This window comes from Xiphophorus couchianus, chromosome 8 (assembly GCF_001444195.1).
Source record: "Xiphophorus couchianus chromosome 8, X_couchianus-1.0, whole genome shotgun sequence".
Classification (NCBI taxonomy): Eukaryota; Metazoa; Chordata; class Actinopteri; order Cyprinodontiformes; family Poeciliidae; genus Xiphophorus; species Xiphophorus couchianus.
Window position 1 is genome coordinate 25,775,500 of NC_040235.1, and position 121,162 is coordinate 25,896,661.

The 121,162-nt window shown below is 39.8% G+C and overlaps 7 protein-coding genes across 18 annotated transcripts; 2 read left to right on the top strand and 5 right to left on the bottom strand.

Annotated features, from left to right (window-relative positions):
• Positions 1–219: 219 nt before the first annotated feature.
• tor4aa (torsin family 4, member Aa) lies at positions 220–13,700 on the top strand. Of its 2 annotated transcripts, none has more exons than XM_028025205.1 (3): positions 220–590; positions 6,852–7,286; positions 10,481–13,700. In XM_028025205.1, the coding sequence occupies exons 2-3, from the start codon at positions 6,852–6,854 to the stop codon at positions 11,321–11,323; spliced, it is 1,278 nt and encodes a 425-aa protein (XP_027881006.1). In that variant the 5' UTR covers positions 220–590; the 3' UTR covers positions 11,324–13,700. The 2 variants fall into 2 exon arrangements, with proteins under 2 accessions (XP_027881006.1, XP_027881005.1); XM_028025204.1 differs by lacking the exon at positions 220–590 and adding an exon at positions 1,652–1,840.
• A 3,583-nt stretch (positions 13,701–17,283) lies between these two features.
• Positions 17,284–29,691, bottom strand: LOC114149923 (voltage-dependent anion-selective channel protein 3). Of its 5 annotated transcripts, XM_028026045.1 has the most exons (11): positions 29,553–29,672; positions 28,467–28,537; positions 27,498–27,561; positions 26,937–26,986; positions 26,605–26,607; positions 22,731–22,883; positions 22,566–22,618; positions 20,124–20,345; positions 19,894–20,044; positions 19,745–19,802; positions 17,285–18,111 (listed from the first exon to the last, which is right to left on the bottom strand). In XM_028026045.1, the coding sequence occupies exons 3-11, from the start codon at positions 27,502–27,504 to the stop codon at positions 18,020–18,022; spliced, it is 789 nt and encodes a 262-aa protein (XP_027881846.1). In that variant the 5' UTR covers positions 27,505–27,561; positions 28,467–28,537; positions 29,553–29,672; the 3' UTR covers positions 17,285–18,019. The 5 variants fall into 5 exon arrangements, with proteins under 5 accessions (XP_027881848.1, XP_027881846.1, XP_027881844.1 ...); XM_028026047.1 differs by lacking the exon at positions 29,553–29,672 and having other exon boundaries at positions 17,284–18,111; XM_028026043.1 differs by lacking the exon at positions 27,498–27,561 and having other exon boundaries at positions 29,553–29,691.
• Positions 29,692–31,493: 1,802 nt separating this feature from the next.
• On the top strand, positions 31,494–39,449 carry ankrd34ba (ankyrin repeat domain 34Ba). The gene is made up of 2 exons (XM_028026041.1): positions 31,494–31,991; positions 36,679–39,449. The coding sequence occupies exon 2, from the start codon at positions 36,727–36,729 to the stop codon at positions 38,311–38,313; it is 1,587 nt and encodes a 528-aa protein (XP_027881842.1). The 5' UTR covers positions 31,494–31,991; positions 36,679–36,726; the 3' UTR covers positions 38,314–39,449.
• A 758-nt stretch (positions 39,450–40,207) lies between these two features.
• Positions 40,208–50,812, bottom strand: oclna (occludin a). The gene is made up of 9 exons (XM_028026042.1): positions 50,629–50,812; positions 50,105–50,195; positions 48,671–49,313; positions 48,424–48,591; positions 43,474–43,622; positions 42,121–42,303; positions 41,851–42,022; positions 41,571–41,612; positions 40,208–40,820 (listed from the first exon to the last, which is right to left on the bottom strand). The coding sequence occupies exons 2-9, from the start codon at positions 50,155–50,157 to the stop codon at positions 40,722–40,724; spliced, it is 1,509 nt and encodes a 502-aa protein (XP_027881843.1). The 5' UTR covers positions 50,158–50,195; positions 50,629–50,812; the 3' UTR covers positions 40,208–40,721.
• A 4,184-nt stretch (positions 50,813–54,996) lies between these two features.
• marveld2a (MARVEL domain containing 2a) lies at positions 54,997–69,791 on the bottom strand. Of its 5 annotated transcripts, none has more exons than XM_028026037.1 (9): positions 69,673–69,791; positions 67,433–67,479; positions 64,108–65,076; positions 63,191–63,411; positions 61,086–61,121; positions 60,806–60,969; positions 59,605–59,776; positions 58,051–58,101; positions 54,997–57,366 (listed from the first exon to the last, which is right to left on the bottom strand). In XM_028026037.1, exons 3-9 carry the CDS (start codon positions 65,057–65,059, stop codon positions 57,247–57,249), a joined length of 1,716 nt encoding a protein of 571 aa, XP_027881838.1. In that variant the 5' UTR covers positions 65,060–65,076; positions 67,433–67,479; positions 69,673–69,791; the 3' UTR covers positions 54,997–57,246. The 5 variants fall into 5 exon arrangements, with proteins under 5 accessions (XP_027881838.1, XP_027881837.1, XP_027881836.1 ...); XM_028026036.1 differs by having other exon boundaries at positions 67,400–67,479; XM_028026035.1 differs by having other exon boundaries at positions 67,380–67,479.
• Positions 69,792–73,042: 3,251 nt separating this feature from the next.
• Positions 73,043–104,493, bottom strand: pi4kaa (phosphatidylinositol 4-kinase, catalytic, alpha a). 2 transcript variants are annotated; one of them, XM_028025247.1, is made up of 54 exons: positions 104,257–104,493; positions 101,241–101,357; positions 101,067–101,160; positions 100,907–100,995; positions 99,538–99,610; positions 99,187–99,449; positions 99,038–99,104; positions 97,800–97,948; positions 97,553–97,618; positions 97,218–97,314; positions 96,925–97,116; positions 96,723–96,823; positions 95,972–96,101; positions 95,007–95,136; positions 94,156–94,251; positions 93,891–94,074; positions 93,600–93,700; positions 92,531–92,699; positions 91,577–91,627; positions 91,316–91,424; positions 90,106–90,242; positions 89,896–90,029; positions 89,249–89,331; positions 89,100–89,170; positions 88,792–88,916; positions 88,627–88,708; positions 88,225–88,308; positions 88,037–88,126; positions 87,453–87,572; positions 87,112–87,204; positions 85,003–85,159; positions 84,799–84,926; positions 84,551–84,709; positions 84,304–84,455; positions 83,281–83,388; positions 82,309–82,436; positions 81,178–81,333; positions 79,896–79,975; positions 79,621–79,820; positions 78,827–78,914; positions 78,574–78,741; positions 78,415–78,468; positions 78,225–78,345; positions 78,018–78,147; positions 77,855–77,925; positions 76,955–77,027; positions 76,683–76,863; positions 76,482–76,586; positions 75,747–75,872; positions 75,522–75,642; positions 75,212–75,371; positions 75,004–75,093; positions 74,818–74,901; positions 73,043–74,655 (listed from the first exon to the last, which is right to left on the bottom strand). In XM_028025247.1, the coding sequence occupies exons 1-54, from the start codon at positions 104,476–104,478 to the stop codon at positions 74,604–74,606; spliced, it is 6,411 nt and encodes a 2,136-aa protein (XP_027881048.1). In that variant the 5' UTR covers positions 104,479–104,493; the 3' UTR covers positions 73,043–74,603. The 2 variants fall into 2 exon arrangements, with proteins under 2 accessions (XP_027881048.1, XP_027881047.1); XM_028025246.1 differs by having other exon boundaries at positions 82,216–82,436.
• Positions 104,494–105,582: 1,089 nt separating this feature from the next.
• On the bottom strand, positions 105,583–119,150 carry slc25a1b (slc25a1 solute carrier family 25 member 1b). 2 transcript variants are annotated; one of them, XM_028025608.1, is made up of 10 exons: positions 118,625–118,743; positions 112,466–112,488; positions 110,998–111,105; positions 109,799–109,898; positions 109,239–109,377; positions 108,428–108,512; positions 108,080–108,184; positions 107,880–107,995; positions 107,724–107,797; positions 105,583–107,121 (listed from the first exon to the last, which is right to left on the bottom strand). In XM_028025608.1, exons 2-10 carry the CDS (start codon positions 112,479–112,481, stop codon positions 107,007–107,009), a joined length of 858 nt encoding a protein of 285 aa, XP_027881409.1. In that variant the 5' UTR covers positions 112,482–112,488; positions 118,625–118,743; the 3' UTR covers positions 105,583–107,006. The 2 variants fall into 2 exon arrangements, with proteins under 2 accessions (XP_027881409.1, XP_027881408.1); XM_028025607.1 differs by lacking the exon at positions 112,466–112,488 and having other exon boundaries at positions 118,625–119,150.
• Between the last annotated feature and the right edge of the window lie 2,012 nt (positions 119,151–121,162).

Consider the following 121,162-nt stretch of genomic DNA (forward strand, 5'->3'; position numbering starts at 1 on the left):
AGTAAATCATAATGTCGTGATTTTTTTTGTTCTTTAGAAGGCTTTTAAAATAATCCAGCATTTCATCGATTTGTAACTTTAAACAGGGACAAATGTGTATATTTTATCCTTCGTGTCTTCTCTGCACACTGTTTACATTTTCTCTGCCGCTAACTAAATGCCTTCAGGAAGAAAAGTTTTGAATTTCTTTCATTGGCTGTGCGTTGCACGACGTGGGCGCACGCTGCTAAGGTCCGCCTCTGATTGGTTGACAGGCCGGTGATGGCTCCGCCCCTCGGAAGCTGCAGCTGATATTCTTGAATTCTCCTCAGTGAAGGAAGAGAAACAACAGAAACCGACTAGTTTGGTCCACTTGCTTCGGACTGAAGCCTCACCAGCTTGTCCAGTTTCGTTTTTGCGTTGCATTAATTTCAAGCACTTTGTTTGAAGTTTTGTTTGGCATACTTTTTTTTCTTCTTCTTCTCGCATTATCGATTTGGTGCCGAGCTGAAAACCTGGACGGCAGGAACCTGAACGTGAAGAGAGCCGGTCCGGGTCACTGTGGGATGACGCTACTGGACCTCAGCAAGACGCTCTGGTTCTTCTGACAGGTTGGTCTCAATCTGAATTTTTCTGTGTTTTTTTTTCTTTTCTTTTTCTCCGTTGTTTTATGTTTCAAAGATTTTCCTTCAAAGTTACCCTTTAGATATTAAGACTCAGAATTTTGCTGCTTTCTTCAAACTTCAGACACCAGAAACACCGATAAAGTTCCACTTTAACTTTAAGCTGCAGCAATATGCTGAACCTTTATAGAAAACGCTGTTTAGTTTGTTTTCATGTTTATGGTTATTTATTCATTTTCAGTCGTCCAAGAGCAAATTTGCGAGATAATTTCTAAATTCAGATATTTATGCTGTTGGTTGTTAGCGCCAATAATCATTCAAGTAATTATCACAGATTTTTAAAAAATAAAATCGTATTTGCGGCTTTATTCAATCCTTGTTGAAATAATGTGACCAGACCGCCTGATGAGGAGGATTCCTCCTTCAGATTGAATTTTCAGTAAACATATGAGACTAAGCTTTGTTTAAGCTAAGAATAATATTTTAATATTTAGCGGGTCTCGCGCAGTGTGCCATTCATGCTGCATTTCTGGATTTCCAAGTTGCAATTCTGACTTCCTGCCACTGGGGGAGCTGTTGTTCATATTTCCAGCTTGGCATTTCTGACTTTTCACTACAAATCATAAAAGACAAATCTCGTTTTTCGTTCCAGTCGCTCGCGCCAGAACCTCAATTATGCAAAAAGTCTCGATTTCACTGCGACTCCCGAAACACAACGCATCTCTCTGTTATCCTCAACTATTTTATTTCCAGAAAACATTCAAACCAAACAGAATCTAGACAGAATATCTCTTTATTTTTGCTCATATAAGACCCTCTGTGACTCATAACCTCTGTGGTGAACTGGTTGTTTCCTCTGTCGTCATGGTGACTGGAGCAATTAACTGCACTTCCAGTTAAACTCACTGCAGAAAGGCTCGATATAACCACAAACTGATTCTCAGATGCCTTTAAAAAAAAATATATATATAATATAATAAGCCAGAAAAAGCTGATCCTGAGAGAGAGTCTTAAAAGCTCGAGTGAATTAAAGGAAACAATCATTAGTTAGAGGAGAGACAGCAGAGAGAATAAAAAGAGGAAGAACGAGGCGGAGCCCGCAGTCTGAGGGCTGAGATAACCAGGCTTCCTGCGCGCCGCTGCGTGGGGCTTTTCTCTGCCTTCATTCCAACAAGCCATGGACTAAGACCTTCACTGACAGTCGGCTCACTTTGGACGATCTCATGCCACATTTGAAGGTAATCGGAGAGACAAGTTTTCTTGAGTTTTTTTTTTTTTTTTTTTTTTTTTTTTTTGGCGTTTTCGCAGCTGAGCTGTAGCTGGAGGTGATGCGCAATCTTCTCTGTGCGCGGCTGAAAACACGTCATTTCATTTTGAAATACACGCTTTAGTGGAATCCGACCTGCAAACCTGTGGTGCGTTCGTGTGCGCAAACGTGCACGTTCTGGAAAAAATGCTGGATTTATGAGCAGGAGACTCATTAAAGCGACATGTCTAAGTAGTAGTAGCAGCAGGGTGAAGTTTTTGATCCGCCTGGAATGTTGCTGGTCTTTCAGGTCTCTGCATGTGAAGACGCAGGGAAAACAAACAGATGGGCTCTGATATCCCTCTGCTTTCTGCTCCCACTGATCCCACTTAAATTCTTTAGCGCTGATGTAAAAGAGCCGTGTGTGTGAGTGTGTGTTTTGTAACTTTTCCATTTTTCTCTGATCGGTCAGACAAAGCGTTCGCTGTCCTTTGCCTCTCCTGGGTGGAGCTGATAGCTCCTGTGCTGTGAGGCCTGCTGGGAGGTCAGGTTCACACTGCTGCAAAAGTCTGAATGAGAAGTTTCTGCAAAACACGTCAGCAGAGATTTCTGGATGAAGTTGAACGTGCGGCTTGCAGAGAAAACTGTTGAGTGTGTCATCACTCTGCAGGGCCTTGTGAAGCTTCCCGAATCATCTGGTACTTCCCTCTTTCTCTCTCTCTCTCTCCAGTAACAGTGTGATTTTTTTTCTTTTGTATGCCATTTGAATATTATGTAAGAAAAAAAAAAAAGAGAGAGAGAAGCTTTCATTTAAATGCAGATGCCTACCTTTATCTTATCTGATGTCTGCCTGGTAGCTTGGCTTTGCCTGAATCTCCCTGCATGGTTGCTGTTTTCACAGCAATCTGCCTTTTTTTTTTCAGTCAACACTTATTGATCTGCTGCACTTTCATGCAGCTGAAAGTTGCTGATAGTTTAGCTGAAACTTTGCAAGAAAGCATTTAAAAAAACAAAACATTTTAATATCACACGTCTGTGTGGTTGCAGGCACATGTGTTGTCGATTATGACGTTGAGCAACACTTGGTTTGGCAACGGAGCAAAGCAAGACGGATGGCAGAAGCATTAAATCCATCAGCTCAGAGCCAAACCTTCCCCACAGCTTCACCCACATGCACCGAATGCCACAATCTTGATTTATTATTGTTTGGGTTTTTTTCCCCCATGGAAGTGAAAAAGCTCAACCTTTTGACCTGCTATGTTTTAGTTCCGAAAAACCACAAATCCTACAGTCTGCAGTGCAAACGGAGCACCGGTCGAACTGAGACGAACGCAGACGTCTGCCGTGTTCAAACTCTTTTAAATGTAAACTTTTATTGCACTTCCTCCAAACGCTGTTTTCGGAGCCGTGGCGCCGCAGACGCACTTGCATCACGCAGCAGAGCTCTGTGGTTGTGAGCAGAGCTGGCTGGTTCTCCATGATGACCCTCCCGTTTGAGAAGATGTCCTGACGGAGCGTGACAGTAAAGCAGGCTGACGGTGTTTCACACTTACTGACGGGTTCCGCTTTGCAGTGCATGTTTCAAAGTAGAAATGTTGCTGCGATGGACCAAATTGGTCTTCTGTGGTTTTTAACCACGATTTTCTGCATCAATAACCAACCTTAGTGCTGCAAATAAGAGAATTCACCGTCATGTTCTCTAAACTGTGGTTGTTTCAACCCCCAACAGTCGGCATTTTGCTTCCTTGAACCCACAAAGGAAAGACGAAAGGACGTCCTTCTCACGAAACCGTCTCCCGTGTTAAACTGTTTCTTGGAAATTCACCATTTCACGCTTTTTTTCCCACATTCCTTTTGTACCTCTGTGCCTAAATTGTTTATATTTGTCGATTAATTCTGGCAATAAATGGTCATAAAATGCACACATCTCACAGGTAACTAAACTTAATTGTGCATTCCAATTTTTTAATCATTTGTTTTTGCCACAGATTGTTTCTGTTTCAGTTCATCAAACACCTTTCAATATCAAAGACGACACAAAATGCCACTCTTCAAATGATTTCACATAGAAAGGGGAAAAACCTCCTCAAATCAAGTTGGCTCTGTGTGAAAAGATTCGGTTTCACTTGTCAAGTGCAATCACATCACCACGTTTCCTGATGGTAGACTGTGTAGAATATAGAAAACTTTTATTATTGATGACCAGACGACAACATTTCATACCTGCTGAGTCTACAGACGCATTTTTTATTTTTATTTTTTGGCGCTGTCAGCAGGATCATGGAGACCAAGAGCAGAACCAAATGTTGTTTAAAGACTCTGGTTACATTAGCGTTTTATTGGCTTGAGTAAAGACTAAAAATAAATAAAATACTGAACTTAAGCATTCATAAATGGTCAAAATAACACAGGAATAAATGAGTCCACAGTCTTTTATATTGTCGCTGTTGATTTTCACACATCCCGTCACTTCAGCTCGATTCTTTAAAGATTGTTTGTCTTTAGATGTTGTCTGCTGCGATGATTAAAACCCTGCTAAAATTCTTTTCATCAATTAAGTAGTGATTTAAAAAGAATAAAAAATTTGTCCGGGATACTGATATCAATGTGTTGTGACGTGCTATTAAACGGTTTCCTCTTGAAAAATCCAGGATGTGCTAAAAACAGAGGAAGGATTAGACAGCATTAGAGGAGGCGTCATGGCTCTGGCTAAACGCTGGAGTTGTCTACTGAACGCTAGCCCCTTCCACCGCAGGCAGGTGGGATTAACATACCTGCGTGGTAAACGAGGGGGTTGAAGTCTGCTCCACCTCTGACTCACAAAGCGATCAGCTGCCAGCGTCGTAGCCTGAGTCATGCAGTGAGTTTGTACGGTTTGTGCGAACAGCCAATCATTGGATTTTTTAAAAAGCGTAAACAAGACAGGGAAACTAAGAAGACGACATGCATCATTTAAAATCTGAAGCATCAGTTCGGGCAGCAGCAGCAGGACGACTACGCCGATGACTCGCCGTCACTGCTCTGAAAAGCGCAGCACGGACGGACAAAGATGCTGCATGACATCTGCCGTTGTCCTGGCAACTTGCGAAAGCCACGGCTGTAGATGTCGCCGTCTACTTGACGGTTTTGTCCAAGAGGCTAATGACTGCTGGCAGCCTTTCAATAGAACCCCACTTTGTGCAGCCTGAGTTTATCCCTCCATGATGCTACGGCGTCATTAAGTGCAGAACGATTCTAATGAGAGCGATATTTTCTCGTAGAATCTTACACAAGGTTCCTCGTCACCTTGAAATTGAAACGGGTTAACCGAGTTCTGTTTTTAACTATGTAGTATTAACAACAAAACTGTCTGACTAACAGCTTTTTCAAGTTTTCTCATCCTCCACAAGAAGCTGATCTAGTTTGTTTGGCCCGGCCTTTAACCTCCTGACTGGAGGTCAAACTGCTCCTCCCACGTGTGAGCTAATCCATTTTATAACAAGCATGACCTCAATGAAGCATAAACGTGTTTCATTGCATAAAGAAGAAGAAGAAAGACTTTCCAAAACAGCAATTTGTTCTATAAAGCGACAATAAATTCTTTCCATACCTGCAGTATTCTCCTTGCTGGTCCGGCTCCACCACAGCTGGCCCGGCTTCTCACACCTCAAACTGAAGGCAAAACTGCCAACTTGTAAAAACGTTTCCTTTTTTAAACAGACAGGTTCTTTCAAGCTGGGCTCCGTAAGGAGACAGGAAATCCCCCCCTGCAGAGTTTCAGACAGAAAGAGGAAAAACGGTCGCTGCTCACTTTGCAGCATCCAGCGGCCTCTCGGAGCCTTCAGAGAAAAATGTGGGATTTATTTAAGAGAGCAAGTTGTTGTGTTATGATGCACATTTAAAGTGATGAAGTGCCAGTAAGACCCGGCCCCTGGAAGGGAGCCTAGGTTGAATTTATGTCCAATGATGGACCTGATCGATTTAAAAGTGCAAACAAACAAGTTAACGCCAATAAATATCAAAATGTCCAGTTGCTAAAAAATAGAAACAACAAAATCAAGGAGTGAGGTGTTTGAGCAAGAAGCAGTTATTATCCAGCCATCCAGCCCACTGAGGTCATAATAAAACTTTAGTGCTGTAGTTGAGATAAATTTTTATTAAAACCTGGGAGATTTCTGTTTCATCTTCTAATTTTCTTCTGACTGGAAGCGATGCTAATGTTTTGGAGGGAAGCCAAAGGTTAAGGTCTTCCAAACTAAAAGACTTGCCACCAAACGGAAATCATCAAAATACCAGTGGAGACATAGAGAAAGCAATGAAAAGGGTTTTATTTATGAAAGTGTCCTTTAAGACCTCTGCTACCAGAACAAACTACTCTGTGAAGTGGAAATAATTTTAAAATCTACGCTGTTGGAATAATTGTAGTTCTTATTGCCCTGAAGGAATGAGGCGCCTCAGCTCCCTGTTGGGATCAGAAGGTCAAAACGGGATCAAAACAATGTCTGTAGGTACGGAGTGGTCAGTTACAGCTAAACCACAATCTTGTAACTACACTTTAGGAAACAACTGGATGTTTCATCAGTTTCAGCTTTAAGACTCAGAAAGTCTTATTGTGGAGTGAGAACCTGGTTTTTGTTTTCTGTTTGTTTTTGTTTTTCATTGAATCAGAGGTTTGGAAGCTTAAATCGAAGCTTTGATCAGGGAAAATGACCAAACCGGATGTTTTTCCAAACTTCCAGAAAACTACAAAACCGTCAACACTGAGCTCCTTTAAGTCCAGGCTAGAAACCCAGCAGGTTAGAAATGCTTTTGACTAGTAGCAAATTCATCAACATGTTTAGTGCGTATTTGATTATTTTGATGATGGCATTTGACAAAAAGTAAAGTTTATTTCTGTCTCATAAATGGTTCCTGTTATGTTTTTTTTTTTTTTTGAACGGTCTGGTTGCTGAAACGTGTTCTAGACCTTTAGTTTCCAGGCGGCGCTGGCTCCTGTAGGTAACGTCTGTCCTCTCTCTCCGTAGATGAGTGACGAAAGCAGCAGCACCTCTTCCTCCCAGTTGGTGGAGGACTTCGAGGGGGAGCCGGACGAGGAGGTGGACAGCGATGGAGGGAAGAACCAGACGGGACAGCGCGGCCCGACCGCGCTGTCCGGCTTCGCCTCTCTGCGTGCCGTCATCCGCATCAAGCAGAAGTACCAGGCCATGAAGCTGCGGCGTCAGGAGATGGCCCACAGCCTGGCGGCGGCGGGCAGCCTCGCCGGGGCTCCAGGCCGAACCAGCCCCAAAATCTTCACCTTCGAGGTTCCTGCCTTTCCTTCTGTCCCTCAGAAGAAGAAGAGGAGGAGGAAGAGGCGAGTGCTGTTTCCCAACGGCGGGCCACGCAAAACGATGCCCAAGCAGGAGCGCAGCCGGGCCATGTACTGCCTCTACCTGCTGTTCGCTATAGTCTTTGTCCAGGTAAACCACTGACAGTCCTCCAGGCGATGGACGGCTGTGGACATCCTCACTTTGTTTTGTACTCAAATGTTTAGGTTTATGTGATTATGGAAAAGCAAAGCATAGAAAGGTTTATTATGTAGAAGCGCCAATCTAGAAGGAAACAAGAAGTTAAGATACAAAAAACTGGATTCACTTAAAGAGCCAGGATTATGTAAAATCACATATTTTGAGATTTACGTCTTGTTACAGTGTTATTCCCTCATCAAAAACACACCTGGAGTGTTGCTTTGGTATAAAGGTAATTTTATTTCTATAGCACATTTTCAGCAACAAGGCAATACAAAGTGCTTTACAGAAATTAAAAGGAAATGCAAACAAAATAACAAACCAAAGGAAAGAGCAAAAGAAGAAAAAGTTAATAATGTTGATCCAAAGTAAATAAACTAGATTCTCCTATTCAAGGTTGGTAGATAAGTATAAGTAAGTAGCCTGTGGTCTAATTCCTTTTCTTTTTTGGAAGAATAGGCGTCTACAAAGTAGTTACTAAGGTAGTTTTGATTCATTTATGCATGTTTGCGAAATCCTTTGATCTCTGTGGCAACCATTCAGCTGTGCAAAACGCCTGGGGGGACTTAGCTCCGCCTTTGAGACGCCGTTTCCAAGCTTCCTCCTCACAGAGCAGCCCTCCCCCCACAGTTCCCTCTCAGCTCCTTCAGACTAGCCAGTAACAATTAGCAAACACCTGGTATTTGTTGAGCTCATTATACAAACTACTTCTCAGTGTTACACTGGTAAAAACGTCGTTGAAGGGTTAATACAGGAGCGATGACTTCCTGAAGGCGGAGTTTCAGAAAGAGCAGGAGCTTCTTAAAGGGACGGAGGCCCAATTTCAAGGTGTTAAATATCAAAATCTATATAGCATTTTTGTAACCGCTGATGTTGGCATGGTTACTTAATTGGTGTGATAAATTGGCACTATATTGCTTGAAATTCCATAATACCCCCATATAAAGAAAAAGGCAAAATTTACAAAAAAATTCAAGATGCCAAAAAAGCTACTGAAATCTATTAAATAGACAGAAATGATCTTAAAAGTGAAATGTTGTCAAGAAATTTCTTCAAACAAGATCCAAAGTGACAAAAGAAGGCTTCGGGGAAGTTTTAACAAACAAAGAAATGCATAAAAAGCAATAAAAAGACAGAAAACATGAAAAAAGATTTGTCTACCGTTCAGAGATGACCTCGCCACAACTGATTTTGAAAACGTTTCATTGCAATTTTGAACTTTTTTTTATTTTAATTTTATTTTTTTTATTAACTTTCCTGTAAATACAGTCTAATCAATGAGGGGAAATAAGAAAACAATGTTCTGGACGTGAACAAAAGAAAAACGTACGTTTGACAGGAGAAACCTTTGACATAAACGCGCCGGCCTCAGGCAGAGCTCCTCGGTGAAGCCGCTCCTCTCTGTCTGCGCTGCCGAAGCTCAACTAATGGGATTTTTCTTTGCTGTAAGTTTTAGGTTTCGGTTCAAGCAAAACCTTTCCCCTGCCTGCTTTGTCACGCCTCTGTTTGTTGAGGCTATTATTAGCGAGCTGCCATTATTCAGCAGTCTGGATGTGATCAGGCAGATTCAGGTGCTTGTGCCCTGCGGCGCTGCGTTCAGGCAGCTGCAGTAAATACCAGCTCTAATGCACATTCCACAGAACATGACTATTGGAGCGTTACGTTGGAAACCATTAAGAGGGATTAAAAGGTGATGGCGAGTTTTCATCAGCCTTATGTAACGGACCATAAGCTTTACTTTTGCAATTTCAATAAAACTACAATTTAGAAATACATATTCTTAAGAACTTTTCCATAAAGAATGATTTATTATATCAAAAGTCATTCCTGACAGCTATGTGCTGTGGGTGTTCCTCATAGTACCATGAGTTGCGCAGTAATTTTTACAGATGCGTTACAGAGTACTTCCCCTTAACCAGTTTTTCCGTTTTTGCGAGTCACTGTAATTTTCTTTTCACAGTTTAGAAAACGAGTTTGAGGTGGGACAAGCCTTCCTCTTTAGTGAGGTGTTCAAATTTTACTGTTGGTACTAAATGGTCCAGACTAACCGTCTTCTATGTGGCCAGGTTCAAACGCAGAAGAACAAAAGTAATATTTGGGTCAATGATACTTAAATGTGGAGGATTCATTTCAGGTGCTTATCTGGAACTAAGTTCGGTTCAACATGTGTACATCTGAAAATGTTTGAATTTAAGATTTGAGAGGAACTTAAAGTAAACTCATACTGCTGGTCTCCGAACTGAAACCGTCAAAATAACGGGGGAGTTTCATTTCTTAGGATTGCAGTCATTCACACGTTTGTCTTTAGTCTTCTTCAGGAAGGTGGGAAAGTTAGTCTAGATGACTGATGTCTAGATGACGAGCAAAATAGACGGTAACAACGAAATGATAGATATTAGTACACAGTTGCTAATGGGAAACTGTACTTGATGATGTTATACAAAGAGAAGCTTACGGTAAACTAAAGGCTGCAACGATTAATTGGATCAATCATGATCAATCGATTATTGAAATTAACTAATAGATTGATCATGAACTGGGGTATACAAAACGTCTATATGTAGATATACATATATATGTAAATGTATGTCAAGTTTAAGTTTCACTACAGTCACTAAAGTAATGCTTTGCTATTGCAATAAAATGTTTATGTTCTGTGTTAAAAAGGAACTGAAGTATTAATTTGCTAATGTTATTTTTATTTCTAATAAAATAAATTTGTCTGATTGTCAAAAGAATTGATAGAATAATTGATTACTAAAATAATTATTGGTTGCAACCTTAGCAACCAATCACAAATAGTGAAATAACTACAGAGGATGCGCAGAGACACCAAACTGTTTCCTTGCCTCGGAAAACATTTTGGTTGCAGTTTTAAACTTCGCCACCAGATGTCTCTCAACTCGACACGCTGTACCTTTAACAGACTGATTTTACAACACGAGTGGCCTTTATTCAATAGTAGCTTATAAGGAAGAAGATCATAGGGAGAGAAGGGGAAGATATACAGATGACCAAGGTTTTAGCGTTATCTGTAACTTTTGAACATATAAAACTGTTTATTTAATAAAAGGCATAAATAAAGCGATGCAAAGATATTCCTGCGTGCCTTCAGATTTCTAAAACGTGTGACCGTTTCTCCCCAGGTGTACAACGCCATAGAGAACCTGGACGACCACGTTCTCCGATACGATCTGGAAGGCTTGGAGAAGACTCTGAGGCGCGAGGTGTTTGGCCAGCAGGGGGCGGTGGAGGGCCTGGTGCACCACCTGAAAGACTACCTGTCCACATACGTACACAACAAGCCGCTGGTGGTGTCCGTCCACGGGCCCAGCGGGGTGGGAAAGAGCCACCTGGGCCGCCTCCTGGCCGGACACTTCCGCTCGGTGGTGGGGGACACCCTGGTGCTGCAGTACTACGTGCTCCACCACTGCCCCCAGGAGGCGGAGGCCATGCAGTGCGCGCGCAACCTCTCCTCTCTCATCTCGGAGATGGTGGAGAAGGCGGAGGAGGAGGAGAAGATCCCGCTCTTCATCTTCGACGAGGCCGAGCACATGCACGTGGAGATCCTGGACGTGCTGCTGCAGCTCGTCGCCTCCAAGCAGTCCAACGAATACCTGAACGCCATCTACCTGTTCCTCAGCAACCTGGGCCACACACACATCACCAAACACATGCTGCAGAACTCCTCCAGCATTTCCTCCGGCCGTCACGGCAACCTGGTCAAGGAGCTGACTCCCATTTTGCGCAACACGTTGGAGAAGCATCACCCGCTGTGGACCGAGGCCGACATCTTGCCCCTGGGACTTCTGGAGAAAGGCCACGTGATGGAGTGCTTTTTGGAAGAAATTACCCGAGAGGGCTTCTACCCAGACCACAGCAACATCGAACGCCTCGCGGGGGAGATCGAGTACTACCCTGTAGTCGCAGGGCGCGAATATTCCCAGTCGGGCTGCAAGCAAGTGGTGGCAAAGGTCAATCTGCTCTGAAACGCTCTTGCGGGAAACCTTTGAAAAAATGTTTTTCTTTTACATTCCTTTTATCCATGAAGAACAAAAGTGGGAGGGGAGAGCAAGAGAGTGATGAAATCTGAAACTTGAAAAGGCAGAACTGAAAACCCAAAGTCATCAGCAGGAGCCAGAGCTGGAGGTTTTCCAGACAGATGGGAAATAAATCCTGTGAAAATATTCCAAACCCTCCTTACAGGGTCGGTCCACCCAAATGACATCACATTATTTATTACTTACCACTGTTAGCATCTCTTTCCATTCAGTACATTTACTGAACCAGGATATGGCTAATTCAAAAATAGACTTCATGGATATCAATTAATAGGCTAAATATGACTTAATGCATACATTACTAAGTCTAATAATTAATGTTATTAGATTTACTTAGGGTTATTATTATTATTATTCATGCCAGTATGAAATTCTCATGAGATGATTGAGTTTATGTTATTCAGGTATTTACTGGACGTGCTGCATAATCTGCTTGCTTTTTGCTTTTAAACAGAAAAGCTGTTGCAGCTTAACTATAATATTGATAATATTATGACAGAAATAATAATCTTATCTATACCATTATTATAAACAGATTTAAGCAGTTTAAGAGCAACTTTCAAAGAGGCATTCTTATTATGTAGAGTTTTATACTTTTTTTATTGTTCCTCTTCTTGGAGTCTAGGAAGCTAGCTAGCTGGCTAATTAGCTAGGCCATTTGCGCAGGTAGCTAGCTTGCTAACAACGCTATTTTAGTAAAACTGATATGTAGCCCAGTTGATATGTAGTTGTAGCCTTTCTGTAGGCTACAACTACAGGATGTTGTTTCAACCAGCTGACAGTAGAGTCTTGGTTAAAATGATACAGAACATTTTAGTGGCTGTAACCAACAAATGGTCATATTCTAACCTTTTAGCTAGCATTACACTACAAATCAAGTTATTGTATTTTCTTTTTTTTTTTTTTCTAAATTTGAATTTATTTGAATAATTTCTTTCCAAGGTATTTATTTTCATTCCTGCCATTATGTGACTTTTTCTGCACTGGTAGCTCCAACCAGAACCTCTTGTATTTCGTTTGGTTTCAGTATGAAGCTAACCAGCGCAACCTTTTGTCATTATATTAATCACAGATGAAGGGAGGTCGATAAGGGTGTGTATTTGGGTCACGGTTGGTTTGAATTTCCTTAAAAGTCTTCCAAGTTCACAAGAAAAGCTTTCATCAGGAAACCACATTTGCACAATGCAAGGTGGGTGTGCTGGACTAAAAAAAGACAAATGTACCTTCACAGCTGTATTTAGACCTGAATCAGTTATTTAGATTCTTTCTCAGATCTAAAATAACTGAGAGCGAATTGGATCATAAGTATTGTTGCTAGCATGAGGTAACTTTGCTGCTGTTGCACAGAAATTTCCCCCAAATACTTTTCTATTCTATTATGTCGGAATCTCTTTGTAAACTTAAAAAGGTGATGTTTGTAAAATCGTAAAATCTTTGGCAGATTTTTAAATGTTTAAGTTTGAATTTAGAGCTGCACATTTTTAAAACTGAGACCTCTGGTCTCCAGACGATACCAGGACCCTTCTGGGACCCATGTGGGTGGATCTTAAAGTGCACACAAACTTGGTATAATGTCAAGATTTTGTGATGTAAAAAAAAGATAACTTCAGGACTTTTTCTTCCTATACTGTGAAATGTGTGCTCTGCAATTCAACAAAAAAAAAAAAAAAAAAAAAAAAAAAAGAAGCCAGGGGTGGAGATTTAAAAAGAAAAATGCAAACGCTTGGTTTTGTTATTTATATATGTATTTTTGCTATGTGTCTGTAAATTGGGTGGACTAATCCTTGAACCGAAGTAGGCAGCTCAAACAGAAATGACTCCATAAGGACTGAAGAACATGCATTACTTGATGCTGCATTACCACAAAAGGAAAGTGGAGCTTTTCTTCCAGGACCTACTAAACCACCAGGCTGAGACGTTTCTCATTCGCTGATCATTAAAACCAAAAGTCCTGTTCTGTGATAAGGTCCAGCCTGAACCCATCATGCAAATCATGCAGGAGAAGCAACAGAAGGACGCTCTTTATTTCTGCCAGCAGTGACGTGACTTTTGCTCGCATTCGATCATTTCTTTAAAACACGACCCGCGTTACAAGACCAGTTTATTTATTACACATTCAAAAACGCTTTTATGATTCACGCCGAGTTTACAATGGAGGGGCTGAACTCGGAGTCGGCACAGACCCACGCCAGCAGTCTAAATGTTTTCGTGGAGTTGAGAGGTTGGATTTTTTGTTGCTGTTGTTGTTCAGTCATCTTCGTGTTAATGTACCGTGTCAATAAAAGTCATTAATACGCTTTATAAACATGGATGCTGGGGGATTCTTCTTCAACACGTGTGTCAAATGTTTTAGGACAATAGTTTTTATGAACTTTAACTTTGAGTTGTATCTTCTCTATAACGTCACACACCCACACACAAGCTGTCGATTTGTGAAGTTGAAGAAACGGGCCTTAAAATTTAGGAAAATCTTTTGCAATTTTGCTAAAAATTGTAACTATAGCTTGTAAAACCATTGTGGATCTTTCGCTGTGATATTCCAGTCGTTTTAGTCTGAGTGTCTCTGCAGCTACTTTAAATTATTTCAGATCCCTTTTTAGTTGCTCTCTATGAAACTCTATGAACTTTTAGACTGGACTGTTTTGCATTTATCTGCAGTTCTCTACTTTTATAGAGTTCTCTGGAGATTAGAGCAATTTTACATAAAGCGTAGTAATACTTCTATGGAAAATTCTTCACTCTGTTACATTTAGTTCTCTAGACGTCTGTTCATAAGTTTTTGGTGGATGCTTGGACAATTATTCCCGCTAGTTTTGGAAGCTGGAGGGATTTACTTTTTTACTTTCTGACGAGGTTTTGTTTTTGTGACAGATAGCAGCATGAATAAACTCAAATAATCCCAGAGGAGCAGGAAAGGAGGATTCATGGATGGAGAAATAAGAGCAGAGACGGAAGGAGGAAGTTCAAACCGTCTCTTCCATTGAGCATAAAGGTCAAACATCGAATCCACTGGCTTTTCAAACAAACGGCCAGGTGGAGAGATTTAAACGGAAGCGGCAAAAGCCAATGAGGTGGATTAGCAGTGTTTGCCAACTGATGGTGTCTTCCAGGACATCGTCTCTGCTACCTGGAAATTGAGCTGTTTGCATGTACTGACAGTCATGAGGCTGTTAGACAGCAGCAGTCTGATGTGTTCCTTCATCTTCATGAAGCTATTTGTTCTCTAACAAACCTCTAAGACCTTCATGGAACAGAAATGATTCATGTGGGCCAGTAAAAAATTTAAAGTGGCAGCATTATGTGTTTTCCAGCCACATGGTGCCATTTATAGAACAATCAAGTAACTATGCTACTTCCACTTTTATGAAACTGCTACATCAAATATGACTTAAAAAAGAATTTGACTTCAGATTTTAGCGCCCTGAAATTGGGATCTCTTTCTTTAAGAAACTCCTGCTCTTTCTGAAACTCCGCCTTCAGGAAGTCATCAAAACATGGCTCCTCTATTAACCCTTTAACAATGTTTTTTTTTTTTTTTTAACCAGCGATGCACTAAGTAACTGGCAGATGCACAGTTCCACCAGGTGTTTGCTAGTCTGAAAAGAGGCTACAGCTAAAATACAAAAACGTATACAATTTTATTTATTGTGAATTATACAGAAGACAATTAAGGCCACTGGAAAAAGAAAAAGAAGGCGGTGCTTCTACAGTAGAAAGTGTTGCAGCATTTAGGTGTGGTTACAAAAACACTGAGGCCTGGACCAGTTAAAACAGAAACACAACCCTCCACGTGCATTAGAACCAACATGTGCACGTTTTGTCTTGCTAACCACTAATATTTTTTGCATCCTTCCGGCTGTTGAGTCATTTTCATTGGTCTGTAGCTGCTTGGCAGCATTTGACTCCATTTGTGGTTATTTTGTGGTTTCTTTAATGTTGCAGCGTTTCAACTCTTTGTACAGTCTAATCTCTTTGATATATTAGCCCTTTTTACTGCAGCCATTTTGGAAGCCTTTCCAAAAATACTCACACCCTTATAGTATGTTTTTCATCTTTATTACACATTTGTTGTCAGTGCACTTCCTTGGGATTTTACTTACACAACAGAGTGCGTCGTTATGATGTGGAAGGAAAAGGATAAATACTTTCCAACTTTCCAAACAAAAGCCTGTAAATACTCAGCCCCATTTACTCTGATACCCCTACAAAAAAATCCAAAGTAATCAATTTCCACTAAATCCTCTAGTTAGTAAACGTAGACTAACTTTAACATTAGCTACAGTGCATCGATGCATATCCATGTCTTAGAATGGCCTAGTCCAAGTCTGAACCTAAATCCAGTTGAGAATCAGAGGCGGAACTTGAACACTGATGTTCACAGATGCACTCTGTTCAATCTGGGATTCACATATTTTACAAAGATGAGCAAAAATGTGCAAAAGACCCTGAGAGACGTATTTCAGTTTTACTTTACATTAATGCACCACTTTGTGTCGGCAGGTAAACTTTCATAACCGTTTGTGGTTTTAATGTTTTCTTTCATGAATCTTGACAGAGATGCACCGATGCGATATTAACATCTTTATCGGTCAGGATATTGGGGGGGGAAAAAATAATCTAGATCAGGTATCGGTGACAATGTGTTCAGTCTGCAAGGGAAGATCTATTCATCCTGATTCTATGCTTTGTGCTCTGAGCAATGTCATAGTTTATTTAACATTTTATTTAGAATTCCTAATTGCTCTGTCTGAACAATTTGAAAGGTTTGTTGAAGTTTATTTTTTATGTTGTTTTTGTCAGTTTCCGTTTCTTATTTATTTTACATCGTCTGTTATATTTCTAACTGCGCTGATTGAACAAATGAAAGTTGTTTTTACATGTTTGACCAAACTTGTGAAGCTTTTGGTATATTTAAGTGCCGCAGTAATGCAGAGTTATCAAATACTTTTGTAATTCAACTACATTTATGTCTGTGTAAAAAAGAAAGAAAAGTTTTAAATCAACTCAGTTCTGTTTTTATGTATCGGCTGACGCTCACCTTGGCACCAGAAGTGAAAAAAGTGGATCAGTGAATCCGTAGATCCAGACATGAAAGGTGCAGGAAAAAAATTAATAAATCAAGACATGTTTCCAGTTTTTTTTACTAGAATTCTTCAATTTACATTGGAAAAAATGAGGTACTGTGTCTAGAAAACAAATGACAACAATCTGAAGGCTAAAATAAATAAGACATCTTAGATGTGTGATGCGGCTGCAGAAACAGTAAAGCTGAGGGCGGGGTGGAGGGGAGATCAGGGGGTGGAGGGGAGATCAGGGGGTGGAGGGGAGATCAGAGGGTGGAGGGGAGATCAGGGGGTGGAGGGGAGATCAGAGGGTGGAGGGGAGATCAGAGGGTGGAGGGGAGATCAGGGGGTGGAGGGGAGATCAGAGGGTGGAGGGGAGATCAGGGGGTGGAGGGCAGATCAGAGGGTGGAGGGGAGATCAGGGGGTGGAGGGGAGATCAGAGGGTGGAGGGGAGATCAGAGGGTGGAGGGGAGTTCAGGGGGTGGAGGGGAGTTCAGGGGGTGGAGGGGAGTTCAGGGGGTGGAGGGGAGATCAGAGGGTGGAGGGGAGATCAGGGGGTGGAGGGGAGATCAGGGGGTGGAGGGCAGATCAGGGGGTGGAGGGCAGATCAGAGGGTGGAGGGGAGATCAGGGGGTGGAGGGGAGATCAGAGGGTGGAGGGGAGATCAGAGGGTGGAGGGGAGATCAGGGGGTGGAGGGGAGATCAGAGGGTGGAGGGGAGATCAGGGGGTGGAGGGCAGATCAGAGGGTGGAGGGGAGATCAGGGGGTGGAGGGGAGATCAGAGGGTGGAGGGGAGATCAGGGGGTGGAGGGGAGTTCAGGGGGTGGAGGGGAGATCAGAGGGTGGAGGGGAGTTCAGGGGGTGGAGGGGAGTTCAGGGGGTGGAGGGGGTTAACAGTGTGGCGATGTTACTGGCCAGAGGTCGCTCCAGGAACCGGCCGCGCCTCCATGCAAAACATCCTCGCTATCTTTGTGGCCGCCTAGCCGAGACAGATGAAAGCAACGCTGTAGAAATGCCAAACTAAACTACGGGAAGATACCAGAAGATTCCACCACATTGATTTCACCTGGCAGACGGAGCCGCCACGCAGACGCAAGAGGCTCTCGTGAAGGATTTCAGTTGAAACCAAATAAAAACGGGCGTGAGTAAAAACTAAAGTGTTTGAACTTATTTAAAAAAAAAAAAAAGCAGACACACTGCACCTTTTTAACCAAGCAAAGAAACATCCGCCAGCCTCTGCGGCCATGTTTTCATTCTCTCATGCTTTTAGGTAAAGACTGCTGGGATGAGTTACACACTTTTACACCAACGGTTACGTCTTTCAAGACCTACAGCGAAATAAAATGGTGTGACTTCAGCCAGAACATCAGGAACTCCTTTGCAACCGCGCACCGCCAACTTTCAGGGCCGACACTCTGCCTCCCCAGACTCGACTTTTAGTGTCAGAAATGCTTGTTAGGAGCGCAGAGTGTGTATTGGGGGGTGGGGGGTTAAAGGTGAGTCCAGAGGAGAGGAGCTACATGAAAGGTGGTGCTGTCTGGTGCAGGTGAGGAGTTCTGGTTATGCATCCAGCTCGAAGCCCAACCCCAGCTTGTGTCCGCCTGCGTTGAAGTTCTTCCCGTCGATGAGGGCAGAGAGGGTGAGCTTCACGCCTGCAGACACACCACAACCACAAGGTCTGCAGCAGCGTCCAGCACCAAGTTAAAGCACATAAAAATGAAGGCATGAAGCAGCGAGTGGCTGCAGCTACACACAAAACAGAAAAGCTTAGAAATATCATTTTCCAATCATGGAACATATGGACTTGTTAAATTCATGGATCCAGATCTGTCCAGATCTGTTAAACAGACCTTGTTGTTCTAGCTTCAACACTTTTTCCACTTTTTGCCGAGAGTAGAACGAACATGAAAAGAATCCAGTATGACTGTGAAGACACTTAGAATTTAAAACTTTACATTTTCAGTTCTTTATTTCTGTTGATTTTTTCCCCCAAGCCAATTAGATGAAATAAATGTTAAACTTGTTGGCCAAACAAGAAGCAAAATAGTTGATTTAAACAAGCATCACTTTGCACCACTTCACTCCACAATGTAGACTCTGCAGTCAAAATGTTACACAAGATTTTTTTTTCTCCTCACTTCCTGTTCTTAATGTCTCTAAGGTGAATTGATATTTCCATCTTTTCCTCACTTCTGTTTATATATTGGGATTTTTGAATCCCATTAAAGACGCAGACAAGTGAAGTTTTCAGCCTGACCTGCCTCTTTTGATCCATAAAGCTTTTTTAATATGTGTAATAATAACTCAAGTGTTATAACATCCCAATTCACCTGCAAAGCTCTAATCTTATTTTACTGAAAAACGTCAAACAATCATGGCTGAAACTAACTGCTATTTTAGACATCAACTATTCCACTGATTGTTCCGAACATTTGGCAGATTTCACAGATTTTTCATTTGACCACTTTTTATAGAATATTAGAAATACAGTAAAAGATGCAAATATCAAGTAATTAATTAACTTTTTAAAATAAGAAACATTTTACTGTGTAAAATGCAACAACGTAACATCCATGAATGTGAACCGGGTGAAGCTACGACTCTGCAACTTGAGGAGTTTTGGGTAAAACAGGGAAAATTATTTTATTCAAGTGTAAAAATGTATATTTATTTTGTACAGCTTTGGCTTAATTACTTACTCCGAGTGCGTTGTTTTTTTCAGCAAATTGCCTTTAATTGAGTCTGTACACTTCAGTTACCGATTAATCGATTTGTAAATTGATTGGCAACTAATTGAACAATGGATTCATCCTGATTAATCGTTTCAGTTCCAGAAGTAAAACACGTTTTTTCTCACTGCAGTCAGTCCCTTCTCTCTTGGCAGAGCAAAAAGGTTCAAATCTTCGCCCTGATAAGATCGTGAGAATCGGCAGATCACAGATCACCCAAAATGAAGGAAGTCGGTTCCCTGCTACTGACCAGAGTTGATGAAGACGAGTGGAACTAAATATCCTGCAGTACTGGACTAGAACCTGTTATAGGCTGCAAAAAACTCAGTACTGCTGGCCTATTATTTTTATATATCAATCAAATTAATTACATTTTGTGGTTTTAATGTGACAAAATAAGAAAAAGATCAAGGGGTGTGAGCAATTCTGTCAGTCTGGATGAAAACTGAAACAGACTTAACACCCCCGGTCACAAAACTTGTTTCTACACAACCTGAAGATCTCAACCAAAATTCCTGGGCTGGTCAGAGCCGCCCGGTTCTGAGGCGGAGCCTACCTGGCCGAAGGCTCTGGGTGTAGCCGACTCCAATCAGGCTGGCATTGTTCACTTTGGCCTGAGGGAGGAAACATAATAAGCTGTGAACCGAGAACAAACAACAACAAGAGGTTGAAAGCCTTTTGCCAGAGCGAAACCGGAGCACTCACTGACAGAGAGGTGTCCTTGTCCAGCATGTATTTGCCTGCGACGCCGAAGCGAGTGTTGTTGCTGCCGGCGGTCCAGGCCAGGGTGATCGCCGTCTCCAGCTTGTCGTCCACCTTCTGGTAGATGGAGCCGCTGAACTCGCTGCCTTCGTTACTGAGAGAGAAGCGGGAAGAAAGCGTTGGGAGACGTGTCGCCCAGGCCCAGACCCGGTGAACTCGGACCAAATACTCACACGCAGGTGTGCACCTGAAAGTCCGTAGACTTGAACCCCAGGGCGAAGTTGTGGTGGCTCGGTTTGGATTTGGTGGCGTCATAGAGCGTCTGGTAGCCGCCCAGCCAGCCTTCGAAGCCCAGCACAACAGAGCCGTGGACAATGGGGCCCTGCAGGTCCACGTCGCAGGCCAGGTTCATACTCTGGCACTTGTAGCCCGTCTTCAGCTTGCCAGTTTTCTTGCTATAAAGTCAAGCAGCGACTTGTCTTCATTACAGAACTGCATTAAAACCATATATTTACAATCTTACTGTATAAACAGACACACAACGGGGTTTTCTTTCTCACTGTCTGACATTGAATCAGTTTCAACTTTTACATTTTGTAGGTTGTTGGGATTACAAACATGAATTTATTGCTAAATGCCAAAACACTGACAGAATTTTGTTGGTCTCTTCCCATCAGAAGTTTACAAAAAATTCCCACATATTTGGTAGAATTGCTAATTCAGCTTGAAATGTTTCGGATCTTCCTCCACAAACTTCTAATAATAGTTTCCTGGAAATCTGATCCATTCCTAAAGACAGAATGACCAAACTGAGACAGCTTTGTGGGTTCAGGGTTTCTCCCAGTGTATTATCAGCCTGGCAGGCCACCAGGCTTTACTTGCCCCACCAGCCTGCCATGTTTTTATACCCCAGTAACAGTAAAGACAAATTTAGCTAGGTTCGTAGTTGACGCGTTAAACTGGAATGCGTTGGCCTCACATTGCTATTACTTCCACGTTATGATGACTTCTGATAAGCCTGCAAATTTTTGTAACTTTGAACATTTCTTAACACAAAAGCGTGGTCGGCTCACTAGTGCACCCCTACCAACGGGCTTAGCAGGTTTTCTGGGGGAAACCCTGAGGATGCCTTACCCACACACACCTTTTCCACTCATTTTCTGTGGGCCTAAGATCAAGGTTTTGTGACGTCAACGACAAAACATCGACTTTGTTTTCTTCGTGATCACTTTGGTTGTATTCTTTATGCTTGACACATCCGCCAACTTGCTACAACAACTTTGCCCAGAGCAAATTTTCCACACCGCGCATCTCTGAAATTTTGCAACTATGCGGACAGTTCAGTGTGGAAAAACATGGTGGACAAGCAAGAGCTCCTCTTGGTGGAGGATCAAAAAGACAGAGGACTTCATGATTCTGCCCACAAGCACCTCCATGCTCTCAGGTGTCGGCATGTTGCAACTAAGCGGGAACGATCCAGAGTATTAATGCTGTAAAAATTGTGTCGACCAGATTTCGCACGTCTTTTTTCCCCGTACGGAACGTATATGTGGATTTGGAAGACCAGTTTGTTTCCAAGCTTTAACTTCCTGGCTGATGTTGATGGTGACCAAGTTCTAACAGCTGTTCAGCCCAGATGAGTACAGAACTCATTTTACTGGGAAAACGTCCCTCACATCTGGATGGACCGACCAGACTTGCGGCGCTCTGCATTTGTCTTCCTGGTATCTTGGTTGGGTTCTTTGGGTTTCTCCATGATGTCTCACAAGGAGCCAACGCATCCAGACGTGTTCCTCCATTACAAAGCCTAAGTCTAAGCTAAGTCAAGTGTCGAAGCTTTCCCAGATTGATAAAACGTGGTTGTTTTTGTATATGTAAACTCTAACTTTGAGTTCATTTAGTGAACAGAAATAATTTTACTAATCTTAACTGACCTAAAACAGGAAAATCTTCATCTGATGTAATGCCGACAGTGAGAAAAAGATTGTGTCTTTTGATAAGTGCATATGTAAATGTGTGGTTTCACCCATACGTCTTCCTGTTAAAGCAACATTTGTTAACAAAGACGCAACAAGTTGCTTTTGAAAAACAACTTTGTTGCATTTTCTAATAGCTTACAGAAAAATCTGGCTATTACAATGGATCAGGCCAGACTATGGACTGCTTTTTAAAATTACAATAATAAAGTCGTGACAGCAGAATAAAGAGGAATAGACAGACGTTTGCTAAATCGTTTCAGATTCCTGCTACTGATAATTAGCAGAGGTGTGAAGATTAAGTACTTCCTTATTTGTAAAACTGACATCAAAGTCTAACTTCACAAGATGCTCAACATTCCTCAGTTTCAGTTTTCTGTTCTAAAAAAAAAATCACCACTTCATTGTCATAATGAATATTACGACTGTTTTCTTGTAATATTATGATTATTTTTGTCTTGTTGCATCTATTTTTTTGTATCACATCGTCCTTCCCAAATTATTGCTACTTTATTTCGTATTATTATTACTTTATTTGGGTAATATGTAATAATAATTGTATTATTACAAAAGAAATAAAAGATTTGTGACAATCGATTTCGTCAAATGTATTCAGATGTATGAAGGTGAATAAACATATATCAGAACCTTCTTGGACTACACCAACCTAGAGGTTGACATGGTCTAAAGTGGCCTCACCCTGTGTTTGGTACAAAGGAAGTTTCCGTGCCGATCTTCAGTCCTTTAGCAAGCTGAAGAGGAAAGCTTAGTGTCAGCACATTTAAACTGGCAGAACATTTGCAACATTTAACAATGACTTGCAGGGGGAAACTAAATAAACAACAACAAAAAACACAGACACACCTTGTCCTCCACAGTGACCTCATTAACCAACACGTTGTCCGTGTTCCACTTCTGGCTGATGGTCAAGCTGTGATCCGTTATCTTGTACTTGGTCTCCAGGTTGCCAGTAGCCTTCCCTGTGTCCATGTTGCTGAAGCCCGTAGAGTGAAACTCCTGCACAGCGAGAAGAAGGGGGACGAGGTAACAGCCTGGCGGAGCGCCTCAACTGTTATTATTACAGGTTAAAAATATTTTAAAATACCCACAACCTTAACTGAACCAGATTAGGAACAACAACAAAAAACGTTAGTGGAGAGGAAAAAAGAAAGGACAAATCGTGTTTCAATTCCAGGGTTTAATGTGTCTGGACCTGATTTTTCATGAAGTTGAAGGAGTTTTCATGAAGTGTCATAAATGATACTTCAAGTCGTAAACATTCATGAAAACTACTTCAACTTTATGACAGGTTTTATGTCATGTTTATGACATATATGACATATGTAATGTCAGTCTAATGCACACCCCGTCAAATAAAGTGTTACCAATTTTCCTAACTAATAGCTCACAGAACCGTATTCAGCAGCAATAGCTTGTCCTCTGATTTTATCAGATCACATTTCTACAGTTCATTAAGGTTTGTGGTTTTATGGATCTATTTTCCAGTCGTTCTGATGCAGCTGAACGTTGTTCCAACAGGTCCGCTGCTCATCATCAACTTTCAAAGCCTAACTCCTGCTGCTTTGTAGAGAGGAGAGTCTTGCTTTTGACAACATTTGCAAGCGAACCACTCTTGTTCAGTCTTTCGTTCCTTCCCCGTCACAAACGCTAACATTTCACACGCCGGCCGAGGCGTTCTTTCTTAAAGATCATTTTTATCGTGTCCTGATACGCAGAACTCTAGTATTAGAAGGAAGTTGTTCTTTCTTTTTCCACAGCATGCACTTGAACCAGGAGAGTAACACCTGCACATGTAGATATCTCTGATCTCATGCAAGGAGGCGCCACTTACAAAGCATGTACAAGGAACAGAAGACCGACAGAAAATGTGGATAAAATCAAGAAAAGTAAAACAAATTTTTTAAAAATACAACTTTTATACTACCACCATACTGAAAACATATGTTGATGTCATAAAGCTAGAGTTAACATATGCAGACAGAAAAGTTAGGTGCAAACAAAACATAAATGACTGAAAAATGATACTTTAAAAAAAATAAAAAATTCTCCCATTGACAGTAAAGGTTCAGTCAAAGAATTTAAAATATCAATTTTTCCACATTTTAATTGTTAACTAGGTTGTGGCTTTTTTCTTATGGAAGCATGAATTAAATCAGATTAAAATTATAGATTGTCTTTGAAACATTCCTCAACAGTATTTGTCCATTCAACATATATTGCTACTGTCATCTGAATATGCATAATAAGTCTGAAACCGCTGGGTCTGGGTCTTGTGTTTTCCTAGTGTAAACTTTACTGAAAGTTTGTTTCAGTGAACTTTGCAACATTTTGACAAAACTGGTTCTGCTTTTCCACAGAAACCAAAGTCAAAACAATATAAACACCGATGCTTATCTCGTAATAGGTTTCTTCCTTGTTGAGATGGACATGTCGGAAGGTTTTTAGGGCATCCCACAGATGATCATTTTCAACAACTCAAATTATGTTTCTCATAAAAAACCCTGAGCGGGTCTTCACACACTGTTTGGTAAAAGTAGAGAGGAAATAAGATGAAAAACAAACAAACAAACAAAAACCCTGGAAAACCTTTGTTTTTCCTCAAGTTTCCACAAATTATATGGAGATAATATAAAGAACTTGCCAACACTGCCTTCCAGTGGCAGAAATATGCAACTACACACAATACATAGAATTTTCCTGAAGCTGTTTAATATTCTGAAAATGTTTAAAATTAAGAATTTTTTAGTTCTCCACAATAATCATTTCCTCGTGACATAACAGGTGGAACTAAGTAAAGAATCTCGTATTTTAACTCAGGTTTGAGTTAAACCCACCTGAGTTTAACAAGTTTATAACTTAACAAGTTTAAAAATTGTTTGCAGGGAAACGAACTAAGTAGTGCTGAGTTCAAAGACACGGTGTCAAAATTAGCTGGATTCTTCATCTTAATACTAAATCCCTAAATGCACAGATGTACCATTTGTGATATATCCATCTGTTATGGTTTGTTCATTTGCAGAGAAATGAATAGAAGAGGTGCACTGATTGCACTTTTCTGGCCGATCGACGATCTTTAAAAACCCCGAACTAGTTTTCTCATTTTAAACAGGGTTAAACAGATTACAATGTAGCAAATTCAATTTAATTAAAAAATAATTTTGATCTCAATTAAATGATGTATCTCATATTACTCAAGGCTTTCCAAAAACGAGTTGGAGAGGCTAATGGCTGTGGGCAGGAAGGGTCTCCCGTAGTGGTCTAAATTACGACAAATTTGAGGAAGCCTCTGACTGAAGACGAGACAAATTGAATCCATATGTTTGATTCTATGTTACCATATATGAACCAAAAATAAAATAACACTCCTCAGATAAACTTGTTTATCATTGAGGGCAGAAAAAAGTAAAAAAGTAAACAAGAAAAAAAAAAAAAAATCAAAGTTCTACTTTCTGTCTTAACTTTTTGTCGCCCTTAAATGTTTCAGATCATCAAACTAAGTTGAATATCAGACAAACACAACATGAGGGTTTTACATTAGGATTTTGTCCACTGTTCTTTACAGAACTGTTTTAATTCAGCCAAACTCCAGAGTTTTAGAGCAGAAAAAAGCCTAGTTTTCGTCCAGACCAGCCATTTCCTCTTCCTGCTGCTTTTCTCTTGGGACTGAATCCCATTTTACTGCTTCACTTGCAAATAAGCACACAGATTACATCATGACACGGTCAAGAGAGGACGGCCATCAGGAACTAGATGAACACGTCTGCATCACCCTGAACCTGAATATCAATACAAACTGAGCTATTAACAGGTTTCTATGATTTCACCAGGCTTTGTTATGCAACAGAGATGATGGAGAAATAGAAGATAACCAGACGCTGGATTCTGAGTAGTACTATGTATTTTCAAAACACACAGAACCATTTTATAGCATAAGCAAGTAACTCTGTTAAGTTCTGCTACATATCAAATATAATCAAAAATTGACTTTGTAAATTGACTGTCTCTTTAAGAAATCCCTGCTCTTTCTGAAACTCCGCCTTCCCGAAGTCGTCACAACATGGCTCCTCTGCTAATCTTTTAATGTTTTCACCAGCGTTGCTCTGAGAAGTAGCTCCTACAATGAGCTGAGCAGAGGTGCAGTTCAACCAGATGTTTGCTAATTGCTCCTGGCTAGTCTGAAGGAGCTGAGTGGGGGAGTCACACCCAGTTTTCAAGCTTGGAAGCTTGAGAATTGCAGCTCTGTATTTGAAGGCGGGGCTAGGTCCACCCAGGCGTTTTGCACAGCTGAATGGTTACCACGGAGATTAAAGGATTTGTCAAACATGCATGAAATAATCAAAGCAGCACTTCAGGTAAGTTTTTGATGAGGGAATAACATTATAACATCATGTAAAGCGCAAAAAAGTTGATTTTACAGAATACTGCCCCTTTAAGAAACTTATAGATGTCAGTAGAAATATTTTAGACGTCTAGAGGTTTCCCTTTGAGCTTTAACTGTAAGGAAGGATAAAATGTTTCTCTATTCTTGATATTATACTCTGAGACCGCAACTGACAGAAACAAACTCGAACATTACAGACAAAAAGAAATGTAAAAAAAAAAAATGAAACAGACAGTAAAAGCAAAGGATGGGGTGAATGGAGCTCTGCGCGACACGGTGAGGGGGGGGGCGGGGAGTCAGTTAGGCGGTCAGTTAGGTTCGGGACGTCCATCTTACCATCTACGTTAGAGCGCGAGCAGTCCGGGGCGGCAGCATGGAAACAGAGCGGCGGTTAGGAAAGGAAAGGCAGAGAGACAGACGGCCAATCACGGCCCGTCACGTTTCTCTGCCAGTGAGGTCAGGTAAAGCGAAGGAGCCGGAACGCAGGCGGCGCTCGGCATCCTGGGAAACCTTAAAGCTGAGATACACAGCGGTTACTGGTGCCTAAAGGAGCGTGAAGCAGAAGATGTGCAACAGCAACTCTGCAGGTGTCTGAGCGGTGGTGAGCAGATGGCTGGAGAGCAGCAGGATGAGGAAGGAGAAATGGAGCAAAGAAAAGGAGTTCTCACCACTCCATTGTCAGACCTGGTCTTCAGCTCTATCTTCACAGCCCCGAAGCCTGTTGGGTTCAAAACACACGCACAGTGAGCAGGAGGACTCCACTGCAGGTTTTAGCCGATCCAATGTCGCAGAGAAGCAACCAACTCAATTTTAAGATTTTTTTTAAGACCATTGTGAACGAAATTTAAGGTCTGCACCACAAACTTAAGGCCTGCATCTTTTTTGTTGTACAAAAGAAAACGGCATGTCTTATTTATTCTGGTAGTGCCGAGGTTTTTTGCACAGAATGCATGTAACAATGTATTGGTTGAGCCAATATCCATGATAGGCACAAAAAAGCTAGCTAGCAAGGGTATATTAGCAGCTAATTAGCAGTAGCCTCAACCGCCTCAAGTCACAGAAAGGAACGGAAGCATCTGAAACGTTTGCCTGACAGAAAAAAAGTTTTTTTTATTTATTTAAGTTTCTTTTTGGCTCTAGTGGCCTTTATTTGAAAGTGCTAAGACAGGAAGTAAGTACAGAAAGAGAGGGAAGACGTGTGGCAAAGGTCACCAGGCCGGGAATCGAACCTGCCATGTTGAGGACTAAGGGGTGTGGGTTGTGCTTAACCCCTGCGCCACCACAGGACCCCGCCTGACAGGAAAGTACAGCAAGAAAAATTACAAGATTAAATACTTCTGCCACAAAAACATTTAAGATGAACATATTTAAGGCTAACTTGCATTTTTTCAGATGAATTTAAGACATTTAGTGCCTAAAATGTCTTAAACGGTACATTAACGTGGATTCAGTCAAAATGTATCTAAAATTCATTTTAGATGCATGAATTTAAGACTTTTTAAGGATGCGTGGACACTGTGAACACTAGTACCAACACTAAATTGACTTAAGTGAGCCAATCCGGTTTAAGTACTCACTTCCTGACTGTGAAAAGGTCAACACGCTACATATGACGGAATTCTGCCACTCCAGTAACTAATGTGTTTTCAAACTTTATTGATTTTTCACAAACAAAATGCTCCTGTTTGTACAAATTTCATTCTACAGAAATAATTTACGCGTCATGACGTAGCCATGTGCATCTGATTTTTGGAAGTACAAGTGTCGTTGTCTTAGACGTTTCTTTTGAAACACTGGCTGTTATGTTATGTCACATCCCTTCCTCCATTGGCATCCGTAGAAAATATTTTCGCTGGGTCATTTTTGAATCGCTCCCTCTCCTAAATGGCATCATGTAAAGACATGAGCCCAGTCAGATTTTTAGATCAAAGGGTCCCGGTCCTCACAGTGCAAGAATTTTTTTGGATACTGGTAACCGCGTTTAAATGAGACGGGTCTGTTCGAGATGATGCACCCCGTGCGTCCTCTGCTATGGTCATTCAGCAGATTAGCGTTCTCACAGCCGTTTCACAAGGAACAGCAATTTTTCTAGTCTGTACTACGACTTGGCAAAAAAAAAACAACAAAAAAAACAGATTGCTCTCTTCAGAGATTCCCAGCAGCGAATAATATTTTCCTGTGGTTAAAGCATTACTCACCGTAGCCCTTGCTGAAGATGTCCTTGGCGGCCTTGCCAAGGTCCGTGTATGTAGGAGGACTATCCATTTTTCTGACAAAGACAAAAGTAGAAAAACTGTTTAAACCACAGCTGCAAAAATTATAAGCAGCCACAGCTAAAATACCTAGAAAACAGACTGATATTTTCATTATGCAATTACAGCCAAAAGGTAAAATTGGAAACATTTTTCTTTTATTGTCTTTGACTTGCATAAAAATTTCTTCTATTGCTGCACTTTGCAAGCAAAACTGGAATTGGTTAATTTGCTAACTCAAGTGGCTTTTAAAGGTGTTCAGATTTTGTCATCTTGGAACTATGAACCTTTAATTAAAGACACCAAAGTCTATCTTTAGTTTCATGGGTAGAGGGCAAACAGATGGTTGGACAGACAGATGGGTGGAAGGAAAGGGAAGGAAGAAAAGAAAGGAAAAAAGAAAGAAGCCAGGAAGGAAGGATAAGGATGGGTGACAAAATGATGGATGATAGATGGAAGCAAGGAAGGAATAAAGGAACAAAAAGAAGGATTAGGAAGGATGAATCTGGGGCTAATTAGTGGAAGGAAGGAAGAATGAATGAAGTATCTATGCTTCATTCTGAGCGGTGAACCTTCATTAATACCACCAGGGATGTAGAAGAGGTTGGAACCTCCTCTGTTATCACCAGATAGTTGTAGCATCTCTGCCGGGGGGACAAAGGACAGCAGACGGGCCAGTGAGGGAGCTGAGGGGGGTTCAGCTTGCTGCTCAGGTTAACCTGAATGAGGAGAGTTAGTTGGTCCCACCCTGCACCCAGTCAAACCCCCACTCAGCTGATAAATGCCAGGATAACGCCGCCTTTCCAAATGTTTGCCCTAAAAACGTGGAAAAGCCTTCCTCCAGGGATTACGCTGTGCTTTTCCTGGCTCGGCATCATTACATAATGGACGCCGTTAGCTAGTGCGCTACGACGCGCTCGGAAGAAATGCAGCCAAACGCTGGAAACAAACGCGATAGTTGATAATGACGCACGCGCCCTAAAGCCCTGCGGTGCGTTTTGAGGTTCGGTCGTGTTGTCAAAGGCTCCTCACCAGTCCAGCAGAACCGTATCCACAAAGCCTACAGAGGACCTTGGCGTGATGCTGCTGAGAGGATTGCCAGCTAGCCTAGCTACGCGCTGCTTTTTCTGAAGACAGGGCACAATGAAGGAGACCTACTAATGAGCATGCGCGCGCTGCCAGCGCCATCTACTAAAAGCTTGGAGTTATCCCTCGTTTTTGTTTCGCATTTCCATAAATGTTCGATAGACATGTCTGTCACGTTAAATGTAAAACAATACAATAGTGAACAAAAGAAAATATAATAAATATTAAGGCAAGCACACAGGTACCATCTATGTTGGCACCACACCTGTGCGCGTGCAGTCGCGCTCGCTGCTGCACTCAGGCGCTGTTGTCATGGTTGCCTAGAGACACCACACACCTTGCTGGATGCTGCATTCAACATCCGCGTCTTTTTTTTTTTTTAAACGTCCACTCGATACTCCACCACAGTCAGACGGTGAGGATGAACAGAAAGCATATTTTACAAATATGTCAGGGAGGGTTTTGTATGGAGCTAAATTGGTGCCATAAAATTTATTGAAAAGAAAAACGACTTGGAACTGGAAAAATTGAAATAGAAAAAAAATTATATTGAAAAAAAAATTGGAAACTGGAAAAAGTTTTGAAACTGAAAAAAAAACTGAAAATGGGAAATAAATATTTGAAAATAAAATAAAAAAACTGTGAAACTGGAAAAAATCCAACTACTCTTTATATTCACTTTTTTTCAACTTCAAACATTTTTCAAAATAATTTTTCAGTTTTTTTTTCTTTTAAAAAAAAAAACGTTATGGCCCCAATTTAACTCCATACTTACCACTCTGTAAAGGTGGTTGCAGTCTGAAATTATACCACCAGATGTCACCACAGCTCCTGTAAAAAGTTAACATTTTCACCTGTAGTTTCAACAGCACTGGGTCAGCAGTCCATCCCAGTAACAGACAACCATACACGCATGAGAACACGTTTCTCCTTGTAAAAAGGAACCTGACCAGGATTTGAATAAAGCTGGGATTGAAATAACTTTTTCTCTAAGTTATGACTCTTGTATTTAAACATAATGGTTGCTATGCTAGGGCTGCACAGTGGCGCAGTTGGTAGCACTGTTGCCTTGCAGCAAGAAGGTCCTGGGTTCGATTCCCGGCCGGGGTCTTTCTGCATGGAGTTTGCATGTTCTCCCTGTGCATGCGTGGGTTCTCTCCGGGTACTCCGGCTTCCTCCCACAGTCCAAAAACATGACTGTCAGGTCAATTGGTTTCTCTAAATTCTCCCTAGGTGTGAGTGTGTGTGTGCATGGTTGTTTGTCCTGTATGTCTCTGTGTTGCCCTGCGACAGACTGGCGACCTGTCCTGGGTGTACCCCGCCTCTCGCCCGGAACGTAGCTGGAGATGGGCACCAGCAATCCTCCCGACCCCATTAGGGACAAGGGTGAACAGGAAATGGATGGATGGATGGATGGATGCTTGCTATGCTAAACATCTTCAATTAAAATCCAGTGAACATGCTTTTGCAAAAAAAAAAAGAAAAAAGAGAGAGAGAAATTGTGTGACCTTTCAGGTTCTTGGTAGGAAAATAAAGCCTAGCTAATCTTTTCGGAGGATTGGTGTGTGTGGGGGTGGGGGCGTGTGTGTGTGTGTGTGTGTATGTCGCGCACGCACGCGCGTGTGGGCGTGTGTGTGTGTGTGTGTGTATATCGACATGTTAACCATCAAATCTTCATCTTTTTTTCTGATGTCACGCAGATTAAAGTAAACAGTCGGCTTCTGGTTCCCTCACACAGGTGCTTACACACTCCCACACACACACACACAAAAAGAGAGAGAGAGAAAAAGACAGAGAGAGACAGAGAGAGAGAGAGAACAGTTCCTCCAGCACAATTACAACGTGTGCCGTCATTCAGCCTCCTTGATGGTTGTCATGGAGATGTCATTGATAAGCTGGATGAAATTATTTTTCCTTTCTGAGCGGAACTATTGAAAGTCCTGCGCGTCTACTTGTACCATTAGCGAGCCTTTGCTGAATTAGAGCCCCTTTAATGAAAAGACAAACCGGCCAGGCAGCAGAGCCGGGTTGCTATAGCGCTTCACCTTGTGCGTTCATCTCTGTGAACCTTTCCTGTTCTGCCTCTCTGCAACTCTCCTGAGCTGCTGCTGCTGCTGCTGATGGTGCTGATACTGTGGTGGATTAACTGTCTCTTAGACCTGCCTGACAACAAGCCTTCTCTCTCTCTCTCTCTCTCTCTCTCTCTCTCTTTCATCACTTTCTTTGTCCAAGAAGAGAAGTCAGCCTGCAGAGCCTTGACTGCTGTTGCTAGTGTCTCCTTTCTCTTAGAGTGACACACACATAAATCATCGCTTCAGTTTGCTGCTCTGCACCAGAAGAGTGAATGTCTGCAGGAGGATACTGATCCTGACTGACTGAAAGCTGGTGAGTGGGGACACACACACACGCACACACACGCCCACACCCCAACACACACACACACACACCCCAACACACACACACACACACCCCCACACGCACACACACACACCCACACATGCGCACACATGCGCTCTGGCAGGCAGCTTTACTTTACAACTTAAACTTTACAACTTAACATAGCTTAACATAGAGAAAATATCTCTTACTGGGAATATGGTTGAAAATTTAGCATATTTTGGAATAATGTCCAATTCTTGCAGAGAGTATATGATAGATAACAATGTAGGTTTTTGATTTCTGACTAAACCATTGCAGAGTGGATATCACACGCTGCTCTGCTCGTTGGTTTTCCTGCAGAACGAACATTAAGCTAACGATGATCAGGTGAAGTCTTCTGTTCTTTGATCAGGTGGTTTGATAAGTTTGATAATTATTATATAAGCTTTGTGAGATCAAAGCAGGATATAGGCACTCAGTATGTGGTGTATTAGCAGGGAATGAGAGTTACAATGTTCGATTTGTGTCCTGCAACCTTAATGTCTTGAGCTGTATTTTTTGTCTACTTTCTCTGATCCTAAAACAACTTGCACAGATTTACTTCATATTAATTTGCAGTTCATATTGTTTTTCTAAAGGTTTTCAGACTTTAAACAGTTATGGAGAGGCTTTGGGATTGTTTGGCTTGTGTGGATTGTGGGGCATTGTGAAAAATGGCAAAGACAAAATAAGGAATGGAATAATAATAATAATAATAATAATAATAATAATAACCTGTGTTGTCTGTAGTGTAGGAAGACGCTCACCTTTGCACAAGCAACGTTTGAGCTCTGCTTATCTCTGCTTTGGTTCTTAACAAACCTAAATGTTTCAAATCATAGACATTTTTTTTTATATTAGAATAGCAAAATGTTCCTTTCAAGCGTTGTTTTTCACTTCCGTTTTCTGGTTCAGCATCGTTAGCCCCACCCAGGCCTCGTTACTGCCAGACCTTTGGAATCAGGAAATTGCTAGAAGAGCGTTCCGTCTGTTGTCAGACCGGGAAATTTGGCCCACGGCTTTTGTAAATGGCACTTGATTTGCAGCAGATCAGCACCGGGTCAGAGCCGATGTCTGAGCTGGTCCCTAACATGCTCTATTGGGGAACAATTGAGTCAATTATTTCTTAACATTGATGAAAACGTACTAGTTTCATTGGCAAATAATTTCACTTATAACAAGACATTTTTCCCATGTTGTAAGTAAAATAATCTGCCAATGGAACTGGTACTTTTTCATCAATATTAAGGAATTATTTACTTAAAACAAGCTCCTATTTCTTGCTGAAAAGTTACTTATGAGTTAGTTTTGTCTTATTTCAAGTGCACTAAGACATTTGCACTAGAAACTAGACCAAAACTACTTGGTGAGATTCTGTGTTTTTACAGTGAACAGTCACAGATGGTCAGCCAGCTGTTTTTAATCTCGCCGCAGTGTTAGCCCATGTTAACAGTCGGGAGGAACTCAAAACTAAACAGCTAGTGTTTACAAGGCAAAGCTCTGTCAAAATGCTGAGCGATGTTTATTGTTTATTTATGTTATTTGAACATTTCTGTATTATTAGAATTTGTGCTCAATACTAATAATATAGAATAGTTTAAAAATGTTAAAAAAAAAAAAAACAACTAAAAACTCTGTGTCCATTTTTTACATGACAATAGAAGCTACATTCAGCCGGTCGGAAGATACTTGTAATTGGTTTTTACAACAATAGCTGTGAGCATAACTTATTTACTCGCTCTAGCTGCTTAACTACATCGCGGATCGGAACATTTGCTAGGAAAGCTCACGTTAAGAATCAGGTTTTGTGTTCTTGTGTCCTATCCAGAAAGTCTCTCTTTCAAAATACATCTTCTGGAGAATTGCCTTTCCATGACTTTAAAGTCTTTACAACACTTCAAAAATGCAAAATGTCTGCTTGTTCTGCATATTTTTCACAAACTTCTCTGACGTTGAGAGCCAAAACAGCTGACCGGATACGTAGTGAAAAAAGAAAAGTGGTTTCAAAGTCAGATTGTTTCCAGCTACAGTTCCAGAACTCACCCCATTTCAAGACTTTACCTGGTTCCCTTTGCCACCAATAGATATCTGAAAGCATATTTGGCATACTTTATTGTTGCAGGAATAATTGACAACACTGCCGTCCAATTGCAGACAAGAAGCGCGGCTATATACGTGGTTGTGGTAGGCGACTCTAACCAAGACTCTAAACCTCAGTGTGCAGAAAACAGGAGCAACAATTAAAGTACGGCACTAGTGCTTTAATTAATGACTGACTTGTGCAACCAAGCAACAGCAAAGGAAAGACTGGAGTGATGACCAAAATAGGGAACCCGATTAAAGGCACACCACCTCCACCCTTTCTGTCGGAGGTGGTGTTTTGTCTGTAGCCATCAACAAAAAGGTTCAGCATCTCAGAGGGATGAAAGCTTGACCTCTGCTAATTTCCAAGTCAATGAACTCAACTTGATGCTACCAGCTGCAGCTTAGGCAGACGAACTGCTGGAAAGTCTGACCTCAAGTCCAACTCCAGATCTTATCAAAACATATACACCAAAAAATGACATTTTGTATTGAGAGGAATAATAAAAGGTGTTAAAAGGCTGTTTAATGCTGGTCATTGAGTGAAAAGGTCAGGGTTTTTTTTTTGTTTTGTTATATTACTAAGTTTGCTAATTATAAATCACTTCAAAACCTTTTCCTCGTGTAATCTATCCTACAAAGATCAGCTGAAAAACAAATCTCTCCTTTAAAGATACAGTGTGTCAGTAAAAACAAAAGTTCTTGACATATTTGGTCAAAGTGTCACGGTAGAGTTTAAGACAAATAATCTGTGGGGGGAAAAAGGAGCTCCTCTGCCTTCTCCCTCTGCCATCTACAGAAATACGCCGTTCCCAGATAGAATCAACCAATCAGAGCCAGGGGGAGGGCTCTGGGCGCTGTCAATCATGCTCCAGTATGTGAAAACAGGGGAGAAAGTAGAGGAGCTTGATTGTCTTACAGATTGTGCCATAATATACTGTTATGACATAATGACAGTTTTAACAAATTGGTGCAAAACACTTTTTTTTTGTAAAAGTTGCGTACTGCAGATTTAAACATGTTTTGTTCAAATATCTTTTGAATTATAATAATTTCAGTAGTCAGATTCCTTCAGTCAAAGTCTATCAGCATATTTGCTCTGTGTGCCGTACAAAAGTTCTTCACATCTCTCAGACTTTGAGAATCTCTCTTCCTCTTTAGGTGACCATAACAAATGTTCTGTCAGATTTGACTGGGCTTTGACTAGGCCATTTCAAAACCTTGCTTTTTTTTTCCTGGAGAGATTCTTTTGTTGATTTGCACGTGTGCACGGATCCACTGTGAAGAGGATACAGCTCCTCTTCAGTCCGAGCCCTCTAGAAGACACTGGGAGGTTTGAGAGCCAAACTGAGCTGATCATGACTTCGTCCACTTTAACAAAAACCTCTGTTCCATCTGAAGATAAGAACCCAGAGTCTGATGCTATCACCATGTTTCACTGTAGGCATGCTGAACATTGGTAAAGTTCGAAAGCTGAAGTTTAACTCCTTCAGATCAGAACATGCTCTCCCACAAGCTCCTGGAAGATTTTAGCCTAGCCTGCATGTGATTTAGTCTGGCGACTTTTCTTCTTAGCCCAGACAAAACGGAGAACGCAGCAGGTTGTTGTCGCATCATGAACACAAGTGTAAACTGGAAGTTTCTTTACAGACCGCTGGCCTCTTGCTATGGAATGTTCTTTTGTAACCTGCTGCCTGTTGGTCTGTTTATGCAACCATATCTTTTGGAGTTGTTCTAATTATTTAGGCAAACAAATGAACAAAAGGTTAGAGAAACCCTACTGGTGTAGCCCAGATTCATTTCTGTTTAATCCGATTCAGTGTATTTGAAGGCAGGCGCGGATCACATACATGTTGTGGGTTTGTTTCAGTGCCTGTGACTCATGTAGGAAAGTGTTTTGTTACCGTCTCAGACATTGGTACCTGGCATCTTACGCAGTCTAACTGAGAGAACCAAGAACTGACAGAATGCGGCTGCCACTGCAGAAGAAGAAGTGATAAACTGATTGTCTGCAGAAATAAGGACAAGCTGTTCACATGTTTGCCTGTTCTGTTCTCTCTCACCAGCCAGAACCCTTTATTTATTCATTTATTTGGCCAGGTAAGCTGATTGAGAACAAACTCTCATTTTCAACAACAGAAATATGTCTACTTGTTTTTGGGCGCCTTGTTGTTTGAAGGGTAACATACAGTGGGGGGTTTGGCTTTTTGGGTTCGTGTTTTCTTTAACGTTTTTGTGTTTTCTTTTTCGTGTTCTGAGGTTTTTCACTTGTTTTGTTTTGGCCCTGACAACTTTCAAAATAAAACAGCAAGAGAAAGAATCAATCCCTGGTCATTGAGTGAAGTCCAGTTCAAACTCTTCTAACTCAAGCTGCCTTCTCAAGTGGAAGAAACTGCAGATTAAACCCAGAGAGTGGGAAACACTTGACAGTATGGGTAAAAAACAACATCAGGTCCAACCGTGTAAAGAATGTTTTATATACCATAATGACGGTCGTTGTTCTACATCTGATTTCTATGTTAGATTAAAGTAGTTACCTTATTTCCTAAAACTGTTTTGTAATTATCCACAGACATCGGTCCCACAACATCTTGAGAATCTTAATCTGGGGCCAAGAGGGATGGCGGCAGAAGTCTGCAATCCGGGCGTAGCAATGGATTCAGGTAACCCATTGCTAAAAGCAGTTTTCCTCAGACGACTCAGGCTCACAAGGCTGCTTTTAGAGGGCGGGGCATACATCAATGAGAGTGACAGCCAAGGCCAGACACCCTTAATGGTGGCTTGTCGGACCAAGCATACCGACTCCCAGAGTGCCAGTCGGGTTAAGCTGATCCAATTTCTCTTGGAGAGAGGAGCAGATCCAAACATTCAGGATAAGGAAGGACGCTCTGCGTTGATGCACGCCTGCCGGGATCAGACCGGTCCCGAGGTGGTGTCTTTGCTCCTGGCCAGCGGAGCCGACATCAGCTTAGAGGACCAGTCCGGAACATCAGCGTTGGTCTACGCTGTCGTGGCCGGAGACTGGAAGGTACTGAAGCTTTTGCTCGACACATGCAAGGCAAAAGGGAAGGAGGTGATCATCATAACCACTGACAAGTTTCCAAATGGAAACCTGTCAGCCAAGCAGTACCTCAGCATGCCTGTAGCCGATCCCGTCAATGAGACCGATCCGATTACAGCAGCGGCTCCTGCGTCTCCCTCTGAAATACAGCTGATCACCTCCCCGCAGTGCACGTCCTCCTCTCTATGTCCCCCCAAGCAAGTGTTTTCTTTTAAAGAAGGACAGATCTGCGGTGCCAGCTCCCATCCGTGTTCGCCGTCTCGGTTTCGAGGACTCGGACAAGCAACGCCCGGCGGACTACAGCAACCTCTACAGAGACTGAACTCTGAGCCTTGGTTAAAGATTCCAGCATCTCTGCTTACTGAACCACGCCAGGCAACTTTTAACCTGACTGAAGATATTTCCTTTATCGTTCCCAACCTGGAGAGGGACAGCAGCAATAGCCCCAAAGGCTTCAGACATTATGGAAGAAGATTAGCAAAGGATAGAAGCATAGAAGATGGCAAGAATGACTGTAGTGAATGTGAAGGAGACATGATTTCTTTATCAGGTCTGCTTTCGTCCCACTCTGCCTCTCACCCCAACCTGCACTCTGAAACTCATGGCACAGACCCAGCCGCCGGCTCTTCAACTCTTTGTAGTGGCAGCAACCTTGGTGCGACCTTTCACAGCATGGCCTCATCGAGCCTCAATCATGTCATACAGACACACAAGTTGGGCGCAGATATCTACGGCTCCGACCCACAGCTAGCTGTGGATCTTCAAAGTCTCTCTGAAGAACAGAGAGACAAAGCAGACGGCAAGAAACTGGCGCCGCTGCGTTGCTCGACCACGATGGGCTCCAGGGACTCCCTGAAAGGCCACAGCAAGAGAGTGTTCTCTTTGTATGAGCGCAGGGGTTCCGGGACGTTCCTGCTGGACCACAACCATCAGGCCAGGCCTAGATCTCTGCCACCGTTGACCAAAAACCCCAACATCAATGTTGCTAGTAATGGTTTGGGCAACGGAAGCGTTTTCTCCGAAAAAGAGCTCGGTCAGAAGGGTTTCCTGCCCTGCGCCCCGCCCGGACAACCAAAGGAACTGACCCGGAGGATGCTGCTGAGGAGACACTCGATGCAGACCGAACAGTTCAAAAGCTCCGTCTGAAAACGAGCTACAGGGAAAGAGAGTGTTCACTGTGTTCAAGGCGGCTGCTGCTGTGAAATCATTGTGAAATTTGTTACGATAAAAATAAATAAAAAAAACAAAGTATACTCAAACACACCCTGGGCTTGAGATAGAAAACAGGCAACACAGTACAGTGCTGTGAAAAAGTATTTATCCCCCTCAAAATTTCTTCTTTTTTTTTTGCATTTCTGGTAAACTTAAATGTTGCAGATTGCAAGACAAACATATCTAGAGTAAATATTGATGAGCAATTTCCAATGATTGTCTGTTTTATTAATGGAAATGTGACAGCCAAACCAACCCACTAATCCAAACCTGGTTGTCCCGCCCTAATGAGCAACAACTGATAAGGGCGAGACAAGAGATTAAATGTTTGCACTGAGTCAATGAGAAAATCCTGAAGAAGATCATTGATTCTGGAACTTAAGCTCAAGCATTTTGTTGTTATGCACCGTTACTTGTCAATAAAGAAGGCTTGTACATTGGCCAGCTTTGTAAACCACTGAAAACACATCTTTACTCTTTGGCTTTAAGTTTTAGTGATGCTTTTAAGTTCTGATATAGTCTTCATGTGCTTGTTTTCGTAAATGTTAGTTATCTTAACCCCATTTTTAAAAAAATCCTATCTTAATTTACCTCCATTTTATCTCATCCCTCTTTGTTTTCTTATTTGATATTCATTCTTATTTCTTACTTTGATTCTTTGCTTATTTCAACTTGTACAACCGTTTGACAAGAAAAGGAAGCAAAACACAGCACCAAGTCTTCGTTTGTATAGGAAGTGTTGCTGGTCAAAATATCCTCTGATAATTGTTGCTAATAAGGTGCAGATCTATGTAAGACCAAGCTGGTTTGAGCAACTTTTTCACACTTGGAAACTCGTTTTTGAATCCAGTTCTTCTTCACAGCACTGTACCTCAGTGACATTCCAGCACCAGGATGCATTATGTTGTTTGTTGCTTCAGGTTCTGTCCACACTATCCCAGGTATGTTGTAAAAATGACACTTTGTGCTCTCTGTGTAAATCTCCTCCACATCTAGATAGATTCTGGGGAATAACTTAAAAAAAAACAAACAAAAAAAACAGTCTACCAATGTAGACATGTAGAGATTTTGGAAATGCTAAAATATCAGCCTAATTCATTCTCTCTCACCATCTGTGCTAAAGATTAAAAATAAATAAATAAGTGGAGCCTTTTGTAAAGACTTTCCCAATGTTTCTCACTTCTGTATTGTTTCCATGAAACTTTCAAGCATGAACTGAAAGGCTTAAACGTCATGTTGTCTGTAATAACTAATGTATCACTGTGAGCTTGATGGAAAGTTAATAAATCCTCAGAGTGGAGGAAGGTTCCAGTTAGGCAGTTTTAGCAGATTTTACTATTTAAAACTCAGCTTTTTTTTTTTTCTTTTAACCAAACAACTTGAACATACAGTTTGCTCTTGTTTTGATGTCCAGCATTAAGTGGAGGAATAATGTTGTTTTCTGCCCTGCTCTTGTATAAAAGGCTTTATCACAACTTTGCAATGAAGAGACAATGCAGGATCAAAGCCCGAATTCAAGCCTGGATTTAAAGTTTTACCTTCAAAAGTTACAAACACTTACAGAAACATTGATGACGATGTGTGCAGGATTAGAAAATGAATAGCAGTTATGCCCCCTTGTGGTAATAATGACCGATGAATTACAAGGCACCAATTTACAATGGATATTAAAACAAATGCTATAAAATGTCTGAATGATGCTGCTGTAAAAAAATTAAAAAAAATCATATCAATGTTTAAAAATGTTTGTGAAATTCTGTTGCTGACTGCAATTGTTTAAAATGTTTGTTGCTCAGTTGAACAAAAACAAAAAAAAAGCAAAAACGTGTTCAATAAAAGATTTTATTCAAATAAAAATGCATCACAGATCATTGCAAAACGTATCGCAGGGAAGGAGATTTGATAATATTCCAAACTGTGTACAAGAAACAACCTTTACAAAACCACAACCCGCATATTTACAGTCAGTAAAATAGTAATAAAAAAATTAATCAGCTGACATCAATTTGGTGCAGGGGAGCCTAATAAAACTAAGCATTATTTTTAATTTTCTCTTCACTTCAAAGACAAGTCGCATAACTCTTCCGCTAGACAATAAATATGTGTAGTGATAATCACTCAAAATACAAACAACGGCGTAATATAAGGAAAAAAAAAAGAATCCTGTTTCTGCGGTGCTAAAAGCAAAACAAAAAAAAAACCGAGCTGTCACAACTTTCATGTGCTCAATGCAAATCATCCCAGCTTTGTCCTTTGGAGAAAAACTTACTGCTAAAAAGGGCCAACCCAGATTTACAGCAGTCCTCCCTGCGCCGGACAGGAGTTACTAATCCAGACTTTATTCAGGTCCTGCGGTCATAATCACTGACCATCTTCTTGATGTGGTTCAGTTTGTGCTTCAGATATTTGCACCTGCGCTTCTTCACCTGGTAATCTGCAGACTGAAGAGACAAAATAAAGTTTAGATGAGCAAGAAGGTAAGAAAGGAGGAGTACACTAAAAAAAACAGAGTCTCACCAAGTAGTTTTGGTCCAGTTTCCAGTAAAAAATATCTCCGTACACTTGAATCAAAACTAAACTAACTTTATATAGGTGCTTGTTTTAAGTCAATCATTCCTTAATATTGATGGTAGAGTACCTACAGTAGTTCCACTGGTGAATTATTTCACTAGTAGGAAAAAAATGTCTTGTTATAAGAAAAATTATTACTGCTAATAGAAAAATTATTTACTTCATTATTTCTCCTCAGAATTTTGACTTTGATCTGAGATCAAAAAGTCAAAATTCTGAGAAAAAATTATAAATCGAGAAAAAAAAAATTGACAAAAATTATTAATTTTGAGGGGAAAAAAAGTCACAATTCTGATTTTCTTTTTTGAAAAGTACTGAATGCTACAGTCATCATGTTTTTATTACAAAACACAGCCTGCAGTTTTCAGAATCCATCCATGTGTTCGGAAAGAAAAGCTCTCAAAGCTCACTTGTAATTATCTGAACACAACTAAACCTTTTTAAAAGCAATTTCCTCTAGGATGTTAGTCTGTACGCATGAGCCTCCTGACTGAGCTGGTGGCAATTTGTGAATGGAAACCAGGAGCAGAAGCTGAAACAACAAGACAATGTCCTGCAGAGGGACAGTCTCGTCTCAAAGCTCTCCTGAAGATAAAACTGTTTACTAATCCTTAACTTACCTTCTTGATTCTCTTCAGCTTGTTGTACTCATCCAGAGTGTCCTGTTAACAAGCAAACACATTTCAACATGCAGCTTTGTCTAACATGTAGCTTTTCTGCTTGTTGTTGCCTTTAAAATGAGGCTAAAAACCTTTTTATTTGCTTTTGCCTACTCTGCATGTCGTTTTTAACTTCTGACTAGAAACACTTTGAGTTGCCTTTGGCTGGAAGATAAATACAAGTTGCCTGTCTCAAGAAAGGCCAGCAGGTGAAACGCTGCTGTGTTTTGGGAATTCTCACCAGGAACTGTGGGCTTCCCTCCTCCAGCTCGTCCAGCTCTTTGTCCAGATTGGACAGGTCCTTGTTGAGGACGTCCAGCTCCGCCTGCAGGTCTTTGTACTCCAGGTGGTCGCGGTCAAACTCCTGCTTGTAGCGGTTGCGCTCCTGCTCGTTTGCTATGGGCGGGAACTCGCTGCAGGAGGGGAGGACGATTCGATCAACTTTAATCTTTCACAGAATTTATACACAAGGGTCTCAGCTTTGCTTGGCGCGTCCCGGTTGCCTGGCTACCTGTCGAAGTCGTTGTCGTCCAGCTCGTCCCCAGACGAGTTATAGTCCGTGTCGTAGTCCTGCCCGTCGACGCGGCGCGGCCGTCCTGCGCGCCTCTTCTTGGGCCGCCCCGTTGAGCTCGCGACCTCCGAGCTGCTGCTGCTGTAAGGGGCCCCGTTCTGCAAGGGCCTGTCAACCACAGGTCTGTGAAGCAAAGAATTTAAAACCATTAGTATATTAATATTAGATGCAGGGTCCAGTTTTACTAAAATCAAACTTCCTGTGACAAGAGGAAGCAAAACTTCCTAAACAAAAGCAGAATTACAGATGGAGGCAGGGCCGGTCCAAGCCTTTTTGGGGCCCTAAGCAGATTTTGATTTGGGGGACTCCCATATTGACATGTCAACACTTAATATGTTGATTGTTTATCATGGCTTTTAATTTTAATCTTACAAAAGTAGCAAACAAATAGAAAATATTTTGAATTTTGAGATGCAGAATGGCATTTGAGTGTAAGCCTGTCGCAATAAGCAATTAAAATGAGCTTAATTATTTCCATTCTTATGACTTCTTGAATGGCAATTTTGTTCACAGAGACGTCACAATCCATTTTAGTTGTGGTTCCGGTTGTGTGTGGTTTTTGTTTATTGTTATTGGTTGTTGTGATTTATTTTCGAATATTTAAAATACCTTCCAGCTCCAGTGTGAAGAGTTCTTCACAGAAATAAACTTTATTGGGAAACTTGCATTATTGGGCCGTTATCAACATACCACTAGAAAAACGGTCTCAAAATATTATCGCAATCATTTTCGGGACAATTCATCATCCTGTCAGCATGACAGGCCTGTTTCAGTGTGGCGTTTTATTGTAATTATTTAAAAGGAACATCAGCTGATAAACTCTACATTTACAGTAAGCAAATTTGATATCTTGTTTCCTCAACAGCGGAAGAGACTCCCTGTAATTTGTATACAAACTATAAAACAATATAGAAATTGGGTTTTTTTCATGTGTAAAAGGATTTACTTTGTATTATTCAATGTTATTTACTTCATAAATATGTATATGTAAATACTCTGTATATAATTCTAGCTTGGTGCTCTTGCCGGCCCCCTGGTGGTGTGGGGGCCCTAAATAGTTGCATAACTCAACTCTCACTAGTTACCATCATCTTCCCTCATCAGCACAGAAATACTTCACATAGTTTCACAGTGAAAGTAAATCAGGACTCGTGTCTCAGTTGGTTTTGGTCTCGTCAACTTCACGTCTTTTGTTGCGGCGTCACTTCCACAAACGCTTGCGCTGATTTTCCACTAGCTAGCAAGAATCCTTTCAAACACAATGTTTTAGCAGCACAAAGTGTGACTCCTCACTGCGGGGTGTAGCTGATGGGGGGTTTGTCGTAGTTGCTCTCATCATCATCCAGGTGACTCCTGGAGCCTCTCCGCTTCTCGGAGTAGTCGGAGTACTCTGGGTAGTCTGCAGCTGGGACGTCTTCAGGAGCAGCAGACACGTTGTTCACCTTCAAGAGAGATTCAAACAAATTATTATTTTTTTAAGTTTTAATTTGCTTTTGTAAAGGGGACCATGGATATCAATCAACAGGAAGCTAATTTTTTATCTGTAGTCTCCCAGCAGGTTGATAGAAGGGATTCAAAAATAAATTACTATTAAAATGCATTACAACATACATGACCTATGATTTATGACAGAAATCAATATGAAGCCAGAAATTGTGTAATTTACAGTAAATATTGATGATTTTTTTTTTTTTTTAAAGTTACACATGTAAGAAAAAAAAACCCTGATGATTGAAAAATTATTCAAAACATGAGTCCAAGTGTGAATTTGGAAGTTTATATCCCAAGTTGCATCTTTTTCGTACCCAAATAAGTGCCATTCTTTTAGATAAGACAAAACTATCTACAAATATCTATTGTAAAAGTTTCTGTGATTATCTACATGTATATTTCATAAGTGAATAATAGTTTGGAGGAAGGTCTTGGTTTTGACATTTTTAAACGACTGGTATCGAGTTCCCTGACAAAGCGAAACTTCAGGTCTATTGTCTGGAGTTCCTGCAAGTCATGTTGCCAACAATCAGATCCTGTTTTGTGCACAGCTGAAAACTATTTTAGCCTGTGAGCTAACAATCAGAGACCTACTCTCGACCCCTTTTTTTAATTCTAGTTTGTTTTTTTTTTCCCCAAACTTCACAATGATGCTCACAGTAACTGAGTCTATTGGTCGTTTTACTTCCCCGTCTGTCTGTGTCCCAGAGAGCAAAGCACAGATGTCTACAGATGTCTCCTACGAAGTGTTCAGAAAGCAGCTGAAACATTTTTATGATGTTAAAAGCAAAGTTTGGAAAGCAAGAAAACATTTTCTGTAAGCTTTGTCCACACGTCATGTCTTCCTGCGTCAATCGCATTTGATTTTCATTTTGATCATTTTTAGGTTCATTTGAACTGCAATAGAAATTAGCTTGTTTTAGCTAACTTGAACATATTTACATTATGTGATGTGGATTAATGTGTACCGTCCCTTGACAAATGAGTAAATAAACAAAAATAAGCTGTAACAGTAATTACATTTTTCACAAAGTGAAACAAGTCACATCGAAACTGACATGTTATTTTTAGCCTAGCACTTCAGCAAGCTGCTTTGTAAATAAAATAAAATAAAATAAACATTATCCAAATCAAGACTGATGTTTATTGAAGACGATGGCCGTATGAGTCAAGGCAAATACATATTTAGAAGAATATAAATTAAAACTGTTCCAGGAGATCCGTGTCTCAAATACCACGGTATATTTCTTAAATCTCTTGTGGACAAAATATCTGTGCAGTCAAAAAATATATATATATATCAATGCCGTTGTGTATGCTGCAGTTAGGGAAATGTGATATTTTACTGCACTTTTTAAGGATTTACGTGGCATAAATTTGACTTTAGTATCAGGACTCCGCCTGTGCTAGTGCATTATCTTGATTGACTCAATAAAAGGAGATAGAAAGTTTGTGATCTGGACTTCCCCAGTATCCGTTCCTAACAAAACTGCTTTGTAACAAATCTCTAATTGATTATATAAAATTGGATACATTTTAATTTATTGAATGAACTGCCTAAATAACTAATTTTGAAAACCTATGAAGCATTCCAAATATGACGTTGTCTAAGTTGTCTTACAAAACTTAAAGTGAAACTTTTAAACGCTTTAATGCTCAATAAATTCTATTCTGTATATACAGATGCTTTGGATCCGACTTTTCCCCTTATTCCACTTCAGCTACATTACTTTGCACAGCATCAAAGCCCTGATTGAATAAGAAAACTGACCATTTAAAGCTGGTGTTGTATCTCAATATTAGCTTCTGGAATGGCCACTTTGACAGACACTTGCTTGAGTAAATACACTGAATTCCTGACATTTCTGGTGTGGTACACCTGTATGAACTTGCCCTCTGTTTCATGACAAGGCTACACCCAGACAAACAGGAAGCTCTCTGCAGTCGCACTTTCAAACAGGTTCTCACAAACACCAGTAGGGAAAATGTCTCTGGTTCTTAGTATCCTGCTGCTGTTGTTGGTCCGACTGCTGAGCGGTGTACACCAGAGCAGCAGTCTGACCCGTTTTTCCTGTTTGCTGCTCTGAAGTGAGCTGGAATACTCGGGACTTGGCAGAACTGAATGTCATCACGACTCCCATCAAAAATGACTCACACACTCATGGTTGCTTGTTCCATAATGTTACGAAACACATTTCAAAAGTACCATCGAAAAGCATGACTCATTGCTAAATGTAAACACTGATAATTCAAACGGCGGAAACGTTCGCGGTCGTACGTTCAGACTGTCGATTCCACTGACTGAAACTGTTATCAGTCTGCATGCCACGCCTTGAAACTGCAGATGGAAGGACTTTAAACTCTGCCTTCTTCACTGTTCATAAAAACAACGCCATAACCGAACCGGTTTTTCCACCTCCTCACCTTCACTTCCTTCACTGCTGAACACCTGAGAGCACATGAGCAGGTTAGAAAGAGATTCTTTCTAGAAAGAAGGAATCCAGGAATCTAAGCTAACACTTTGTTTTTTAAAGGGTTAGCTTAGAGGTTCTGCTAAGACTTAGGCGTGTAAAAGTCCAATGTTTTTAGTTGACTGGACATCTTCCAGCCAACTAAATGAGCCGATCAACGTGCCCAAGTTAAATCAAGCCAATTGAACCTGGAGATGTATCAGACTATAACCTAACCATCAAACTCCTGTAGCCGTCGGTCAAAGAATACCTAAAATTTAGATCAGCTGCAGCTAAAACCATTTATGTATCTGCCTGTTTGGCTACTTAAACTACAAAAATATAACATTTTACCAAGTACTTTTGATCTATATTTAATATATTTAAATATTTAAGTACACTCTAAATAAGACGTAACTAACTATCAAGTAACTTTTCAGCAAGATGTATGAGCTTATTTAAAGTCAGTATTGATTTAAAAAGTACTGGCAGATTATTTCACTTGTAACATTTTCACCATAATCTGAGTTAAATAATCTGTCAATGAAACTAGTACTTTAAAAAAAAAGTCAATATTAAGGAATTATTGAGTTTAAACAAGGTTTAAACAATTTATTTATTTATTTTATATTTAACATGTCTTCCAGTTCCAGTGCTAAATGTTCATCAGAATTTAACGTTTATGAATCTCTGAGAATGTGTTCTTGCATTATTTTGCCATTACCATTATATTAATTGGAAAACGGTCTCAAAAAAAAAAAAAAAACACAATAAGAATATTATCATTTATAGCAATAAAATCTGGGGCAATTTATCGTTCAGCAAAATTAGTTACCGTGACAGATGGTCTTACAAGTTAGTTTTGTCTTCAAATGAACTAATTTGCATTAGAAACTAGACCAAAACTCCTTGTTACGATTTTGTGTTTTTGCAGTGTTAGTGAAATGGTTTGTGCCTGGTAAGCAGAAAAAAACACACTGTTTGCACCCGCATCAACCGTCCATCACCACATCTCCATGATGACTCAGCACAAGAAACAAACTGAGAGGATCTTAGTTTTGTGCCATTGCAGGGGGGCGCAGGAAACAATATGGATGAAAACAAAAAAAGTTACACAACAGTGTCTCACTGGAAAGATGGTTTACAGTTTGTTTTGTTGCAACCCGAAGCGTGAAATTAAACATTAGTGGAGTTTGAAAACAAAATATGTGTTTAGGTTTATGTCTGGTTGAATGATGTGTGTGCCCAGTTGATTTTTTTATTTTATTTTTTGGGGGGATTTTATTGTAATCGATAGGGGGGCCCAGAAAATCTTTGGGAACCACTGAGATAGGCTAAAGGATTTAAACACATCTTACCCTCATCTAAAGAAATTCAAGAAGAAACAAAATCATTGACAGTCAAAATCTCAAAAGTGTTTTAAAGCAAATCCCAAGGCTTTCAATTCTCAGTCAATCACAGTGTGAGCCAGTCTCCATGGCGATGAATCTGATCACCAAACCACTCCGAGAGTACATCGACGACTCATCAAGTCACAAAACAACCAAGAACAATGTCTCAAGCTCCCCATAGGTCATTGTTATGGTGTTAGTTTCAAAGCCCTACAAAAAGAGCCTAAAGGTCCAGCTGACATTTAGCTAAAACATATTGTCAATCCAAGATTTTTGGAAAAAATGTTCTGCGGACTAACAAGACTAAAGTCTTGTGATTGTCTGGGTTTGGAGGATTTCCTATAATTGATGGAACCAAGGACCCATGAACCATAATATCACTGTCTCACAAAACAACAACACTCATTGTCTAATGGACGTTCTAATGGGTGGCATAAGCAGCTTTTAGGTTAAAGGGATAAATACTTTTTCCACATTGGGCACAGTTGGTTGGGTCAGCTTTTTCCACCTAATCAATGAGATAATAATTTAAAAAGTAAAAGAAAAAAACAAGCTGTGCTTTATTTGTACTAACTTTGACTCCAATTTAAAACAATGGGTTTTATTACCCGAAGCATGAAATGGAACAGGAAGAGCACTGATTCTTACAATCACATGCCAACAGAATCTATGTCTCCATCTATGTCTTGTTGTGAGTCATAATGGAGCTGATGTGATGGAAGCTAAACCAAATGTTCTCTGCATTCCAAGCAAAAACTAAATACACTTCCCCTTTTCAGAAATTAGCAGAAGTTGATTGGACAGAGAAATGGCAAAGGTGTTTTCAGAACCTTGTAGGCCGATCTGCTCTCAACTCGCCCATACGGAAGATTTCAAAAAGTAAAATATGAAGGCTACACTCCATCACTCACCCACGCCTCGATGTCCTCAGGAGGTGCAAGATCATCCACAACTTTGACTTTCTTCCACAAGATGTTCTGTTTTCCATAGTTGTTGATCTTCTGCCGCGTCTTGAGGGCGAAGACGAGCATGATGATCAAAGCTGCGGTCACCATGAAGCCGAACACAACGGCGATGGCCTGAAGTGGAACATAAACCACAGAGTGTGAGTTTATTGGACGCGTGTTACAGGATGGCACCAATGTCGCAAGGGTTTACCTCTTGTGGTTCCACCACGCAGTAGTGGTAAAGGTACTGGTTCTGAAGCACTCCTGACATCTGTTGCTGTTGATATGGAGCACACAGAGCTGCAATCTGGCTGCCGTAAGCTGTCGAGGCCTGGGATGCGGGGTTTACTGCCACCAAGTACACTACAGTGGCAATGAGCATCAACAGTGCCAGGATGGCGCTGACGATCAACACGGCCAGGTAGAACTTCCTGCTCTGACACAGGCTCTGATGAGACACGATGACGATAAAGACGACCAGGGAGAAGATGAAGGCAAAGGCGGCCATTACGATCATAAACCCTTTCCCGGACCGCGGGTCATTGTAGTTTCCCGCAATTGAACCGTAGCCATAACCGTTCCCAGCTCCATAGTAGCTCGATCCTCCATAACCTCCTCCATAAGTTCCTCCATAACCTCCTCCATAACTTCCTCCGTACATTCCCCCAAAGCCGGACATGGCTCCCTGACTGTCATACGCCAGCGTTGAGGCAACGCAGGCAAAGATGGCCACACACAGCACAAGGACAATGATGGCCATGATTTTGAGGATTCCTGGAGGCGAGGACCAGCGGTAGAAGTGCTGGAACTCATCGTCAGGGAAGTAAGAGTAGGCTGGCTGAACAGGTCCATTACTGGAAGAGGAATAAACAAACCGCTGTTACAACCCAAACTACAATATTTAGATTTTATTGATAAATGGACAGTGCAGAAAACAAATCTCAGAGATTTTGGACCAGATTTCTTATTTGTTTTGTTGCTGTTGTTGCAAGGTTCTGGTTCTGATCTCGGTCTTGTAAATAAGTTAATACAGTCATAACCATGAGATGAATTTAAAAAGCAGTGATACTTCTTCCTGTTTCTACCTGTTACAGTTCAAACAACAACAACAACAAAAAATGCTTATGGAGTAATGGTGAGCAAAGAAACAAAAAATGCATTTGATCCAATATATTGAAAGAAGACACATCTATACACATATGGAAGAAGATTATGACCACTGGGGAAAAATACTTCTATAATCTCTCATTTTGACTTTTTTTCTCAAAGTTCTGACCTGCGGAAGCAAAAACCTTCAATGACAGAGATGGGAGTTGTGCTGGAGGAGAACTACAACTTTCTGGAGACAAATGTCTTAAATGAATTGTTTTATAATTATTTGCGATAGTTTAGAGTAGAAACAGCCTTTACAGCAGCAGCAGGTATAAAGATTCACACAAAAAGTTCTTTAAAAGTGTTAAAAGCAATAAAAGATTAGCAATAATAACAATAACAGTAAAAATGAAAACTGACAGCTAAATTGTGCTTCTTTTACTGCTATGACGTCAACAGTTTCATAAGGGTTTGATGAATATCGACAGAAAAAAACAAAATAAACAACAACAACAAAAACAAACAAAGAAATATACAAAAAACAACAACTTACTATCTATGATCCTCTTCATAGGGAGGGGGGCTCCCATTGGGTTTGGAGGACATCGCTGTTTGATCCACTCAACAGTGGCAATCAAAACAACCTGCAAGAAGGCTTCCTGTTAGACTGGACATGCCAAACCCATGTTATCAAACTCTATTAAAGGTAAAAAATAAAAAAAATATGCTAATATGTAAAAAAAAAACATGTCACTTTTAATACTCGTCTTAAAGTGAATCTGCGCCCGTTCACGCAACAGACAAATTGTTTGCAGCGCTTGTTTCTTGACATGTAGCGCTCTCTTTTAAAGATTGGCTTTGCGCCTACATGGCGCATTACGGTAACAGAACAGGGGCGCAAAGAAAATGAAATAAAGAGCAAATGAGACGCATGACCATCAAAAGCGCATATTTATGACATACCAATTACTTTTACGTACATGTACTATAGCCAGACTAAATATTTCATGTCTAAATCTTTATTACAGTTATTGAGAAAAACTGTTTTTGTCTCCCATTAAAGGTTGTTTACAGTACCTTAATTTAATTGAAGCTGAATCTACCAATGCGCCGCTGGGCTCCGCTTGGCTTTTTCCTTTTTCTTTTTCTTTTTCTTTTTTTTTTACCACTAAATCCAAAGAGGTTTGAAGAACTGAGGTCTTCTCTTCCACGGTTGCTGTCAGGCTCCTGTCCTCTGAAATGTCTCAAGTGAAACTGCAGCTGCTGCTGTAAACAGCCTGGACCACACCTAGAGAGCTCCGCTCTCGGTTAGCTTAGCTCCGCCCCTCACGACAGGTGTCACTGCGCTGAACCAGACCGGATGTTCATATTTGGAAATGCAAGGTGAGCGTATAGACAGAACGGAATGTTTACCTGGTGTAGAGGCACCAGAACCTAGTTCAGCAGACAGGGCCGGCCAAAGCCTCCATGGGGCCCTAAGCGAAATGTGTTTTTGGGGCCCCATAGTTCTGCTAACAATGTAGACTGGCTGCAATCAGCAACCAGATCATTAGCTCATTCACACACCATATATAAACTTATTGCATCTCTGGCAGTGCTGTTTACATTTTATTCATGTATAATAAGATACATTTATTGGCCAACTGATTTATTGACCAGTTGATTTCTGGGCGCCGATTTCCTTAATTTTGGGGGATCGGTAATCAGCTGATACTTACATGTGAAGTCCATCTTATCTTCTAATCTGATCTTCATTAACAAAGGTTTATAAATCAGCTTCTGTCCTCTTCTGCTCTGCAGTGAGAGGTTTGACTGACAGACCGACCCACCAGGTCAAGTCTGAACGTTTACAGTTAACAATATTCACCCCACTGTTGCCAACGCAGCGACTTTCTTGCTATATTTAGCGACATTTCAGACAAAACAATAATAATTCATATCAACCAAAATCAAAATCGGCAGGTCAGGCGTTTTAAAGGGATCGGCCAGAAAACTGCAATCGGTGCAGCCCAACTTAAGATGGAATACATACACACATATTCATGACATTCTGTGATTAAATTAATTTCTCTTAAGCGTTACTCCGATAGCTAAAAATGTAATTTATACCAGGTGAGTCTTTCTCCCTGAGAATGTGGACCGGTACCGGTACTGGACTGATTCTGAGCTTTCAAATGATTTTCACAGAAGTTTCACATAATTTAGAAGTTGATATAAAAATAATGTTTGTTTTAGCCACAAAATGATTATAATCAGCAGCAAACAGCAAATCCTCAACTACAGCATAGAGCAGCTCAGTGAAGCTTACCCGAAGTAAGTGAACGTAAAACGACCATAGTGAACTATTTTCACCATAACCAGAAGAATCAACAATGGGATTTAGAAAACTACCTCAATACTTGACGTTGGCATCTGATTAACAACGTCCGAGTTGGCGCGTGATTAAAAGGTTATTCCACTACATTTATTTATTCTGGACAACATTTAATACGCTCTAAAATCTAAAACACTTGGTCAAGCCTCAAATGTTATTTTTCTAAACTGTAATTTTATTATTATTACGGACTAAATATTTAATTTCTAGGCAAGTTAAATCTAGCGGCAGGTCTATCACATAGATTCCTCAGACCTAGACAGGCTTATTATATATAAATAAAATATCACAGAAAATACATATGGGTTTGTAAAATCTTTATCTGCCAACGAAAAATACTGATTTTAAGGCGTTTTATGACCAAAGCCCTTTGCGGCAATGAAGTGATGGTATACACCTCAAGTCAAGTTGAATTGTTATGTTATAACAATTAAATTATGTTGTTTAAATGTTGCACATTTCAGCAGTTCAAAGTACTTTTCATGAAACATAATACAAGTAACCAATTAGGAAAAAGGTGGGCATTTATCGTTTATCATTTATCGTGATGAATTTCTTATCATGTTAAGAAATTTGATTCGTCATTGCTGCGATAAATTCAATTTAATGCTTAACCACTCAAAACTGTCTGCGTTGTCGATATTGTTCGCTTTATTATTTTCTACACTGTTTGAGTATCAATAAATATCAATACATTTGAAAATATGATTAAATGCAGTTACTGTGATTAGTTAAGTGATACAAAGAACACACTCTGAACAGCAGTAATTATAATTTTATTATTAGCAGACTTGATTTCCCCCTGCGACAGACTGGCGACCTGTCCAGGGTGAACCCCGCCTCTCGCCCGGAACGTAGCTGGAGATGGGCACCAGCAACCCTCCCGACCCCATTAGGGACAAGGGTGAACAGACAATGGATGGATGGATGGACTTGATTTCCCTCGGATTAGAGGTGGAAGAAGTATTTCATCTGTTGCCTATAGAGGGCGCTGTAGAGTGTCTTTGATCTTTGGGTGACGGTGAACATGGAAGGAAAAAGTCAGCCCATATTTAGGTTGATGTGAAAATGTTACAGGTGAGCTGTGAGTTATCAATATAAGTTTTACCTTGACAACAATAAGTGGTTAAACAATTAGATCTGAATTCCAATAATTTGTACATTTATATTGGTAAGTATGTTGTCGAATGAACTGCCTACAAATTACAGCGAGTAGCACAATTAAGACTGAATATGAATAATATAAATATAAGCAAAATGTCCACCTTAGGACAAAGTTCACTCAAACTTAAAAATATACAAATGTTCAAAATTATATTTACACAAATAAAGCAACAGCTACTGTGATAGTATACTATTAAAAATGAATGTATTTATTAAAGACTATGCTAAATCACATCTTATCAGTTAGCAAGACGTGCAGCATGGTTTGTATTTTTGATCATATAGGGCAATTTCTACCTTGACTTGCAGGGTGTGAAATAATGTTTGCCTTCTTCCTAATTTCCTACTTTGTGCATGTTTGTCACACTTTGGTGTTTCAGAACGTCAAACCAGTTTAAATAAATCAGTCAAAGACAGCTCAGGTAAACACAAAATGAAGTTTTTAAATTCATTCAAGAAGCCACAGGAGACCCCACTGCAACATCTGAAGAGCTGAAGGACCCACTTGTCTGTCAAGTAAAGGGAGTTTGGCCTCCCTCCTTTGGGAAGTCCAGATTTAAAGAGCACTTTGTTGACAGAACATTAAGGCTCTTCTCAATTTTTTAACAACACATCACGATGGTCCCCAAGACTTCTGGGAAAACATTCTGTGGACTGACGAGACCAAAGCCGAACTCTTCGTAAGGTGTGTGTCGCGTTACATCTGGTGTGGAAAATAACACCACATTTCAGAAAAAGAACAGTAAAACATGGCGGTGGTGGTGTGATGGTCCGGGGCCGTTTTCAGGACCTCAAAGAGTTGCTGTGAAAAATGGAACCTTGAATTTTGCCGTCAACCAAATCATCTTGACGGAGAACTGCTGTGGCACAACGTTAAAAAGGCTGGAAAGCCCTCCAGTGTGTCTGAATTAGAACAATCCTGCAAAGACGATTGAGTGGCTAATATTTCTCCACAGCTGGAAAACACTTATAAGCCTTGACTGGAGTTGTTGCTGCTAAAAGTGGCTCAACCAGTTAGTAGGTTTAGGGGGCAATCACTTTCTCACACAGAGCCATAGAGGTTTGGATTCTTTTTCTCTCTTCATAAACACCATTTAAAGCTGCAGTTTGTGCAGATCTCAGATGAACCGCCAGAGCAAGACCCAACTTGTCCTCTGATCGTTATGTAGTAGAAAACAGCAGCTGAGAACTTAGCTAAGCTCAGTGTCTCACCACATAAATATTTAGGTTGCATATCAAGGCAGAATTTGAATTATTCTCTTCGTGTGTTGTGTATTCTTTTTGAAGCCATTGAGTCGCCTCCTACTGGCCATTGCAGAAAACGCAGGAACTTTAACATTAGCCTTCAACATCCAGGCCTTTTACAACCCATCCCCAGTTTCTGTCTCTCATTCAGGACACAAGATGATGTAAAGATATGATTGAGGCAAAGAGAGCCAACAAAAACAATTCCACCTGATTCCATTTGATTTATTATTCTGCAACAGAAAAGCTGTTTTGCAATTACCAGACACCTCACTTTACACAAGGTGGAAGAATGATCTTCTTAGCCAACCTAACATGCTCAGGTTGCACATCATGCCACAACAATGTTACTTAAAATTTTGTATTTAAAATCCTTCTGTGGTCTTAAGGCGGTGTTGCACTTTAACAAGGTTTTTTTTTTGTGTGCATGTGGTTCCGGGAACTGACGGTCTGATGGGACAATCCCCTGCTTTCCAGCTGTCCAACTGCAAGATTTGCTGTGCGTCTTTTGAGTGTCGTGCTAAGACCGCACGAGGGTTAAACACGTTAAAGCTGCACCGATTTAACATTTTGAATGGTCCTTTAAATAGAAATTAAATAGTTTTTCATTAATTTGTCCATTAAATTTATATAAAAAAGCAAAAAAAGCAACAGGATGCATCTAAAGGCACCACGTAGTTACTTTAATTAGAGAACAGCACATTATCATCACATAGTTACATTTTCATTTAAACATTTTTATTTTTTTTTAAACTATAGATGCTTAAAATGTTAAAAAGAATAGAAATATAGATAAGCAAGATATTTTTAAGTGAAAAAGAACAAAACATTTGTTATTTTATTCTCTGAAATGGTAGAAAGGCATTAGACATCAAATGTACAAGATACATATATATATATTTCACATTAAAAGACAGAGCTGGATTAAGAAAAGGGACAGTGTAGCAGTAAAAACAGTCCTCCCAGAAGTTAAAAGTTTTGTGCCACAGTCATTTAAAGCAGCACATTTTTAAATAGACAACACAAACTGCCACAGAAATGAAGAGGAGGTAAACAGTGACAGGAATAAAGCAAATGTTTTTTTTTTAAAGATCTCCCAGTGATTGAGCACAAACATTTTCACCTGATAGTGCGTTTCCTGAAATTCTACGGTTTGGCTACATTTACAATCAGTCCTACAGTGTTAATTGTGTATATACAGTATATACTGTATATATGTATTATATAATTGCATATTCAGACCACTTTTAAACAAAGAGTTTGTGGTTTGTCCTCACATTTGTTCACACCCAAGGACACACACATGGTGCTTGGGCGGACTTTGAAACAAAGCAATTCTTCCTATCAGCACTATTTCAGATTATTATACCCTGAGAAAGGCTTTGCCTCAAAACAAGTCAGACTTCACAGCTGCAAATAAAATAAAAAACACAACACATTTCAATTAAATGGTTTCTATCTTACTTTTAATATTCCTTATTTTTCTGTCCATTCTTTGTTTATTACCATTAGAATTTAACTTCAGGAAGGAAGTCCTTCCTGTAATAAACTTACTACAATGAAGTTTATTGTGAATTTGGAAACATTGGTGGCCATTTTAGAAATCCTAAGACGAGGATCTACTTTCTCTACTGTCCAAACTTTTTGCACCGGGGAACAAAATCACCAAGATAAAAGTACTCATTGGTTATTATTATTTTATTATGTTTGTAATAAAAACATTTCATAGTGAATTCTAGTTTTTACCTGTTTAGGTAATAAATCAAACCCGCAATATTTAAATGAAACACGGTGAAAAAGAAACCATCGGCGGTCTGAAATAGAGATGTTTGTCTTCGTAAAACAACGATGTACGATTCACAAACCTTTTGGGTTGAATGTTTTCTACTTTGTTGGTCTAAAAAATATTTTAGTGTATTCAGAGCAAAAATACAAAAGCTTGCAGTATTTAGTCAGGCTTAATGTAAAGGTATCTTCTCACTGGTACTTACTATCATGTTAAAATGTAAGCAATAAAAATGGCTAGCAAGAGATTTATTTTTTTTTACCTAATATTTTTGTTTTAAGAAGATAAAAATTGGTCAAAATAAAATAATAAAAAAAGTGAAAAAATGAATGAAATTTACAGAAAGTGTATCTGCATCAGCACTATATTATGCTGCAGGGACAAATTGAAGACGGCCGTTTAGTTATAATGGTAACCACAGTAAATGTGAGTATAAAAATAAAGTTTCCAGTACCAACTCTATGATCACTTTAACTTTGTTAAATTAGCAAAACCCTGATTTGCAGCAGTGTTGCGTCACTTGTCTTCCCAGCACAAATAAATCATGTTTATTGTGGGAAGTCAGAAAAACAGTAATTGGAAGCTTCTATATTTTCTCATATTGAACTTTGCTCATTTAAATCATTAAAAATAAAAATTTAAAAAGGGAAAATCAAGTCCCGATCTCTCCTAATCTGTAAGAAAGCAGACACTTTAAGCAGTCATTAAATCTAATTTAAACACACACACACACACGCGTGGTGTGTAATGTTATTCGGTGTCTGTGCGCTACAGTGCAGTGAAATGTATCTGAATAACTCAATGAGTTGACTGTAGTGAAGAAAAGCTCTGAGAAGTGCTGATGCGGAGATTTCGTTTACCGTTACATGTAGCCGCGGCGACCAGCTGCTTTGAGGAGATCGCCGATCACATGAAAACCAATCTGATCATCTTCAGAAATGATGAAGCATGTTTGCCCTTTTCATTTCCCACTTGCAAGCTTTGAAAACGCTTCTGACAGACAACAGATTAAAAAAAAAGCCTCAGTAGCTGTTAGCGCCCTTTTTCAGTTTTAATCGGCTTCGTTTGCCTCTTTAGTCCCATGTCCACCACTGGAGTCGCTCTGCCGCAGACAGCAGCTCTAGCTTTAGCTGAATCCGTCGTTCCACTCCATGACTTTGTCGTATTCCTGTATCCTCTGTTTGATGTGCGACAGTTTGCTCTTCAGATACTCGCAGCGCTCCTTCTTTTCCAGGAAAGTCGGGTCCTGCAACAGAAACGTGAGTCACATTAAGCTCCACTTTCCTCCTGGTTTCTTCTTACAGAACATAAAACCTTGTTCTGTGTGAGGATGCGAATCTGATACATCTTCAACCTAACAGTTAAAATGCAAGCAGCAATCCATATTGTTCTGTTACTAATACACTAGTAGCACCTGGACGTGATGTTGGGAAAAACTTTAATCACAATATGCTTTTTTGCTTCAGTCGATGCGATAAAGCTCAGTGGCTTTAATGATCTCAGGGTATCTGCAGGTTTCAGCAAGTAAAGTGTAAGACAAGTGAGTTGACTATCAAACTTGAAATGTTAAAAAGATTTAAAAAAATTTAAAAAAAACTTCCATCGTAGCTCCCTCACTTTAAGCAAACTACCGGTACATATTCTGTGTGTGGGAATCTGAAGACTTCTTACAAGTTTATTTTGTTCACTTTTTTGAAGGAGCGGAAAAGTTAAAGATGTTAAAAATGTAAGATTTCTTCTAAAGTGAGATCATTTTACGGTCAAACATCACAGAGACTTGGAGTTACTCAGAGTCAGCTGTAAATCAAATATGAACAACATTAATCTATGTGCAATGGATCTACAAAATGGGAGTTTCCACTTGCTTCACTGCAGATAAAGTTGTGATAAACATCCAAACGCCACAAAGGAAGAAAGACACTGAGCTCACATTTTTCTTCTTCTGATACTCCTGCAGAATCCTGTGGATGCGCTCCACCTCCTGCAAACACAGAGGAAGTATTTAGCTCAGGTGAGATGGTGACGGAGTGAAACTGTGTATGGAAATCAGACGCAGTGAGACAGTATTCAACCAGCAGCCTGAATGGAGCCGATAAGGAATCTGAGGGTGGAGGGTGGGATGGAGGGGGGAACACGAAGAGGAAGTAGAAACAGAGGAAGTGACGGGACGGAGTAATGAGGCGCATTTTGACAGCGTAGACAATGGAAGGAATTTTTCTGAACAAGCAGAGAATCTCGTCTGCTCCCTGTTACTAACATAAACACAAAGCAGTCAGAATGAAGCCGCTCACTGGATTACAGTAGAGAACCACATTTAACATTATTTACTGCTTCAGTGTTGTGAAAACGTATTTTGTCTCCTGAAAGACTTTTTGCTTTTCCTTTTTTTCTTTTGAATGACTCCCTACTTCATTATATGGAAAGCAGTTTCATTCAAAATTAGAGAAATAAATACATAGAATTCTGTTATTGATTAATTAATAAAATACTCAATTGAATAAGTATATGTCCCCAAGAAATAAAAACAAAATCTATTTATACAAAAAACAGTTTTTATTTATTTCAAGATTTATTTAATTGGTCATTATTTCATTAGGGTGTTTACTTAGTGATGAATACAATAAAAAAAAATTATCCTGAAATAGAGAATAAGTAAGTAAAACAATTGTGACAAAATAATCTCCCTATTAAATATTACATATGGTTTTATTATTCATTATTGTTACAACTGGCTCAAAGTCAGAAATTGGGGTCTTATTATTATATTTTAAAAGGACAAAGAAAATAAATGAATAAATTGTATAAACAAAGAAAAATAAATCTAGAAAAATAGACAAAAATAATTATAATTTGCTAGAAGCACATAAGAATTTTGTTTTTATTTCTTGGGAATATTCATTTATTTGATGGAACACGTATCAATTATCCATCAATAACAGTTCTTCAGAACTTCTACACGAGACAAAAATGAATGAACATGTAGATGTCACATGATCATTTAATTTATTATTGGTAAAAAGTCATTTTAACTCCTGCTCTTCAGCAGAATTGGAGGGTTTTCCAGTGTGAACGGCCTACTTAAAGTCACGCCACAGCTTAAGAAGCCATGTTGTGAGAACTGTCCTTTTTCATAAAAATAGAAAAAACAATAACCATAAGAGAGACCTGCAATATATGTGGGCCAGGAAAGCAACAAATAAAGGAACAACCTGCAGTAATAACAAGAAGTGTGGAAAGGTCAACATGCAGCAATTGTTTAGTACAACCTCTTTCTGCAGCCTCACACAAATTAACATGATAATAAAAAACTTAGATTTTATGAGTTCTGTAGTTTGTGCTGTTCTGGAAAACTTTAAACAGTGAAGAATATAAAGTCTGAGGAATGTGTGTGTGTGTGTGTGTGTGTGTGTGTGTGTGTGTGTGTGTGTGTGTGTGTGTGTGTGTGTGTGTGTGTGTGTGTGTGTGTGTGTGTGAGACCAGTCACCATTTGGGTGCTGGGGTTCTGAGGCAGACTGCGCATCATGGCGTCCATCTCATCAAACTTCTTCAGCGTGGCCTGCACGTCGGCGTGGAGCTCCTTGTACTCTGCGTACTGGTCGTTGAACACGGCTCGGTACTGGTCCCGCTCTTCATCAGACCGGATCACTAGGTACTTCCTGCAGATCATCCAACATCAAGAACATTGAAAACGTGACTGTTTTCATAATCTCTCTTTTCTTGTTGTTTTTTTCAGAGAAAAATGTGTGTTGTACATCAGTTTTAGCTTCATGCTATACCCAACTGTAGCGATTCAATTCTCAGGGTGTGGAGAAGTGTTGGGTCTCTATTTAACTGAACATTTCAGCTGTATTTAAAACGTATGCTGACCGTACGGTGGCCTGCAGCGCTCCTCATTAAATATCCAGGAGATCATTGAGCAGAACATTATGACCGTCTATGTCCCCTTTGGCTGCCATACAAACTCAACAACACCGCTATCCGGCATTAATATGTGAGCAACAGATCTTCTGAAAATGTTTGTCCAGCACAGTTTTAGTAAATTGGACTTAGATCCTGGGAACTTGGTCAACACCTCAAACTTGTGCCCACCTCTTATTCCTGAACCCTTTTTCCATTATAGGTGGCTGCACTGTGCTGCAGCCAACAGCTAATATCATTTCTGCCAAAGTGAATATACGCTTATGCAGGTGGTATACGTCAAAAGAACACCCATGTACAGTACAGACCAAAAGTTTGGACACACCTTCTAATTCAATGGGTTTTCTTTATTTTCATGACTATTTATAAGGCAAGAAATCCCACTTATTAACCTGACAGGTTGACCTATGAAGTGAAAACCATTTCAGGTGACGACCTCTTGAAGCTCATCAAGAAAATGCAGAGTGTGTGCAAAGCAGTAATCACAGCAAAAGGTTGCTACTTTGAAGAAACTAGAATATAAGGGGTATTTTCAGTTGTTTTACACTTTTTTGTTTAGTGCATATTTCCACATGTGTTATTCATAGTTTTGATGCCTTCAGTGTGAATCTACAATGTCAATAGTCATGAAAATAAAGGAAACTCATTGAATTAAAAGGTGTGTCCAAACTTTTGGTCTGTATTGTAGGTGGTAGAACCCAGCTCTTTACACTTTTGGTGCAAACTCCACTACTTCCCCTTTCTTTTGTATTTATGGCAGTACTTACGCAAGATAATCAGGCACAATGACCGGCTTGGGGATATGACCTGACGGTATGGCTCCCTGAATGACCTTTGGAGGAAATGGTTTGGGTGCAGCTTGGATGGGAACGACCGAGGAGCCTTGGACCTGCTCTGGGAATCTGGGGGCCGGAGCAGAATCTGGAACCGCCTGAGCAGAGAAAAGCAGCAAAATGAATGGGATTACAACAATCAAATGCACATCAATTGAGTGTGTGTGCTTTTTACAGTACAAATGAAGGTGTTAGTTTCTAATAGCATACTTACAAGTGACTGCACAACATGCATCTCAGAAGGCACCATCTAAATGCACAAGCAGAGAAGAAAAGTGTTGTTATTCTTGCAACAAAGGAAGTTTAACACTTCAAAACTCAACATGTTGCATAGAATCACTGCAGTATCTAAAGCTACACAATATAACATAATATAATTTTCAGTACATATACTACAGCTATTAGCTTTGACTAGGCCATTGTAACACAAGGATATGCATTGATCCATCTGACCTGTATATTTATGGTGACTGTTCAGCTAAATGTTGAACCTCTGCCACAGTCTCAGGTCATATGCAGACTCTAATGTTTTCTTCCTGGACTGCCCCATATTTAACTCCATCACATTTTCAGGGACTAAACTACCGACGGCTCATTAGGGCCGTGGTAGGAATAAACAAAAACAAAATGAAAAAAAAGCTTTACTAAAAAAATTCCTAAAAAATTTACATTTTCAGATTAATCTCAGAAATTTTCTAGGCCGTTTTCTGAGTTTCAAAAGCAAACTTAGACTTTTGAAACTCAGAAATTTCTCTTTTTTGTTGCTTGTTTATAGAAATTTTCTCTGACTAATCTAAAAAATTCAGTTATTTTCCTTGTTTTTTTTCTAGAAAGCTGCTGTATTTTGGGCAGAAATGTAATCCTTTTTCTTTCTATCTACAATGGCCCCAACACGCTGCTGTACTAATTGCCCCTTTTAAATTTTAACTTGGAGCAATAAAAATGGCAATAAAATAAAAGCAACATTGTCCTGACATTTACCAGCAAGTATAAACTTATATATTTATCTGCAATGCTGCAACATACTGTTGTTGGTGTTATTAATGTCGGTATTGTTTACAACCATCTATTTAAAAACATCTGGTTTGAATGGTCTGCATCAGGGCTGCTCAATAAGTCGATCGCAGGAAGGTTTTGAGTCGATCTCGGCAGTAAGGTGACAAACTGAACGCCACCAAGACGCTGAGAGCAGCACTTCCTCTTCTGACAGGCTTATCAAAATATTCACCAAGATCCTAAACGTTTGTAGCTTCATTAAATAATAATAAAAAAAATTCAACCAAACGTGTTAAAATTAAAATTCTCAGTAATTACTGTTTCGACAAGATGTTGCGCAATTCAGTGCGTTTCAGTTCCATTAACAAAAATAAAAGGCGACTCAAAGACAGACTGACTAAAAGAGCAGGAGTTTAAATCAGCTAATCAACCATCGCTGTGTTCAGGGGAGGCTGATTAATAATCAAGGAATAAATATCAAGCCTGGAAACCTGATATCGTAACGGACTGAATGTTATGTTTTTAACGTAATCTTTGCACGGCTTGCAGGGCGCGGGCGGTTGCTACGGCAACGGGTGTGCTTACACAACAGAGAATAAGAGAAAGTATAAAGGTAGGAGTGGTTATTTTACCTCTGTTTACCTTTGCTATGGCGCGTTACAACCGCTGTAGTTTCTAAACATTCAATAAACGACAGACTTAGACTAATTACCTCGTTCGTTTGTGAGTTTACGTCTTTCACAACAAACATCAAATAGCACAAATATATTTCATTACATTTTAACAAACAAATGGCTTCTACCGCGATAATTATGTGAAATTAAATTAATTATATCCCAACTTTAGAAGATTTGCCTTTACCTTTACAGAGCTCAAAAAGTTTGGGCACCCCTGGTCTACATTTTATATAAAAATGCAAATAAAGTAAAAAAATAATAAATCCTGTTTTATAGAAGTGTGTACCGTCTGAGGTTTAAACTCCACCATGTTTGCTTTTTAGAGAAATAACAGTTTACGTCCATCATAAGATTTCGGGAATCCCAGGAGGCTTCAGACAATGTTTTAGTTTCCTTATCTGTTACACAGACCACACCTACTCACTCGCCTACTCTGGTGTGTGTGTGTGGGGTGGGTGTGTGTGTGTGTGTACATTCTGTAATTAGATCTGTCCTAACATCTCAGCAGATGTTGTTGAAATGAACTTCCACTCCTAACAGGAACAAGTCAGTGAGTTCCAGGAATCCCAGGACCTAGCCTAGCTACAGGAACAAACACACACACACACACGTCCACCCACACACACACATCTGGCTGAGCTCTCACCTGCTGGCCGTGCTGCTCCTGGTACCTGCGGGCGGCCTCGTGCCTCCACAGCTTGAGACAAACGATGGCCCCGATCAGATACACAACCATGGTGACGAAGAGGAAGATGATGGCGGCGGTCTGACCAGCTTCTACTCTGCAGAAGGCCCCATTTACTGGGTTGCTGAAGCCCGGGTTGAAGCAGAGACCTCCGCGATTGGTGTCTGTGACGTAGACAATGGCTGGGGAAGAAAACACGGTGGAGGTGATACTATGAGAGAAACTGAGGGGAAATTAAAGGTGCAGTTCCTCTACAAGTAACAGGTTTATCAACAAACAGCTCTGCAGATCTGGGACTACTAGTTCATCTTTGGAGGAGTCTGATGAAGTAATCCAGCTGAGCTCTTTTACTCAAATACAAATTAGGGTCAGGACTTAAACTCTAATCTCCCTTAAATACATATATTTTATCATGTTGAACACTTTAATCCACCAAATCACATTTTTCAAATAACTTGATGAAATATTTAGGAAACACACAACAGTTTAACTGAGAGATATTTTAAATGTCTAAAATAAAACACAACGGAAAACAATTGATAAAAAACACAACCGAAACCAGGAATAAGAGGAATTATTATGGATTATGGAAAACTGCCCCTCAAAAATATTAATCATCAGAAGGGAAATTTATGGTAGATTATTTTAATTTATCATGTGATTAATTAACATTGTCTCTATATGTAGCAACTTTTCTGACAGATTGGCCAGAAAACTGCCATTGGTGCAGCACTAATCAAAAGAAAATCTGTTTAAAGTACTGACTAAAATCAAACTAAAAAACAATCATGGTTCCAGAATTCCCTTCTGTGAAGACCAAAAAAACCTTGAATTAAATAAAAATAAAAAACTAGACATGTTAACCAGGTTAAACCTACCTGCTGCCATGTATAGTATGGCCAGAGCCAGGTTTAACACAAACTCAGTCAGGGGCCACCAGTTGGAGTCCAGCAGGATGGTGCGGTAGTACATGGTCATCCCCAGCACCAGCAGGATCACCGTCACCAGCCAGGCCAGTCCCGCCACCACCAACACAAACGGAGTCTTGGGCCCGGTGTAGTACGATCCTCCGTACATTCCCCCGTATCCTCCTCCGTATCCTCCTCCAGGAGAAGAGTAGCCGAACATGTTGTACCACTCATTGTCTTTGTGGATGTAAGCGCAGACGCAGGCGAACACAGCGGCCCCCAGCAGCAGCTCCACGCAGCCCAGGATCCTCAGCAGCCCCGCCCACGACTTCATGTAGCCATAACGCTGGTGGTACTCCTCCACCCGCTCGCTGTAGGTCAGAGCTGTGTGCTGCGTGTGGCCCGACACCGACCCATGGGCGTCCTGTCCGTTTAAAAGCTCCTTGCCGGAGTTGTAGCTGCTCCCGGAGCCGCCATACGGGTCCCGGTAGGACCCGGGGAGGGACGGGGAGTGCGGCGGAGAGCAACGCACCCCCTCAGTGGTGCTGTTGTTGTTGTTGCTGGAGGACTCAGGCATGGACCACGCCTTCTTGCTGCTGCGGTTGCTCCCTCGGAAGAAGTTCTTCCAGGAGTCGGGGATGAACCGGTGGACTGGCTTGATGTCAATGGCGGGGTCCGGCTCTGGGTCGGTGTCCTCCTCGCTGTTGCTGGGGTCGAACTCGGGGCCGACAGGGGGCTGGTCTGGCAGAGGCGGAGGAGGGAGAGGGTCGGCGCTCTTGGCCAGATGGGGGGACCTCTGCTCCTTCAGGGGCTGCAGGTCGTACGACTCGGCCAGGGGTAAGGACTCATGGGGAACCTGGTCATAAAGCGGCGACTGGCGGACACGCTCAGTGCGTCCGTGGTAACCTCCTCCATAGGACATGAGGATGCTGATGGTCCCTGGAAACATCCACACAAAAATGAAGAGGTTGGGCTGAAAATTTTTTATGACAAACTATGGTTAGGCAACATCGACTAAATGATTTATCACAATATTTTGTGATACTATTGTAATAACAATTAAAGTGACAATAAGATAAATATATATATTTTTTTAGATAACCGTATTGCCCAGCAACCCCTTTAGAAAACCAGTCCAGTAGAGATACAAAGTGTGATTTGTATCACTAAAATGTGCACATTTAATTGTATTTTCAAATGTATTGATATTTATTTATACGCCTTTATTGTGTAAATAGTGGAGAAAAATAGTAAAACTAACAATCCCGACAGTACAGACAGTCTTACGGGCTTTTAAACATAACTAATTGGAATTTATTGGGACAACGATAAATGAAAATTGTATTGTGATAAATTTATCACGATAAATGAGAAACACTATAATAAACACCCACATCTCCTACAAACACAAAATTGTTTCAGTTCAACGTTCAGTTGTTATTTTTAAGAGATTTTTGGAGAAACGTTACTGGTTTTATTGTTACTATGAGCGTCTTTATTTAGGTTTTAGTTTGTTTACCACCGTCAGTTTCAGTGTGGTCTCCTCTGTTTTCCTCTTTCCAGTCATTCTCTGTCATTTGCATAGAATTTGTTTTTTGCATGTTTGTCTCTCTGTGCACTAAGACAAAAGAGCATTCAACACAGAGAAAGTCTGTTGGCACCTCTGATAAAAACCTTAAAAGAAATGATTTCATTTATTCAATTAAAAAACTATTTATCTCAAAGGAAAATTACATGTCTTATCTAATCGTATCTTCAAAGATTTGTGATTGATGGTGGTGCTCCGGGCTCTCCAGTAGCAGTCAGTCCTACCACGAGTGTGACGAGGCCTCTGACTGAAGACAGCTGCTTTATGAAAACCTCACAACTATAACTGACCTGCTAACAGCTCAATATCAGGGCAGCAGAGACGATATTTCATAGCAACATGACGCCATCAGCTGTTGGTAAACTGCTAATCCATCTCATTTGCTTTTGCTGCTCCGTTTTAAGTCTCTGTCTGGCGAGACGTTTGTCTTTGTAATTATCACGTCATGTTATTTGCTTCTTCTTGAGGCAGTTTTAAGCCTTTTTGACTGTGACAACTCCTGATGAAGTCTAACTCCAAAAGCTGTCGGTACGATTGAAATTGTTACATTTCAAACTAATTTTCTCCTTACATCATCAATAAACACTTTATGTATTTTAAAGTAGGATTGAATGAAATTATTACATATTGTTTAGCAGTGGATTGAATGTAGCTGACGTAGTGAAGAAGATTTTGTTTTATAATGTGGAAGCATTATTTTTCATGCAGTTTGTGAAGCCCTTGCAGAATGCAGAACCATTCGTAGTAATTTTTTAATATTTTTTTGGCATCATTATCATCATCACAATAATCGGAAACAGAAATCATTTTTATTGATTATTAATAAATACATGTAAGTAAGCCTGTCACAAGGAGCAATTAATTAATAACATGATAAGTTGAACTGAGCTCAATAATTTCCACTTTGATTATTAATATTTTTTTAAGAGCAATTTTGATTACAGAGAATTGATAAGCCATTTCATTTGTGCTTTCGGTTTGTTTCCGTTTTATTAATTGTTTTTCGTTCGGTTTTATTTTGGATATTGAAATTTTTTACAGCTTCAGTGTTAAGTATTCTTTACAAAATTAATGATTATTGATCTTTGAGAGAGCAAATTTGCATCATTATGCCATTATCAATATATCAGTTTAAAATGGTCATGTAATAACAATATTACCGTATATCACAATAACTCCTGGAAAAATTTGTTGCCCAGCAAAATCTGTTACGGTAGCAGGCCAAGCTGCAAGTCTCATCTCTATTAGTGTATTTGTCTACTGACGTAAAGGATTTAACAATTGAAATGAATATTACAACAGGACAGGCAAATAAGTAGGAAATATGAGAAGAAGAAACCACTGGATAAAGACTAAATGCCAATCATTCTTGCAGAAAGTATGGAGTAATCAACACAGCTGCTAACAGTCACCACAGAAAACACCCTTCAGCCAAAAGCCCTCATGGAAAGCCCTGGAAAAAGAATGCATTTTTGTGCTGCAGCTAAATAAAAAGGAATGAATTCCCACGGTGCTGTTGGAATTGCCACGCATCGTTTCCAGGAATGTTGCACTTACCGCCGGCTTCAGGAATCAGCACAAAAATACATTCTATACAACCAATCAGACGGGTCCGGAGTTTGAAGAGGGTAAAAAAACAAAAAAAAAAACTAACCAAAGAAGGAGCTTCAATACCTCTTTCACACGCAGTCACTCAACACGACTTACATTGGCTTGCAGGTCAGAATGCAAACCTTGTATGAACGCAGATTCACCTGTAGAGACAAACATGCACTAATGAAGACAGAAAATACAAACACTGACAGCTCTGATTTACGTTGATGTTCACTGTGCACTATCCAGGTCAGTCATCGGCTCAAACCAAGCCATGACACTGAGGATTTCAGTGGTTGTTTCAGAAAATGCTGATCAATAAAATGAATTGATTGACTGCTGTTTGGATAAAAACGACTTGTGACGTCACAGGAGTAAATCATTTGAAGATGATGAAAAGGAAACAGTGACTGAAATGATCACACATGATAACCAAAGTATGGAGAACAGTTTTTTTTTTTAACATATTGAACCTTGAAGCAAATGATGTACAGTCAGCTCCAGGAAGCACAGCAGTCTTCTAAAAAAAGAAAAAAAAGGGGAAGGAAAACAATCTAAAAACTAGTGTACAATACCGGATTGAAAAACTCTTTCCACTTCCCATACCAAAGCAGATATCTGAGGTTTAGTATGGATCCGATACAGAAAAACAGCTGAACTGACTTTGTTCTTTTTTAAACTCGGACATAAATGAACTGAATGACAGATTTCTTCGATAACTCTGCACCAGTACAGCACACTTAAATACACCAACAGATTCACAAGCCTGGCCACACATGTAAAAACAACTTTAATTTGTTCAGTCAGTGCAGTAGAACAGCCAATGTAAAATAAATAGTAAAGAATCTGAGCCTGACAAAAACAATAAGTGGACTAACTCAGACAAACATGTAAAAACCTCCTTTCAAATGATTCAGGAAGTGAAATTAGGAATTTTAAATATAATGTAAAATAAGCAATAAATCATGATGTCGCTTAGAGCACAAAGCATAGAACTGGACTGAATTGTATGCTTATTAATTATTAATTAACAGTGGACCATGCATCTCTGAAACTACACTCTAGATGCACATTATGACCACATATTGTCATTCCATCAACAGGAGACATCGAGATCTAAAGAGCATTAAAATGACTTCAACAGCATATTAACTGTGGTTGAAAAACTTTACGTTACTTTATGACAACTACCCACTTGAAACGGTTAGTGTGACAGGGGGAAGCATAGTCTGTTACAAATCACTATTGCAATATGTTTACATGATTAATTTCATTTACTGTAGAAGTTGGACAAGATTCCACCTATCTAACCACATTCACATCAGGCTAACTATTGTTACTTATTACAAGTGAATATATGTTTTTTTTCAGCATTTTATACTTATAAAATATATCTGTGCACTTCCTCACACACAGGAAAAAAGTTATTTTCAAGCCAAAACCTTTCGCGGTTTTTCTAACACATCGGTTCTTCCACTCAGCTTCCAATGGATTGCTGTTTTTCTTATTATTACAGTAGAAAATATTCTAATTTGTCTAAAAGCTGAATTTTTGGATTTCATTAAACGTATTATCATCAGCATAACAAAAGTACGTTAAATTGATCTACCTATAGGAGTTTCACCTTTTTGACAGTCTTCCTAACTTTGAATTGATATTACCACCTGTATTTATCAGAAATATGTATAATCTTCTTTAAAATGTTGCAGTTTATAACTTTAAAATATAATCATATGCCAAACGTAAGTTTTCAAGCTTTTTTTTCTTTCCTTTAATAACTTTTTAGAGTAATAATAATATTTTTAATAATCGAACTCCCATAGTGATACAGAAATGGAGTAGTAGTAGAAATTAAGTTTAGTTTATGGTGGATTTTTTTTTTCCAAGCAAGCAGAATAAAAATACAACAAAACTTCCAAACTTATCCCAATTACACAGAGCAGAAAAAGCCCCGCATGCTTCCGTTTCCAGAATAATCAGCGCACTGTGTGCAGTAGGAGGCCTGTGATAACAAATAAACCTAAGGTGGCAGCGGCTGAAACTCTGCAGGAGCAAAAACTCGGCTAGACTCTTTCTTAGCTGCATTTTTTAACTCACGACGTATTTAATGTCTGTTTTCTTGTGTAATAGGCATTACATTTTAACCTAGGCTAATTTTATAGCTTTTATCCGGTAAAAAGGGCGGCGGAAGAGTGAATTTTACTCGAAGTGGCTACGAATTAACGCAGCGTCATTTTTACAGCTGACTTTTTAACTTTTATAGTCCTTTAAAAAAAAAAAGCCTCTTTGTTTGCGTCCTCTAGCGTGCTCCCCTCCGTACCGCCTTGTTGGAAGGAAGCGTGAAGGTCTCTTACCTTATTCACTTCGCTTCGTTCCCCACTTCTTGTTTCTCCCATTTCAGTAACATTAACCCGCAGGTTTCTCTTGACTAGACCACGTGACCCGCCCATCCCTTTGACGTCACCGCGCAGAGGGGGAAGTTCACCTGTGGCAGTTTCAGCAGAACACCTGAGAGCCGCACACACTCACTCTGTGACTCAATCAGCTGTAAATAAGCACCTGAGCAAAATGTTCCCATATCTGAGCCACAGTAAGGACTCACACGATGTGTTGTCATAAATAAAAATGAGACAGAGGAATACACGAAACAAATTTTCTCATGACTTTCTGTTTGCCGCCCTTTCAACAAATCCAAATGTGTAAGATATAGTAGATACTATAGTGGATACCCTGTCAAGAAGATTGTGATTTAAATATTAATTAATTGATCGGATTAACAGTTATATATACATATATATATATATATATATATATATATATATATATATATATATATATATATATATATATGTGTGTGTGTGTGTGTATATATTGCACTATATATATATATATACAGTACAGACCAAAAGTTTGGACACACCTTCTAATTCAATGGGTTTTCTTTATTTTCATGACTATTTATAAGGCAAGAAATCCCACTTATTAACCTGACAGGGCAGGTTGACCTATGAAGTGAAAACCATTTCAGGTGACTACCTCTTGAAGCTCATCAAGAAAATGCAGAGTGTGTGCAAAGCAGTAATCACAGCAAAAGGTTGCTACTTTGAAGAAACTAGAATATAAGGGGTATTTTCAGTTGTTTTACACTTTTTTGTTTAGTGCATATTTCCACATGTGTTACTCATAGTTTTGATGCCTTCAGTGTGAATCTACAATGTCAATAGTCATGAAAATAAAGGAAACTCATTGAATTAAAAGGTGTGTCCAAACTTTTGGTCTGTACTGTATATATATATAATTTAAGAACCACACTATGCCATTTTGTACATTTCAAAACAAATGCATTAACTGTAAGAATAAAAGCAGTTTCTTGAAAACGTACAGCTTTGAGATATAAAGACAAAATATTAACTAATTGTGTCATATTCTCTGTATGCAAGCTTCATACTTTGAGAAATGATAGTCAAAAGTAAAATTACTTGATAGAAATTGGGAACTTTGCATCATTCCACAAAATTTTATACGTTTTTTTCTGAAGGCAGTCAGGGACACAAAGTTGACTAAAAAGGAACAATGCGTGCTTAAAAAATAAGTGAGAAGGATGGAACCAGGGGGCTCAGTGGTAGAGGAAGTGCCACATAAAGAAACAACAGAAGCGCCACACTGCAGTCCCTGGTTCGATTCCCAGTCCTGCCCTTCTCCTTGTCAAGTTGAATAGAATTCACTATAGTGCCAAAAAAAAAGAGAAAAGGGGCCACACTGCAGTGAAAATGTTCACATTTATTGCGGAAATAACTACAGTTTCAGAAAGCAGACCATCTAAAAGGTGCAATGATACATAAATAAACCGAGCAAAACAAAAACACACCAATGTCTGACCAGAAATTTTATAAGGACATTTATTAATGGCTGTCAGGCATAATACCTTAAAGCTGTGAATCTTATTGCATCTTTTGGTGTGGCATATAGATGTAGATAATGCCATCAGAATGATACAGAGGTCAATAACATGTTTTGGATTGCAAAAAAACACAAATCAGTCCAAAAACTTTCAATCTTTCCATCTGACCCTGATCTGAGTAAGACGCCTTAAACATCGTCCCCCTAAACACCCTAAAACTCTGCTGGTCCTCATGAAGACACCTTTACAGACACACACACACACTAAAACAGTAGACATGATGAATTTACTTTACATTTCAAGAACATCTCTCTGATCACAGCAGAGGTGAACACCTCAGGTCGATTTGCAAACAACAACAGCAGGAAGACAGCTGCAGAAGTAGACACACACGCACACACACACCCGGCAATGTAACAGAGGGCGATACAATACAGCACTCAGACGAAGCGTCAGTACACAGAAATATATTGCATAAATTGAGTCTTTTTCTTCTCAAGTGTCACTACAGCTTTTTCTACCGAGGGTAGGATAAATGGCTTGTATCAGGTAATATCATCTTGAGCTCTGTCTTCAAGAGGCTTGATTTAAATGTAAAGACACATAATAATATGAGGAATGTTTCAAAACAGCAAGCACTGATTCTGACAAACTTCACTGGACAGGAAATAAATGTTAAGACAGACCTTGAAAAGCTGAGTCAGTAAGGGATAAGGAGCAAAAAAAAAAAGACATTTACAATTAAGGGATCACTGAAAAAGAAATCCAAAAAATATAACATTAAAATATCCAAAATTTAAGAGGGTAAACCTGAAAGAAACAAGTAAAAAGTTGCAAAAATGTTCACTCTTTCTACAATTAGAACTTGTGCTTTTTCATCTGTTCTCTACCTTGCAGCTGTACTTTTAATGCGAGGTCAGTATTTGTCTGTAGACGGAAGCAAAACAACTTTAACATGACAGCTAATGGAACATGATTGTTTTCAGCAAATGTGTTTGAACATCTTGATTAAGCGTATGTGGTATATTTGCAGCTCTTTATGTCCCCAGTTCTTTTATGCCCTTTAGAGAGAGTTGTTACATAGTAATGCAGGAGATTGTCAATGACTGTCTAACGGCATAAACTCGTAACAATACGTGTTTAAAAAACTTTAAACATTTGCTATATTTGTGCTATATTTTACTGTAAGAGAAGCGTCTGTAAATCCATAAATATTTCTTTCTGATCATTCCAAACGTAAGTTTTTATTTGCCATAATACATCTTTATCAGGCTAAAATCAAAGGGACTCATTGCTTGTAGTTATCTAAAAACGTCATTTCATTTTAAGACGGGGCAGTGATAATTTCAGTTACGTTTCTTGGCTTGTTTCCATGAGGCTGCGCCACCTGCTGCTTATCTAATAAAAAAGGTAATAACTGCATCAGAATACTAGGAGGAAATGCATCATTGCATTTCACAATACTGATTTTTCCAAGTATGGATAAGGATCTGTAAAGCCAATGCGACTATGATTTTATCCTCATCCGAGGCGGTTTATGTTAGGCAACTTGTCCCTTTTTCCAACTTCCAACTTAAATGTTTCATAACTTTTAAACATCATTGTTTTTGCTTCAGGTAGGAAAGATGGAAAAATGCTTAGTTGAAGAAACTCTGAACTGTTGCTGGAACATTATTATTATTTTACCTGTTAGCAATGCTTTTTAATAGTATTCTTGGAATAAAAAAAAGCTCTAGCTCAGAGTATTGCTCCTGTCGTCAATGTCCACTCAGTGTATTCAGTATTTATTCAGTATTCACTCAGTATTTCACCCATTTCTTATGACATTTCACTAGTGACCTCAGATTTATAATGATGTATTTAGGAATATAATGTTAATAATCATAATACACTTAATGTAAAGTGCCGCGTTTCTGATGAAACAAATGAAAACCACTGTGACTCTGTGCTTTGTTACATACTTTCCTGAAAGATAACTTCTGAGCATACATCTTAGTGGAACTAATGCTAAAATTGTAAGTTTATGTTTTGTAGAGACACACCACTCAATCGGTCAGCGACCAGAATTGGATCAAAATGGTCAAATAATAATAAAACCTTTTTTCCCACATTCAATAAATGCAATCAACCAACAGCATCTACTTTAAAGCACTTTGTTATGAGTTTACTCACAAAGTTGCAACAATATTGTAATTTCTGTTGGGTTTAACGCTACCTCTGTCAAAACACTGTTAGCACATTTCCCTGCTATTTTCCAGTTCCAAAAATAAACAAACAAAAAAAAGAAAACAGTCATAATTGGAATCGGTATTGGCCAGAAAAAGCCTGATCGGTGCGTCTGTAATACTCAGTCTTTGAGAATTAACGTTACTAACGTTAATATTAGTAACGTTATGTTGTGTCTCACACAGAAAGGTAAAGCAATTCACTCTTGAGTGTTTTAGTGCCACAGTTTTTCTTAACGCCAATATTCTGCAGACATTTCATAATTAAAAAATTACATAAACCAAATCTGCAACATCTGGACTAAAAACACTTTGGAAAGTGGAAGTAGCAGCAGAGCCCTGTAAGCTCAAGTTATGGGTTGATAAGTTCCTGTAGTGGAAAACTGCCTTTTTGTAATGGGTGTCCATTAACACTGACATGAAAACGTGCGATATGAGGGTGAGGTTCGCTGTAACGGCTAAAAGTTCCTTAAAACCCTGGTGAAAGTAAATGTTAACATGTAACTACGACTGATAAAGCTGCCTGTGTTCTGACTGTGACTACAGTAAATATTCTACAGTACACACTACTGTAAAATCACAGCTTATTGTCTTAATACCTTTAATTGACTACAGACTACTGTTAGAATAAATGTGGACTGACTTTTGCAATGATATATATATATATATATATATATATATACTTTACCTAAATAACAACTTCTATTCATGTTCTTCTACGTCTACAATACTATCTGGATTGTTTTCATCTCTAAGGAATATACTGATCTATTGCTGATCTATAAAGTGCATTAAAGTGGGTAACAGCACAGCAACACCTCACTGTTGTTCACAAAAGATGGTAAACAACAATGAGGTTCCTGCTTTGACGAACAGAAACCGAGTCCCTTTTAACCTCATTCTCCAAGTGTAAATGTTTAGTGTTTGCTGGTAAACTAACAAAAAACATAGCATCAACACAGAAGTTAAAGGGTAATTCAGATCCCTGTCAAGAAATTCTCTAAAACATAGAGGGACATTATTATAAAATCATAGTGTGCAGAGTAAAACTGGAGGATTAAAGTGCCCAGTTGCTGTCTGGTCAGGTCCTTGGAAACAATCGTCCTACAGATGCTGCTGTGGACTCAGTCAGTGGGAGCGGAGTTCTGCCGGAGGCCCCTCAGTAAGGAATCTGGTTCTGGTAGTACTGCAGCATGTCGTATGTTTTGCTCCTGTTCAAGTGAAACGACACACAGCAGACGGTAATCCGTAAGGGGAGTTTCATGTTGATTGTCATTGTAACGAACGGGACAGACAATGTTCTGGGGTATCTGCAGGTTTCAGCAAGTCAAATGTAAGACTTAAATTTATGACCCTACTGATGCTTTTCTCACCTGCTACTGAGGAAACAACTCTGGATGATTTTTATCATGAATGCTGCTGCTTCTTTCTCACTCATCTGCGGATTAAAACGACCCCTGAAAAAGAAAGAAATGAACAATTACGGAATAATAACACAAAATCTCTAAATGTTCTGACCTGCAACACAGATAATTTGCATCTGTGTGAGTTTTACTAACTTAAGAAGTTTGATGGTTTGTCCTCTGAAACATGGCAGCCCCGTGTCCAGCATGAGGGTCACCAGAGAAACCACTGCATCCATGTAGGGCCTGTGAAGATAGAAAAAACCAAAACCAAAAGGGAACAAAAGGTCAACATCCGCAATAAAACCCAGCTGACGGTATAAAAACAACTTATTAGCAGAGTGTAAATCTGGACGTTTCTTACCGCACAGCCAGATACCCTCTGACACACATCTCCATGAACCATTTGAAAGGCGTAGCCTCCATTTTTCCTCCCATGATCATCACCATCTCGTCCGTCAGCTTGATATCCGGCTCCCAGCCCAGGTTACCGCCTGGGGAGCTCTCAAACATAAAGCCGAAATCTGGATAAAACAAAATAATTTACCCAAAATCATTTAAAAATATGACCTTCAAATGTGACAAATTATTCTGTTGGTCCATGAAAAATCATCTACACAGAGCGCAAGATTATTGTTCATGAGTAGGAGTTTCACAGGAAGCGGCCGCCGTACCAATGTGGATAAGGTGGCCCTTGCTGTCCAACATGATGTTGCCGTTGTGTCTGTCTTTGATCTGCAGCAGAAACAACAGGAGGCTGTAGGCGGCCATGCTGCGGATGAAGTTGTACCGAGCCTGTAGCAAAAGAGGAGAGGAGTTAAATAAAACAGCATCTGTCAAAAAGGAAGAAAAAAACAAGACAATAATCAAAACAAAGTCAAATATTTCAAACTCCAGACCTTCTGGAAGGCCAGGGTGGATTCATCGCCGTACTGGTTACGGAAATAATCGTACATCCCAAAATCTGTCTGGCGACCAAGCTGGTCCCTGGACTTGCAGTCTGGGATGCATTCGATTACACCGCACTGAGGAAAGGAGGATCAGTCCAAATCAATCAAGTTCTCTAAACTTCACTAGAATTCAGCAGGATGAACGACGGTGACGTTCAGCGTTTAGAAATAAAGACAGAAGTCTTTGCTTTGATTACATCTCATAAATACTGTTCCAACTCAGACAAACAGGAGATCATAGTCACTGAACCTGAAATGCCAAAAATAACAAAGGACAGATAAATATTTGGTACGGATGCACTGATTTCAAAATCTGGGTCGATGTCAAAATCCAACATTAATACTAGCGCTGGGTATCGAATCAAATTTACACTATGCTGATGTTAAGTCAAACAGAAAGGGCTGAGCTTTTCACATGTTGATGTTTTTGGATTTTAGGCAATAAAATGTTTATTGTCTTATGTAAAAGTAGAACTGTATTATTTGTTTATCTACATGATTTAATGTTCTAATATTGCATCAAATAGGCTTAAATGGTTAAATATAAAATCTGCAGAAAGTGGCAATTTTTTTATCCATATCAATTGTTGGAATAATTGATAGAATAATCAACTGATAAAATAGTTAGTTGCAAAAATAAAGAGAGGGGAGGACTTGAAAGAATAGTATCAGAAAGTGTGTTACCCCTGGCGCCGTGGCAACCACTCTGTACGGAAAGACAAACAGGTCCAGACCCACCAGCTGGAAGATGTTCTTAAACAGCCCAATAATCTGCAGAGCCAGCATGTCCTGGAGGACGGAGAGCATCACAGAACAGTCAAATGAAATTTCTGCCACTGTTGATAGTCTGGAGATGTACGCATTCAGCTGAACACACACCAGTACCTGTCTGCAGTCGTCTCCCACTTTAAAGATGGCTGCTTGCCAACAAACCCTGCGAGATCCGTCTGGATTTTCCTCTCCGTCTTCCACGGAGTCGGACGGACAGCGAAGACCCTCCCTCTCCAGTTCGCTCACCCCACAGCGCTTCACCTTAAACTTGGCCAGATAGGGAGCCTTGGCAGCGCTGAAAACACACACACACACACACAGACTAAATACACACAGGGAGCTATGGGGCTAATGAAAACATATTCTGCAACATAAGACATAGTTACCTCTGCATGGGGGTTCCAGACTTGTAGTCAATGTCCAGCACTATGGCTTCTGGATTACTGGGTAAGTAACAACCTGGAAGATGTAAAGGAGATGGATAACTCAGGTTGTCTATGTTGTCATGTTTAGTTCTAGTCCTGCATTGTGAGGCAGTTAATTTTCCATCCTTTCTGGGCATGTTGTGTGAGGTTTGTTTAATTTTTTTTAACTTGCTAAAACTTTTCTGGATAAAATACACTGGATATTTTAGAAAGGACATGCTGGGGGAAGAAAAGAAGCTTGTAAAGTAAAAGCAAGGGTGCAAAGGCTTTCCAATGTAAAACATTGGTTTTGCAGACAGAAAGCTTCTCAGAAGATTTTGTTTATCAAAACCAAAGTCAGACTTCTTTGTTGTTGGACATTTTGACTGATGGTGTCAAAAAGAAATCCAGTCAGAATCTATTTTTATTGAATATTGAATTGCATTTAAGTTTCATTTGGTTTAATTCAACAAGCTGAAGAGAACATCCACATAGTGCCATCGCACAAGAAACAGATGAATAGAAGTAAGTTTTTCTCTGGACTTCAAATATCCAAAATAAATAAACAAAACAATATTGTTAATATAATGAAGATTGAAGCTGAATGGTTGCCAAGGGAGACTAAAGGGTTCCTCAAATATGCATGAAAGAATGAAGGCAACTCTCCAGATTTGTTTTTGATGAAGGAATAACATTACAACATGGTGTAAAACTCAAGAAAGTCAATTTTGCATCATGCTGCCTCTTTAAATTAAATGGAAATTTTTTTCATGGTTTCAGACATAATATATCTTTCAAAACAAAAACACAAAGTTTTCGATCCATCCCAGAGAGCCGGAATGGATCGGCTCTCTGGGATGGAGAGAGCCGATAGCAGGTTACCTGGCTGCACTTTGATGTCCGACAGCGCTTTGAGACAAGCTCGTTTTCTCTCCTCTCCCTTCGGAACCGGCCTGAAAACAAACAAACAAAACAGATTCATCTTAGCTCCTCAACCATTTTCTATCTTGGCAATTTTACAGCAAAGAGGCTCGGCTGCACTTACTTGATGATGGCGGACACGTTGGTGATCTTATTAAAGAAGTCAAACTCTCTTTGGTAGAAGTCTTTGGCCGGACCGGACAGAGAACCCGTGATCTCCTCCACCATCTGCTCCAGCAGCTCCCCGATGTCGGCTGCACGGACAAAAGAATCAACAAAAGAGCCGTGCCGTGACTCCTGATGTCTGCTCCGGGTGAACAAAGTGACTCACGGTCTTTCTGGTGTCCCTCCTCGTCCATGAAGATGTTGGTCTTCATGTTCCAGATGAACTGATGAGCGAGAAGCTGAGACTTCTGCGCCGCCCACAGGATGTACTCTCTCACGTAACCCATCTGAAAGGAGAGAACGGCTCATACCCATGTCTTTCCACGATGGTCGAGAAGGTATTTAACCGTGTTTACCTTATCATAACGAAGCGCTTGCACAATCTGAGGAATGTAGAACAAGATGGCGTCCTACGGAGATAAATAACAAAATGTTTTGCTGTAAAAAAAAAAAAGAAAAGAAAAAAAAGAAGGACCTTTCTCTACGTTGCTAGATTCCACAGATGCGTGACCTACCGGAGGAAAGGAGCGCAGCACTTTAACTCCATACTGTGCAGTGAGAGGATGAGGAGGGTACATGCTGCTGAAGTAGGACAGACCGGTGGGCGGGTCAGCCGGAGCCCAACACAAGATGTGGCTCAGCTCAGGGGAGTCTGCGTCGATGGTGTGCCACGTCACGAGGAACTGACGACAGACAGGGAGGAAAACATCCACGTTTTAAAACGTTGACGTTTAATTCTCCCGCTCTGGACTCCTTGATAGTTCGTACCTTAACGGCCTCGGGTACGTCGCTCACCGCTCCGGGGTCCAACCTCACCAGCCGGGTCACTTCAGCAATGATGGCATCGTTTTTAAACCTGGAAGGGAAAAGAGGCAAAGCAGGAGAATCACAATCAAAGAGTGGAGGATTATGTAGCTTTAACAATAACTGTACGGACCACCAGGGGGCAGCAACTTTCTATTGAGACGTTTATTTTCTTATTTAATGAATTGTTTCTTTTATTTATTCTATGATTGATCTGTTGATGCATATTACTTGCTTCGCTCACAGAAGCCATAAAATACAAACTCAAAGTTTGACTCCAGATTGCAAAAAGAAAGAAAGAAATAAGAATAATGGTAAAAAGGAAAGAAACCATGAAAGAAAAAAAAGGAAGACACAAAGAATGAAAGAAGGGAAAAAGAAAGTGAGAAAATGTAGATATTTAAATATTTAAAGTACTGGAAACAATAATATTTTCTGTCTTGTCCAGACAGAAAACACTGAAATCTAATTCCAGACTTTTCCAGACCTTGCAGGAAACATGTCCATAGACTCAGCTCAGAGTAAAGTCTATGGCTGTCCAACATATAGTAATTATAATGGCACCGCAATAACAATGTGAACACGCTGATGTAATATTTATCCAGTTGGACAGAGTCTCATGGCACGTTTTGTTGGGTGTTTCATGAACCTTTACCCTTTAGGTGCAACAATAAACATTTATTTTCTTTTCTAAACTCACAAAGCTTCACTCTATAAAGATCCCAACTTGTTTTATGGATTAAAAAACAAATGTCCACCTTGCAGGTAGTTGCATAGCCAGGTAAGGTGCAATGCTCCAGGCCAGATTGACGTTGTCCTTCCACTGTTTCTCCGTCAGGCTGATGTACTTGGACCTCCAGTTGGCGATGCTGGTCTCCACCGACTGCTCAGTGGCGATGGCCAGCTCCTGAGTGGAGAGCGGGTTGTACCACGTCGTCAGACGCTCAATCTCACTGGCCTGCCGAAAGAGATGAAGAGAGTGAACATAGGAGCTGCACCAGTAAACGCGGTCAACGCTGTCCTCCGAACTCACCAGCAGCGCCAGCAACAGAGTCCGGCGTTTCATGTAGTACTTGTGAAGCTGAGTTCCTCTGTTGCTCTTTTTAGATGTGCCTTCAAAAAAATTTTTAAAAAAAGCACAGAAAGTCAAACCTTGGTGTTGATTTTGAGTCTGCCTTTCACTCGAAAAGGTCCGACTACTTGTTGGTCCATAAGTCCTTTCGGTCAAATCTAGTTTTTGGACTATTTTTTCCTGAAGAATGGAAACTGCAAAACAATGATGCACACTTTGATATTGGGTGTTGATCTCCTTAGGCCACAAACTCTTTCACTACACAAATACACATCAACTGACCACTTTTTTTGTAAAGCTTTTGTCGGTTCTAGTGGCCTTTATTTGACAGTTGTCAGACAGGCAGTCATCGGGCCGGGACTTGAACCTGTGAGGCCTCCATACACTGGTTACGCTTTATCCCAGTGCCGCCGCCACGCCCAGAATAGGGCCACTTTAGAAGTGTCCAAAACTTTTAAAGTGTGTTTCCATTAGAAATGTGTGCACAGCTTTGTCTATATTTGGCTAATGTAAAAAAACAAAAAAAAAAACAAAACAAAAACACTATTTTGCAATTGCTGTACTTCCACAGAGTAAGAAAGGTAATTAAAATCACACATCAGTACGTTTGTTCATGCGATAAGTCACTAAAAAACATGCTCCACCATGACCCTCCTACTATAAGCTGTGTTTTCATTACAAATAAGTGCAAATCTCTGTCTATTTTCCGCTAATATTGAAAAAACACAATTTTGTTATTGTGGCGTTTCTATTAAATAAGGATGCCCAACCACGGACTGGAGTTGCTAATTAGCTGTAGCTATATGGTCTTGGAGCAACACATCAGTTGGAGTGTTGATCCGTTCTGTGTTTGTGGGCATTGTTCTTGTCAAATAGACAAACAAATGGAATAAAAATTAAAATCACACACGAATAAGCCTGCTCACACAACAAGTCATTAAAAAACATCCTTCAGCTACTTCCTGTCTTCTTCATCTTTGTGGTTTGTGATGATAAAGAGTTCCCGTTGCAGTTTTGTGAAATGCCCTAATAACGACACGGTCGCAAAACCACCTCATCCTAACGGCAAACTAGAGTTTGCTTTATTTTTCCAAAATTGGTGTGTTTCTATTGAGCGAACATAGTTTTTAAATGTCAAATTGTGCAAAGATATGGTCAAAGGAAACATAACTATTGTGGGTGACGGTTTGCGTCGCATGAAAACGTTGAATTAATTCCCTTTGTGTGATTGGTAGCACTGTACCGGACTTCTTGGATGTGGTGGACATCCCACTGGACAGAGGGTAGGTGTTAATCCACCCCTGGGCGCTCTGCTGGGATCGGGAGCTGGAGTCCACGTTGCTCCTCAGGTCGGCGGCGTTCATCACCGATAGGCTGTTCAAGGACGGGTCCTGATTATCTGTCCACGGACAAACAGAATCAGGACCGAACGAAGCCGAAGCCGCATGGTTTAGGAACACAAGTTGAATCTACAAGATTTAGCTTAGCTTGTAAAACCAGTAAGTATGTAGATGTATTCTGAACTAATTCACATTACGAACCACAAACTTTGGAGTATTTTATTGAAGTTGGTTTCATTTTAATAAAATACTTTGAAGTTCATGGTTTTCAAGTGGGAAAAAAATGTGATTCGGTTCAAAATAGCAATTTTTTAACAATAAAAAAACATAAACAGCATGGTTGATGATGAAGGTTTGTTTGGAAAGCGAGATGAGTTGTGTCGCTTCTTCTGCTGCGATGGTCATGCACTTTGTAAACGGGATATTTGATTGGAAATGGAGGAAGCAGTCGCCTTAATCCACTGATACTCGGTCAGATGTAGAAAATCTGATCCAGGTACTGGGATTACAGGCCTAATCTACTTGAAGCGGGTTGATGTGTATGAGAATGAAACCATGTTTTGTTTTTTTTTCTGGATTGTCTGGAATGAGGTGGACAGGATTTTTCTGAGGTAGAAGTAAAAAAAAAAAAAAAGAAACTCTTTTTAGGATTTCTTCTTTTCAGACCAAACTGATCAGGTTGAGGAAAGAGGCGGACGGGTGGGCTTGATGATGAATCATCATGCATCATGACGCTGATGCCAAATTTGGGCTCTTCCTCACAGCTGTCTTCAAAGTAAAACTCAAGGTAAGAGAGAGAGAGAAAAAAAAAATTTGAAAATGAAAGTTGGAAAATTTAGACCTGGACAGCACCGTGAGGAGAAGCAGCGTCAAATCTGACAGGCGTGACAGCATGCCCCCTTTGCTGCAGCGCAGCCCGTGCTCCACCACTTTAGGCTTACTTAAGATCGATATCGGAGTAGTGCTGGACACGATTAGCGATCCGAATATCCCAGCAGAGAGAGTGCTCGGGGCTGAGGTAGTACCAAGCTCACCGGGTGGGACCAGCTGGTACGCTGCCAGGTACTTCTTATCCGACAGGATGCTGGCATAGAAGCGGATTATGATGCAGATGTCCTCGCGGAGACGCTTGTCGGCCTGGGTGGGAAACTTCGGAGACGCGCTGTGAAACATCGGAAAGAGTCCGTTGATAAGGAGACGCTCACCAGCAATACTATGCTGGGCACACGTGAGGAGAGACGCTATGTGAGCATAACAGGTTAGAAAATGACACTAAACATGAAAACCGACCAGAAATATAAGGCAGGAAATAATTAGTTCCCTGAGAAAACATAAAATCTTACCAAGTAATTTTGCTCTAGTTTTTAGTGCAAATATGTTAATGCATTAAAATAAGACTAAACTAACTTACAAGTAACTTTTCAGCAATATCTAAGAGCTTGTTTTAAAATAACAATTCCACAACATTGATTAAAATGTACTAGTTGCACTAGCAGATTTTTAAAATTATAACAAGATATTTTTTTTCCATGATAGAAGTGAAACAATGTATGTTAGTTTTCAGGTGTTCAGAGACATTTGCACTAAAAACTAAACAAAATTTTACTTGGTAAACATGTGTTTTTAGTGTGTTCACTAAGAAACTTTATATTAATTAAAAGTTAACAAACATTCTTTGCCAAATTGCAATAAATAAATAACGTGTGAAATAATTATTTAAATGTGTCATAAATGGTTTTAAAGCTGGAAATAAATTCAGAAATGTAAATTAATTTACAGAGACATAAATAAACTTATAAAGTCACAAAATAATTATTTCTACTTTTTAAAATGAAAGCAACACATTTACTGAGGCACATATAATTTCTGACATTATTTCCAGTTTTAAAAAATTTATGATAGAATTAAACAATTATTTCCTAAGTAATCTATTTATTGTACTTTGGCACTCGCATTTCATAACAGCTAATGTGAGCTAATCTGTCAGCCGAAGTCTGAGACCTCACCTGAAGTAATCGAAGGCGGTGGAGTAGATCTTCTCTCTGATGACGTTTCTCACAGTTGAGTTGGTGAGAACGTCAGAGTGCAGCAGAGCCAGACCTAAAGTCAGCAGCCTAACACACCAACAAATATGACTGTCGTCATCAACTCCAGTCATTTTCTACAAATCTTCACACTCAGCTCATTTATGCCTTGCAAATGTATTGTATGTAATTTCCGGACTATTGAGCGCACCTGAATGAAAGCAGCACCCACTAACTTTGAAAGAAAATAAATAAAGAAATGAAATTACTTGTAAAGGTCGCTCTTATGTAGGCCACAGATGTCCACGTTGTGGGTACTTTGAGGATTTCCTTTGAGTTTTTAAAAATGTTTTATTATAATTATTTCACTTTTTCCCCCCTCTTTATTATTAACAAAACTGCAGAAAGAAAAATTATATGGTGTTTTGTGTCAAAGAAAGGCGTCAAATTTGCAAATATTTGGAGCTTCTTTTAGGTCGCCACAAGCAGTAAATCAATTAACCGCATGATAAAGTAAAACAAATTCAATAATTTTTATTTGCATTATTTATTATTTTTCTCTTTTTACAAAAAACTAGACACAAGTCTTCAGTCTGGTGCTTTAGTTTCTAGTGGCCCCTTTTTGAGGGGCAGTTTTGTCTCCATAATCCATTTTACTTGTTTCTGTTGTTTTGTTTATTTATTGTGGATATTTAAAACGTCTGCCATTTCCAGTGTTAAATGTTTATTACTTATTGATCTATGAGAATGTGTTCTTCCATTACTGTTAGTATTATGTTTTTACAATTACTTCACCTTAAAATGTTCTCAAAACAACAATATTATTGTTTATCTCAATAATATCTGGGACAGTTAATCATCCAGCAAAATTTGCTATTTGAGTTTTGGACCCCAGCAAAATACAACAATGGTTGTTCTGAATGGACAGAATGCAGTTTCTGTTCAGGCGGTATGAATTTGTGAATTTGTAAGGTTGGGGTAACAGCCTGGAAGGATGCGCTATACCTGAAACGTGGTCCAATGGCAGCCACGTGGCGGTTCAAGCCGCTGTTAGATCCGCCAACGCCCAAGGACAGGGAGCGCTGCAGCAAGCTGCCAAAGATCTCCACCTGATCCGCGCTGGAGTATTTGGCTATTTCAAACCTCTGAACAAGAAACTGGAATAGAAAAAAGAATGAAATCACAGACATAAAAGGAAAAATGGTGAAAACAGGGATGTCTTTGTGAAAAAAAAAAAAAGACTTTTTCTGACCTCAATCCAGATGTGGTGAGGGGTGACATCTGGAGGGCAGGGCACAGGCTGACTTTCCTCTGACGCGGCAAGAGGATCGGCCTCCACATGCGCGTTGGAGAACAGGCCCATCTTCAGCTCCACCGTCATCTGCCACGCTCCAGCCATCTCCCGCATAAACTGGGAAGAAGAAGACGCGGGTCCATGAAGAGACGACGCTAACGAAACGCGGGGAAACAAGAGAAGGTCAAACACATTGAACAGCGTACCGGTACTTCCACCCCCGTACGTGCCGCCAGCAGCCACTCCCAGCATGCAATGGCTGTTTCCATGCCGTGCTCCGTGAACATCTTGAGGGGCGACCAGCAGAGGTGGTGCAGAAGCTGAGGGTCGCATTCTGCAGAGTGGAATACGACAGCAGCTGAGTCGGAGCATTGGGGAACGGAAAAAATGACAGACCGATAAAGTCGTACCTCTGCTGCTGATGAGCAACGCGGCCAGCTTGAACATGGCCTCAGTGAAGGCCTCGGGCTGAGCAGAGTCCAGAGCTTCCTCCATCTGTTTGATCATGATCCGGGTCAGATCCGACTGGCCCCTGACTGCCTGCGCAAAGTGGATCATTCCTGCAACCTACAGAGAGAAAAAACACCATAAGATCAGAGGGGAAACATAACCCAACCTAATGCTAACAGGCAATCAAAACTTTAATGTCTATGCTCAATCAAATGTCCTAAATGTTTCGTAGATTAGTTTTTATTGGCACATTATTTTCCTTCACACTTCATATTGAGGGTCCATCTTATTTAAACTTGTGTTTCATTTAGGCCTGTCACGATGATAAATTTTGCCGAGCGATTGTCTCAAAAATTATTGCGATAAACGATAATATTGTTTGAAGACCTTTTTTCACTGATTTATTGGAAATGACGTAATAATGCATGTGATTTCCTGCCAAAGATACACTTTATTTTCAAAAGAACACTTAACACTGGAACTGATAAACAAAATAAACAAAACAACCAAAAACAAAAATAAAACGGATTCTCAGTCTCCATTAACAAAAAATTTACTTGAATAAAGACTAAACAACATAAAGCCAAAGCGGAAATAAATACTGCATTCAACCAAAAGAGGGCAGATTATGAAGTCTGTATATCATGTTGCCCTTCAGTAATAATTAGATTTAAATAGAGAAGATGGGCACATCTACTACCTGATGCAATAATTCACACTACACGATTTTTTGCCAAGATTTTTCCCTTATGTCAATCTTAGAACATTGATCATTCTAAGATTGACGCTTGAGATTTCCTAACCGATCATCCTGTAATGTGTTGTGTGTTAAGGTAGATCGTCTCCGATCTAAATCAGGGGTTTTTCCCCCACTGGGAGCGTTAATGCAGCCTGTTGAATGTGACAGGCAGCCAATCAGAAAGCATGGATTCTCCTCCTTCTGAGGGGAAATTATGGAGGGGAATCCCAAACAGCTGACACGGCAACCCGAAGTCCAGCGGACATTGGAGATGATATTTGGAAACAACATTAATGTTTATTCAACATGCAAAGAATATAGAAATGACAAGGAGAGGAGTCGGAGCAAAATTGCCAGTAACTTTTCAGCTGTTCTTTGTTAACGTGACATAAATAGGTTGTAATGATTTTCATTCAGTCAGGACTGACACTAGCCACATGCATTGCAGGTAGATTGTAGTAAAGCATTAATTAATGTCTGGTTTTAAAATTAGTTAACTGGACTTGTAGCCATTGTTTTGTGCCACCACATTATTGTTGGACATCACACATCAAATCGTTATACCTAGGATTTCTGTCGGCTGATGTATGATCTCTCAGGTTTTGAAAATGGGCCGACAATCGGCCGACAGCTCTAAAATCCTGTAGTGTGCGCTGGGCATTACGCTAAGAAAATGAGGAAGGGAGGAGTCAGTGGAGAGCACCGGAGTTGAGCCTTTTTTTCCATTCAGTGTCATCAACAGAAAGAGAAAAAGGCCGGAAGAGACGATAAAGTCGATAATTAAAATGAGGTCAATAGTTTCAATTTATCGTGCGATTATTTGTTTTATTGTTTATTGCGACAGGCCTAGTTTCATATGCAACTCAGTGCAGTCTAGCCTGATTGGTTAAAAATGATGGAGATCAATTCAGCTCATTTGTTTTGGGCACAGTTGGATAGTCGCTAAAATACAAAACTGATCCCTTTTCTTTAAAGACTGGTCTTGGTCTCATTGAAAGACGCAAGGAGACATTCTTAAAACGGCGGTATGATGTGTTTTTCAGCCACATAATGCCATTTTATAGCAAAATCAAGTAATTATATGTTAACTTCAGTTATCATAAACATGCCATTTATATCAAAAATGATTTAAAATAAATTTGACTTCATAATTTAAAGCCTTGAAATTAGGCCTCTGTCTCTTTAAGAAACTCCTCTATTAACCCTTTCACAACATTTTTACCAGCATTTCACTGAGAAGCAGCTCCTATAATGAGATCAGCAGATGCAGCGTTCCACCAGCTGTTTGCTAATTGCTGCTGGCTAGTCTGAAGTAGCCCCCCCACTGTACCTCTCCGGCGTATCTGTTCCGTAGGTTCAGCGATGCCATGAAGTTGGAGTAATCCTTCTTCACACAGGCTGGCCTCTCAGTCAGCTGGGTGGACTAAATGAGAAAGTGAATGAAATTAACACCATTTCTTAACACCATACCCATTATGTCATAACTAAAATCTTCTAAAGTCCTGGCATCCCTCAGGGTTGTATTCTTGGCCTCCATTTATTTCCCCATTTTTAAATCTCAAAATTTCTCTTCACATTTTTAAAGTAAAAGAAAATGTCTGTCTGATTGGTCAGAATGATCCAGTTATGCACTTCAAGCAACTTAAATGAAGAAGTCAGTTTGTGACTCACCCCCAGAGTGGTACTCTGTCTGTTGTAGCCAGCAAAGTGCAGGATGCTTTCAGTGGCCATGGCCAAACCCGTGTGCTGGGACAGACCCGAGACCCAGTTCTGATGTTTGTTCAGGTACTCCTGACAACGCATGGAAACAGGGAGTTCAAACTTTAAATGTTAGTTTCTCTCATGCTGGACATGTTAGGTTGACATTAACATTTCTTAGGACTGACACACAGCATTTAAGAATGGCACAAAATTAACTTTTTCAATAGACTTTATACAAATATCCTATTAATATAGAAGTATAATGACTTATTACACATACTTTCAGTTTCAGCTTTCCTTTAAAAAAATCTAAATGTCTAAAAAAAAATTCTCACTAAGTTTTTTGACATTTAGCAAACAGAAATAATTTTAGAAACTAAAACTAACCTGAAACAGGAGAAGTTTGGTCTGATTTAACCTCAAACAGTGACAGAAAATGGCATATGTGTCTTTTTATTCGGCGAATGTAAACTTCTGGTTTCAGCAACTGTGTAGAGCTACTTTGCGCTGCACTCTTCAAGACAATAGAGGAGAAAAGGCTTGAGAAATAATACCTGCAGGTGGGACTTTGTTACAGACGGAGCCCACTTCATAGCCTCCTTAAGGATTTCTCCACACCGCGCAGCAAAATCTTTGACAATGCTCTAAATATTACAGAAAAAAGCGTTAACGTAACATGTTCATAAGTGATTTTTGGCATTTTATTTAGCATCAAGATGAGTAAAAAAGAAAAAAAAATTACCTCCCTGGCTTCATATGTGTCCGGGGCAGTGATTCTGTACGGAGTGTCAGGAATGTCATAATACGGCTGATCTTTATGAATGTCCTGCAACACACCGTCAACACTCATAAAATCATGGTACAGATTCACAGATACACACTGCTTTGATGGATTAAACCAGGGGTGTCAAACTCCAGCCCTCCAGTCGCTGTCCTGCAGTTTTTAGATGTGCCACAGGTACAAAACGCTGGAATGAAATGGCTTAATTACCTCCTCCTTCTGTAGATCAGTTCTCTACAGCCTTGCTAATGACCTAATTATTCTATTCAGGTGTGGTGCAGCAGAGGCACATCTAAAAGTTGCAGGACACCGGCCCTTGAGGACTGGAGTTTGACACCTATGGATTAAACGATCATCACTCACTGCACTGAGGGACAGAGAGAGAGTCTGCAGGATGTCCAACATGGTCTTCAGCACCCGGCCGCTCCAAAGCAGGTGGGGGAAGCTGAGGGGAGAGATGTTGGAGTGTTTATGAAAGAATAAGAGGTCATTTTGAGAGGAAGAACTGGTGGATCAGAGCCGTCTTACGTTTCAGCGAGACCAGACAGATATTTGTCGGCCACTCTGCGGATCCGCTTGTGGATGTGGTTGAAGTTGACCAGGAGAAACTGAGCGTGGCGTTCCAGCTCCTCCTCGTGAGCTTTGGTTTTAGGCTTTTCAAACAAAAGAATATGGTAAACGGACTGTGCTTAGAAACAATAAACAACAAATACTATTATAAAAATATCTTCATTTTCTAACAGGGTTTGAAATTATTGATGTAATGCAGACATCAGGGTTGATAACAAGTACTATCAAGTTGAGTTGGTTCTAAAAGAGCGGAAAACCTCACGTACTTTTTCAGCCATCATTTGAAGGAAAACCTCAAACACCTTGTCGCTGACAGCGATTACGCACTGCATCATACCTGGAAAAACATGGATTTAATACACGAGGGACAGTATTTCTCTGTCAGAGGACAGTTTTCCTTTTCTGTCGCTCTTACCAGATTTATCCTTCTGTATGGCTCGGTCTTCAAAGTAACGAAACATGACCTGGAAGCGGTCCGAGTCCAGAGAGTGCAGCATCCTAAACATAATGAAAAACAAAAACAAAGATGGCATGAGATCATGTTGTTCGTGTAAAGAACAACGCTGCAACTAAAGATTATTTTAGTAACCAATAATTCTGATGATCAGATAAAGAAATAGCCACTGTCTACAGATTGTTTAACCACTGAAGACTTGGTTAAAGTCTTCAGTGGTTTAACCACTATTATTATTATACTATTTCTCATAGTGAGAAATAGTATTTCTCACTATGAGAAATACATTTAAAGATGCAAATAAACAAACAATTTGTTCTTGTTTTAAACAAGACAATAAACATTTTATTGCCTAAAATGCAATAAAAGAGCATTAATTTAAACCCAGTGAAGCTATGCCACTTGAGGAATGTATATGTATTTTATACAGTTTTGTCTTAGTTACTGCCCTTAATATCTTGCCTGTTTTTGAGTCTGTATTCTCTGGTTAACAATTAATCGATTAATGGACGATTATTTCAATAATCAACTTGTAATGATTAATCCAATTAATTGTTCCAGTCATAGTAAAGGTTACACTTCCTTTTGTTGTGGAGGCATCGTTTTACCTCATGTACTCCAGCCTGTAGACAGACAGCAGGTATGTGGACATGGCAAAGTCCAGCTTGTTGATGAGGGCGGCCACCTCTGGAGGCGGGTCCAGCAGGTTGATGATGGTGCTGCGCAGGTCATTCAGCTCCGCCTGTCGCGTAGCAGCTGGAGTCAGAAAACTGTGCACCTGCCTGTGTGTGTGTGTGTGTGTGAGGGCGTGTTCATACTGGAGTGACGGTGTCGTTCTTCAGCGCAGAGTTATACTGAAGCTCGGAGCGTAAAGGCTCCCCGCTGGGAAACGTCAACAGCGGCGATTTGGTCGCGATTTCACAAACTCCTTCGTACCACTCCTCCGGCCACAGGCCTGATTGTTTCAACACAGATGGAGGGAAAGAAGAAAAAGACAATGAATACAGTAGAACGCATAGATTTACAAACTTTCTGTGTAAAAAGACAGTAATTCTTGTTCTCGATATCGGCAGGTTTCAGCAAATCAAATTTAAGACTTTTAAAGACCTTTTTTAATGCCACCATGAAGGAAGTTTAAAATGGAAAAACTATACCATCCCCATCCTGCTTTATTAGAATCAAGAATAGTAAAAACTGTGAAATTTCATAGGTTCTGTTTGTGGCTCTTGGCAACAGCTTTATGTTTCTCACATTTCACGTGGCTCTCCTCAACTTTAAGATTTTTTAAAAAATTTGCACTTAAGGGCTTCATCTCCATTCACTTCCTATGCAGCTTGCGCGATGAGGCGACAATCGGTAGCTCTCCTCCAGCCAAGTGAACAATGACATTCTCGTAAATGCTGCCCTGTGATGCACAGAGAAATTTTCACCTCGAATGGAGATGACTTTTGCCTGTCGCTAAAGTTCATCACTTCCCATGTGTGGTAGATGCAAAAAGCTAGTCCTAAATTAACCTCAGAAGTTTTCAAACTCACGACAATCCACTTTCAAAATGTGACACTTTCCTGACTAAATTTCTTGTTTAGCCCAAGCTTCAAGACAGTATTTTTCTGAGAGATTAGACATATTAGTGTGAAAAATCCTTAAACATATTGAAACTAAAACTTGCCCAGAGGGTTGAGATTCTCCATTAATCTATTCAATTCCCTTAACTATCGTTTGCAGGGCTTTCCTGTAGGTCATTGTACCAAAACACAAATTTAAAATAATAATAATTAAAAAAGCAACAAATATTCTGTTGCTATGAACTGATCTTATATTTGTATCGCTAGTTTAATGTTACCTGGGGTTTTATGCCAATGTATCAGTCTAATTTCTCTGATAGAAGCCTGAAAAGATTTAAAAAATTAAGTGAATGTTTGAATCTTTTGCTTCATTTTCAGCTTGCCATACTAAAAATCTTGATAACGGAAAAAGTGAACGACAACATAAATGATTTACAAGCAGGGTTGAGTAAACGTATCGTACCTGAGCCCTCCACTGCGAATCCCATGACGACAGAGTAGAGCCAGAAGTCTCTGAACAACTTCTGCAGACGCGGCTTTGCCTCCTTTATTGGTGGCAACCTCTTCGTCAGCTGGCATGGAAAACATAGTTATGCTTAAAAACGGCCAGAAGTACACCTGGAGGTTTAGCATTCGGCACAGTGAAAAAAGGTGCTTCAGTTTACAGGTTCTCAACACAAAAAAACACAAAACAAGCAAAGAGCTGAACATCTGGATCACTTACCACGGCTATAACCGGAATGAGGACGCCGAGGTTTCCAGCACTGCTAGAGGCCTGGAGAGAAAGAAACAAAGACGTGTTTCTGCTTTCCAGCATGAAGATATTCAAAGACAAACCTCACAGTTCCATTGCTGGATAAAGTTTTTCTATCTGCATATTTTAGCTTAACATAACTAATCTTTTAGCCTCAATCTTAGCGAAGAACTGTCACAGAATCGTGTGATTTCCGTAAGATGTCTATATGAAAACTGTAAATGGGATTTTAAATTAATTTCATTAATCATTTTGATTCGTGAAATTAAGTTAGAAAGAAGATATCATTATTTGAGGTAAACAACTGACCCAGCAGTGTGAGGTTAGGCCAGCCCTGAGACTGGTGGGTATTAAAGACGGGGTTTTCGGTAACAATTCCTCCCCATGTAAACTCAAAAAGTCAAAATTCACTGTGGTTCCATCAACATTTTTATGCGCATTTAAAAAGTTGGTGGAACCTGCAAAATTGGAGACAAGTTCCTCAGTTTTGCAGAAACGTTTTTACGCTCACTTGAGGTTTGGCTTTTAAAAAAAACAAAACAGAGTTAATGTGCTAAAGGAAAGATGGAAACACATTTACTGAATAAGTTTTGACGTAGCAAATCTTCACTTCCACTAGTGGGTCTGTGCTTTACTAGAGGTACGAAACTATGAGAAACTTCTAAATCCAAATCTCCAGCTCAGAGAGGACGACTCTCTCCAAGTTTCTGAGATGTGTGATTCACACTAGTTTATAACCTCTACTTCCTGTTTATTAGAGCCACACGTAGCATCAACATCTGATGAAAGGATGCCTTATTTGCGTTGTCTTTTTTTGAGATATTTTAATAGTTGGATGAAAACAGTGAAAACAGTGAAATGGATTCAATGTGAGAGTTCAGTAAATGTTCAAATGTTGAGCGTAAATGTTAATACAAAGTGTACCTTCAGGGCCGGGCCTTTGTCCGAGGACCGCTCACTGGCTCTCTTCCCCTCTAAGCCCAGCTGCACAAAAAGCTCCAGCAGGTTGACCAGCAGCTCGTCCACCATCTGCTCAGCCTGCATGTTGGCTGCTATGTTACCCAGAGCGTTTATAACAGCCAGAGAGCAGTGTCTGCAGAAAGAGGAGGGAAGCAAGTCGGATGAAAGTCCAGCATACAGCTTTACAACATCATCGTAAATAAGCAGCAACATCTAATCAATAACTGTCTCTTATGTTTCATTTAGGAAGTTTTTACTAAACACTTGAAGATCTTTAAGGGGTACCTGTGTTTTTCAGGTACATAGTGATATTTTATATCACAATCAAGTAACTATGTTGACCTAAGTTGTTATAAAAATTCTGTATATAGCAAATATGACTTAAATTATGCTTTATAATTTTACACCCTGAAATTGGGCCTCTGTCTCTTTAAGAAACTCCTACTTTTTCTGAAGCCGTCAGGAAGTCATCGCAATATCATTAACTGTCTATTAATATTCCAACAACAGTTTTACCAGTGCTCCTCTGAAAAGTAGCTCCTATAATGAGCTCAGCAGATGTACAGTTCCTCCAGGTGTTTGCTAATTACTCCTGGCTAGTCTGAAGGAACTGAGTGGGGGCTTGGAAGCTTGGATGCTTGGAAACTGCAGCTCCGTCAGACCTTTGGCGAGCCAGATACGACTGGAGGACAAGATCGGCCTCACATGCATCGGCTGATTACCCAAAACCAAGGAAATTTTTGCACCTCTATATTAAGTGACATCTTAAAGCCGTTGGTTGCATGCCGCTTTACTATTTACAGATGCACACCACAGAATTTCAGAAGTAAATATGCTTAAATCTGTGTCCTTCTCTTTCCACTTCACACTTCTGTGTTGGTCAATCACATCAAACCCCAAAAATATGCATTAAATTTGTGGTCGTCAGGGGAAACGTGAGAATATTCCTGCATTGCATAATGGAAGAAAGATTAACTGGCCTGCATATAACCACCAGAGCTATGTTGCAAACTTGTGCCAAGGTTCCCCTCACCTGTAACCGTGATCTTTGTAGTCTTTGGTGGAGTAAACCATGGAGCTCGCTTTGACACTGATCTGCTGGAACAAATTCCACACTTCCTGGTAGATGTATTGCTAAAAGGGAAACAAGAGTGATTAAGCCACCACATACGAATGAAATTTTTTACAGCGATGACTCACTTTAAAAAAAAATTTTGTTATGTGCAAATATCCATTTATTTGAATAATTAACATCCCTGTTTGCGGCGGTGAATCAGCAGTTTATCTGCGACTAGAGGCGAGAAAAGAACCTGTCAGCTCTCACATTGCCTGTTATCACCATGCAGCCCAGCTGATCTATGATGAGGACGTCGAGCTGCGAAGGCGGCTGGCAGAACTTCTGCTGCAGGATCTGCAGGATGGGCTCCATCACCCTGGGCGTGTCGCGCAGCGCCACGGCGATGTGGCCCAAAGCTCTGATGGTGTGGTCCGGGATCAGGTGAGCATCCCTGGAAAAAGAGGGAACGACTTTAAATGATCTGTTTCAGCACAATTAGGTGGGTGATTTTTTATTTCTGGATCTGGCTAACTTGTCATTTTCCTGGTAGATGTAGAGACGGTTGGACAGACTGGCGAGGAAAGCCTCCACAATGACGTTATCCATCGTGAGGCCAGCTTTCAGGCACCTGGGGAGACAGCAAAGAGGGAATCCTGGTTTGGAACTTGGAAAAAACCCCATAACTTTCCGTTATGCTAACTGTTTTGCTACCTGATCCTTTTGAGGATTTTCTACTGGCAAAGTACATTAAAATGCATATTAGGACCTCATGGAGTTTTCTGGGATAGATTTTCTTCCTCCTTTCATTTTTACTCCCTGGAACCAAAACCAAATGAACCAAAACCAGATAGACCTCTACCCCAAAAACATCTCGGCTAGGTAATTTCAGTCCCCTCTCCTCCTCTGCAGGTCATATTTTCTGTTAACTTTAAAACAAACAACTGGAATTCTGCATTTATGCTTGCAAACACAAAATATAAAACTGAAAAAACAAGCAAGTTTATTTGCATAGCACGTTCAGCAACATGGCAGTTCAAAGTGCTTTACATTGTGGAAACATAAAAAAAACAACATAATACGCAAATCATATCATCAACAGTTGCGAAAACCAATAGACATCACATTTCATCGAATATGTGGGTCAATGTTCCATTTATTGTGGTTTAAAAGCAACTCTAAACAAAAGGTGGATTTTTAGTCTGGATTTAAAACAGAGTTTGCATCTAAATACTTAAATAAAACTAAATGGAAATTAAGCAGTTAAAAGAAGTGTGCACCTTATTTTCTTCAGAATTTCCTCAAATATGGAGAGAAACATCAAGCCTTTTTGTGTGTGTGTGTGTGTGTGTGTGTGTGTGTGTGTGTGTATATGTGCTTACTCACCTGCATATGTTATCGATGGAGATGTCCCGCAGCTGTTCGTACATGGAGGGTTGGCTCTTCTTGCTTGCACTGGTGCTGATGGTTGACTGAGAATGTTCATTGGTCACATGGATCTTGATGTCACTTCCTCCTTGAAAAGACAGTTATTTTGTAAGAAACACTCCATTAGCAAAGTGGTGGTCTCATTTCCACTAATCCGCTAATAGATGAGTTAGGTTTGTATTTAGCGCTTTTCCTAACTGAAAATGTTAAGCGCAGTTAGTTTCCCCTAAATGAAAGTTTCCAAACCAATTTCAAACGGCCACTTTACTTGGCTGTTTTGTAAACATTCAGTTGAATAAAGTTCGACATTTGGTCATCAACTGGTAAGAGTTCTTCAGGTAGTCTGATGTTTATATTCATGCTCTTATTTTGAAATGGCTGAAGACTGTTTATGCTGCAGTTTTATTTTCAACAAGACACATACAAGAAGAAAATAAAACATGGAGAGTTGAGCATAAGATTTAAACAGAAATACATTATATAAGGGCATTACATAGTATGTAAATTATAATGTCAAAATTAAACTGGTGCTCAAGGGTTGCAGTCTCAGCATTAGCTTCTGCTAAATACCAGGTTGCTAAGTACTTTTGCTAATGCTACAGCGTCAGCTGCTAGAAATAAAAATAAAATAGTGACATTATTCTGCTAAAACCATTTTTAAAAATTGTTTAAAATTAATAACGGAGGAAAATGAAATTTAGTTACGCATTATGGCAATAGTAGAGATGTAATAATCCAAGGAGCTGCATGCTACACTTTTCCTTCCACTTCACAAAAATGTTGGTTCATTTCATAGAATTAAAAAATTGGGTATTTTTACTATTTGGTGATTATGACTTAAATACGAGACATCTATGATAATGCTACATGCACCCCCTCTGTCTGAGGAGGACAACTTGTCCACTTGGGAGCGCCGTTGTTACCTGGAGCGCACTGGCTGTGATATTTGTAGAGCTTCACCAGAACAGGAGAGGGGACCACCAGGAAGTCTCTGAGAGACGTGGTGACGGAGTGCGCCACGACAGGAAAGCGCTCGCACAGACGACCCAAACCCTGCACACAAACACAACACGCACATCAAAGCCCTGGAGGTACATGGCAATGCTAACAGCTGCTAGGCATCGAGCTCTGGACCACTTTCCACTGATTTCATGCAGTCAGGAAGTAACAGTGTAGCTATGGTGGCAGCTCAGTGACCCTTTTGTCACCAAAAGAAGTCAGAGCTGGGATAGAAGGTCGAGAGAAATAAATAGAAAACCTGAAGGCACAATGGGAGTCTCTGAGTGATCAGCTAATGAGCAGCGTACCAATATGCTAAACAGATTAAATGTTACACCAACACAGTATCAAGTTAGTTCACTGCGCTCCTGCTTTCACCAGGCTAGGCGGATTGTTTTGAATTACAATGAATGTTTTACATAGAGAAGCAGGGAATTTTAGATTTTTGAACGTATGCGTATTCATCTCTTTGTAACTCAGATAAACTAAAATAATCAGCAGGTTCGACAAAAACTTTTGCAAATTTGGAAACCAATTAAATCAAATTGCACACTTTGCTAGACTACGCTCTCCTGTAATTGCTGAGAACTCACCGGACAAAAGATGAAAGTCAATTAAGTGCTTTGTAACAACGAAAACATGTTTGAGAATTTATTTCTCTCTCTTTTTTCTCACCTGTAAGCAGCATATGAGGAGGGGCATGTGGGCGATGATAACTTTACTAGACGTCTTCGACTGCAGCTTCTCTGACAGTTTGGTGCAAAGGTTCTCAGCTCCTGGTGAAAAAAACAAACAAAACAAAAACAAAACAGCTTTCAAGTAATGTGAAAAGTCAAATGACATTTTGTCAGACTGGGTCAAATGATCTGAGTCTCACCCTGTTCCTCTGTGACAGCCCAAACCATGAGGTCAACACAGGCAGCGTTGGCCTGGCAGCGCAGTTTGAGCGGGCTCAGTTCGCTCTGGAGGTACTCCACGTCATGGAGAATCCTCTGCAGCTCTGACTGGCTGCTGCTGAACTGCTCCAGCACGAAGTCGTGAACCTCCTTCACATAGTCGGTCTGAAGGTCTGAACCATGAAGAATACATTTATCTGTTAGGGAAACTATGACTAACTCTTAGTCATAGTTTTCTAAAAGATTTGAAGAAAGTCAAGAACGGTTTCCTCACCTTTCAGATTGTACAGAGTGTCTCTCAGCATTTTAAATATGGCCACATATAACGGATCACTGAACGTCTTGTAGAAAAGATGAATTTCTGGATTGCTCTATGAAGAGAACAGCACCAGTAAGTAATAACCGTTACAAGTACGGGTGCACAGACTGCAGTTTCTGGTCTGATTCTGACTTTGGCCGACACAGATTTTTTTTTTTTTTAGTCTGAAAAGTTGCTAAATAAAGCGACAGAGTTGATAAGTTGGCAACAGTGGTGTTAATCTAATTGCAAGTAATAAATCTGATATTTGTTCACAGAAAAGAGAACAAACTTCGATGTAGCAGACCTACCTCCTGGTATTCTGCTAAGATCCCATCCAGTGACTTCAAAAACGACTCGGAAACAAATTGTTCAACCTGATCAAGACAAGCAAGCAATGTTTATTTTCACAATAAACTAATGGCAGAAGATATTAACTATTTTATGTTTGCATTACTGAGGTAATAGTCTAACTACGAAGACTGAAGCCAGAACAGACTTCAGTTTTGCACTGTGCTGCGTTTAGCGGTGAAAGTGTTGAGTGTTGCTAGCGCTAACCATGTGAAGGAGCTGTCTGAGCATCTCCAGAGGGACCTGGAACTCTCCGGAGCTGCTCCCAGTGAAAAGAGGAGAGACAGAGAAGCTGGAGCTGATGGTGGAGAAGTAATAATCGGGGTCCACGGCGCTGCCATCAGGGAGGTAGGAGCCTGGGGGAAGAAAAGAAGTGCTATAAGGAGGCTCTTTTGGGAAAAAAAGTGGTGAATTAGTCAATGTGTTGTGTAACTTGAAATTACGAAAATAAATGTGTTTAATGGAATCGCAGAAATTTTAAAAAAACAAACTCTTTTTTTATAAGAAGTTTGTGTACTGGGATGAGGTGGTTTTTCGACTGGATGAAATGGATGTATTTTACAAAACTGCAATGGAAACATTATTTTTTTTACATCACACGAGTCACATGTGATCAACAGCCGGATGCTACTACTGGTGAAAATAATGAAGAAGACGACAGGAAGTGGTAGGAGGAATATTGTTTTGTTTTTTTCAGACGACGTGCAGCTGGCTCCACCAGAGTTCTCAGAGCGTCACAAAGCTCATATAAAGTTGTGTGTCATTCTAACATGTTGAATTCACAGCTCCTCTGTAAAATCACCGACTGCAATGTCTCTAAAACACTGCATAGGGAGCCGCTAAGGATTTTTCGCATTAACAAGCTTATTCACGCGTGATTTTAATTTTATTTCTTATCTAATGGAAACAACGCATTTGCCAAATTGTATTTTTTCAACATTAACGGAATGCTGACAAGAATTTGTGCACATTCATATGCAAGTAAAAGCAAACAATTGGAAATGTGAACGTGCTGCGTTTAAATTATGCTTCCCGGAGCATTTCCATTATAAATGTGTGCAAAACTTTGTCAATATCCCACTAATGTCAAAAAACACAATTTCGCAATTGTAATGCTTCCATTAAATAAGAAACGCAATTAAAATCCCATGCCAATAAGTTTGTTCATGCAATAAGTAAACACACCACAAAATCATCCTCTAACCACTTCCTGTCGTCTTCTTCTTCTTGGTTTGTGCCAGCGGCAACAACTGGTTGTTGATCAGCGGCAACAACTGGTTGTTGATCATGTGACGCAGACAAAATGTTTCCCCTGCAGTTTTGCTAAATAAACCAATTTCGAAATTGCCGTGTTTCCATTAAGTTAATTTATTTTCAAAAATTGTCAAATTGTGCAATGATATGATCAATGGAGACGGTCATGGCACTGCACAGGCTGTGTTTACCTTCAAAGTACTGCGCAGATGGATCGGCAGGAGAGCTGGGCGTCAGTCCCGTTCTCTCTGGACTTGCCTACAAAACAGACAAATGGTGTATCTTATTTTAACCTGAGTCCCAAGTCGCCTTGCCTGTTCCCCTCTGGAGCTGCTGATACCTGTTGTGAAACGCTGGACACGGAGGAGGTTTTACGTTTCAGAGAGTCTCCCTGACACACCGTGAGCAGAGAGCTCGGCAGGATGGAGCGGAAGTCGTTGAAGGAGCGCCGTCGGGCCACTTCGCTGCAGTCACGCGCAGAGAGCAACGGAGCAGCGGGTCGGGGGAACAGCTTGGACAGCAGCGGTTCGTCCGTGTTACTGTATCGCCCAAACGCCCTGGCCACACCCAGCAGGCTGGGCACAGTGTACCTGCACAGATATCCTGCGAGACGAAATGGACACAAAGGATAAGACCATCTGGAATAACTAGGTGAAACATGGAAAAACTGTAAAGGGTGTTAGGTTAGCACCTTTATCGTGAGCATCTGGATTTTTGCAGATGTCTTGGAGGACCTGCATGATGTCCATGAGTGCCTCCAGGATCTGAAATACATGGCTGGCTTTTCAAAAACTAGTTCATGAGGACGTAGCGCAAAAGTCATTAAATCTCATGTATGTCATAACTGTAAAGTTCTATCTTCAGACAAGGGAACAGATGTTATCTTATTCTTGTATCAACACTGATTTTCCTGGCCCTTATGGTGTCACGGACCATCACAGTGCATCAAGACCTCGACAACAACTGGACAAAATTCTGTACTTCTTTGACGTAAGCGGAGTAGGACACTGGCATCTTCAGGGCATTGATGTCGTCATGTAGAATAATATCAAGGGTGTGACCAGCTATCCATTGAAGGAGAAATGATAACATTCAGTAGGCCATTTATGTATCATCAGCATATCAAAAAACTCAACTGAATCGTTGGAAAAGTTGGGCCAAACAAAGGATATAGGCAAAAAGAGAAAGAAAAACAGACACAAGTATAGATCCCTGAGGATCTCCATCTAATTTAAATAAGTCGCATGTGTTATTTTCTTCTATTTCATTATTTTTTTAATACAAATGTAGCTTAAAAGTGCAGCTTGTTTATTCACAAACACACTTACTTGCTGTTTAGTCTTTTCATTCCAAACACTAAACCATTTTTAGACTATCAACACAAAATCACCTCAAACTCCTTCATGTCTAAGTACTGCAGAGATGCCTAGTGATGAATATTCTACACATACCTAGAATTGTATTGGAAGCACTTTAAATCTAGTGGCCAGAGCGTTAACGACACACATCTTGATACAGGCATAAGACTGCTGCTTTATTCAATTCGTCTGTTATTGTGTGTCTGTCCCTATCAAATAAACCTAATTAATAAATACATTTTAAAAAAAGACACCAGCTGTAATTTTACAGCGTTAGACTGTATTTCAAACACTGTGCTGATTGACCAGCGTGATCTTACAAAAACAGATGCTGTATTTCTGTTTAGCCATAGCAGCATCAATAAAAGAAACTACATACCTGACACTGAAAATGTATTCAGTTACTATTATGCCCAATGTCACTAATTGGCATCATATTAGTGCCAGTTAGATCCAATACATGTGTTGGGCATAAATAAAAATATTCTTCATTTGATTTACAATCTGCCAGACAACAAAACCACCAGTCTGCTATTTTTATTATATAATATGAAATAAATATAAGCAATAAGGGGTTAGAAACCAAGGCACCTTGATTTTATTTCAAATCTGCATCTATCCACGGCTACTCTACTAATGCACTCACTAAAAACTATGTGTCTGTGAATCCGTATGACTAAATAAGAACATATAAGCACACACCTGTCCTCTAAAGTTCTCATCTCTCTGGGCAACATCTGAGAGCAGCGTCACAAGACAAAAGCTGAAGTTTTCTGCGACTGGAAGATCGTCTGTAGGACGAGACAAAAACAGAGATTAAAACCTTCCGATGACTTGATCTGGGCACCACAGTGATACCGACCCCGCCCTTTGCGTTCCGAGCTCTCCTCGATCCACTGAACCTTGGGAAGCCCTTTGAGCAGCCCAAGAAGGTAGGGGACGATGACGTCTTTGTGCTGCAACACAACAGCATCGTCGCGTTTAGCAAGTCGCCCCTGCCGTGAACGCACGGCGAAGCGGCGGAAACGGGTTTTACCTGCAGGTTGGACTCTACCAGGAAAATCCCAAGAGCAGTCACGGCGTCCCGCCTCCTCTCATCAAGCTGGAAGACGCCTCTGAAGTCCACAGGGCACATGCAGTGCAGCTTCTGCACCTGCAGTGCAACAACACGGGTGAATAAAACAGACCTTTTGTTCAACTATATGAATTAGAAGGTAACCAAGGCCAATGCTGAAGAAGAGAGCATTGACGTAAATTCAGAGATGTGTCATTTTAGGGTTATTTCGAAAATGTATAAAGTAATAAATCAATGTGACGCCATAGTAAAATCAATGTATTGTGATAAAAAGCGTTAATGTACAGGAGCGGGCATTTATCTTATCGTTTATTATTTATCGTGATAAACTTTCTAACATGATAAGAATTTAGATTTGTCGTTGGGACGATAAAGACCAATTAATGTTTAAAGCACTCCACAACTATCTGTACTGCTAGTTTTACTATTTTCTCCATTGTTTGGTCAATGAAAGCATCAATAAATATCAATGCATTTGAAAATATGATTACTGCAGTTACCGTGAGCACTTTAGTGATACAAATTACAGTGTCCTATTTATGTAATATATTGTTAGCCAACACATTTACTGTTGACATTGCCTTCCCTGCAGGGATACTTCAGCTCCATTAGTCTTAATGATTAGGTTCCTAAACGCCTTTTAGGAACTAAGCCAAAAACCTCCTGTTACAACACATAGAGCCATTTCTACCCTCAGGTCAGCAAAATAAAAACCTTCACCCACAAATGTTACATGACCCTTTCAGAGAATTTCAGAGAAATATCTATTTTTAGGTTTTCAAATGAGGAAAATAAAAAAACATCTACAAAAAGAAAATGGATTAATTTTCTTCTATGGGATGTTGATGTTTGTGGAAAATTCAATAAAAACACCACAGCTATCTACAAAAAAATTACTATAATTATTTGGTTTTCTGTCTATTTAAGAACAAGTGGCTAAAAGTTTGTTCTCATGGATCGCTCTTGTTTGAACATTTGCCAGTAAAATATACAAGAGTGATTACAAATGCCTGTTTGTGAACTTCAAGGTTCTCCTATGGGAGAACGTCTCTGCGAGGATCATCTATGCAACATGCTACTTTTTTTTACATAATTAAAATGACTTTTTAGAGCAAAAATTATTCAACTTAATAACATAATGTGCAAAAAAACCTGAAGGAAACAAAACTGCTGTACTTTTAAAAGCCCTATGAAAATGACTGACTTTACTGACTCACTGTATAATAATCGCTGTTTTATTGTGACTTCCTGTTCTGCTTCCTACTGTGTTGCAACTTTCTCAGCGAGTCAAACAATTTCTCTGAAATCAAAGTCCAAACACCCAGAAAAAAAGCAGAACCAAACCTGACTGATCATTAATCTTAAAAACACCATGCAGTAAAGCGGTATTGTTGTCGAAACGGACCTTTCATCACATTAGGTGCTTCCTGTTTAAAACTTCCCAATTCTGAAATCTCTCCTCCAACCGGCTCAACCTCTGGCTGCTTGTACAGACAGATAAAACGGGTAGAAAAGGATATATTACAAGTATTAATGTGTATGTATAACATATTATTATTAACTTTACGACTCACACTTTCTTTGATATGGGTAATTAATATATATTTGTGTGTATGTGTTAGTAGGTGTGCATGTATGCACGTGTAAATGCAATACAAACAACTGTATATGAATTTGTCCATATATGGTCGGAAGGTGTTGGGGGTATGTTTGTGTAACGATAGGAAGTCCAATTTCAACACAGAGCAACAATAAGTTTTTATAGTAGTAAATTAATGGAAATGTATGTTGTTTAGTCCTACCTTGTTGTTATTCACATAGAAAAACTGACCGAGTAAGCAAAAATGATTATTGCTTAAGTTCTGCTGAATTTATTATTTTATCATTTAAAATAAGGCAACAGAAGAACAAATTATTATTAAGTCTTGGAGAGGAGGTAGGACTAAACAAGTCAGGACTTCTTCCCAAGTGTAAACTCATTTGGGGGATTAATTGTGTTTACTCTTGTTCTCTATGTGTTTGAAAGAACTCGGAAATTGAATTGAAATTTCATCAGAAGGGAGATTATTGTTGTCACCACTGCAACGACAAAAAGTATTAAACAGTATACATATATTAGTATGACGATGGCGTAGGGGATAAACAGAATAAACACTAGTTAGAGGGAGGAGTGCTGCGAAATATTTTTAAAAAGAGAGAGAGAGTGAAACAGAACATTGATTAAACAATTCAACAGTAGTTCAACCACAGGACAGGATGTATGGATTGAATAATTGATTAACACATGAATGGATGAATTATTTAATATAAATTCATCGTTGCTTATCAAAAAGGTCAGACTGCAACTTCAAACCAGTTTCCTGGGTTTGGCTCCTCTCAAGGTTTCTTCCTGTCTACAGTTCCTCCATTGTCGCCCTCCGCCCTGCGCATGCTCAGGATGTTTGATGTAATTCTAGTATTTACTATTAAAATAAATCCAATTGTCAAACCTAATATTTAAAATCGAACGGAGTGCATTGCAATAGAATTTTAAACAGAAGAACTTTGTAAATGTGATTCTTTTTTATTGTCTTCATCTTATTTTTTTTACTTGCTCTTTAGAATGTCATGAAACTTTTATTGGTCTTAAGAGATTTTTTTGTTTGTTTGTTTTGTACAGAGTTTCTTACATTATGTCCATAACGCACATTGGAAGTTAAAGGAGAGTAAAATAGAGGAAGAAAATCAGACAGAGCTCATCCAGCTACAGCCTGAGCAGATTAAATGCGGGCTAAAAAAAACCCACCACTGCGTAGCTACGTTTAAACCTCCAAATAACAACAAAGCTCCAAACTACCAGAGGAACGTAAAGTCAGTTCCGACCCACAGGAACACTGGAACACACCAGGTACAGAGAGAACAGCGACGTTCAGGACGTCAAAGTCAAATTCAGGGTAAAGGTTTGTTACTAGCTGCCATTACGAGCTAGCCTCGTTACCTTGTCTAGCGGCGCGTGCTGGTGAGCCGCGAGCGACCGAGCCAGAGACAGCACGGTGTTGAAGTAGAAACCTCTGCATCCTCCTCCAGTCACAGACATGTTTAACCCGGACTCCGCTACACAGACACAGACATCTTCTATCGTTCGGCCCAAGCACAGCAGATACAGAGGCTGCTGGAAGTACGGCGGGCGAGATGGCCAAACAGTGCCAAACAAGGTCATAAACCACTGTGCAACTGGAAAACAGGTTCCATCGACGCTATTTTAGAAATTTAGCATGTTCCGCTTTTTTCTGCAGTTTGACAATTCACTCTATATTTTAGAGTATTGTCCATAGTTATTATTCGTATATTACACTCAGGCTATGAACTTGTAAAATGTCTCGAGATGAGCTGAATTCATATTCATTCAGGTGAGATTTGGGCTTCATATTTAATTTTTTACCGTCATCGTTCTTATGAGTGGAATCTAATAGAAATCTGTGGAGGCATCAAAGAAAAGGGTATAAATTAAAGACATGAATCATTTCCACCATGTCATGTTCTACTAAAATGTAAATAAAATCGGATTTAAATGAAACTCCTTCTTAGGAATGCACAATACATCGATATCAAAATTGGTATCGATGTGAAGACATTTTTTAACATATCAGTATCTGTCCGATAAGTATAGGTGGGTCTTTGTAACATATTTATTTCTGTCTTGCTACCATTTGTGTATAATTTTCAGCAGGGGCAATTCTAGGATCTGACCTTTAGGGGTGCTTAGCCCTCAACAGGGCTAAGACCCATGAAAAGATACTCATTTGTGCAGTTTTCTGAATCTAACTTAGTTTTCTGAATATTTGAGCTTTTCACTGTGAAAAAACAGACGGTGTTTAGTGAGATGACAGTAGCTCAGGAAAAATCACAGGGTAAAAGTTATGCTATTATGGATGATCATCTGTTTCATGAATGTTGTTCATCCACAACTAGCTCACTTCAGTGCTTTATGATCCTGTAGAATCTGCTGTTAGCTAGATCCCACTTGTGGATCAAAAAATAATTCAATTCAAATATGCTTCATTGATCCCAAAGGAAAATGAAATGGTGTAACTCCCATTACCAGCTGCCTCTCCTCATGGCTGTGTTGGAAAATGTCAGTAAGCTTTGCACATTTGTCAGTATGAACTATTAATGGATTTATTTTCTTTAACCTGGCTTTTTAAAAGGGACAACGTGCAACTCAAACACCAAAGTCACCATTTGTTGCAAAATGAACAATAGTACAGTGTGAGTGCAGTGTGTGAGCAAACAACAACAACAAAAAATAAACACACAGAGCAAATAGTCTGAACCATGTTTATTTGTGGTAATCCATAATGAGACTCAAGGCACATGATGTTCTATGGTCTGTGAACATTTTTACTGTTAATCCAAAAAACCCCAGACATATTTAAATAGCTGTGATGGAGTCCAGGGTTAAGAGATTAACATGAAAGGTAAGTATAATTCACAGTAAACATAGCATGTTGTACACAAAAACTGCAATAAGCAAAGCAAGTATTAGCACTGCATGTAAACAAGCCAGTTTCACAAGCTACAATCTCTTAAGTCCATAACATACAGTTTTGTTATTATTTGCAGCACATTAGGTCCTCAGTTGGCATAAAAAGTAAAGGCAATTAAATTGAGAAAGACCGAAATTAGGTACTTTCATGTATTAGAAAGACTCTATGGACAGAGATGAAAGGCACCACTAGTTGCATCCAAAGCACTTTAAAAGCAAAGTTTGCAATTTAAAAAGCAAAAAAAAGAAAGAATAAAAACAAGTATAAAGAAACACTGATGCCGATACAGATGAGTTGAGAAGATATAAACGTGTTAGAAATACTTTAGGCACAGCTGGAGAATTGACAACAGTGTATGAAACCGAGTTCGCTCCTAAAATCTGTAGTGCTGGAGGACATCCTTCTCTCATCCTTAAGCTCAAAACGAACCACAGAAAACAGGCACTTCCCAGGGCAACGCGTAAATTAATATAGAACATGTTTGTGAATTAAAGGCGAACCCTCCTCACGCCACCTCCGACTCATTCTTAAGAATATTAAAGAAATTATCATACAGCAATATCTTTAAACTACACCTCATAACATAATCTACATGTTTAAACATTCTAGAATTAAGGCATTTGTTTCTTTATTTATTTGACCTTCAGCAGCATATTATTTATTGCATTAGGTACCAATTTAATAAACTCTCTAGTTCCTCACAAGTAAAAAAAAAAAATAAAGGGTTTAAAACGTTAGACCTCTGAGTTGTTGTTGTTTTTTTTCTTCAAGTATATATTTGTTCCTCTAGTGTTTAAATCACATTATAAGGGGTTGGCTATTCGTTTTGTATTAAGTGAACACAGCATTAGTTTGTGCTGACAGGCACCAGCATCTCTTTTAGTAGAGCAGATCTACCGGCTCCTTTTCCCTTAGCTCTTAAGGAAAATTCCCCCATCAGGAAATTTGAGAGAGGCGGGTGGGAAGAGCAAATGTGAGCAGCATTTCTGCATCTCTAAGGCAGGCTGGTAATGCTTGCACTGCTGCTGTGCTATAAGAAACAAAGAATTAAGTACTAAACCAACCCGTTTCTGATTTCTACCTGAAAATACTTGGAGGTAGACGTCAGAACCCAGAAGACATGATTTAAGAAGATGGGATTTTTAGCCTGTTTTAGTAATTGTCTGAGCGCTAAAGGTAGTGCAGCACGCGGGCGTCCGGCTTAGTTACTCTTCCACACAACGTTCAAGAACTTGACGACTTCCTCGTAGATGATGAAAACGATGGCGACGTCCATGCACACCCGACCCAGACGAGGAATGGTGCCTTTGTAGAATCTGGACATGGGGAGAGCATGATGTTACATCAAGACACTGTGATTCAATTTTGATTTTGCTACTTAAAGCTGCAGTATAGTTAGCTTTTAGGAAAATAATTTTTTTTACATATTTGTTTAAGCCGTCACTATGTCCTGACAGCAAAATATGAGACAGATAATCTGTGTAAAAAATAAAAAAATCTAACTCTTCTGCCTTCTCCCTGTGGTCCTAGTGTCATCTGCAGAAATGCACCGCTCTTGGTCAGAAACAGCCAATCACAGCCAGGAGGAGTGTCTTAGCGCTGTCAGTCATGCTTGTGTACATGCTGCTCTCTCAGCTTCCATCAGCACAGCTTAAGCCAACCAGCAATCGTGAGCTCGTACACGCTGTGTGGGGGACGGTGTGAGCAATGCGTACACCAGCATGATTGACAGTCCTAAGACCCTCCTCCTGGCTCCGATTGCTTGTTTCTGAGTAGGAGCGATGGTAATCTCCAGCAGTCACTGGGTGAGAGGCAGAGTCCACCCTGGACAGGTCGCCACCCCGTCACAGGGCAACCATAGCAGAGACCAAAAAGAGAAACTTTTATCCCCAGCTTCAGTCTGTCCCATTGCACTTACGCCATTGGTCCTTCATACTTCATGATTTGAACGGCACAGTCCACTGTGCTTTTGTACTTGTGGGCCTCCAGTCCCTGTTGATAAAAACACAGCCCGTCACCAAGAGCGCTGCAGGTCAAGTTCTGAGGCGAGGATCAAATGTGCGAGGGAGCTAACCTGCATCCTGGTCTTAATCACATCCAGTGGAGTGTTTCCAAAGACACTGGCGGCACCGGCGAAAGCTCCAAACAGCCCGGTGATCAGGGGGTTGATGACTTTGTCAGGGTCGTCACCTTGAAGAGGGACGAGAAGCGGTCCGTTTGAAAGAGCTGCAGCTTCAGATGGATTTTTATAACTGCAGCGGTTTGTTTTTGTACCTTTGTACCAGTTTCTCAGCGAGGTCATGACGTAGAAGCGGATGGCCTGATTGGAGCCTTGTTTTAGCACAGTGGCAGTCAGTCCCTGATAGGTCCCCTTCAGTCCTGAAGACGCATCAGACAACAAAACTCTTCATTAACAAAGTGGAAGGAGGATGTGGTCTGTTAAAATAACATCAACCAATCAGAGAGGAAAGATGAACTGCTTGGTCTGTGTAGCTTTTGTTCAATTGAACGAAAACAACGCGGACCCAGCGGAATCAGTCATTTCCAATGTGGCAGAATCATTGTCTGCATAGCGGTGGTTAACCAGCAGGGGGCAGTATATGTAAATATAACCTTCCTCACCTTGGGATCTCACAATCTCCCTCACCCCGTGAAAAAATCCTCTATACTTTGGGTTAGCTGATGTTTGATCGTGGATGAATTTAACCTAAAAAGACACAGAAGAAGAAGAAGAAGAAGAAACTAGTTTACATGAGCAAAATTACACAGCAGGAGCCCAGAGTCTGTTTTTGAGTTTAGTGATGCTGCTGAGGTTTAGCTTAGATCCACCAAACACCAGTAAAAAAAAAAAAAAAACATCCAGACACATTTTCACTTGTTCTTTTGCACAAGAACTTCTATTGCTGCAACTTCTTCTTCTTCTTCTTCTTTGAAAACTGCTTGTTCATGAAATGTAAGTTCTCATAGAACAAGCAAAACAGGAAATTTTTTATATATATATGTATATATATATATATATATATTTTTTTTATGACATTCATTTGCATTTTTGGTGGTCAAACCCCCTGAAGCTTTGTTCCATTTCATCGTGTTACAACCACCTACTTCTATGTATTTTGACTAGTAATTGTTTGAATTTTATTAATTAAATGACCTGCAAAGACTAAATGGCTACATTGGATTTCATTTAGGGTTATCAGAGTACATATCTCAGATATTTATTTCTAAAATATTTGAAAAACTATGTATATTTTTTGTCATTTCATAATAATGCATCAATTTCTGCTGCTCTATCATATAAAATCTCAATAACTTCCAAAGAGATTTGTGATTTTAAAGTGACAAAATGTGGAAGAAGTTCCACACACAAGGCCCTGTGTGTGTACACAAAAATATTTTTTTCCCCCAAAGTATTGTAACTTTTTAATTATACCTTAACGGTCTCCATTGGACAGACTACAACCACGGCCTCGGCGACTCCGGCTCCAAGACCGCAGAGGAATCCTCGCTTGCTGTCTAGTTTGCCGCTCTCGTCTCGCATTTTGTTACTGAGGAATTCAAACATCCCGAACCTGCCAGGGTGAGGAAATCAAAAACAATTTTATCCACTGATCTCAACTTTTGCAAAGGCATGAAAATCACCCCCCCGTTTGAGCTGCAGGCAGAGAGGGCTGACTCACACACCTGCCCACAGGGTCACATCTGGATGTACACGGCTAAACAATAGTCACACCACTGTTGCCAACGTAGCAATTTTATTGCTGAAAAAAAATTGTCTGTTGACACGACAGACAATTTGTAGACATGACAATGGCGTCATGAGTACTTCACATGGAGAAGTCTTTACTTTCTAATCTAATGTCTGTTACGATTGTATCAACAACAAACACAATCAGTGTAAAAGATAAGAGGCTGCTTCAGAGAATCTAAACCATAAACTCTATTGTTTACTAGAGAACCACTTGTGTGTGTTTAGTGTTGCGTCTGCAGTACCTGACCGCTGCTTTGGGTATAGAGCCGTAGAGCAGCGAGCTCAGGCCTCTGTAGAGCCCCTTCACCCCATGGCTGTTCACCGTCTGCTTCACACAGTCCACTGTTAGGACAAAATGGACTCAAGTTAGTTTATAAAGCATTAATGACACCTGAATAGGTGGAAGGGACACAAAGATCAGATGAATTTTGTTTTCAAGATGGGCTTGTATAAAGATCTGTGCCAAGGTTCAAAAGTCAAAGGCTGGATTACGACGTAACAAACGTCTGTTTGCTTGACTCTTAACCTGTGATAACTTAAGTTATCACAGGTTAAATATACATAGAGCATAAAAAGATTTTCTTTTCACTTTAAAAGGTGAGTTCATTTCTAGTTTGGTATATTTGGAAACCTGATTTTTTTTTTCTTTTGGTGACAATAGTTCTGAATGATGGAAGACAGTTCAGTCACAGTATTCAGTAATAATTGAAGCTGGTTTTTTAAATCCAGGCTGAAACAACTTTTGATTTTTGTTCCATGTCGGCCACACCTCAATGTCTGGGAAGCTCAATCTAAAAGCCGCAATCTCTGTATCGTATCCGAAATTAAAAAAAAAGTTGTATTGGGAAACCTCTAATAAAAATTCAGTCCATTTCCCATTTAGTCCATCTATGTAAGGCTTTCAAACTAAACACTACCAACTGTTAAACCTGGTGGGGGAAACATAATAAAAACAGAGAACTATTTACCAATTCTTCTGCTTCACTTCAACTCAATAGTGGTTTCCCCAAAAAAAAAAAAATCCTATATGTCAAATATGACTAAAAATAAATTTTTGTTGGTCTGAAGGAGCTGAGTGGAGGAGAGGAGAGGGAAGGTCTGCTCTATGAGGCAGAAGCTGTGCAGCTTGGAAACCGTAGCTAAGAGGAGGAGGAGCTGTGTCTGGAAGGCGTGGCTACGTTCACCCAGACGTTTTGAACAGCTGAATGGTTGCCACGGGAGATTGAAAGATCTCTCAAACACGCATAAAAGAATAAAGGCACCATGAAGGAATAACATTATGAAATGACGTAAAGCTCAAAATAATACGACATATCATCGCCCCTTAAAGTTTCTGGAACAAAGAAAGATGCATGGACTACCCTAAAATTTCAAAACCAACAAATAAACAGTTAAATGTTGCTGAGGCCACACTGGGTTACACTAGTCAGGGCAAACTCACCGATTCCTCTGTATTTGGGAGGGTTGGCTTTCTCATCGAGCTGCAGCTGTGTTTTCACATACTCTGTTGGGAAGGTGATGCAGATCTCAATGCCTCCTGCAATCCCGCCTGAGTGAACACAAAACATCTGGGTGAAGACGGTTTCCTGTGGCGAAACCGGGTCATAACAGCTCTTTTACACACAACAGCATACGGGACAAAAGAATGTCCCGTTCATGGCTTGTTGTTTTTAAGTTTGGTTTTAAAAAAAAGATTATGCACAAAATAGATCAAAGTATTCTATAAAATTGTAAACAAAAAATATCTAAAATTAAAAATGATCCACACTGATGTTGATTAATGAATAGCATAAAAATACATAAAATCTGAAATATCTGGCATGCACTTGTGTTCAGTCCCCTTTACTTTCATACCCCTAAATAAGATGTCAGTACATTCAGAAGTCAGTTCTACAAAGTATTAATAGATTCTTTGTGAATAATGTGAAAACCATTCAGAATTTTCTTTCCATTTGAATTCATGCAACGACTTTGAAGTTGTAAAGTTATAAAAGTCAGAAGACGATAATAATACTCATCATATCTAACACAAATAAACACAAAAAAGGCTCTTGTTTTTGTCACAAGGAATAAAATACAACACAGCATGCTTTAAAAACATGAATAAAGCGTTACACACGACGTGAGACATACAGATGCATAAATAAAATACAAAGAGTTGTTAGTGAAGCCGGTGCTGGACTGCGAAAACTCCAACGGGCGGTACCGAGTGGAGCCGGTCCACCTTAAACTCCTGGCAGTCACACATCTGCTGTTGAACAGCAAACACGGCGCCTGCAGCTGATTGGCTCGGCTGATCTCAGTGTGATTCTGCCTTGAGATGCCCCTTGGCCCCGCTCCAAGTCAAAGGGGGCGTGTTACCTCCTGATCAGCACTTTGGTGAGCCACCAGAGCACATCCAGTGTCTGTGAGTGGACACATTCTTGTAATGCAAACAAGAGGTGTACTGTATGCATAAAGTGAAGGAAGCTAACATGAAAAAACACACTGATAAAATGGGAGATAAAACAAAACAATCTTAAACTGTGCTTTACTTTGAATGTACCCCAGTGAATAAAAAAGTCATAGTGTGTTGATGCTCCTAACATGCATTTACAACAAAAAATACAAAACAACAGTCATGCAGTGAAATTCAGCACAGCAGTGGTTCAAGCCAACAATCAATGCAAACAAGTCGGGGGGGGTTTGTGCAAAATACAACCACAGAATTGCAGCCTTCCCGGACCAGGGCTTGAATAAAAACCTTCTAGTGTTTCATGAAAGCCTGTTCTAAATGTGCCAACAGTGCTGGATGCGACACACCCAGGCAGTGTAGTTAGAGGCTGGCTCTAAAGCTCTAACTACAAATTAAGCCAGGATCAAAATCACAGTGCACAACACAGTCATCAAGAGACAAGACTTGGCAGTACCTGCAGTGGTCCACATATTCAAGCTGGGGAAAGACAAAGAACCAGTTCAGACGTGTTCCATCGATTTAAAAATCATTTCAACAGGATGAAAACAAACAAAACACACTGTAGCGCTTCTGACGAGAGTTAACCAGGCTCCAGAGAGAATTTATCAAACTAGTAAAAACAAGCCATTGAAACTTTCTCTAATTTAATAGCCACGGTATTCAGTCTCATGCTATGCCATGCGGCTGCTTCGTCTGCGACGATGAAGATCGGCTCACGTCGGTACGCTGGATATTTGGAGTGACTTCTACTGACGGCAGCCCAACCACGTTTTCTGATTAATTCAGAAAATAATAATTTTACCACTCGGAGGAACGCAAACATGTGTATAGAGTATTTTACTTTTGGCCATAGATGGTAAAACAACCACTGAGAGTGCATTCACAACCCTGTTTGGTCTGCTTTAATACGGCTCTAGCTTGTTTACCTGGAAAATCTGGTTCATTTGGGGAGATGTGAATGCGCAATCAAACTCTGATGAGGACCATACAAGTGAACTCTGGTCCCCCTAAAAACCTCGGTCTTGGTTTGGTTAAAGTGCATTGGTGCAATTTGAATGCGTATGTGAATGCCAGGCGGCCCGGAGGCCGCTTCAAAAGCAGGAAGCGGACTAAAGTGCAGGGCATTCTGGGTAAATACAATCAAAACAAACGCGTGAGTCTAGCACTGGCGGGAGAAATGGATCATGGCCTGTTACCAAAGATAAAAAAATAAATAAATCTTACAATGAATAAAATCTGACGCCACTCCTTTTATGTTTACATTTTGTGAAGAAGGAAGTTGCTCTCAGTGTCTTCTTCAGAGGTTTTTGTGTGATTTCCTTCAGCGGTCCTTGGTGCAGCGTCACCACAGGCGAGAGAGGAAACGGGTTTTTCCAAGGGTTTAGTTCATTTGACACAGTGCATGTGAAAGCGAACCGCAGCAGCTAAAAAATGCAACAAATGTTGCAATTTTGGCCTCCAATTGAACTGGAGTGTTGTCATAGAAAACGTAACATTTATATCCAGATGAACTGATACACTGAATTTTACACCCTTAAGATTTTACCATTTTGAGTCTAAATTTGTTACATTAAGACTAATGTATAATTCATAACTCCTCATCTTGCTGTCTGTTAATGGCTGAGGCCTATGCGATGTAAATTTGATTATTTTTGCCCACTTAACTAGGTGTCTCTACAGACATCTGACCAGGATACAAATACTGAAAATTATTTATTGGAGATCTGAAACAAAACTCCTACAATATGCATCACGCTGGTTTTCGTCCTGCAAGTTTGCAAGTCATAAATCAACTAGCCTCTGGGGGATTCCACTAGTAACAGCAACATTTAACATTTAAATAGTGAATATGGTGACAACACAAGAGATCTGTACTAGTTAGGCTTTAGTTCAGGCCTGCACCTAATGATTATTAGTAGCAGTAATTATTCTGTAAATTATTCTGACGATTAATCAGATAAGAGTAATTCTGCAGATTCTTCATTTAGTCACGTAAACCTTTTTTTTAATACAGTACAAGAAATATATGAGGTCATAAAAAACAAACAAGTAATTCAATTCCTTTTTTAAAAAGAAAGCTTTTTTTTTTGCCTAAAATGCAACAGCAGTATTCTTTTAGTGAATGCTTGATCATTTCTAGCAAAACAAAACAAAAAGAAAAATGCATCTGCAGTTTAAAAAATACTTAAATTTGCAGCATTTTTGACTTAACATCAATATAGTTTAACAATGATCTGTTGATTACTTTTGTGGGGTTAAGTGATCAATAACTGGATAACAGAAGGTGTTTAATAGGAGGTTTTCTTTATAGAATTTGAACCAGGTGAAGCTAAAGTTAATGATTTCTGTGTTGAACACATCTGCAGACAAAATCTATATCCATGCGTACAGATTTGGCTTAACTTGTGCTCTGAATATGTTGTTCCTTAGGCTAATAGCCTTTTTGGAGTCTGTATACTGCAGTCAACGATTAATCCATTACTAAATTAGCTGATGATTATTTCATTTAATCGAGCCATCACGATTAATCCAATTAATTGATCCAATTTGTTTCAGCCCGGCTTTAGTTAAGATCTCATTTAAGGGAAGGTTTGAAGTAGAATTAGAACTAGAAATATCCAACACAGAATCTCTAGCGTTGCTCTATTTAAGTAGAGATAATCCTTAGGTAGTCATTTGCTTGTCCATTCCCCTTGTTTTATTTGCCAGAGAGACAGGCACATTTCTGGGCTGCACCTTTAAACAAGTGGATGTGCAATAAACCAGTCTATGGCAGCAACTAAGAGGACTACAGAGTTTTCCCCATGTTTGTCTTACATAAATATATAGAGTAAGCTTGTTGCATTTATGCCCTCAACTGTTACCACTCCACCCTGAGGACAAGTTTGAAAAAAGCAATCTGTTTGTAACATCAGTGGGGGGGGGGAGGTTAAGCCCCTGAACTGAGCCTGGGGCCGGCGCAGGCGTGTTGTAATCTGGGAGCAAAGTGCTTCGTCATCGTGACTTGTGACCGCGAGCGCCGGGGGCCCGGGCCTCTGAGCAAACCCAGTGAGGGCAGCAGGTTAATAAACACCGACTGAACCACAGGGAATCACGTTCAGGAAAACGATGGCCGACGACTGTGAATCTGATTGAAGTTTTAAACGTGATCAGCAGTAGTATAGTGTCCTAGAGTCACTGTATCTGTGTTAACGGTGCTCATGATGCAACGTTGCAGATAGGAGATTACTCTCTAGTACATGCTGATCTGTCAGTCTGTCATTGATTGACTAGAGAGACAGGCGAGCAAAAGAGGCTTGAGCTGAAGTCTGAGGTACGAGTCCCTGATGCAAAGTGGGACGTTTCAGAACAAAATATCAAAAACCTTTAAGAGCCATCCTAAAGCCTTCTCTGATCACACGCTTCCATTCAGCTGTCATCAAAACGTATTTTGTCTGCTGTATTTAATCATCACTAGCAATGAGTAACTGAAGCCTTTGGAAAATGTTTCTTTAAAAAAATACAAAATTAACTTTTCACAAAAAATATTTACAGAATAAAGTTGCTGTGTGTTGTGTTTAGTTACGGTGGGGATTTCTTGTCGCAGCAGACGGGGAATTTTCCAGGAATTAAGATCCCTGCTGACATACATCGATCCACATCAAAGAAGATCTGGAGATCTGACTGAGGGCACATTAATATGCATATTCATAGACTGGTCATTACCTCAGGGTGCAGTTAAAACCAGATATTTAAACAATGGACAAAAAGACTATTTATTTCCTTACTGTCTGAAATTAGCTCATGCTAAACTCTTCTTCAAGGAAGTTATATACAGTACAGACCAAAAGTTTGGACACACCTTTTAATTCAATGAGTTTCCTTTATTTTCATGACTATTGACATTGTAGATTCACACTGAAGGCATCAAAACTATGAACAACACATGTGGAAATATGCACTAAACAAAAAAGTGTAAAACAACTGAAAATACCCCTTATATTCTAGTTTCTTCAAAGTAGCAACCTTTTGCTGTGATTACTGCTTTGCACACACTCTGCATTTTCTTGATGAGCTTCAAGAGGTCGTCACCTGAAATGGTTTTCACTTCATAGGTGTGTCCTGTCAGGTTAATAAGTGGGATTTATTGCCTTATAAATAGTCATGAAAATAAAGAAAACCCATTGAATTAGAAGGTGTGTTCATACTTTTGGTCTGTACTGTATGTTTACCAAATCCCAGAATAATGAGTCAGTGTCAGTACCGGAGTCAGTAGTATTTGGCAGAATCACCTGTTAAACTCTATGACTTTTGGTCAAACACTTTGTGCGTTCTTACACAATACTTTGCTGGAATTTCTGCCCATTTCACCCAAGGCAACGGCTGTAACTGGGTCAGGCCGTGGACCGCCCACGTTGCCTTTGAAGTGATTTAGTGGTGAGCTTATGGCCAGTGTCCATTTCTAATTCACAGTTTTGTCATCAAACTTTTACTTCTTGTCTGAATTCAGGTCTATGTTATCACAATGTCACAATTAAAAGGAAGTACTTTTTTCTCAACAGTTGTTACGTTGGGTCTTCAGACATGACTGACAGAAATGTAGATGTTTTCCAGACATACATCCGAGCTGCACACCTGCTTACTTACATACTTGTCATAGGTGTGACTGTAAACTAAACCAGTCTCTGGAGGGTTACTCTAAAAGAAAAAAGAAACAATTGCAGAAAGCTTGAAATAGTGAATATGACAGCCACAGGTTTACCTCCACCTGACTCTGATGTTTTGAATTAGCCTATCAGAGGATTGCTAAGCTATGAAATCCTCAACGGGGTGGTCCTATGTTATTTGGGTATAGTCTTCTTCTTAGTGCAGGAGTCTACAAGCTACGGCTCCAGAAAACTTTGACTAAAAATTAGATATATTTTTAAAACTGCAGCTGTTTCTCTAACAACAAATGTAGGCTTTAACATTTTTTTCTGTTTTTTTCCATGGAATAATTACAATTAATTTTTCACAAAAGAATCAAGAACCAAAAGCGCGAATCGTTTTCATTCTGATCTATGTTTCTTTTTATTACGCTGGAAACTATGTGCAAATATCAACATCCTAAAAAAACTTTTTTAAATGTAGACATCATTTTTGGAAACGTGCTGTTTTTTTTTTTTTTTACACACATACATAGAAACCTGAAAATAGGCAGAAAGTGGTTGCTCTTTAAAAATAACAGCACATTTTTTACTTAAAAAATATCTGCTGTCATTAGATATTTATTTAAAAAATCTATAAGATGTCTTTTTCCAAAAGATTCGATAACATTTGCGGTGCTGGACTGAGGGTCAAAATGGCTGTTTGTATTGTGAAGGTTGCAGGTCCCTGTCTGAGTGAATGTAAACCTCTAAATCTAAATAAAGTCAAATCAAATGTCTTAAGAAAACCTCTAATTATTCTTTAATTGATCAAACAGGAATATTTACTGCCCTAAAACAGAAAACCTTTAGTTTGATTCAGTGTCAGATAGTGTGAAACAAAAAATCTTACGTTTTTAAAAGTTGTGGTTTCAACAGAACTAAAATGTTCCACCATTTCTAAACTCCTTTCACTGAGCTGTGAAGAGAGACTTCAGTACATGTAGGAACAGTGGTTGTTTTTCAGTTTAACAAAGAAATGTAAGCATTCTACGCAGATTTTTGTTTGAGATCTGCAAATGAAATGTGGCGTTTCTACACCAGATTGTCATACTGTGAGGATGCCAACATGCTTGAGTGCAAAGTTGAAGTTGAATTAGCTAAACATCAGCGATGCAACTTTTAGATTTTATTCTGCACAAAAAGATTTTTATGTCAGTGCAATTAACCGACAGAGAACTGGACCCATGTAGACGGCTCCAAAACGTTATCAGGTTAATCTATCAACGTGTTATGGCTCACCGCCAAGAGAACTACTCTTGCAGTGGGGGCGGCACGAGCAAGGCACATGATGCTGAAGCTGGTAGCTGATTCAGAACTAAAGGCTTAATTCACAGCATCATTAACGAATCTGGACTGTTGTTTGATCCCTAGTTTGCAAAAGAAAATATTTAACTTTAGTCGTTTACAAAACCAGACTGCATTAATTTTGCAACTTGTAAAATAAAGACACCTTAAACAGTTTTTTCTTTAAAACAGAGTTTTGGGATTTATGGAATCCGTTCGCGTTTCCAATGTTGACCAATGTGAAAGGGTCAGAGGTCAAAAGTACATACACGTTCCTGTGAGAACACTGGCTCCATTATTTTATTTTAAGAGTGTCTTATTTCATGTGGGAAAAAAAAGAAAAGCATTTTTGGATTTTTATTTTTATTTTTGTACACTTCCAATGTATTCTAAAGTTGGATCAGAAACATAACCTGTTCCGCAATAACTATAAAAAGAAAAGAAACACACTGACATTATTATCGATAATACCTTGGTTATCGCACATATTTTCTTAGATATTCATATTCATTAGTAATTTAGCAGGGTAGTCCTTAAAAAAAGCGTTTCCCTAGGAAGTGAAAGGAAACACGCTTCAGTCCAGAGACTGACAGCGGTGGAACTTGTAAACACAAGGCTCAGACCCGCAGCGCTCAGCCCCGCAGCGCTCAGCCCTTCCTTACCTGCCAGAATAGCCTTGCCCGGGTGCGTTAGTTTGGCTTTCCCCGCCGGAGCTGCGGCAGCCAAAAACTGCGGTCGGTGAAACGGACTCACAAATCTCCTCGGCTCAGACATGCCCGCGGTCCCCTCGGCCCAACTTTTCTCTTTCTTGTTCTGCTTTTAAATCAACACGCGCAGTTGGCCGCCACTCGGCTTTGAAGTCCTCAAGCAGACTGGCTGCTTTGAGCAACAGCGGCGCCGCGGACATCCAAAGGCCAGCCAGGCGACGTTGACCATTGGACTTAGTGCGTATCAGGAGTTCATGATGTCTGTGGACTTTTGACAGTAAAGTTCCCTCCGTGGCATTTACGTAGCCTTGAAAGTACCGACGGGCGGGGCAGGACGTGACACTTCGCCCCACCAACACGGAAAAACGCCATGTTTGTTATTTTTAAGGTGGACCGACATCATTATTTCTAAGAGTTTGCCAGCAGAGGGCACTGTTGTCCTTTTACTGGGAATCTAGGCAAAGAGTTTTGCGGCACTTTTATTTGGAAGGGAAAATGCCGTAGTCAATTATAGAAATGTTAAATTCTGTTTTAGAATAAACTTAATACTTCTAATATTTTCAAATATTTGTGTATGCTATTTATTGATGATTGCTCAGGTTGTATGGGTAGAATCTGAATGTGGCAGAAATGATAAAAATGACTTAAAATAAGACTCTTTCAAACTCACTTTGTAATTATTAAGGTTTATTTAAACTATGGCATTTCTAAACATCCTGTTTGAATTCAAGTCTTACAATAAAGCAAATGTCTGCTTTTTTGAACGCCAGTATAAATTTTGATGAAGAAAAAAATAATTCATTCACAGAGTATGTGTGCATGCATGTATGTAAAGCAGAATAATAAAATACTTTGATAAGTAACTGTACTTCATTAGCAATTATAGTAAACCAAAAGTTTAATTGGAGCATACTATAATCACACTACTAATAAATAAAATATATAATGGTTATATATTTAGAAGATGTTCTAAATATATTTTAAATGTGATTCTTTCACAAAAATGTTACACTTAAGATATACTAATAAAGCATGTTTATTAAATAAAGGGCCATATACTTAAAGTATGCAAAGTATACTTGTAGTTGTTCTACAATTAAATGTAGTAGAACAGTTACTACACTTCTAATTGTGATTTTCTACAATTTAATTACAACTAAAGTACATTCGGTACAAAATGAGTTGCTCCAAAATAACAAATAACATGCTTTAAGTGAACTAATATTTAACAAACTTGAAGTATACAGATTATTAGTCTGGCTTCAAGTATGCTAAGATTTAATATACTTAGTATGTTTATTTTTCACAAGGGCCATTCAAGAGGTGAACCCCCCTCTCTTTATTTTAGTAAGGTAATTCATGAACCCCTCTGACATGCACCGCCATATATCCTCAATTCTCATGTGAGAGGACTAGTCGACTTTCAGTCACACAGTAAAAAGTTATATCACATGGATTTTTTTATAATGTTAGCACTTTTATTTTAAAAAACACAACAAACGCATGCAGAGCCAGTGTAGTTATGACAAACTGAAGAGTGTGGCGCTTAAAGAAAACAACAAAATAACAACAAACACCCTGGACTGGAGACAGGGACACAAATTATAATAAAAATAACTAAATACATCAATACATGCCAAAGGGCACCTGTATTCCTATGATAGATAATGCAAATCGATACAAATTAAAAGACAAATGTTTTTTTTCCCCCATTATCTTAAATCTTAAAAGTGTTGTGTGCTCATCACACTAAATAAAACACACCGCAGCCAACAATTTCACAATAAAAACATCAAAACAGAAACATAACCATTCTGCACATCATTAGTCTGCACAAAGAAATTTTAACAAGTTGTTTATTCAAACAGCAGTTTCATGCTACCTGTATATCTTACACACAAAATACAGTTATTGTGCAACCAAGTAGGCGTACCCCAAAATATTATTTAGAAACAAATATTACATCTGAACTCTTACCATTTCTTTACAGCTCAGCTTGATAGCCACAGGGGGTCTGTTTTAGCTCTGAGACAGACCAAGCTTCACTGAGTCTTAGGAAGAGGTCTAAAGTAGGAGCGCACCAATTTATTGGCCGGCCGATTTATCTGTGCCGATTTCCTTAATTTTGGGAGATTGATGACTGGCCGACACTTACATGTGAAGCCGATCTTATCCACCTATCTGATCTACCTCGTCAAACTTGAAGTTCTTCAAGAGTTTGGTGACCAAACGTCCGTATTTCCCGGGACATGTCAGTATTTCACGTCCTCTCCCGGGCGTCCCGGTTTTTTTTAGAAAGTGAGGAAATGTCCTGTTTTTTTTACATTTCCTTCATTGGACCATTAAATTTACAGGCACTAGGGCACTGCGCACGGCGCTGCGTGTGACGTAATCCCTGAGTAATCAGTGCGGGCAGCCCTGTTCTTAATCAGAAGATAGATAGTGTGGCTGTCAGTACGCCAACAACATGCCAAAGCGCAAATGTATGGAGTT

Coding starts and splice junctions, on each gene's coding strand:
- tor4aa (XM_028025204.1), top strand. Junction 7,287..10,480: donor TCGCTATAGTCTTTGTCCAG/GTAAACCACTGA, acceptor GTTTCTCCCCAG/GTGTACAACGCCATAGAGAA.
- LOC114149923 (XM_028026043.1), bottom strand. CDS start 28,533: ATGGATAGTCCTCCTACATACACGGACCTTGGCAAGGCCGCCAAGGAC. Junction 26,987..28,466: donor CATCTTCAGCAAGGGCTACG/GTGAGTAATGCT, acceptor TGAACCCAACAG/GCTTCGGGGCTGTGAAGATA. Junction 22,619..22,730: donor AGGTCACTGTGGAGGACAAG/GTGTGTCTGTGT, acceptor TTTCCTCTTCAG/CTTGCTAAAGGACTGAAGAT.
- ankrd34ba (XM_028026041.1), top strand. CDS start 36,727: ATGGCGGCAGAAGTCTGCAATCCGGGCGTAGCAATGGATTCAGGTAAC.
- oclna (XM_028026042.1), bottom strand. CDS start 50,157: ATGTCCTCCAAACCCAATGGGAGCCCCCCTCCCTATGAAGAGGATCAT. Junction 43,623..48,423: donor CTGAGGACATCGAGGCGTGG/GTGAGTGATGGA, acceptor TCTCTCTTGAAG/GTGAACAACGTGTCTGCTGC. Junction 40,821..41,570: donor AGCTGAAGAGAATCAAGAAG/GTAAGTTAAGGA, acceptor TTGTCTCTTCAG/TCTGCAGATTACCAGGTGAA.
- marveld2a (XM_028026037.1), bottom strand. CDS start 65,059: ATGTCCTATGGAGGAGGTTACCACGGACGCACTGAGCGTGTCCGCCAG. Junction 63,412..64,107: donor CATACTATACATGGCAGCAG/GTAGGTTTAACC, acceptor TTTCTTCCCCAG/CCATTGTCTACGTCACAGAC. Junction 59,777..60,805: donor ATTGTGCCTGATTATCTTGC/GTAAGTACTGCC, acceptor GATGATCTGCAG/GAAGTACCTAGTGATCCGGT.
- pi4kaa (XM_028025246.1), bottom strand. CDS start 104,478: ATGACCTTGTTTGGCACTGTTTGGCCATCTCGCCCGCCGTACTTCCAG. Junction 97,315..97,552: donor TCTTAGCAGAATACCAGGAG/GTAGGTCTGCTA, acceptor TTCTCTTCATAG/AGCAATCCAGAAATTCATCT. Junction 84,927..85,002: donor GTTGCTCATCAGCAGCAGAG/GTACGACTTTAT, acceptor TCCACTCTGCAG/AATGCGACCCTCAGCTTCTG.
- slc25a1b (XM_028025607.1), bottom strand. CDS start 118,736: ATGTCTGAGCCGAGGAGATTTGTGAGTCCGTTTCACCGACCGCAGTTT. Junction 108,513..109,238: donor GTCCAATGGAGACCGTTAAG/GTATAATTAAAA, acceptor GTGTCTTTTTAG/GTTAAATTCATCCACGATCA. Junction 108,185..108,427: donor GGAGATTGTGAGATCCCAAG/GTGAGGAAGGTT, acceptor ATGCGTCTTCAG/GACTGAAGGGGACCTATCAG.